Below are 141,528 nucleotides of genomic sequence, written 5' to 3' on the forward strand. Positions count from 1 at the left end.
AAGTTTGTTCACACCTGTGTTCATTCATTTGCTCTTTAAGTGACGATTCCCTGAACAGCTTGGCTCTGGGTGCTGGGGAGCCAAAGCGAATCATTCGTGGTGTGACAGGAGAAAGGCCTCGCCTAATCCTGACTTCAGTGAAGTAGAAAGGAGAAGGGATATAGGGAGCTGAGAAGGAGCCAGGAGGGAATGGAGCAGGAGGAGGTGGGTGGGTGTTTCCTCCAGAAAGGAGCCTTCTGAGGATATGGGAGCTAGGTGCAGGCTGTGAGCTGTAAGAGAGCCAGCGTGTGTGATGAGGGGCTGGGCAGGCTCAGGGGAAACCAGCAAGGCTCAGAGGGCTCACACCAGCCCTGGAGAAGCCGAGGGACGGGACCTGGGCAGGGCTGGCCTGTCCTGCTTGGGCCGACAGGGCTCCTGCGCAGATGTCGGCCTGTTTCTCCCCAGGTGCAGGAGTGCTTGCAGCAGTTCAAGGTGACGGGGGCACAGCTGAGGCGGATCCAAGCCAGCCTCCTGGGCTCCATGGAGCAGGCGCTGAGGGGGCAGGCCAGCCCTGTCCCTGCTGTCCGGATGCTGCCCGCATACGTGGGGTCCATCCCACATGGCACTGGTGGGTGGCATAGACTAAGAGGGGTGGCCAGGCCTGGGGAGAAGTTCTCCTCCGGGAGAGAGGGAAGCTCCTTATCTCTGTCCCCGTCTCTGAGATTTCCATTCCTAAGTTCCCTCGCAGGCCTTGGGAATGTTTCTGGGAGGCAGAGGGCTTGGTCTCAACAGTTGCCTCGTCTCTGTGACCTGCTTGTTCCCAGAGCAAGGAGACTTCGTGGTGCTGGAGTTGGGAGCCACAGGGGCCTCACTGCGTGTTCTGTGGGTGACTCTGACGGGCATTGAAGGGCACCGGATAGAGCCCCGGAGCAAGGAGTTTGTGATCCCGCAAGAGGTGATGCGAGGTCCTGGCCAGCAGGTGAGGGCTCCCTGCCAAGGCTCTGGGACCCCGAAGGGCAGCGGGGACTCCAGTGGGCAGAGCTGAGCCCCCACGTGTCCCACAGCTCTTTGACTTTGCTGCTCGCTGCCTGTCTGAGTTCCTGGATGCTCTTCCTGTGGGCAGTCGGGGCCTGCAGCTTGGGTTCAACTTCTCCTTCCCCTGTCACCAGACTGGCCTGGACAAGGTGAGGCAGAGTGGGCACGGGGACGTGGGGGAGGGGCTGCAGCCTCATGAAAGCCATTGGAGGAGTGACCTGGCTTTTTTGCCCCCAGAGCACCCTCATTTCCTGGACCAAAGGTTTTCAGTGCAGTGGTGTGGAAGGCCAGGATGTGGTCCAGTTGCTTCGAGATGCTATTGCGAGGCAAGGGGTGAGTAGGGTCAGGGCGATGCTAGGCCTGCCTGGGCCTCGGCCTGGCACACGGAGGCTGTGCCTGTGCTTGTGCGAGGGCCTGCTTTCCTCTCCTGCTTGTATCCTTTCTCCAGTTTCTCCCTGGGGTAAATGTAGCTACCATTCCCATTTTCTAGGTAGGGAGACTGAGGCCAAGAAAGGTCAAATCAATGCTCGGGGGGGGGGGGGACAAAGATGAGAAGGCTTGACTCTGTCTTCAACAGCCTCTCAGTCTAGCCGGGAACGCACTGCAGGAAAAGATTGTCTCTGTCGAGGAGGTGGTTGCTATGACTGGGAGCACTGGGTAGGGGCCTGGAGGACTTTGTCAGGCGCATAAACTGGGGCTGGGGAGGGAGGGTTTGTTTCGTAGAAGGGCGTATTCCTGCAAAGGCAGGTCCGTCTGGGCTATGCGCCATGGTGCATGGGCTTGGGGAGCCAGGCCAGGACGAGGGGGAGACAGCGAGGAGTCTGTCTGCAGTGCAGTCTTCAGGGGGCCACCTTGGCTCCTTCTTATCCTGGTGCTGTCGGGGGCATTGGTGCTCTGGAGGGATGGCTGAGGTTGGGAGCCACTGAGAGCTTCAGGACCTGAGCTGAGGGTGGAGGAGCCAAAGGGGTGTGGGATGGGATGGAAAGCTTCCTCTGTGGGGCGGAGGGCCAACAGTGCCTGTGGCACGGATGCGAGGGGCACGCGGACACGTGTGTTTCATATGGCCATCTCCGTCAAAGACGGAGCCCCAGCCCTGCCCGCCCCCAGGATCCCCGCTCTGCCCTCTCACTGTCCAGGCCTACAGCCTCGACGTGGTTGCCGTGGTGAACGACACGGTGGGCACCATGATGGGCTGCGAGCCGGGGGCCAGGTCGTGTGAAGTCGGACTCGTAGTAGGTGAGCCGGGGGCCCCTTGTGGCGGTGGGCGGGAGGCACGCTGCCCGCTGGGCAGGCCCTGATCGGTCAACCCTGCCCGACACTGGCACCAATGCGTGTTACATGGAGGAGGCGCGGCACGTGGCAGCGCTGGATGAGGACCGGGGCCGAGTCTGCGTCAGCATTGAGTGGGGCTCCTTCGGCGATGATGGGGCCCTCGGGCCAGTGCTGACCACCTTCGATGACGCCCTGGACCAGGAGTCCCTGAATCCCGGCGCCCAGAGGTGGACTGACCTGCTCTAGGCTTTATCCCAGCTCTGCGGCCCCCTCCCCCGCTGTCCCCACACTCTAGCCCTTAGAGCCTACCCTCCCCCTCCGAGTGTCTCCAGGTGGCTCCCTGAGTGGCCCTGGCCAGGCTCAAAGAAGGAAGCGTTCAAGGTTCTAGAATTCAGACTTTTCACCTCCCGGCCCTCTGTTATTCTTGTCTCCAGCTAGCCCTGACAAGAGCTAGAGCTTGGGGGTAGCCGATCAAAATGTCCCCTGCCCTCCTCTGGCTCCTGCCACACTCCAGAAGCTCCTACACCTAAACTAAGCCAGAGAGGGCAGTGGGGTCACCTGACTCCTGGGAGGCCATTTTCTTCCGGAACCTCCAGTCTGGGGACCCCAAAGAAAATGGTCCCTCCTAGGGGGCTTTCTCATGTGGGGCCAGGTGGGCCAAGGGCTTAGGAAGGGCTCTGTCCAGCCATCCTTCGTGCCTGCAGGTTTGAGAAGATGATTGGGGGCCTGTACCTGGGTGAGCTGGTGCGGCTGGTGCTGGCTCACCTGGCCCAGCTCGGGGTCCTCTTTGGTGGCTGCACGTCCCCCGCTCTGCTGAGCCCAGGGGCCTTTCTTCTGGAGCACGTGGCTGAAATGGAGGAGTGAGTGCAGAGGCCAATGGGATTAGACAAGGGGATTCTCCGCTGGGGAGAGGGGAGGCGGCTCTGTCCCCCAGAGAAGGGGGCAGGGAGCATCTGGGCTGCTCGAGCCTCAGGGTAGCACCGTGTCCCCTCAGCCCCTCGGCCGGGACAGCCCGTGTGCACACCCTCCTGCAGGACTTGGGCCTGAGCCTGGGGGCCGCAGACGCTGAGCTCGTGCAGCACGTGTGTGCGGCTGTGTGCACGCGCGCTGCCCAGCTCTGCGCCGCTGCCCTTGCCGCTGTCCTCACCCGCCTCCAGCACAGCCGGGAGCAGCAGACGCTTCAGATCGCGGTGGCCACCGGAGGCCGAGTGTTTGAGCGACATCCCAGGTATTGGCAAAACACAAGATCCTGTTTGAGTAGGGAACACGTGAGTTTGTGTCAGACACCCAGAGGGCACTCTGGTACCGCAGGTGCAGGGCACTGAGTATGAATGGAACCCAAGCAGAGTGAGGCTATCGGGGGTCTGGGACCAGAAGAAGTCAGAGAGAAAAGATGCTCTGCTTGGGTGTGCAAGGGAGGGGTCCCTGGGGCACTGGGCATGTGACTGGTGTACAGACAGATTTAGAATTGAAGTGATGAGGGCCAGGTGCCAAGCCAGGGTGCGCCTGGCATGTGTCTGTGTAGGTTTCTCAGTGTCCTGCAGGAGACGGTGAAGCTCCTGGCCCCCGAATGTCATGTCTCCTTCACCCCCTCTGTGGACGGGGGCGGCCAAGGCGTGGCAATGGTGACCGCTGTGGCTGCCCGCCTGGCCGCCCACCGGCGCCTGCTGGAGAAGACCCTGGCGCCGTTCCGATTGACCCTCAAGCAGCTGGCAGTGGTGCAGGCACAGATGCGGGAGGCCATGGTCAAGGGGCTCCGAGGGGAGGCCTCCTCCCTCCGCATGCTGCCCACTTATGTCCGGGCCACACCTGATGGCAGCGGTGAGGACCTGGCCTGAGTGTGGGGCTGGGACATGGGTTCCTACAGGTCACATGTGCTGGGGAAGTCCACCTGCTCTGGCTTGGCACTGAGAGTCTCTGCCCCACAGAGCGTGGGGATTTCCTGGCACTGGACCTCGGGGGCACCAATTTCCGGGTCCTCCTGGTACATGTGGCCGCAGGAGGCGTGCAGATTACCAGCCAGGTCTACTCCATCCCTGAGTGTGTGGCCCAGGGCTCTGGACAGCAGGTACCCACAGCCTGGGGCTGAACCAGGGTGGGGAAGAGCTGGGGTGACCCCCGCTGACCTGTGTTGCCCCTCAGCTCTTTGACCACATTGTGGATTGCATCGTGGACTTCCAGCAGAAGCAGGGCCTGAGCGGGCAGAGCCTGCCCCTGGGTTTCACCTTCTCCTTCCCGTGCAGGCAGCTTGGCCTCGACCAGGTGAGGGAGGGAAGGCCGGGAGAAGCCATCCCTACAGGCTTTCCACCCACATATACTTCATGGAGTGGGCAGGAGGTGGGGACAGGCTTCTGGTGCCCTGGACTGGGAGGAGGGGCAGGTGGAGGGGCTGAGCCTATACTCAGCCTCAGTTTCACCAGACGTGGTGTGCCCAGGTGGATGGGTGTGGTGAAGTGGCCTGGAATCCAGGGCCATGAAGAGGTCTAGGGTGGAGCAGGACATGGGTCCCCCTGGGGGCTGCCAGTGGGCAGGAGAGTGGAGCCAGGGTTGAGTCTGGGCACCTGGGCACCTGGGAGAGATGTAGGTTCAACTCTGGGCCGACTGCAGGCACAGTGGCCCGTGCTACCCGCAGAAGCCTAGGGACCCGCGGGGAGCAGCCTTTCCTCCAGCCTCTCAGAGGGGCCTGTGCTTGCATGGGTTCTGTGCCGTCCCCACCCCCCACCAGTGTCCCTCTCAGTGCCTGACTGCGGTGGCAGAGCAGCAGGCACTCAGCACACACGTCTGCAAGTCCTTCAACAAGAACGCTAGACTTTTCATGCACACACCGGAGGCCAGTCGTGGAGGCAGCTGTGCCTGAAACCCTGGTCCAAACTCCCAGGGGTTCCCTCCTCAACACCCCCAACTTCTGCCAAAAAATCTCTATGCTGAGGAGCCTGCGGCCCCTGCAGGTGTCCACTGCAGTCTTCCACACCCACATCCCTGAAAAGCTCTGCCGCCTCCCCTCCCACCAGCCTGCAGGCCTGCGGCTGTCACCTGCTGCGGCCCCGACCTCTCCCCTCGCTTGACCCGGTCAGTCAACCAGCAGCGTCTCTCCGCTGGTCCTGTCAGGCGAAGCCCCTGGCACCTTTTCCTCATTCCCTGAGCGGTGTGAGAAGCAGGTGGGACTCAGGATGCAAAATCAGGAGTCCAAGAAACACGGTCCAATTCATCTTCCATCACCAAACTTAACTCCTGTGTTGAGCCCCCATTCTTTGGAGAGGTAAAAACTTAATGTTGATCAATTCGGGGACCCCCTTCCTCAGGCTGGGGCCCCTCTCCTACAACAGGGGAGATGCCCCCCCGCCCCGACCATCTGCACTCTGCCACTTCCTCTCTTGGGTCTTGACACCTACCTGGGCATTTGGTGGGAAAGGAAAACAGGCCTCCTCTGCGCTCAGATCACCCCAATCTCTTGTCTACTCTCTACCCCCCAGAGGTGTGCCCAGGGGCTGTTTATCTTGCCTGGGAGCAGGGAAGCCATTGCTAATCCTCACAATCTGGCCTCCCCCAAACTGGCCCTCCCTCTCATTCACTCTCACGTTCTCCGGTTTCTGTGTTTGAGACAATGAGCACAGAATACCCTCACTGTGGTTACATGGGAAAAGGGATAAAAGGAAATATTACTGGGGAAATGTTGGTTAGTGTTTCTAAAATCTGCTCCAAAGATTTGCAGACCTGTTTTCCATGCTCCTAGCTGCCTGAGCAGTCGTTTGGTCCTAACTGTGGTGGCATAATTCCCCTTGCCCCCTCCCTCAGAGGAGGCACACTAACAAAAGTATAGTCAAGCCCGTGTCACTATGTTCACAATTTAAGGGCAATTTCTCACAATAAAGGTGTATCTGTCTTGTCCCCTCCCGTCCTGCCCAGGTGTCTGGGTTCTGGCTTTTCTATTCGTCCTTCACTAATACCTGGAACACACGCCTGAGTCTCCCATTGACGCAGCTCTGCCCCTACTCCGAGAATTCCTTCTCTTAAGCAACTCTTGTTAGTCTTTCTGGAAAAGCAGAATCTGCTGTCCTGTGGCCCTTTGAGCATTCTCTGTCCTCCCCTTTCACACACACATGTACCCATTTTACCAGCTCTATTCCTTCCTAACCCAGTTATGAAGGGCCATTCCTTCTGAGCAAATGTCTTAAAATGGCCAGACCCTCAGACCATTTGAGCATTCTGGCACTAACAATGGAAGGCATAGGTTGGATGGTTATTAATAGATTTCTTCACACCAGAGGGCTCCTGGGGAGGGAGGGGGCAGAGGGCAAGGCCCTCAACCGTTAGGCAGAGTGGGCCTGAATCCTGCTTGGGGAGGGGGGATATTGTATGCTTCTGACAAGATTCCAAGGGGCCTCCAGCTTCTAGCCCTGCCTTGTTCCCACCCCAGAGCATCCTCCTGAACTGGACGAAGGGTTTCAATGCATCCGACTGCGAGGGCCAAGATGTCGTGTGTCTGCTGCGAGAAGCCATCCAGCGTAGACAGGTAAGGATCTGCCTTCAGGGGTGCTTTGGGGGCTGTGGCAAGCCTTGAGGGGAGCAAAGGGTCTCCTGCTTCCCAAGGGTGGGGGCCCTCTGCAGTAGAGACCTCTGGGTCCTGCACTGGTTGCCGTGACGACCATGTTGCCCAGCAACTAGCAGCATCCTTTTGTGTGCAGGCATTGGAGCTGAATGTGGTTGCCATTGTCAATGACACGGTGGGAACCATGATGTCCTGTGGCTATGAGGACCCCCGTTGCGAGGTCGGCCTCATCATCGGTAAAGAGGGCCCTGCGCTTTTGTGCCCCTACTGCCTGATGCTAATTCACTGCCTTCTGTTGCTTCCTGTTTGGATGTTCCTCTGGCCGTGGGGATGTGGATCATTCCTGTTTGACCCGTTGGGCTAGGAGTCTGGAGTTGAAGTGTCTAGCTCAGCTCAGTTGCTGAATCACAGTCATTTAAGCTCTCCGAGCCTCAGTTTGCCCTTCTGTCAAATGAATCTGAGCTTTGATGTCATACAGATTTGGGCGGAAATACTGGCTCTGACATTCCCACCTTGTATGGTCTTGGGCAGGTCACCAGGGCCTCAGTTTCCTCATCTCTAAGGTGGAGATACTGATAACGCCTGTCTAGAGGGCTCTTGAAGATGAAAGGAGGGCTGAGCATGGCACAGCGCCTGGCTTCGGGTATAAACTCAGTGCTTGGAGCTGGGTGGCAGCCGGGGGTGACAGAGAATGAGCTGTGAGTGTCCTTCAGGTTGTCCACGACTCTAAGTCTTTATTAAACAGCTATCCTATGGCCAGCTGGGGGCTGGACGAAGGGACAGGAAGACACATAGCAAAGGGGGGAACACCTACCTTCTCAGAACTGGTGCTGCAGTAGGGGTTGAGCCCAGAACAGCACATGGCAGTCAGAGAGAGCCGAATCTGACTCTGCGCCAGGGCAACCAGGCTGAGCTCGGAAAGGAAGGGGTCCCAACGTGAGTGGGACTTGCAGTGAAAGTCTTGAAAGAAGGGTTCTAGGCGGGGGAGGAAGGCTCACGGGTCCTTAGAGCACGAGCTGTGTGGTAGTCTCCCGTGGGCCTGAGAGCTACTTGAACAGAGAGCCTGGCACAGGGAGGCACTCGGAAGGGCATGCCCAGATGGCCGTGGGCATAAACCACTGGATGGAGGAATTCCAAGTGGGGCCGACAAGAGCACTTGCCCAGAGCTGGCCCTGTGTTGGGGAGACGTAGGGGATGCCTCTGCATGGGGTGTGCCCTCTGCCTGGAAGGCCTTTCCTTTCATTGCTTCTTGGCTTCAAGGCCAAATCCAAACGTCACTTCCCGTCTGTACCTTTTCTGACCCTTTAGGCAGGAAGCCTCACCGTGCTCAGGGCTCCCATGATGCTCTTCCCTGCACCTCTATTTGGGCACATACAGGCAGTACCGAAGTCGGCTGCGTATTGCCCGCCTCTGGCCACCGTGGGGGCCTCGCGTCTGCCTCTTGTCCACATCCCCGGCTCTTGGCCCAGAGCCTGCTAGTTTGACTAAAGACTTGATGGCCAGTCCAGGGAGCTTAGGCCTCTCACCTGGAGACAGTGGGGATGTCACGCATTTCCTAGGGAAATGACATGACAGATGGCATTTTTAGGCATGCCCTGGGGGAGCATAGGAATTGCACTGATGGTGCTGGTAGAGAGAGTAGTGGAGGCCCTGAGGGCTTGGTGCTGGCAGGGTCTGCAAAAGGAATGTCGGGAAGGAAGGAAGACTAGGACCTGGGGCAGTGCGTGAGCGTGGGAGATGGAGAGGTACGAGATGAGCCCAAATGTTGCCGTCTCAGTGTGGGACGGGCTCAAAGGTGTGTTGCCTGCATCAGTAACTGACTCCCACCTCATCTGGCTTCCCACAGGGACCGGCACCAACGCCTGCTACATGGAGGAGCTCCAGAACGTGGCGGCTGTAGCCGGGGACTCAGGCCTCATGTGCATCAACATGGAGTGGGGCGCCTTTGGGGATGACGGCTCTCTGGGCATGCTCAGCACCTGCTTCGATGCAAGTGTGGACCAGGCGTCCATCAATCCTGGCAAACAGAGGTGTGGGCTGAGCTAGGCAGGGGTGACTGTTGGCGGCCTCCGCTGGTGATGGTAGCTGGGGTGGGGTCTCCTGCCCTGTGCACACTCACGCTTTCATGCAGGTTTGAGAAGATGATCGGTGGCATGTACCTGGGGGAGATCGTCCGCCATATCCTCTTGCATTTGACCAGCCTTGGAGTTCTCTTCCGGGGTCAGCAGACCCAACATCTTCAGACCAGGGACATTTTCAAGACCAAGTTTCTCTCTGAGATTGAAAGGTTCCGAGACCTGCATTACCTCCCCCCACCGCCCAAACGGGTCTGCCTGTCCACTCTGGGTGGAATGCTGGTTGGAAGGAAGTCCAGCCTGGAGGATGCAGAACTCAGGGGAGCGGGGAGCTAATGCAGGACCCTGCCTCTCTGTGCTCTCTCCCTGCCTGTCCCCAGCGACAGCCTGGCCCTGAGGCAGGTCCGAGCCATCCTGGAGGACCTGGGGCTGCCCCTGACCTCAGATGATGCCCTGATCGTCCTGGAGGTGTGCCAGGCTGTGTCCCAGCGGGCCGCCCAGCTCTGTGGGGCGGGCGTGGCTGCCGTGGTGGAGAAGATCCGTGAGAACCGGGGCCTGGAGGAGCTGCCCGTGTCTGTGGGGGTGGATGGGACCCTCTACAAGCTGCACCCCCAGTGAGTCTGGGCGCTGGGCTGGGCAGGGGGGCACAGCCAGGTAGGGCTTGGGCGGCCTGGCTCACCTCAGCTCCTTCCCCTCCCAGTTTCTCCAGTCTGGTGGCAGCCACTGTGCAGAAGCTGGCCCCTCACTGTGCAGTCACCTTCCTGCAGTCAGAGGATGGGTCGGGCAAAGGTGCGGCCCTGGTCACCGCTGTAGCCTGTCGCCTGGACCCGCGGGCCCATGTCTGAAGAAGCCCAGGGCCCAGACCCATCTGTCCCCCAGCCGGGCCCAGCCGCCCAGGACTCCCAGAACAGCCCTGTATGACCCCTCTGTGGCCGCTAGCCTCAACCTCTGGCTTCCTCGACAGAAGCCGCACTCGGGTTAGCAATATATATATATAATTTATTTACATTCACGTCCGCTAAAATCCCTACGCGCCCCGGCGGCCGGGCAAGGCTGTGTACATAAGGCCAAGTGTAAGTGCGCGAATGCACTTAAGACAGAGTCAGGGCACGAGCTTCACACGACAGGCCCCAGGGCGGGCACGCCACGGCACGCACACTGGCCATTGTCCAGCCCGGGACTCCCGTTGCATATTCACACGCCCCGTCGGGCGGGGCTCCTCGCAGCTGGGGACAGGGCAGGGTCCGGGAGGAGCCGTTGGGTGTCCCCGGGTGGGTGGGAGCAGGGCAGCATGTGACAGACAGATGTGGACTGACACCGGATGTGAGAGACGTGAGTGGCCTCCAGGTGTACAGCATGAGATGTGTGTGCGGGGGCATTCGTGTGAGTGACGCCCGAGACATGCGTGGGCACGTGCCCATGTGGGGTTCAGATGCCTGAATCCAGGGGCCGCCCCCCGTCTGGCTGTGGCCCTCCGTCCTGCAGGCCTGGCGCCGAGCCCCTCAGACGTGCCCCTACCCGGCAGGCACAGAAATGTTTGCATAAGGTCCAGCTCAGGCAGGAGCTCTGGGGCTACGTCCGAGCCCAGCGTGTGCGCGCATGCCATGTGTGTGCGGCCCCCAGCCAGGGGCAGAAGGAGAGGTAGCACCACACACATGTACACACACAGATGGGCTGGGCTCAGCCCGGCTCCTGGCACTGTGCACCCTGGGCCTTGGGGGCGGGTGGCAGTGCCAGCCTGGCCAGGCAGGCCATGGGAGGGCGGGAGTGTGGGCAGGGTCTGAGGGCCAGTGTGAAGAGACAGTGTCCGCCCGGAGGGGGCCTGTCCACACACGGAGGGACCCCATCTGGCTTCTGCCTGTCCCTGGTGGGCTCCAAAGCTGGTGAGAGAGTAGGCGTTGGGGGCGTGGCTGGCCTCAGCACTCAGCCTCCGACACCGTGAAGAGGCCGCCGTCCGGCTGGCCCAGCCCTGCCACCGCTGCAGCCAGCTGGCTGAGGTTGCCGTTGGGGAAGTGCCTCGCCTCCCACAGGTTGAGGATCATGGCTGTGGGGCTGGGCTTGGAGGCAAAGAAGCTGAGATGGCTGCAGAGAGGTTGGGGGAGGGCTCCGTCGGTGTCTGGCCTCACCCCAGGCTTCTGCCTCCTCCCCCAGCCCACCCAAGGGCAGGGCCTCCCCTCTGCCCAGCATACTGGAGGCCCTGGCTGCAGGGGGCTGGGGCACTAGGCCCACCCACAGAGCATCCTGTCCACCCCAAGCACCCTCCCAGCCACGCTGGACTGCAGGTGGCCTTTGCAGCCCCTCCCTGCCCACCTCCCACCCACCTGTCAAGGTGGAGTTTCTGGGCTAGAGTCCGCCAGTCAGCACCCCGGCTACAGGGGGGGTCCAGGCTGGTAATGATCTTCTGCCGAATGAGGAAGGGGATCTTGAAGGCACTGGGGCCCACTAGGGCTGGGACCCCCCCTTCGCTCTCCAGAGCCAGCAGCTCGGTGAATCTTGTGTCCTGGGGCACGAAGGGGTGGAGATAGCTGTTAGGACTTTCCCTGGTCCAGGCCGTCTGCCATCTCCCTCTGGGGGAGCATCGAAACCACCCCAGAGCACGGTGCCACATAGGCACTGGCACTTCCTGGGCACCCCCTCATCAGGGCTCAGAGCTGCAATGACACCGCCAGAGAGCAGTCTGGCTTCATCCCCTCCTCTCTTCCACCAGCTCTCCCCAAGTCACCCCCAGCCAGCCTCTGCCGAGCACTCAGAAGTCACTGTACTCCTCTCACCTTCCCTCAGTGCTGCCTAACTCTCACTGACTCTTCAAGGCCCAGTACGAAGTCGCCCCGCAGGGAGGCCCAGGGCCCAGGCTGCTCCACCTCTCCCTCTTGCTGCTCCCCCATCCTCTCCTGCACCCTCCCCACGTCCCCTGGATCTGTGCGCATCTGCCTGTGTTTGCACCCACACCTCTCCCCTGAGACTTTGTGGGAGCTGCCCAGCAGCGTCCGGTTTCCAGGAGGAGATGGCAGGGTAGGCCAGGGGGTGGTGGTGCAGATGGCGTGGGTTATGGTGGTGCCGACACCCCTCCTGCCCACCTTGGTGATGTTGAAGTTGACGCTGAAGCTCTGCCCATCACCCTCCACCTGCCACACCCACACTTTGCAGGCCAGGTCGCTGGTGCTGGGGCTGACACGCTCCAAGGTGAAGGTGCAGTGCAGGAACTGCTGCGTGCCATTCCAGATGTGATAAAAGGGGATCTCCTGGGGGGGGGACAGAGGTGCGGCATTAGGTGTGCCCTGCAGCAGGTGGGCCCGCTCCAGGACCTTGAGTGCCCCCACCTGGTAACTGACGAGAAGTTTGCTCTTCCACAGGGAGCTGGGCACGTCATGGATGGACAGGCGCAGGTTGTGGTAACTGTCTTTCAAATGCAGGACACGGGGCTCCTGGATCAGCTGTCCTCCCAGCTGCTTCTCCAGCTGCACCACTTCCTGTAGCAGTGTCCCAGGTGTCAGCCGAGCCTGGGGAAGGACCGCAGCCGCCAGCCCTCCCCCAGGGCCAGAGGCCTCAGCCCTCTCTGCCAGGCGCCGCCCCCCACAGGCGGGCGGGGGCGGGGCGGTACCTTGAGGGCATCGCGGGTGTCGTGCAGGCAGTAGACTCGGATGTTGTACTCCAGGGAGGTGCAGGCCATGGGGGCAAACAGAAGCAGCTTGAGGCGCTTGGCAGCGGCCACGCTGAGGGCCTCTCCCACCAGGGCGAAGCGGCCCAGCTGCTCGGTGAAGACGTAGCAGGAGCTGGCCTCCAGCTGGCAGTAGTAGAGGTGGGATGGTGCCTCCTCACCGAGGTGCAGTACGTCCTGCGTGCAGGGCCCGATGGGTCAGCTCACGGCCAAGTGCAGGGGTGGCCAGAGACCGGGGACAGGGACATGGCTCAAGGGCCAGGTGGGAAGCCGGGTTCCACTCGGAGCCCTGTGCTGGTTCCCTTGGGTGGGCGTGGGGCCATCCGTGCTCACCTCCCAGGTGCCCTCGCAGGACTGCTTTTGGAGGCGCAGGCTCCAGCTCTCAGGGCTGGGCTCCCCACAGTGGTCCATGGCGAGGATGACAGGCCGTGTCAGCAGGACACCGGGGGGCCCGCAGCTAACGATGGGACTCAGCAGGGTCTGACAGCCGGCTAGGGGCAACCTCAAGTGGGGAAGTACAGGTGGGGAGGGACAGGCGTCAGTGGGCCGTCCTGGAACAGGGCAGGCCGGGCAGGGGCTGGGAGCAGGGCGGCGGAGCTTACAGGCAGCTCACCCCTGGCCCTCCCTCCCCCAGGCCAGACCAGGCCCCACAGTGGGTGGGCAGGGGGCTTCGTGGTGACTGCAGGCCGTGGACAGGACCCGCCCAGCCCCAGCAGCAGGGCCATGCCCACACCTCACGTCCTCGGGCTTGTGCAGCGTGAGGTAAATCTCGTAGATCTTTCCACGGGGTATGGAATCTGGGGGGATGAGGAGGCTGACCCCTGCGACAGAGCGGGAGGGGGCCGGGGCTTACCACCAAAGACACCACAGCCCCCTCTGCCGGCGCCTACGTGAGCCTCCCTTTGAGGACTGACAGACGCTGGCGTGGCCTGGGGGCAGAGGTGCCACAGGGGCTGTCAGGCTATCCAACTACACACACACACACACACACACACACGCACGAAGCTGAATCACAGTGACCCTAAAAGGCTGAGGGGACTCACATGGGAAAAGCACGCCCAGTCAGCCTGGGCACAGAAAACGCTGGAACAAGAGGTGCCAGGTATGCTGTGCCTCCTTTCCCTGCCTCCGGCATCAAGTCCAGCTCCCCGGCCTGGCACTTAGGGCCCCTCACCTCTGGCCCCTACCGCCTTTCCAGCAGCATCTCCAGCCGAGCCTGTGTGGCATACTCGCCTTTCTGGAACCACTGCCCCGAGCAAGCCTGGTGCCCCGGCCTCCTGCCCTGCTCAAGGTTCCCCCACCTCCATCGGCCCTGGCCACCTCCCGGCCACTCTCAGCCACCTGGTAGGACGTGGCTCCTCACGTGGCAGTGGCCCCCTGCAGGTGGGGCCGGGCCTTTAACAACCTTGCCCACTTTGGTAGCCCTCCCTGGTCTGGGAGCCATCGATTCACCTGTCCCAGCGTCCTACAGGGGCAGCACCAGAAAGTGCCTGCTGAGGGGGAGTGGTTCCAGGGAGGAGGCAGTGGGGCAGGACATGTGAAGTCAGGGGCTAGGGAGTAGTTGTGGGGCTGGCGAGGGGTGGTTCTGCGCCCACTTCCTGCCCTTTTAGGATAGGGAGCCCCTACATTAGGAAGAGGGGGAGAAATTCTGTGACTTTACCCCCCCTAAAGCACAGGCACGCTCTCCAGAGAGGGTAACCAGGTAGGCTGGGTGGTAAGTCACCACCTCCTGGGAACTGCAGCCCGGCAGAGGGGAGCCAGTGATGGCATTTACTGCTATTGCTTCCTTCACCAGCCTGCACTGCCCCTGGTACAGCCCGCCAGTGTTGGTGACAGTCCCCAGATCTGCGCGTGAATGCTTTCTGTGGCAGAGGTTCACACACCCCCATTCTCATTCAATGAATGCTCATGCCGAGTACAGGTACTCAGGAAAGTGAGGGAAAACCACGAGCCCTGCTCTCATGAAGCGCCAAGACCAGCAAGGAGAAAGACAAGTGGATGGCAGTGAAAGGTGCTGGGTGCTGGAGGAGAGCTGGGGGGAGCTGCGGCTCACCCAGCCCACCAGTGGTCACCGAGCACCCACTGTGCGCCTGTCCCTTTTGAAGAGCGTGGCATGGCCCATCTCGTGACTTTATCCTGGCAGCCCTTTGGCAGGGATATGAGGCACAGAGAGGGAGGGCTGCCAGGCTAAGACGGGGTGCATGGGGGAGAGGGACTCGTGTGTGCAGAGGGCAGCACAGTGTGCGTGGGGCGCTGAGAGCCCACATGGCCATGTGCAGAAGTGTGCTTGGGAGGGGAGAGACCACTGCAGCTGGCCAGCAGGGGACGGGCCATTGTGGCCTTGTCATGTGGGTTTTGCAGGGGCACTGGGGAGCCCCAGAAAGGGTTCAAGAAGGGAGGGACATGATGAAGTGTGGCTTCCCTGGGTGAATGCTAGGGGCTGTGAGCCAGATGACTGGTAGGTGTTGCGAGGCAGTGGGAAAGACAGGAAGCAGGAGCGCGCAAGAGAAGTTGAGGAGGAAGAATGACAGGATGCGTGTGTGACTAAAGCTGGTGTAGAGGTGAGGGAGGTAAGTGAAGAAGAGCAGGAGGTCAAGGGGACCCCGAGTTTCTGACTCCAACAACTGCACTGTGCTGTCCCTGAGGTGGGGAAAGCCGAGACGCGGGAGGTTCTGGGGGAGAGTGGGAGACGGTGCTGTTTTAGGCACAAGGAATCTGAGCTGCTGTGAGACATCCAGATGGAGCTGCCCAGGAGGCAACTGGGTGTACGAATCTGTCACCCAGGAGAACGGCAGCTGGGGTTGGAGGAGTAGGCGCCATCTGCACAGACATGTGACTAAAGCCACGGAGGGGGGGAGGGAGCTCTGAGGAACACCCACGTTTAGGGAACAGGCACCCGGAGCAGCTGGAGAGGGGCCAGCGGCCAGACAATCAGGCCACGTGGGGTCATCTAAGCCAAGGGAACAGAGAGTTTCAGGGCGGGAGTGACCAGCCACACCAGAGGCTTCCGCAAAAGGTGACCATGGAAAGGGTCCCCGGAGTCTATCAAGATGTCTCAGGGACCCTGTTAGAGGGGTTTACGTAAGGCGGTGGGTGGAGGAGGGCCCTGTCCAGGTGTTGGTCCTTTGCTGTCTCTTCACCTGCTCCACCTGGGGGCCCAGGGCCTGGACAGAGCCCGGCACACACACACTGTCGGCTGCGGACGTGAATGGACAGAATCCTATGCCCTCGGCCACAGAAGGGAGACAGCTCGGGCCGGGGCCTCCATGCTGGCCCCCTGCCAGCCACGACTGCCTCCTCTTCCAAACTCTCCCCCCTTTCCTTGCTGGCCTGGCTCAGCATTTGGGGTGAGGCTGAGCGGCACATGAAAAACTTCCGGGCTGTCCCACCCTCCTCCATGAGGGACACGGAGCCTAATCTTGCCCCTTAGAGCTCCCGGAGCACTCTGTGGCCCGTCCCACCTGTATGAGGGATCATCAGCCGGCCCCCGAGGAAGTTGAAGGTCCCGTAGGCCATGTTGCTGGTGCCGCGTGGCAGGGAGCGGAAGTAGTTCTGGGTGGACAGGCGGGAGACGAAATCCTCGGCCTCCGAGGTTGGTGAGCTGTGGTGCAGCGTGTGGCGGCCGCCACTGAGCGGGCTGAGCAGGTGCCCGTTGGTGAGCTGGAACTTGGGGCTGGGCCCATCCTGCCGGGGACACAGGCTGCCCTGGTAGGTGGTGGTGGTGGTGCTGAGGTCTGGCTGGATGGTTAGCAGATGGGGGTTGTCTGCGGGATAAAGACAGACTCAGGGAATGGCAATGGGGATGGCCTGTCTGGGGGACCCTGGTGTGGAGGCCCCAGGCAGGAGTGTTGGGGGCTGGAGCGCCCCACCTGCTTTGCTGGGCTTGATGCTGACGGGCTGGAAGCCGGAGGTGAGGATGGACGAGTCGGCCACGTCCGAGTCCAGCCCCTCCTTCTTGCGGCAGTAAACCAGGATGAGGACGAGCAGCAGCAGGAGGAGACACACGGCCACGGCAATGAGGCCCACGTACAGGGCCACGTCCTCAGGCCCGGAAGTGGCTGCGGGAGAGAGCACGGCCTTGGGAGGGGCAGGGTGCAGGAGGCCGGGAAGGAGAGGTCAGCGGTCTCCACCCTAGGAGGATGAGGCCCCCACTCCTTGGGCAGCAGCACCGGTGGGGCCGTGGACACTGGCAGGGAGCGTGAAAGTCAGCACGAGTGGACGCCAGCCCTGCATCTGCCACCACCTTGCTGTGTCACTCGGAGCAAGTCGAATCCCTCATAGGCTCCATTCAGGTTGAGGTGGCTGCTGCTGGAGAACGGAGGGGAGGAGACACTTCCCGGGCAGGCCTGGGGCCAGGCTGCTAGGCTGAACCCTGCTCTTCCGGGGCTCAGGGCAGCTGGGGCTGGGAGGGGCCTCCCAGATCCCCAAAGCAGGGGATCTGCTTCCTGGAGGGTCTGCCACTCTGGTTCTTGGCAGGTCCCTGCCAGGGTTCTCCTAGTTGGCCTCTTCAGGCCTGGGGCCGGGCCCAGGAGGGGTGATTGACTGCTTGGAGGAAGCTGTATTGACTTTAGAAGGGCTTTGCATAATGGGAGAAATGTCCATCAGAAAGGAATTGACACAGATAATTAGGTTTTTAATTGAAAGAATGGGGGAGGGTGTGTTCTAGAGAAAAAATCCAACAGAGATCTTTAATTGTTAGTTATGGCCTTGTAATTAACAGGCCTCACAAGCCCAGTGTCCCCACAGGACTTGCATGGGCACTTGGGGAATCGGCAGGAGGGGAAGCTGCAGGAGAGGCGGGGGAGGGGTTTGGGGGCTGATCCTGGGTCCGTGTGTACACGGAAAGGCAAAGGCTCAAATGTACGATTGTCTTGGGACAGGCGAGGGAAATACTGCGGTGTGCAGGGGCACATGTGTGGGGGTGTCAGGGATGGCAGGGGTCCCTGAGTGTCCTGAGATTTGGAGAGGGAGTCCCTTAGCCACCGCCTCCTGAGGGCTGGGCAGGACCAACTCTGGCAAACTGAAGAGGACTCCCGGGGCAGAGAGGACTCACTGTGCACACAGAGATCGCTGGTGCAGTTGCGGGTGTCCAGGTCGGTGCCCCTGCACTCCTCGCCTCCGTTACGGGGCGCTGGGTCAGAGCACTCGCGGCTCCGCCAGTGGGTACAGTCCAGCCCACAGGCCGACCACTTGCTCCACGGGCTCCAGCTGCCGTCCACTAGATGCAAGACAGACACAAACAGAGAAGAGATGGTGCGGTCAGCCTGGGGGACCAGCCCACGCTCTACGTGCAAGGCCAGGGCTAGTCCCGCTGGTCTGCACACCCTCTGGTGTCCAGCTGGCCTGGATGACACATGCTCAGGACGGGAGGCGCATGATACTGGCCTGCTTAACTCTCCCCACTCTAGGGGCCGTTCTGGCCCTGGGGCAGGGTGGGCTCTGGGTCCCACGATGGCCCTCCTGCAGCCTCAGGCTGAGCCCTGCCCCTGCCCCACACTGACTGTACCTGTCCTGACTGTCCCTCAGCCCCTGGGACTCAGCCCCTCTGCTGAGGCTGAGCCGGACATGGACGGAGTTCTGCCTCCAGCACAGTGAACCCCATCTTGGCCTCGCACTTAGCCTGGCCCTGTGTGTGGGCAGGTGGGATGGAGCCATGGGGGGCAGGCTGGTGGGCAAGATGGAGCCAGGGCGCGGAGATGGTGTGGTGAGGAGCGATGCGGGAGGCGGTGGCCACTGGTACCTGGGCACAGGGTGGCGCAGGCTGTTTTCTGGACATTCTGCCCCTCACAGAAGGCGCCCCCGTTGAGAGGCGCCGGGTTGGTGCAGCTCCGGCTCCGTTTCTGCCAGCCGCGCCCACAGCTGGCGCTGCAGACCGACCACTCAGTCCACGTCGACCACCCACCGTTCACTGGCCGGACAGAGAAGGACTGGGGTCAGGGAGTGGGGGGCTTCCTCAGACAGACTGGCCCAGGGGCCAGGGCAGGAAGGCACAGGGGCTGCGGCTGTGCTGGGAGGGAAGCCCTGGAGGGGGGCCGTGCTCTGCCCACTGCCCCTGGGCAGTGCCTGCTCCACAGCCCATTCTGCCAGCGGGTACTGCGGGCGTTCAGGGAAGCCAGCCCTAACTGCAGCTCCCAGGCCCTCCGGCTCACACCCCAGCCTTTCACGGGGGCAACTCCCGCATGCCCTCCCTCTGCCTGCTCCTGGGGGTGCCCAGGGCACTACTTCCCACCCAGGCTTGCCTTTCCTAGACTCCCTCTGCTCCCTCATTTCCCTCTGCACAATGCCCCAGGCCCACCAGTAAGCCAACGAATGGCCTGGCCACAGATGACCGCAAACCCGCCCACACCTTCTCCCAGAAATGCCCCTCAGCTCCCTGACAGCCACAGCGAGCTCTCCGCGCTTCCCAGTCAGGCCACAGCCTGGCCCACCCGGCCCTGGCTCACTGGGGAGCCAGCCACAGTGCTGCCCTGAGGACACCTTCTGTGCCTCGCGCTCTGCCCTGCTGGTGCCGGGGCTCACCGTAGACGATGACGGCTGCGGAGGTGCTGCGACGGCGTGCCACGATGTTCTTGGCCACGCAGGTATAGTTGGCCGTGTCGGCCAGGCGGGCCTGTCGCACAACCAGGCTGTGTTCCCGTGTGATGTACACATTGGGGTCCAGGGACGGGTCCACCAGGTCCTCATTCCGGAGCCACTCCACCTGCGAGAGGGAGCCGTGCTGCTGCACTGCCTGCCCACGCTGGCCCCGCTGGGAGCAATCGTAGCCCCTGGGGGTTCAGCCTGGGGGGCTGGGCAGGCAGGACCCAAGCCGGAGTCCCTCTCACCTCGGCGGGGGGGATGCCCTCTGGCGGGCGGCAGGGCAGCACGATGCCCTGCTCCAGGGACACCTCCTTGGCTAGTGGTTCCTGCTCGAAGTTCTTGCGTAAATCTGGAAGAAAAACAAGAGTTGCCTTCCAGCCTGAGTGCCTCCTGCCTGGTCAGCCCAGCCAGCCTCTCCCCTGGTCTCACAGGGGCCATGATGCATGGTGGAAGGAAGCGCCGAGTGCGCAGGGTCATAGGGATGGCTGGGCAGTGTCCACAGGCACTTCCTCCTGAGGCTTTCTGACCAGACACCCTTCCCCAGTGACACCCTTGGGCCACCCCCGCCTGTGGGCCAAGCCCTGGACTCACAGGCAATGCGGATGTAAGCCTTCTGACTCTTGGTGGTGCCCGAGGAGCTCCAGGCCACGCACTGGCACCAGTATTCCTCCAGCCCAAACACCTTCTCCACCTGCTGCCTCGAGACATTGATGCGAACCTCCATGGCGGGCAGGCCTGGGGGCGGGAGGGGTGGATCGCCAGGGCCCAGGGCCACACAGACCCTTCCAGTCCCATCCTGATGACAGCAGACACTGGGGCAACCCTCAGCCTGGAGGGAACTCTGGGGGACCCACAGGGAGCTCAGTTTATATCCCCTGAAGGCATGGAGTAGATTCTTAGCACTTCCACTCTATACTTTGTCACCCAAGGCCTGTCTTCCTGGATTCACTTACAAAAAGTCCCTAAAAGGGCTTCATGTTGTTTCAGAGACCAGGGCACAGAGGAGCTTCTGGCAGCAGTGGCTGGCCTCCCAGGACCAGAGGCAGAGGGGTGGGGCACACAGGTCAGCCCTAGGGGCCTTGTGGGTTAAAAGGGTGAGGAACCCCTTAGCTTGCTGGGGGTTAGCAAGTGGATCCTGACATGTGATAATATAATAGCAGCTATTAACAATATAATTACAGCTATTACATAGTATGATAATAGACCCCTGGCCTTAGCAAGCAGTTCCCACATGCTGGTTTATTATCTTCCAACATCCACTGCTCTCATTCTATGGATGAGTAAACAGAGGCTCAGAGGGCTAGGGGCTTGTCATAGGTCCTCCTTCGATGGTTGTCTGAGTCTAAAGCATGTTCAAGGTGTTCTGTAGTCACCGTGGGGTGAGCTGGGGCTGCCCAGGCCATAGAGAGAATTGTTGGCAAAGGTGAGGGGGTGGCCCACAGGGGAGGATGCCCTGTGATGGGTATTGGGACGTGCTCTGCACCATCTGGGCTGGGAAGACCCCTCTCAAGAGTGAACCGAGCCCTCTGCCCTCGGCCACCCTGGGACCCAGGTACGGGGGGTGAGGGGGCAGGTCTGCGACCTTGTGAGGATCCAGAAGTCCTCGGATGGTAGCCCCCCTCCTCCAGCCTCCTGGCCCTTGGCCAGAACCAGTGTCCCAGGAGTGAGAAAAGACTGTTTGTTTCCAATTTCTCCTCCCCCTGACCCCAATTTCCCTCGGGTCATTGGCTTATCAGAAAGAGGGAGAGCTCCCGGCAGCAATGTGTTTCCATTGTTAACAGAGAAATTCAATTAGAGCTGCATTGCAGGAGGAACAGCGGCCCAGCTGAGCAGGGAGGCTGTTTTCTCTCTTAATTTCTCTAACGTGTCTTTCCCTGACCCCTGCCTACACCCCTTCTTGCAAGTCTTTCAGGCTCCCACACTGGGCCCCCAGACTTTTCTACCACTCACCCTTGCCCCTGGGAGTTCTCACAGGAGACTGGGGGTGAATGTCGCCTCTGGCTGAAGTCTTATCTGGGGTTCACTGGGCATGGGATGAGGGCTGAGAACTGAGGGGCCCCCACAGAGTCTGTCTGTAGAAGGGACACTGGTCACCAGCCTCTGTCAAGCACACCGAGTCTTGGGGCAGCGAGTCTTGGGGCAGCAGAGTAGAAGCCATGCACATGTTCAGGTGGAGCCCTCCAGAATATTCTCAACTGGGAACTTTTTCTCCTGGCGGGCAGGTCTACGGGCCACTCCACCCCTTGGGGGCGGGGGATGGGGAGCTCCCGCACCAACCTGCAAACCCGCCTAGGAGAAAAGCTCTACATTTCAGCACGCTTATTTCTTTCTCCCTGACTCCTCCCACTTCTGTCCTGCCACCTCGTCTCCTTCCTGCTGCCATGAATGAAGACCAAGTTTGTCTGCCTCGTCCTACCTCTAGGCAGCGCCCTTGAGCCCCACAAGCTCCCGGAGGGCAGAGGACCCAGGGGGAGACCCAGACCCTGCTCTGCCCATCACTGAGGAGAGGGGCTGTGTCCTCCACTCTGCAGGTCACCTGGTAGCCAGGCTCCTGGGAGCAGCTTCTGGACATGGCTGTGTCTGCACCTGCCTAGTAAGTGGGAGCAGATGCCAGCCTTGGGGAAGGGTGGGGAGGAAGGCGAAGGAGTCCCTGCTGGCCCAGAAGCATGTGGGGTGTGAGCGGGTGTGTGAATGCCATGGGAATGTGGGGGGCCGCCTGCGGAGGTGTGCTGAGTATTTCTGGGAGGTTGAGTGTTGGCAGGGTGGGGGCAGGGGCTCTGAGGCCAAGCTGGGGCTGAGGTTCTCCCCTTCTCCCCAATCTACAGCTAATACCCAATCAGTTTGTGTAACACACAATAAAGTATACTCCCAGACTGGACTCTGAAGCTTGGCTTAGCAAATTTCAGGCTTTTACAGCATCAGCAGGTTTTGGGTTAAGGGTTTTCAGGCTTTGGTCCCTAACCCCTGGCCCTCCGGATGGGGAATAGGGGCAAGGGATGGGGAGATAAGGGTGTTCACTCCTGGGGAGTCCACCTAGCCACCTCCAGCCCACACAGGAATGGGTACAGCTGCAGATCTGGGCTGACTTCCGATTGCTGTCATACTTGCCTGACCACAGAATGTTTCTGGGTCAGCATCTTTGGTCTGTGTGTCTGCATGGTACCACAGTTGTGACATCTGTTTGTGGGTAAGGGAAGCCTATCTCTACATCTCCAAGCAGTCAATGGCTTTGGGTTAAGAAATCAATAAGATCAATGAAAACTCAGCCACGGGAGGCCTGAGGTTGGATGTTGAGGATAGGAGAGGGCCCTGGTGGTTATAGGTGGGACATGTCCCCATGAGGTCTGCTGCTCTGTCTGGCTTGAAGGGAGCAAGGCCTGTTGGGGAGTATAGGCTGGGGGCTCTGTGTGCACGCTGGGCCTGGGTTTCAGCCAAGCCATGGTCCCAGGCCTCGTGCTTGCAGGAGACAAGGAGGGGTGTGTGTGGGGAGCCCCCAGGGGAAGGCTGGGAGCAGCAGGGGGCGGGGCTGGCCTGGGGCCTCCCAGAGATTCCAGGACAAACCCTCGAGGCTGCAGAAAAGCAGGTCTCTGGCTGTCACTTCCTCCCCCTTACCTGTGCTTTCCCTGGGGGACCTGCTACAGCATTGGGGGGACTCATTATGGCCCTGGGTGTGGGGTGGGGAGAGAGGAAAGGCCTGGAGCTGAGCTCTGACTGGGTGTGTGAGATCTCATGGCTTCCCCCACCAACTTGCAAGGGGGCTCTCCTCATCCCCATTTACAGATGAGGAAACTGAGGCTCACAGAGGGGAGGGGACTTGCCTGGGAGGGGTAGACCCTCCCACGAGACAATGTGGGCCCCAAAGCTGCCCACGTGAGCAGGAGGGTTCTCGCAGCTCTCCTGGATAATGTAAGCAGAAGCTCTGGGAAGTGCTTAGGGGGCCATGGACTCTCTTGGGCCACACAAATCATTGTTCGTCCCATCCCTCTCCCAAGGGTGGCGGGCAAAGCTGGGCCACCTGCTCCAAGAGTCTTGGGGGCTGAATTTTTAGACCCTAACTTAGCCCCAGGCCCAGCACAGAGCGGGTGCTCAACTAACACCTGAAGACTGCAGGAAGGAAGCTGCCAGCAGTGCACTGTGTAGGCCAGGGTGCTGCCGGGATCAGGGGCCTGGGCAGGAATCACTGACGGTAAAGGGGTGTGGGCAGGGGGAGGGCTGACATTTGTGGGGAAGACCAGCCCCTGCTGACCCTGGTAGGGGAGGAGGGTGACTTCTGCGGTCAGAATGCGTGGTTGGAGCCCTTTTGTGTCCCTGGAGGAGCCAGAGCCAAAGCCTCCATCCCATCTGTAATGACAAGCTGGTTCTGAGGACCGAATCACACCCGGCCTGAATTCAGGACTTGTCGGTTCACGTCCAGGTTACTGTGAGAGCTTCCATTTCTCCTGGGCAGAAATGGCTGTCCTCTAGCCTCCCTCTGTCCAGCACCAACTTCCCACAGTGCAAGTCTGGCGACAGCCTCCTGCCTATCCCTGGGCCCATTTCTCTCACCCCAATCTGGCCCCATGGCTGGCCTGCCATTCCTACTTCAGCACTCTGGCCCTAGGCCTGGGAAATGCTGGTCCCAGGTGGCCTTAAGACTGAGCTTAGATGGTACTCTCCTCTGGGATCCTTCTCGGGTCACCAAGTGCCTTCTGCCTGAAGTACGGGCCACCCCTGTGGGCCTGCTGTCCCCTGCCTGCCTCGGCATCGGTGTGAGTTGTCCTGGGTGCAGCCTGCCTGTCCCGCTGCACTACGGCTCTGGCCTCACCCCGGTGGCTGTACACTCCACAGGGAATGTGTGCTGTATATCTCAGGCTGGCTGAAGTGTCCAGAAAAGGGGGCTCAGGACTTTACCCGAGGGCTCCACAAAGCACGAAGACTAAGGAAGAGGAAATAAGCTTAACTGGGCTCCAGTTAGTGAGGAGGAGAGGCTGTTGTCAGCTCCACCCGCCTGCTGGTGGATAATGCTGGTCCCCACAGCCCACGATGGCCAGGCTGGAGGCAGGGCACGGGCTGTCCCACAGAAGAGGCCCGTCTTGGGTCTGCTCATTGCCTGCGAACCCCTACTTCCACATCTCCACCCAGTCCCACTGGTTCCCTTTCCCCAGAGTCTCTGGATCTGCCCCTCCCTTCAGGCCCCCCACGCTGGCCCCCGAATGTCACCCATAGGTCTGTCCACGTCATTCTACAGCTTGAAACCCTATGGGACTGTGACCTCACTCCAGAGCTGAATGGGCGAGGCTCCCAGATGGCACCACTGCCCCCTGTGCCCACTCCCTGCTGATCCCCAACCTGCACAGTGCTCATCTGCCTCCAGGCCTTCGTTGTGCCGTGTCCCTTGCCTGGGACGACCTCTTCTCTTCCTGACAGTTACCATGTCCCCTCCACCAGGCAGCCTTGGTCCGGCTGTCCTCTGGCTGCCACAGCTCCTAGGACTCGCTGAGAGGTCACAAGGCTGCCCACCTCTCTGCGGGGGCTGTGTCCCTAGCACAGAGCCGGTGCTCAGGGAATGTGTGAATGAATAAGTGAATGAATGAATGGACGCAAACATTAAACAATCACAGAGTGTGAGGTCCCTGAGCTCTTCGATCATCTGGGACGCACTCCCTCCGACTCCACTTTCTTTGTTGGCCTGGCTGCCCAGGCCCTGCTCAGGCTCAGACACAGCCCCTCTATTGTCGGCCCCCTGGGGCATTTTCAGGGGCTTCCCTCTTACTCCCTCACCACTCTGTGAGGCCTCCCAGGGCAGGCCTTGGTGTATATACAGGGGCTCGAGGTGTGGGCTCGTGCGTCTCCTGGGGACCTGGTCACATCGTGGCCTTCTGCTCACAGGCATGCAGCCAGCCCCGCAGGGCCCTCTCGGTCTCTCCACGTCACGTGGCCCCGCCCACCGCCCGGCCCCGCCCACCGCCCGGCCCCGCCCACCGCCCGGCCCCGCCCGCCTCACCGCTGCTCCCGTCAGTGCTGCGCTCGATCACGTGGTCCACCTGGCGCACCCACTCCCCGTTGCACTTGAAGAAGATCTGCGTGGCAGGTGTAGCCTTGCACACCAGCAGCACTGGCTTGTTCTTGACGATGTACACGTCCTCGGGCTCCACCAGGAAGTGGGGAAGCAGGTCTGGGTTGGCACCGGGCACCGGGTTGGCCACCGTGGCACTCTGCTGAGCACCTGCAACACGGCAAAGGGGGAAACTGAGCCAGGCTTCTGGCCCTCAGGGTGCTCCCTGCCCGTTCAGGGGTGGGGCCGGGCCATGGGAGCCAGCTGGTGGGGTCCACGGGAGGAGTGAGGCCAGGCTGCCTCCCGCTTCCACCTGGCAAAGCGGGCTGCCAAATGCATCCTCCCAAGCCTGTCTCCCTCTGTAAAGTGGGGGAAGAGGCAGCCCCCACACACACTTCTGAAGACTGTGGTGAGATGAATGAGACAAGGGCCGCAGCAGCCCGGCTCATTATGTCCCTGGTAGGAGTTCGGGGATCTGGTGAGGCAACCCAGCATCCTGGGGGTCCAGGGGAAAGCGGAGGGAGGGAGAGGACCCCCGCAGGGCAGGATTCCCTTCCTCTGGTGCTCTGGCTGCCTCCAGGCCGCTTCCAGGTCGATCCCTATTCCTGGCCCCTCATTCAGTAGCTGCTCAGAAAATACCAAGTGAAGAAAAAGGTGAGGTCAGAGCTACGGGAGAGGCCCCAGGGAGGGCCACGGGGGTGGGTCTGGACTGCCAGGTGGGCTCCGCAGGATGGGAGCCAGAGGAGTGTCTGGGAGCCCGAGGGCCTGGGCCACGCCCCACCCTTCAAGGAGACCTGGATATGGGTTTCCTTCTAATTTTAACTGAAAACCACAACCATCCCACAAGTCATTTGTTGCTAATTACACAGGTAATTGGCTCTGAGGCTTTGGCAGAGGTAAACCTCACAGCAGCCTGAGGGGCTGCTGGACCCGCAGGTCTGCTGAGAGGGTGGGGGTGAAGGGGGGAGGATGGAGAGGGGACATCCTCAGCCTCCCCACCCAGCCGCCCACCAGACAGCCCCCTGACGGCCTGGCCTCCCTCAGGGCTGCGGTGATGTCCCCACCAGCATACTCCCAGTCCACAGGTGCTTTAGTGCAAAAAGAGAAAAACTTGGCTTCAGAGACCCACTCTGCTCCCTGCTAGTGGTAACCTTGGGCAAACTACCCTTTTGTCATATGTGCTATGGAGGGTCCTGTCTGCCCGTCGGGGCAGCTGCCTGGCTCTACTACCCTCCCCAAAGGCAGCCCCCAAACCACGGAGGGCTTCTAACAGGAAGGCCTGGCTCCTTGGGCCTGGACCCAGCCCCCAGGGGGCATCCACACTGCCCTTGTTTCCTGCCTGCTCAGGAACCCTCTCTTTTTAGGTGGGAGTCAGCCCCCTCCCCCACCAAGATTGTGATTTGGGGGAGGGGATTTGTGTCTGGTCTTGTAGCCTCCTGGGCTGGGCAGGTGAGCTGAGAATGCCTGCCCAGAGGCTGAGAAACGTGGTGTGACTTCAGGCAAGCTCCCTTTCCTGCCCCCCCCCCCCCCCCCGCCTGTTTCCTCGCCTGCAGAACGAGGAGATGGTACCCAATTCTTAGGGCTGTTGTGAGGATGAAATGAAAAACGGCACTTCACACGTGCTCAATGAATGTTGGCTGCTGTCAGGACCCACTGGTTTTGCACTGGCGATGCCAAAGGTTTTCATCTCCTTCAGCTCAGTAATCCTTATAGCATTCTCTTCAGGGGTAGGGGCTGATGAGGAAACTGAGGCACAGAGCTGGCAAGGGTGTTGCCCTCAGGATGGGGGTGGGGTGGGGATGCAAACAGAAGGGAAATGCCATCTGGACATCTTACAAGTGGGGACTCTGAGGCCTGAGAGGGAGTCCCTTTCCCCAGACAGCCCAGCTCTGGCCCTGGACTCACACAGTGTCGGGGTAGCCTTATGTCCCTTTTGTTATTGCTCTTCACAGTCACTCAGCAGTCACTTGCCAGCCCCTGATTCAGATAGCAGGCTCAGTGAGGTGAGGGCTGCATCGGGCTCAGGCTGCAAGGTCTAGAGAATGAATTGGATGGCGAGCTCCCAAGGGTGGGCCTGGAGTGGGGGCCTGGTAGGTCCAGTGGCCTCTAGAGATTTATTGGGGAAACCACAGCATCTCTGTGGACCCTGGGGGCCAAGCTGGTCCCCTGAATAGGGACCCCAGGGGGCTCAGGGCAGTTGTCACAGGCTCTAGAAGGGCATGGGAGCCCCCAGTAGCAGGTACGGGGCCGGCCCGGGCCTGCCCTTGCAGAGGCTCAATGCGGTGGCCTGTACCTGCCTACTGGCAGGAGGCTGGCTGGGCAGGGGTCCTGGCTCAGGGTGTGGGCAGGGGGTGGGTACACGGCCCTCCAGCCTCCCTATCGATCAGCGCACCGAGCACTGCTCGCGTCATCTGCCTGCTGAACCCAGCACAATCCCTCATGTCTGCGTTTAACTGCTAATGAAAAATAAATGTACTGTGACCAATAAGGGACATAGCTCACTTCTCCAGGGCCTCCGTCATGCCACGTTGGCACAGCCTCCCCACCCCACCCCGGGGGGTACATGTATCGGGTGGAACCCAATGGGTATCCTCCAGATTACAGCTATGCCTTCTAGCAAGGACACTCGAAGGGCATGGAGTGGGGGTAAATTCAGGCCCCACTGGATGTCCTCGTGGGGCTACAGAAGCTGACTGGGCAGCCACAGCTGGCTTCCCCTCCCTCTGACCCCTGCGCCCTCTGTGTGACCTCCACCCTTGTGGGCAGCACCTGCAGTCTGCCAGATGCCTCCCTGTCCCAGTCAGGCCCAGTGTGAACCTCGGGTCTCTCCCCGCCACGCTGCAGACCAGTAGACTGAGTATTCTTTCTCTCTGAAGTGAATCCCATACTCCTCTAGCACAGACAACACGAAGCACTGCAAGCTCACTGCCAAATGATCCAGGATCCTTTCAACAGGGCAAAAGCCCTCTAATTCGCCACAGTCCCCGCCACTCCCTATTGCTGCAACCCAGGCCTGCTTCTTCTATTTCTGTTTGCTGCCTGACATCCATGGGCGTTTCAGGACAGCACCAAATGCTTTTCGCTGGTATCCCTGAGCCTTCCGTTCTGGCTCAGCCACCTGGCCACCCTTGCTGTGCAAAAACGCCACTGGTCCCTCCAAGGCACTGCCTCCCACCTCCAGGTCTCTGCCCAAAACACCCTTCTCTCTAAAACACCCTTCCTTCCTCCTCTGCCAACACTTTCCTACCTTCTCAGGGACCAGCTGCGCTGTCACTTCCTCTGGAAACAGGGGTTCCCCCACCTCCCTCTTCCAGGAAACCACACATGCTGTTAGTCCTCTCTGCATCGGGCCCTGTCATCACTGGTGCTATAGTTGTCACCATAGGAGAAGCAAGCGAGTGGTGGACCCGCCCCATCTGAGAACCTTTACCCAGCCTTCAAGTTTCAGCAAATGTGCTACCTCCTTCAGGAGGTCTTCCTGGATTTATACTCTGTCACCTGCCCGAGTGTCCATCCTGTCCCCTGAGCCTTCTTCCAGGGTGCACGCCACATTCAGGACTGGGGTGGATTTGTTTGCACACTGCCTCTGCTCAGGGCAGGAGTCCAAGTCCGGCCTGGATACTGATAGAATATTTGTAGAGTGACTGAATGACCACCTCTCCTTCTCCCTTGAATTTCAGAAGATCTGCCCAGGGGTGGCCCTTTTACTCTTGTTCTGCAGGGAGACCCTGAGGGTCACAGAGCAGCCCACAGGCACATTGGGCAGGGAGAGGGCTCTGCACTCCAGGCTGCCCCCACCACACCCTGACATGTTACTGCTCTGAGGCTGAGCCCCCCTTTTCTCACCTGCAGTCTGGGATGACAAGACCTGCCTGTGTAACTCTGAGGCCCAGGGTCGGTGTGAAAGTGCTTTCAAATGTTTTATTTTTAAACGCACCACAAAAATATGAGGTGTGATTAATCAAGCTATTAATGAACTCGTATTTACTGAGTGAGGACTCGGTCCCTGGGAGTGGGGCAGGAGGGGTGGGGGCAGGGTGTCACACTGCTGCTTCCCAAGAGCAGCCCTGCCCAGACCCCGCCCACCACCTGCTCCTCTCATCCTCCCAACAGCTCCAGCCAAGGGCCATGGCCAGGGAGCCGCAAGTCCCTGTTTTTTCTACTTCCCTGAGAATGTTCTGGATTTGAAATGGGGTGGAGGAGGGGGCTGGGGCCCAGTAGTCCGCATTTTTCTCCAGCCTGACCCTCTCCTGGTAGCTCATGCAGAACTGAAGCCCCGCGCCCTGGGCATCCACGGTCCCAGCCGGCCTTGTCTGGAGATGTGCGTTTCGTGGGTGCTCTTGGGGCCTGAGTGTCGCGCTCCACACGGCCAGGCAGGGAGACCAGAGTGCCATAGGCTAAAAGGACATGCCCTTCGCCTGGTGTCGGAGGCCTGCAATGGCCCAGGACCTGAGGTGCCACTTGGCCTTGCCTTGAGGGCCCCCTCCCTGTGTATCCTGTGGGGTGACATGTTGACTGTTGGCAATTCTTCAAGGGCTTGTGTACATTCTGTTCCCAGCTCTGCCCCCTCCCCCTTTGGCTAACAGCACCCGATTTTCTGCAGGAAATGCCCCACGCCCAGGTTGGATGACCCTATCTCTGACCCTAAAGGTGGGCATAGGACACTGTCTGGTTCCCAGATGGGCAGATCACCCCATCCCCACAGATGGGATTCCAGGATTTGGGTTGGGCTGCCGGGAAGGGAGTACCCCTTTCTATTGTTCCAGTGTGGCAGGCCACAGGCAGGACAAGTGAAAGCGGAGGCTGTGCAGGGGTCTGAAGGGAGGGGCTTGGAGAGTGGAGGCAATCAAAGAGAGGGATCCACTCCTCCCTGGGATCCCACGCACCCCTGGATTCCTTTCTTTTGCTGAAGCCAGCTGGAGTGAGGACCGTTTCATCGCATTGATTCACCCGCCCATCTGCACTCTGCCTGGGTGTTCTACTCGCCCTTCAAGGCCTGCTCGCACCCCCCCTCCCCGGGGAAGCCTTCCCTGACAGAGCCGGCCCAGCCACATCTCCCCTGGGCTCCCAGTCCCTGAGGGAACTCACTTCAGTGCCTTCCACATCATTTACGAGTCTGTCAGCACCTTGAGGGCAGGGCTAGAATGGTGACAGCCCCCCCACCCCTCATGCCTCCTGGAGCCCGGCCAGGGTGAGTGCCTAGCGAGTGTTTGTTGAATGAATGTTGAACAGCGTTCCTTCACTCAGGACCAGAGCCCAGAAAGGAGGGTTGGAATGTGTCACATTCATGTTTGTCTGGGAGCCAGCTTTGCACAACTTCCAATCAATCAATCAGTCAGTCAGTCAATTCATGAATCAATCAGTCAATTCTGGAAAGCCGTCCTGGACCCCGGGGAGGCAGAGGCTGATGTGCATTATCCGGGGGAGGGCGGTGGGGCCGGGAGTCACGGCCAGTGGTGGGGCCAAGGGGATGGACCCTGCGGCGCCTGGGGATTTGCATCCTGCACCCCTGCAACCTGATAGGGCTTCATGAGTTACTGTTTTTTAAACGTGGGCATGCTGTGATGAGGGGGCTTCACTCAGGGGGTCTGAGGGGCAGAGATGGAACCTTCGCCTGTTGCCAGGCAGACAGCTGCTAGGGGATTGGGGGACTGGGGGGTGGGAGGCCCCGGGATGACCCTCAGGTCCCAGAGGCGTGCCTGGGGGACCTGCCTGGGGGTGATAACCGCGTGCCACGGGGCCAGAGCGCCTCAGAACTCTTCCAAAGCCAATGCGTGAACACCCCTGCACTGCCCGCCCGCTGCTTCCTGGGGCCCGCTGACTGCTCCAGCCCCCTGTGCAGGCCACCTGTTTCTCGAGCCTCAGTTTCCTCATGAGGGGGCCCCCCGTCACCAGGACGAGGTGGGTCACGATCTACCCCACCGAGGGTCCCAAGGCATCCATCAATACTTCTTTCTCTTCCTGGCCCCTTGGTCCATCCCTTAGTCGTCTGTCTTTCTGGGTGTCTCTCCCAACAGCAAGGACTTCGGGAGGGCAGGGGCAGGTCTGAGTCCAGGCTCTTTGGAATGAGGGAGGGGACGACTGCAGTCCCTCTCATTTTGGAGGGTGTAGGAGGTGGAGGTGACCAGGTGGGGGTGACAGCCCCCACTGTGTCCCTTGGAACGGAAGGCTGCTCTACCAACCGGTGCTCATACACGCGTGTGCAGCACTCTGGTTTCCATGGTAATGTGTGTTGAAAGTGTCAGAAGCAGCAGCCACCTCCCCAAGATCGGAGGAAAGTCACCCTCTTCCCCAGTGGGCTCCAGAGGCCTAGTCACGAGGACAGACACACACCACGAGGACGTGAATACAGGCCAAACTGCAAAGGACAAAGCGGGTCTGGGGGTGGAGGACGGCACCACCTCACCTGCGCGGAGGATGGCCACACTGAGTGGGGAGCGCGGCCAGGCCACAGGGCCCAGCAGCTACCACAGACCAGGCAGCTGCACTGAGGTGCCTCTGACCCGCCGCTCGTTCTGCAGACAAGGGCTGTGAAGCTCAGGATTTGCCTCAGGTCACAGCCACAGAGGGCAGAGTGGGGGTTTGGGCATCTCCTGGGCCAGTGTCTGGCTCCACCCAAAATGCCACCCTCTGCTCACTCCACTTACACGCTGACCCTGTCTCTTAGACCCTCCAAGCTGACCCCAGCAATGGGCCTTTGCACTTGCTGTTTCCACTGCCCCTGCTCTTCCACAGCTGCCTCCCTCTCATCCCTCCGGTCTCAGCTCCAACGCTACCTCCTCCCAGAGGCCCTCCCTGACTGCTGTGCCCCGACCCCTTTCCCAGTCTGTTCTCACAGCACTCACCACCATTTGAAAGCATCTTGTTACACTGTGTGTCCCCTTCCCCTGAAATGGGTCACGACAGCGGGGACCATACTGTCTTGCTCACTACTGTAGGCCTAGAACCCAGCACAGTGCCTTGCAGAGAACATGTTGATAAACATGGTCTGAAAACACAAATGAACAAACGTGGGTCTCCCCATTCTGTGCCCAGAGCCCACAGCGGTCTCACACACCTGCCATCACGCAGAGCCCCCCAATTTGCCAGTGAAGGGGACTTTAAAACTACAGAGATACCTGGGGCAGAGTGCTGTTTTGAGGAGACAGGCCCCAGGGACCCCTTCCAGGACCCCTTCCCACCTCAGGGCCTTGCTTCAGGCCAGAGAAATAGTTAATAAAGCTGAGGCCTAAATAAGCATTTGATTAACAAACGATAAAATAGCTATTGTGTCCCCGAATTAAGCTGCAATTGTGGCTGATAATTGGCTGGTTAGAATTTAATAAGCTGCAATTAAATAGAATGGAATCCAGGGTAATTATGTGGTCGCACAGCCCAGAGAGAACTGGGAAAGAAAGGCTTTTTCCTGCTTTGGAATCTTTTGCGGGTGCAGTGTGTGTTGCTGTGGGTGTGTTTCTGGTTCGAGTGATTGTGTGTGTGTGTGTGTGTGCACATGCGCGTGCACATGAGAGAGGCCCCAGGTGGGCCTGGCCCCCTCACCACCACTCAGCACACAGGCTGAGCCTGCCAGGGCTTGTGGCAGCCCCAGCTGAAAGACACATAAAAGGCCCCCCAGCACAGTTCCCTGCAGGAGGGTGGCCCGCTGTCTTCCTAATGAGGAAACTGGGCTCAGAGAGGGCAAGGACTTGCTCAAGGTCACATAGCAATCGTGGCCAGGCTGGACCAGAGTCTCAGATTGCCCATGGATCAAGGGTAACTCCGACTGGCCAGCAGGCTGAAGGCAGCCACCCCCCCAGCAGCCCCCGAGGCACCCTCACCTTTCCCCTGTGTCCTTCGCCAGCTAGATCTACAAGCTAAGTAAGGATGGTTTGACGGTCCCCCACACACATCCTGAGGACAAGGTGCACCCCCTCCCATTCCCCTCTCCCTTGCCCTGGTGGCTGCACAGCTCCCTGGTGGCCTCAGCCCAGCACGCCCACCCCCACCCCAGCCCAGGGGTGGCCCCCAGCGAGTCCGTGGGGATGATGAACGGCACTGCCGACATGCCATTTATGACCCGTCAGCACTTTTACAACATTGCTGGCAATTAATTTAATTAAAGACCCTGTCCCAGATATGGTGGCATTTCATATCTCACTGGTTTAATGGGAGCCTGGCTAGAGGGGGATTGGGGGTGGTCCAGCAGCGGCTGCACTTCTTCCCACCAGGCTCGGCTCGCGTGCACAGGGCAGGGCAGTTGTGGCCTTGGGACAGAGACTGGAGACAAGAGGGAGGCCATATAGTGACCTGCCTTTGGGAGACACCACCCACAATCGCGGCCAGCACGGCACATCCACACAGGCTCTCACAGGAGCACGTGTGCACACGCTCACACATGCACAGACATACGGTCATGCCATTACCACATGGCTTTTCTTATTTAACCCTCATGACAATTCTAGGAGTCAAAGAACTATTTTCAAACTCCAACTTCCAGGCAGCGAAAACAAGGCACGGGAGGTGGAGGAAGTGAGGGAGATGGACTGCTCCCAGGCAGGCTCTCACCTAGGACACAGGCAGCTGGCTAACATGTGGCCGACACAATGCGCCAGGCACTGCGCTAGGCACGGGCCGCAAAGCACTGCACGAGACAGACCCAGTCTCTGCCCCATGGGTGTCCAGTGGCCACAGCCCTGCCGGGGAGGTCCGGGACACACAGTGCCCCAGAGTCACACTCACCATTCCTGGGTACACACACCAAGCCCCCTACACACACACTGTGCATACCACCACTGTCCTCTAGGCTACATGTGGCCTAGGGTGGCCAATGCCCTTACCAGGATGGTGACCCTGCGGCCACAGGTCATCAGTCATCCTGTGACCCCAGTCATAGCAGCTGAGCTCACCTGGACCCCTCCTCTTACAGGGTCGCACAGGAGACCCAGTCACAGATTCAGCTGCTCCCGGCAGGGCAGGGGCCAGGCGCACCCCCCAGCTCCTCCTCGGCCCCCGTCCATGCAGCCACCTAGCTGTGCTCTGCCCTCCCTGGGGACCCTGCTTCCATGCCACGCCCGGTGCCAGCCTCCTACCCGTGGCTCCCCTCACTGCTGAGCTCTCTCCTGACGCCTTCCCTGACCCGGAGTGCCCCATACACTATCCTGGCCCTGGAATGCGCCCCAGCGTCCCCACTCACTCCCTCCTCTCACTTCATGCCTACCACTCACTCAGCCCCACCTCTAGTTCCCGTGACCACCTCCTGGCTTGGGTGCCATCAACTACGCTGCCACAGAGCTATTTCTAGAAAAAAATCTGATCCCACACTTCAGAGCCCCGCCACAGTTCCCACTGACCTCAGGGTAAATGTTGTCCCCCCCACCCCATGGACACCGACCCATACCCTGCAGCCAGATCAGTGCTTCCACTAATTCCCCCTCCCTGCACCCCAACTTTCCCCTGCACCTTCAGGGCACCCTGCCCACTCCCAATGCCCCCCAGCCCTGTTAACTCATAAGTCAAGGGGTCCCTTCCTCCAAGCAGCCTCCCCCGTTCCTCTGCACAGGGACATGGCTCGTTCTTCTGGCTCCCTGGCTGAGACCATTACCCGACTGATGCAGGCTGCTTGTGGGGGGGTTGCCTCCTCCATCAGACTGCTCACCCTCCCGTGCACAGGGCAGGTCAGAGACACCTCTTCTTAGCAGTGCCCAGCTCAAAAACTGGCAAGTTGGAGGTCAGTCACTGGTTCACTCGAAGTGTTCCCCCAACTGTTTGCAAGTTCTGGGGGTGGGCACTGTGTCATTTCTGTTCCTGCCAGCGACCGGCCCAGGGCATGTACTAGCTAAGGGCAGGGACAGAGATCTCAGTTGGGAATCATGACATTGGGTCTTCAGTTCCCACTCTGCCTCTACCTGGCTGTGTGGCCTTGGGCAAATCCCTGCCCTCTCTGGGCCTCAGAAGGGTCAGGGGTGGCAAGCACAGGCACCTTCAGGGGCAGGGAAGGGGCCGGGAGAAGAGGAGAGTGAAATGCCCATCCAAAGGTTTAGTTCAGCCCAACCAACTGCTGCCACCGTGGGCAGGCTGGCCAAGAGGTGCCACTTTTTTCTTTCTGGAGAAGCTGGAAATCCATTTTTACATGAAACTTCCTGTTTAAAATGTTGACAACTAATTAAACATGTACACACTGTGTGGGCCAAACAAGTTGGCAGGCCAAAGCCAGACTGGACAACGTCCAAGGTTACCTCCGACTTTACAAATGTAAGGATCAGGGTCACAGCAGGGCAAAGCGGGGAGTCCCCCCTCCAACACTGCTCTGTCTCCTGGTCTCCTCCCCTCCCACATTCTTCCCACCCTCGCCAGCACCCCGGCGTCCTGTCTTCCCCAGGACCCCTCCTCAACCCAGCCTCCTGAAGGAAGTCTCCTGGCATCTGGGCAGAGGCTGGAGGGGTTGTCTGTCGTCTGTCCATCATTCCAGGTGGCTGGGATGTACTCATCTGTGCAAGCTACACCCCTGGTTGAGGCTCAAGGGTCCTAGAGACAGCTACTCCCTGCTCGGGAAAGCAGTGGGGTCAGGAGAAGGGGCAGACTGCAGGCTGGGGGCTGCCCGCCCTGTCTGCCTTTGGTTGAGGCCTCAGGTCCTGCCCCAGGAGAAGGCTATTGGAGACAGACACAGGTAGGCGTGTGTGGGGAGGCACTCCACAGAGGAAACCCCTGGCAACGACCCCCCAGATCTGGGTGGACAGGAGCCCAGGCCCAGATGTGGCCTTGCAGCTGGGAAGAGTATGTCTGGCCACACCCATCGTACCCTCCCCCCCCCCCACAAGACAGTAATGAGCCCTCACCCCATTTTAATTACCCGCTGTCCAAATAATTACCAGCCTGTTTATTTCACTTAATGGCAGTAGTATTTTTTCTTCTAATATTGATTTCATGTTTTCCTGGTTTGTTCATTATCTTTCCTGCCCATTTAATGGGCTTTGAGGTTTTGCAGGTGGAGGGGAGGGGGCTGGAGGAAGCAGAGGCGGGTGGGGGGAGCAGTGGGGTGCGAGGAAACAGGGAGGAAGGAGAGAAAAGAGGTGGCGTTGGCCTTGCTGTGCAGCCGGAGGCAAGCCACTGCCCTTTCTGGGTCTTGAATCCCGGAACCCTAGAACCCTGCACACCCTCTCGTCCTTGATGCAATCAGGGTGGGACGTTTTAAAACGAAAGAAAGGAAGGAGAGGGCAGCAGAGGAAAGATAAGCTGGTGTCCTCCTCCCAAGGGCCCCTAAAGGGAGGGCCAGACTCAGACAAGCGTGAGGGTAGGAGGGACAGGGGGACAGGAGCGGTGCTGGGCAACACTAATGCCAGAGTGAGGTGAAGAGGGGACTCCTGGAGACCAGCGCGGAGGAGGTTGCCATGTGGAGGCCGCTGCTCAGCTGCTCCCAGAGGCCTCCTTGTCCGCTTGTCCCTCAGGTCTGGCCAGCGAGGGCGCAGGAGCTTTTGCTCTCATGCAGCCCAGTCCCTCCCTGGGCCTGACCTGCCTGCCACCGCCATGGAAATGTGGGTGATGCTGTGATGTTCCCCGCACTGTGGCCGAGCAGCTCACTTCTCTGATTTGGAGGGGAACTGTAAGGCAAGATGGGGGCAAAGGGAGAGAGGCGGGCCAGGCCCTCTTCGGGCAAAGATTTAGAGCCTCTTGAAGGGGTCATTAGCTCTTAATAAATCAGTAATAATTGCATGAATATTTAAATCTTAATAAAAAAATACCGTGGGCCCAGTGGGTCTCCTTGTAGGTATTTATTGCTATCGAGCTGGAATATATAAAAGTTGGTATCAGTCTGATTGAACTGCTGTTATCGCCACAGCTAAATGGGTAATTGGGAGTGAGACGCTATCAGCGGATATAAATTACATACAGTAAACCAAGGGCATTAACTGAGGGTTTATTATCAATTATCTCTGCACTTGTTCCCCTTAAAACGAACTTTAAGTATATTAATGAGAAATTTACAGGTCTTAATGAATTGAGGGAAGCCAGAGGCTGCTGAGGCCCCCCACCTCGGCCCCTGTTCCCTGGTGGAGGCCCCCACACAAGGGAGGCCCTGGAGGAGGGCTCACGGGTCAGCGTGTGGGCCACACACACACCAGCTGTCCTGCCTGGACCAGCTGGGACGTCAGTCCCCGAGGCCAGCCCTGCCCGTTGCCTGCGCCCCCATCCCAGGCGGGGAACGGGAGCTCCCAGCTGTTGTGTGTGGAGCCTGACTTCAGCCGGACGTGACAAGGCAGGCCTTCATCTGCCCCAAACCAGAATGTAGTCACCTGCCATTAGGGCAGCACAAATGGAGTGTGGGGGGTGGGGTGCAGGGGTACAGTCGGTGGGAATGAGGTGGGAGAGGGGTGCTCCTGGGGAGACTGGGCTGGCACAGCATTTATGTAGCAGCTATGTCCACCCCCGCTAAGATGCTTGCATTGCCCGTAGGCTAGCTCGCTTCAAGGACAGCATGACCTCCTCTGGGCCAATCCAGTCAGCAGCCTCGGCTCCCTCTGGAGCCTCCACGCCAGGACTGTGCCCGTTCACCCTTGTGTCCTCTCCTGCCACCCTTGGCCTCTCCTGCCAGGCCCTGGGCGGCAGCCTGGATTTACCAAGGAGGGCAAAACCCAGGCCACCTCTCAGGAGCTCACCCACTTGTGGGAGACAGACACTGGCTAGGTGTCAGAGCAGTAAGTTCAAGGTTACAACAAGTAGTCAGAGTTCTGTCAGAGAAGCACTGGTAGCATGAGAACAAATAGCTGGGGGCCTGATCTGAGTCATCAAGGAGGGCTTCCTGGAGGCAGAGTCATCAAACTGTATAAAATAAAATGCCTCAATGGCCCAAAGGTCTCCAAGGATGTTCAATTCTCCTCCATCAAGGACAAGGACACCACTTGTTTAACTTTTTGCCCTTCTCCAGCCTAGGTCCCATCTCTCTTGCACTCTGGCCGCCAGTTCTGCCCTTCACCTTGTTCCTGCTCAGCCCCTACAGTCTGGCTTGCACCTCCCTCTCCTCCTGGCAGATGCTAGAGAGGGCTAATAGGTTCCCTGTCAGGTTTACACAGTATTTCTTTGTTCTCCACCTGCCTGGAACTGGACGGGAAGCTCCAAGAGCAGAGATGGCCTGTCTGTGTCGTTCACCTGGAACGGGGCCTTGCTCACGAGAGGTACTCACTACATATTTCTAAGTGAAGGAATGAGGACGTTTCTGGAAGACTTGCCCTGTGCCAGACCCAAGTCCTGTGGACTTTCGGGATGCTCGGCATCCCAGGGAAATCAGCAGGCACAGAATGCAGCATGTATGCCTGCCTTGCGGACAATGGGGTGGGAGGAGCTGCGTGCTGCCTTGGGGAAAAGGCAGGGGTCCCCACGGGGCATCAGGGAGGGCAGTCTAGCCTGGGAGAACAGCGGAAACAAAGAATTTGAGGCAGGACATATCTGGGGGCAGCATGGGTTGGGTCAGAAAGGGTTTGAGTGCGCCAGGACACTGAGCATGGGCGAGCAGGGAAGGTTCTGGAGCAGGGCCTATGGGACCAGGGAGCTGTACAGAGATGGCTCTGTGGTGGGAGCAGGAGAGTGAAGGCCATCCCCACAGTACAGAGGGCGGCCTGACAGGCCACTGGAGAGGAGCAGATGTGAAAGCACATGGCGGGCAGGGTGAAGAGTGGCCGTCCTGGCTGGGAGGGAGGTGGGGGGGGGCAGAAGATGGCTATGGCCTTTCCTGCCTGGTTGAGTGGGTAGATGGCAAGCAAGGTGGCCAGGCATAACTAACTGGAAAAGCCTTGGCCCACTGCTCGTATTCAGGGAAGGGCCAGATTGGTACTCTGGCAAACTGAAAGAGCCACCAACCCAGCCTGCCACAGACCCAAATGTGTCATGACTGCTCTTGTCAAGAGCACGGAGCTGGGAGCCCATGGCTGGACAGGGCTATGGCCGCTGTGACTCACTGCAAGTCACTGAGTCTCTGCCCTGCCTGGGCCTGTGTCTTCCAACTGGAACAACAGGAGGCCAGGCTGGCTTTTAGAGACTGCAAACCGCTGGTCCACAGGCTTAAATCAACACTTATGGACGGGGAAGCTTCACATGAAAATGGTTTCCACCTCCTGGAGAAGAAGTAGAACCTGGGGCCACACCAGGCCGATCCGCCCCTGAGACACAGTTGGCTACACTCTTTAGGCACGACACAGCTCACCCAGTTCCCTCTGGCCCTTCCCTCACCAGCCTGCCAGAACCAGTGGGTGTGCACGCTGGGCTCAGGCTGGCTCCCACCTCTGTGGGTGGGAATAAACGTCCCTGGACAGGAACAAGGAAAGCCCAGGAAAACAGCGAGGCTGGGTCCTGGTGCAGACGCGTGCCCACATCCCCTGGGATTCCAGGGGAGGGGGCGCCCCACGTGTACCCCAGCCCCCCAGAGAACCCTGGTGCCCGTGGGGTCCCAGCTCATCTCGAGGACATAACAAGGCTGGCCTCTGATCTGTCTGCTGAGACACTTCCATCAGCTTAGACCTGAGTTTAGTCATAGCTTTTATTTAAAAAGTGCTTTTACTCTTCCAAACACGGCCCCAATTGCTTAACTCTCCCAGCCCTCCACCTCGTTTCCACGCCTCTGGGCCTCTCTACCTCCCCATGGCCTCCTGAGGTAAAGAATCCTGTCCTCCGTGCCTATAATTAGCCCCACGTAGGATACTTCATAACGAACTTTATTTCTTGTGGCGTCTTTCTTGCTAACGTGTTGCTGAGGGCTTCAGAGGACCGGCGGGAGGGCAAACAGACGCAGGAAACAGCCGAGCCCCCTCCCGGTGTGCTCCCCACGCGTCTGTCTGCACCCACGGAGCTGCGTGGGCTGAGAAGACCCTTCACGTCCTCCCCTGCCAACCCAGGCAGGAGGGTGGGCGCCGGGCACAGCCACGGCTGCGAATGGCCAAACCAGAGCCCCTCCTGTTCTTCTTAATTGTAAGAAGAAGAAGAATAGCGCTAACACGTAGTGTTCACTATGCTCGACTCTGCTTTTGGAAAATCAGGCTTGTCTGATTTTTTTGCCAAATAAAATAAAACTCAGCCTCCTTTGAATCTACAGTCTGATGAGTCTCGACAAATGTATCTACCACCACCGATAATTAAGGAAACCGTTTTGTCTCCCCCAAAACACCCCCTGCAGCCCCTTTGCCGGCAACCCCAGCAAACCACTGCTGTGCTTGCTGTCACTGTAGTTTCGCCTCTTCTAGAATGCCACAGAAATGGAGTTATACAGCGTGCAGTCCTTTGCGCCTGGCGTCTTCCACTTAGCACCACGTCACAGAGCTCCGCGATGTTGCTGCTTGAGTCGGGACTCGGTCCTTTCTCACTGCTGCGCAGTATTCCACTGCAGCTGTGCAGCCACTCCCCAGGGCTGTTTCTAGATTCTGATGATTACAAAGCTGCTGCGAACTTTTACATACAGGCGGACACATCGTCATTTCTCTTGGGAGCGGGATTGTGAGGACATACGGTAAGCATGTGTTTAACTTGACTAGAAATTCTTTGTGTCATGTCATGTATGTCTTTATATAGAACATCTCACTTAATTTCTCAACAACTTCATGAGTGGGTAGTATCATTATTCTCATTTTACAGGTGAAACCTGAGGCTCAGAGAGGTGACGTAACTAGCTCAGGGTCACATTACTAAGCATGGCAGAGCCAGCAGCCTCACTGCAGTCTGTGTTCTAAGGGCCCTGCTACACTGCCACTCACAGCCCTTCGGGGCTCTGCCCTGGGCGGGGCTTGCACCTGGGGCCTGAAGGCCAGCTCCCCCTCAAGTGCCCCTCAAGTGCCTCAGACTCTGGTGAATCTGCACTACTATTTGCACCCACGATTGCCTGCAGCCCTGAGTAGCTCTGTGGCTTAAAGGAAACAAATTGGAGCAGACATTTCGTGCTTCCTGCAACTTTAGCTTCGAGATCATTACTACGCTGTCTTGATCCCAGGACCTTATAAGTTTAGCAGAAAAGACAAGAATGGTTCCCGACACTCCCATTGCCTGCCATGGCTTTCAATGCACGACCAAGTCACACTGCATCCATCCAACGCCCTCTGCTATGGACTGAATGTGTGTGTCCCCCCAAAATTCATATGTTGAAGCCCTACCCCTCAAGGTGATAGTATTAGGAGGTGGGCCTTTGGGAGATGACTAGTTCATGAGGGTGGAGCCCCATGAATGGGATTAGTGATCTTATAAAAAGGTCCCAGATTGCTCCTTCACCCCTTCCACCATTGAGGACACAGGGAGAAGATGGCCATCCATGAAGCAGGAATCGGCCCCTCACCGGACACCCAATCTGCTGACGCCTTGATCTGGGACTTCCCAGGCTCCAGGACTGTGAGAAATAAATGTCCATTTAAGAGCCGCCCAGTCTGTGGTATTTTTGTTACAGCAGCCCAAGCAGACTGAGATGCCCTCTGTCTGCAGGATGGAGTTTTCCAGTAAGGGAACCAAAGCCCAGACACCCAGAGCGAGGGGATCAGAGGGCAGCAACCCTCCTCAGTGAGGCCACTCAGGGACAGAGGGGGCACCCACGAGGGGCATGAGTTGCTGGGTCCCAGCCCCACCCCACCTTTGTGAGGCCGTCAATGTGGGGCCCCCTGGGCAGATCTCCCCCGCCACCGTCTCCCCATCATCTGGTCCCATTTGGCCGACTGCAAAATGAGATTTCTCTGACATTGGCTTGGACATTAAAAACAAACAAACAAAAAACCCTTGGTTAGTGATTTAGAAGACAGTGGTCAGGGAGACCTGGGGCCAGGGTGGGATAAGCTTTCCTCTTGTGCTGCCCATGCGCCGCCTCCAGAAAGTGCTCACAGGGCTCCCGGGGCACAGAAAGCCCCCACTTGTCCTTCTCATGAGCCCTAGACCAGCGGCTCCTGGGCTGAGGGAGCGTCCCTGTCAAACAGAAAGGGATCAGGAGATGTGCTCACGTCCTCGCAGAGCTAACTTTGTATTAAAACAAGAGCACACCAGGGAAAGTGCTGATGGGAGTGTTACGTTATGGAAGGAGCTGTAAGGCTTGGCGGTGGAAATGAAAAATGGCTCTGGGCCCTCCCCTGACTCACAGCCCAGCCCGTCACTGCACCCTCTCACCACTGCCACCCCCAGAGCCTCAGTTTCTTCCCTCCTTCCTCTGACACTCAACTCATGTCCTCTTTCTTACAGCAGCAGGTTCCTTACAAGTCTTTCCTCTCCCCCCTCCTCCCCCACCCTTGGCAATGCCAGAGAGGCCTGAAGAAGGTTAATACTTCGAGGAGGAAGAGGACACGGTGAAACCAGTGAGAGAAGGAACCACAGTTGCTGCCTGCATTCTAGTGTCTGTCCTCGCAGGGCGCCCACAGACCCTCTCCCAAGGGCCTCCACTCCCTTCCATGCACATCCTGTCTTCCTGTCACACTCAGATTGGCCCTGCCACGGCGGCTTCAGGGACAAAGGCTCTACCCACAGACTGGGCAGGTCCAAGTTTTCATGAGTGGGCAACAGCAAGGGACAGCCCAGGCTGCGTGGACCTGGGCACCGGGCCAGCCCTGGGCCTGCCCAGCCAGCAGCCCTCCTGGCCCGCCCGCAGCTCAGTGAGGCTGTTATCCCAGCCCACTGAGCCAATGTGACAGCGTGCACCCATCACCCAGCTCCAGCACGGTGCTGCATGCATGTCCACTCCGCTCTCTGCCTGTGGGCCAGGGAATGGCGAGAAGACAGGGGAGAAGTGAGCCAAGTACGGAGAGGGATCAGAGGGGAAGGCAGCGACCTATGAGAAGGAAGGGGTACAGGGTGCCAGCAGGCTGGACAACAGACAACCGCAGGGCGGCATCACAGAAGCAGGAAACAAAACAGCGCACTCAACGACCGGACACCTGTCAGCTCCTCCCCAGTCTCCAGCTCTCCCACTCCACCAAACAGCAGTCTGGCTTCTTTGGGGATCCCCTGGTGTTCCATATTCAGCTGCGTGGCTTGGGTGGAAATGACCGCCACCAACTCCAGGAGTAAACCAATCGTACTTCCTGCCCTGGCTCTGGTGATTGGTTTGCGTAAGGCATGGGAGCCGGTCAATAAGGACGTTGGCTCCCCTGAGTGGTGTGTGTGGGGTGAGGATGTGGGGGTGGATACCTGGGCTGCGACCGTCACTTCGTTTCCAACATAGGGAGGGTATGGAGTTGCCAGGGGCCACCCTGAGGAGGCCAAGGACGTAGCCAGCAGCGGAGAAGGCAGGGCAGAGACATGGAGAAGGCAGTTCCAGGGCGGTATTGTTTGAGCCAGCGGATCAAGCCCCTCCTGAAGTCAGCCATACCTTTGGGCTTTCCAGTTACAAGAGTCAATAACATCCACTTACTCTTTAAGTGTGTTTGAGTTTTCCGTCATATTGCAACCAAAATATTCTTAACTGAGAATCCAGTTTGGCTGGAGTGTAAAAAACATGAGAAGAGAGGTAAGAAGCAAGGACTGGCAAGATGGATCAGAAACATTTCACAAAGGGGTTTGAATAACAGGCCGGGACACTGCTGTTTATTTCCATAGGCACTCAGGAACATGGGAGGCTCTTTAACAGAGACGTGACTGGATCACACTGGGTTTCTAAAATCCTAAAATACCATCTGAATCTATACTCCCTACTTCTCCAGCTCCCTCCCATTAGTTGAGCAGCAGAAGCAGTTTTGCAAGAAGGCAAATCTGTTACCCTCCATAGGCCTGCCGGAACACCTTGCCTGGAACGAGCTCTGAGGACGTCAGTGGAAGCCCGTGGGGTGGGAGTCCACGCTCCGGAGAATGGAGGCTGTTTTCAGTAACGTGCTCTCAGCATCTAAAACAGTGACTGGCGCATAGTAGGCAGGTGCTCAATAAATCTCAGCGGATGGATAAATTAATTCTCCGGCGGTGGTGGTGGGCGCCTCCCTAGAGGAGCTGGCAGAGGCAGGTAGCGGAGCCAGAGGGGCAGCCCCAAGAGGGGCAGCTGCACGGCGCGGGCTGTCCATGGTGCTGAAAACGGAGGTTGCATGCAGGACCGCTATCCGTGATGCTAAAACAGCTACACAGCTCATCCACGGCGACTTGGAAACGGTTCAAAACATCTTAGCAGCCACGGTGGGGAAGCAGACTCCATAACCCTACCTCCCCTCCTAATTCCAGTCTCCCGAGTCCTTCTGCATGCGACTGGTGACCTGGCAAAGACCCAAGCAGGCCTGTTCCCTGATGGTGACCCTGTGTCCAGTGTGGATACGAGTCCATCCTCAGGTGCCTAACCTATCCAGGGTTGTGGGTCCCTGGAGGGCTTGAACGTCAGCCTTCACTCAGCCAGCCTCTGCTGGGGACCCAGGGACAGGCAGCCAGTCAGAGACGAGCTATGGGCAGGCAGCCGGAGACAGGCTACCTGCCAACAGCATTAAGTGGAGGGCCTGGCAGGAGCTTCACGTCCTCAACGGCCTATGGGCACTGCCAGGCAAGGTGCTTGTGAAGAAGACAGTACAGAGGGAGGGAGGGGCTGCTCTGTGGTGACAGGTGAGCGGAGCACAGGTGGGCACTGTGAGAGTGGGAATCTGGGAGTGGCGCTAGGGAACTCTGTGGAATGGAACTTAATGGGGGTGTGGGAGCAGCACTGGGGGAAGTAAAGGGAGTTTCAGAACAGAGACGGACTGGTCAGAGGGAAGCCTCCCTCATCAGATAGGGGCAAGCTGGTCCTAAATACAGACTCTCACACACACATACAGATGACAGGGTTATGGTTGCTAGGTCTGGCCCAGGCGTTTGGCTCTGCTGGGGACTGTCTCCATGACGTCATCCTCACAGGGCAGAGGCCTCCTGACATTCTAATTTTGCCCAAGAACCGCTCTGATTCTGGTATCTACGAACTTATCCAACCCTTTCTGGAAGCAATTTATATTTCCAACCTGTATCACCTCCAGAGAAAATGATTTTCAAAAGTTTATTCCCAGCTGAGTGCGGCAGGATTTCCTGTTAACTGGTTTTAAACTTACCTCCGGGGCGGCATACATTCTGTCTGGCTGGGATTTAGTGAAGGAGCCCATGTCCCCATCTTTGTGCCCTTTCTGATTTTATAGATTTCTACCATATTCCCTTTCTGTGCACTGAAGTTGTCCCAGGCGGGCTAGTAGGGTTTTATATGGTAGTTCCCTTCTTTCTTCATAACAGCCACTCACAGTTACCTACATATTGTCCCAACAACCTGTGGGAGTCGCAGTCTCTCTTACACCCGGCGAAGCAGGCTCCCAGGGATCATTATCTCCATTGCGCAGATGTACAAACTGAGGGTCAAGGAAGGGAATGAATTCCCCAGATCACGTGCATCCGTAATAAAACCCAGGTTCCTCCCGACCTTGGGCTGCTGCTCCCGTAAGAGGGCATGACCACAAGCACACCAGACTGATGGATCCAGGTCATCCTCTCTCCTGTGTCAGGATGAGGGAACATTTAGGGCTTGTTTCAAACTCCCTTCCCAGCCATGTGCAGCTTCTCTTGCCTGTCTGACAACCTCTTTAAGAAAGACCCTCCAAATACCCTCCCATACACATAATTTTCTCAAACTGAAAATGGCTGGCCATTCTCTGCCCAGTCTACTGCCTTTGGAGATTAGATTTTCCTAAAGCTTATCCCTCACCAGCATGGCATTGTACTACCATCCAGGAGAGTTTAGATTTCACTGTAAACTTGGTGATTTCACTGTACACATCCTCTCCCAGATCTTTTATTTAAATGTTAAAAAAAGAGATTATCTCCAATTCTTGGCTGAGCTCACATCTTACACTTCTCTATCCAGAAAACTGTTTATGCATTCAGACCTTTTGTTTCCTTTCTTTGTCAGCTCCTTATCAATGATAAAACAGTTGCTTCGAATTCCAGATGAATCTATTTTTAAGACAAGTTGCACATGGGACTTATACCCTAGAACACTTCAGATGTACACAGTCGGAGGACAGACACACAGACACTGATGGATGCCTCGACACCCGTGCTCAGACACGCAGTGTTTACCCCACAGGCCTCCCCGCCCCACACACGCTCACACACCTGCATACCGAGGGGGACTCGCGCTGCCCTCTGAGGAGCGCGGGGATTTTGTATGTTTGAGAGGAGGGGAGGAGACGGAGCCAGGCAGGGAAATGCTGGCATGTGGGAGAACTGGATCAGAGGCGCGGGAGCATCTGGAACTGCTGGGAGGGGACCAGGGAATTCCCTGAAATTTGGACCAGGGTGGTTAGAGAATCCTGGATGAGGACCTCTCTCCACCATGGGCAGGGGTCCCAGCTAGCTGCCCAGCTGCCCTCGCCTGGGGGCATTCATGTGAAACTCATACTGAGCACACGCCAGCCCAGGCAGGCAGCCTCTGCTCACACTTAGAAGAGAGGCAGGCCTGGCAGGTGGTCTTGAGCCCCCAGGGGCTGGACTCGAGGGGAAGGCAGGCATCCCTGCTTTCTAAGCTTGCAGTGAGGTCACCTTCACTTAGGGCCAGACACTTCCTCGGTCTCACCAATGCCGTGACCACCTCCATGTGTAGGAGCCAGCCTCTGGCCAGAGGCCCATCCTAGGCTCCTGTGATGTGTGAGAACACTTGTCACCCCACCAAGCCACTCTGAGACTACCTCTCTCCCGGGCCAAGCGGCCTGCAGAGAGCAGGGGCTGCCCACAGTGCAAAGCAGGAGCCTGGAATTTCCAAATGCTTCCACGAGAATCAGCCTCTGCCCCAAACCCCAAAGGCGTGATGACTCCCAGCCTAGAGAGTCCTATGAGCACCAATCAGGGCCCAGGACACTCGCACTGACCTCTCACACCCCTTCTGCTCTGGGGTGGTCATACTGGCACACGTCTCCCCTACCCACCCGGCTCAGGGTGGGCCCAGCCTGCCGGCCACCCTGGCCCAGCTGCAGGGGACAGAGCACACTGAGGCTGGTCCCCGCAGGAGCCCTCACAGCACAGGAAGGATCATGTGGCTCCTCAGAGAACTGGGAGGGATGAGCGAGGGACACTGGCAAATTGAACTGTAATCAGGGGCGCCATCTCCCAGGACCTGTGGGGAGATTCTCCCTGGGGAGGCGGGATGGGGTCTCAGCCTTCTGCAGGAGCACTGACAGCTCTGGATAGATCCGTCTCTGAGCAGGCAGGGCCCTGCTTCCTTCCTCATCTGTCCTGCTGCTGGGAGCTCTGAAATCAGATCCCTCTTGCTCTCTTTTCCATTGTCTCCCAGCATTTTTCTTCCCCTCAGGGTCCTCAGAGAAGGCTCCATTGAAAGATCTTTAAATGAATGGCCCCTCCCGGGCCCCAGGGAATATATTAGAGCTCAGAAGTGATGGCCAAAATGGGGGAGTAATCCAGAGAAGACAGAGAGACATATGGGGCAGGCTGGGCCGCTCGTGCCAACCATGCATCTTGGCAGGGCTGGACAGCATGAGCCACTTCTCACAGGCAGGCAGGACAGGGACTGTGGGGGGAGCTCTGTCTCAGCCCCTTCTTTGTTCGCCTCTGCACTCCCGACAGCGTGCAATGATTCCATTTCTTCATTTGTTCTCTGGCTCGTTGCCCGACTCCTCCAGCAGAACATTGGTTCTGGGAGGGCGTGCATGTAGCTCAACTGTACTCCCTGACCCCTCCAGGGTCCGGCTCGGAGATGGCGCTCAACACACATTTGTTGAAGACATGAGTTGAAGAATGAAGAAATGAGTGGGTGATGAATTAATGAGTGAAGCCATCTGGGCAGACTCAGCCTACACCCGAGCCAGGCCAGGAGACGAAGCCAGGCTCCTGAAGTCGCTCAGAGAAGCCCCATCAGTCCCAGGCAACGGCCTAAAGATTTTCTTGTGTTGAGTTCTTCTCTCCTCCGACTTGGCCTCAGCCCGTGATGTTCCTGCTGGGCCCTGGGCCTTCGCCAATTACCTGAGTCCTGGAGGCCAGAGTGGCTACCACATGTGCCAGTCCTGTGCTGGGCACCGGCTGCGGAAGAGATCTAAAAAGGTATGAGTCTCATGAGAGGCCAGGCCCATGCAGACCCCTGAGTCCTCTAGCTCCCCGTCTGCCTGAGGGGTGACCAAGCCCTGCCATCCACCTTCACCACGGCTGGTAGGGTTCCTGCCATGCTGGGGTGCAGGCCTGGTCAGCCCTCACTGGATCACTCTGCTACTGAGCTTTGCTTTCTCATCCATCGCTCTGCCACTGGGCCACCAAGGTCCTTCGAAAACCTATGAGTATATCTGATCACGACTCTCCTGCTGCTATCTCTGCAATGGCTCAAAACCCCTTGGTGTGGCATTAAGGGCCTTGCACAATGTGGACTCAACTTATCTTCACAGCCTAGACTTCTGCCATCATTACTATGGCAACATCAAGGACAGCAGTGAACAGGTCCTGAATTCTCACCACATATTATGACACTGGCTTATTGGATTCTCTCGCCCTATGGGAGAGGCGAGTACTGTCCCACTTTACAGATGAAAAAAGTGAGGTGTAAGTGAAGAAGCTAAGTGATTTGTTCCAGGCTGGAGAGCAATAACAACCATGAAAATGATTATTACAGCTGAAAGCCACTGGGCATGAACTCTAGTCCTGGCACTGTTCCAAGCATTTCACTACTGTTACCCCATTTAGTCTTCAGACCAGCCCTCTGAATCAGACTGCCAGACTGAAGTCACGCTTGTCTTCACCACACCTCAGTTTCCACATCTGTAAAATGGGAGCATGATGACAGCATCTCCTCAAAGCTCTGTTGTGAGGCTTCAATGACACTGCTTGTGAGCGTGCTTCAGACAAAACAGGGCTGGTTCCCGGGCAGGGGCATCCACATGGGCTTTAGAAAGATGCAGACATAGTGGTGGGGCCAGGCTGGTGGAAGACAGGAGGACAGATGATCTCCGCTAGGGGCAGTGGCCAGTGGTCAGGCTCTGAGGGGTGGAGGTGGGCAGGGGGAGAGGAGACAGGTTCAAGGTTACCAGCCTTACGGGGAGGACCAGCTCTGGGCAGTACAGGAGTGCAGGATGGTGTCAGAGCCCCGGCCTTGTGCCAGAGCCCTTGGCTGGAGGATGGGGGTGCTGCAGCAGAGCAGGATGGCATGGAAAGGGCCTGTTTAGGGAGACAGGCACACGTGCCAGCCCCAGTCCCACACAGGCGCAGAAGGGTGAGGAAGGGCCTCCTGTGTGGCCAGGACGGAGAGAGGTCTGCAGGAGCCTGGCTCTTGCTCAGCAAAGCTCTGAGCACATCCTGTCACACCAGGACACAAGGAGCAAAGCGAAGCGCGGGTCCAAGGTTCAGCCTGCAGGGAGGGGATGAGCCTCCGAGATACTCCTGCGTGTGTGCTGTCTTGAGCACTCTGGGCCAGGAAGCAAGTGTCTCTGCTGTGGCAGTAGAGGTTTGATGGACGAAAGGATGTGCCCAGGCCCCTGGCACTGGAGACCTGGCCCCAGGGGGCTTCATCCCAGCTGACTGGAGTTACCAGCGGTAGTCCTGAAAACCGCACCCGGGCCCAGGCTAGCAGTCCATCAACATGAAAGATTTTTATCGCACTTTGCAGCCTCCCTGTCTTGTACGGCGACAGCAGGTGATTAAAATAATGACTGTTTTCTGATATAGTTTCTGCGGAATGATAAAGGCTTTCAGTTATTTTCCTTTCACTGGGGTAGGTGGTGGGAGGGGTCTGATCTGGGGGTACAGGGGTGGGGTGCACGGCCACAGAAATTGGGGAAACGCAGAAGGGTGAGGAAGGGCCTCCTGTGTGGCCAGGATGGAGACGGGCCTGCAGGAGCCTGGTTCTCACTCGGCAAAGCTCAGCACATCTGCTCACACCAATACACAAGCAGCTACACGCTACACACATGCCCGCTGTGGGCATGTCCTTCATGCCCAGACCTTAGCTGTCCTGGGAGCGGCTCTGGAGAGGGCCACCCTGCTTGGGAGCCCCCAGGAGGGGAGGAGAGGGTCCCTGGCCGAGAAGGCTGACAGCAGCTGGGACCTGAAGGAGTTGGACTGTCCAAAGCCCTAGGGAACCTCTCGGCGGCTCCCATCCGCACGGAGAGGGGAGCGCACACGGGCTCTAAAGAGTGGAGGTGAAGAGGAAGACCGTGTGGGGCTGGAAGCTTGTGAGCACCAGCCCTAGTCGCAATGAACTTGGACTTCCCAGGTGCCTGCAAGCCTGGCACACCAGAGGCGGCTTGCCTGGGAAGGGCTGCGGTGCCTCGAGTCCCAGAGACGACAGGACTCACGGTATGAGGAGGGGGCTTCTGTGTCCCCTGAGAAAGCATCTTCCCTCCCTCCCTCCCTCCCAGTCATCCATCCACCCACCCATCCACCAAATACTGAGCTTTTGTTTAGGGCCAAGCACGGTGCTAGGCACGGGGACACAACAGTGGGCCGGCCACAGTCCCTCAAGAAGCTTGTGTTCTAGTGGGGGAGTAGGAAATAAAGTCAATAAAGAAGCTTATCTCTGATGTTGGTAAGTGCCATGAAGAAGCCACAGCAGAGAGTGCCAGGCTGCTACCTGCGGTTACAGGCCAGGGAGGCCGCTCTGTGGAGGTGACTTTGAGTGAGGCTTGAATGACACGGAGAGGAGGGGAGAACATGGGAGCCTGAGGCTTCCGGGCCCCAGGGCCCTCAAGGGCACTGAGCCCCCACGCCCCGCCCCCACCTGGGTCCTGTGCCTTGCCCACTCCTCGCCACCTCCAGCCCCACACCCAGGAAGCCCGCGGTGGGCACAGGGTGATGACTGACATAAGCCCTCCTTGCACTGGGGCCCATGACTGACATCACACCCGAGGGCTCCCCCACCCCACTCCCACGGCCCCCCAGGCCTGCGGTAAATCACCCCGATGCTTTAAAACAAATACTTCTTAATCACTAAAAATTGAAACGATTCCATGTGAAAATGTTAATGTATTCAGAATCACAGCCGCACACTGCGTCTGACAAATTAGCACCCAGCGAGCCGCATTGTTTTTAGCTACATTTATCCTGGTGACGCGACACACACACAAAACGGAGTTGGGGACATGTGGAGGAAGGTGGAGGGGGCGGAGGGAGCAGGGGTCCCAGATGGCAGAGAGAGGCCCAGCCCCTCCCCTGGCAGTCCACCTGACCGGCCGCCCTCAGGCCCTTGTGTCCCCAGCTACCCTGGCCGCTGGCCTGCTGCCAGTCCTGGACCATGAGACCCACACTGGTGGCAGGCTCCACCCACACCCAAGCACCTGTGAAGCAGGAGCACCGAGAGAGGAGAAAGAGAACTTTCACAAGAATTTAATATATCCAAAACAAGCATTAGGATGTGGAGAAACGGGGACCTCGTGCATTGCCAGGGGGAACATAAAATGGTACAGTTCCCGAGGAAAACACTTTGGTAGTTCCTCAAAAAACTAAACCTAGAATTACCACATGACCCAGCCACTCCTAGCTAGATACCCAAGAGAACTGAAAACAGGTGTTTAAACAAATATTTGCATATGAATGTTTAAAGCAGCATTATTCACAATAGCCAAAAGGTGGAAACATCCCAAGTGGATGATGATGGATAAAGCAAATGTGGTCTGTCCACACAACGGAATATTACTTGGCCCTAAAAAGGAAGCAGTGCTGACACAGGCTACACCTTGAAAACATGATGCTAAGTAAAGAAGCCAGACACAAAAGGCCACGTATTGTATGACTCCATTTACATGAAATACCCAGAATAGGCAACTCCATAGCAACAGAAAGCAGCTCAGTGTTTGTCAGGGGCTGGGGGAGGGGGGATGGGGAGTGACTGCTCGTGGGATCTTCTTTGGGGCTGATGAAAATGTTTTGGAACTAGATAGAAGTGATGGTTGCACAACACGGTGAATGTACTAAATGCCACTAAATTGTGCACTTTAAAACGTTACGTGGTACAAATTTCACCCCAATTCAACGTGCATCAAAGGGCTCGAGAAGGGCTGAGGCTCCACTTCACTGGACTTCAGCTCCTTTTACAGGCCAGTGTTTGCTACTGGGAGGCGATGGGGACGGAGGCACTGAGCTGCAGGACGGTGCTGAGGTGGCCTGTCCTGCCTTCTCCCCACAGCCTCCCCATCCCCGCCTCACCCCTGCCCCTGCCTCAGGATTAGCTCCAGGGGAGCCCAGACCCGGTCATTGTGGACCATCCTCCCCATCTCACCAGTGAGGCAGACAGTGTTTCTGGCCCAGGACTCACACTGTGAGCACATGGCAGGACTGGGACCCAGGCCTCCTGATGCCCCGGCCAGGGCGGTGTCCCGCCACGCAGACTTGGGTTCTCTCACGCCGCATCTCCACCTCTGATCATCTGCCTCACCCCCACTGGCCTTATCAGACCTGCCTCAGCAACTCTGCACCTTTCTGGATGTCAAGGGGCACACAGCATACGTGAACAGAGGTACGTCATTATGCTTTCTCTTCACCCAACCCCACATTTCTCTATGCCCAGACCACATGGGCCCTTTGGTAACCAAGCTCACGCCCGCCTCTGGGCCGCAGAGCCCACGGCTGGCTCTTTCCGGTCATCTGGGTCTCAGCTCACATGTCACTTCCTCAGAGAGGCCTGACCATCCAAACTTGCCACTCAGCACGCCCACGTCCAGCTCACGTGGTCACGTGGCCCTCTTTGCCCACCTTCCAATTCCTGCAGAGCGGTCCTCATTCTCTGAATCTGCCTCTTGTTTATGGTCAGTTCCTCCCACTAGAATATGGGTTCCTGGAGGGTGGGGACAGTGCCCGCCTTGCTGGCTGCGGATCCGTAGCGCCTGACACAGGGACGGCACACAGTAGAGTTCCATCAGTGCTTCCTCACTGATGCACCCCATCTTCACCTAGCCCCACCCCCGGTCCATCCTCTCCAGTTCCCTCCAAAGCTCACGGGTCCCTGGGTCTTCCACCCCACCCCTTTGCACAGCCGGGTGCTCAGAGGGGCTGGGGCTGGGACCTGGCTCTGCGGTGGCTGCCCTGTGACATGGGCAGTCACTTCCCCTCCGAGCCCATCTGCAGGGAGCTTCTGTGCAAGTGCTTTGCACACGCCAAGCACTCACCCACTTCCTACCTGCTCCTCCTCCTCTGAAGCCTTCAAGGGCCCCCCCCTTTTCTGGCTGATAGCCTTCCATCCCAGCTCTAGGATTCCGAGTGGCCACTACGTCCTGCCCACCCACGTCTCCCCGGCTTGGCTGTAATGTTGGCTTCATGCTTCTGAGCACAGGCCCTACGGGCCCGTTCGGGCCTCTGCCAGCGCATGTGTGCGGCAGGCCTCATATTAGGGTCTTCACCGGCAGCCTTCCTTGAGGCTGCCTCCCCCGCCTCAGAACTTTCACTCCTCCCTGGGTGCCCACTGCCCTCTCTTTGGCCCCCTCTGGCTGCCTCGGAATCACTCCCCAAATCTTCCTTTTCCCTCTCAGCCACACCATTCCCCAACCACCCCTTAGAATGGGATTTGAGCTCAGGTGCCCAACACCACTCCTCACGAATGGGCCTCTTGTCTCCTGCTCTCGCTGCATCTCAAGTGCCTATCCAGGGTTTCCAAAGATCTTCTGGACATTTCTACTGGACTATCCACCACCACCTCTAACTGAACAGGTGAAATCTAAGACTCCAAACACAGGCTCTTAGAGCTCAAGGGGAGGGGTGGGGAGAGAGGAGAGGAGGGAAGAGGGGAGGGGAGGGGAGGGGAAGCTGCTGAACATGTCCTTAGTGCCTACCACACACTGAGAAGTGTGTGTGGGGTGCAGAACACAGCTGCAGTATGCACGGGTGATGGGGATGCCCAGGGTGGTGGGGGTGCATGGGAAGTGGAGGTGTGCAGGCAATGGGGGTGCACGGGAGGTGGGGGAGCCGCCAAGTCCCAGCTCCTGCCCACCCAGGAAAATGGGCTCTCAGTGACCAGGTCTTATTTTTCAAGAGAAGACAAATCTGGTCTTTTATGTGAATTCTCTATTTTTTTAAATGTTCTATGTGCCACCTGGGGGTTAGATGCGCTGTACCACCTGGCCAGCTCTGGGTGGGTGTCTTGCCCACATGGTCATGTCTTTCTCCCGAGATCCTGTCTCTCAGGTCAGGGGTACCGAAACCCAACCCACACTGGGTCGCCTCAAAGCAGGAAGGTCTTGGCTCAGGGACCGGGAAGGCTGTTGAGGCAGCTCACAGGACAGAGCAAAGCTGCAGGGCCTGAATCTGTGTCTAGGGCCTCCGGGCCACCAAGAGGTCTCCCTTCTGTTGCTCTCTGATCTCCGCGTGCAGGGGCCTCACTCAACTCTGCGGCCAGAAGGGGAAATGGCTGCCACTGGCCCAACTTGGACCAATCACCATGCCCGGGCTCTCCCCCAGGATTCCAGAGCCCGGTCAGATGCTTTCCCTGGGGGGGAAGATGGGCCCCATGACTGAGCGTCCGGCCGGGACCACGTGGTGTTGGGGAGGACGTCATGGGCATGTGACAATGGGCTGAGTAGTCCACAATGGGAACCTGAGAAACAACGACACGAGGCAGGGTAGGCTGGCGTGCAGTCCGAGTCCATTCAGAAGCCCCATCCTCACCACAGCCGCCGGCTGCCTGACCACGGGCACCACGGGCCCCCCGACACCCCTCACTGACAGCGCCCACTGACTAGACCTGCTGCCTCAGGGCACCCGTGTCACTGCTTGTTAGGAAGGTCTTCCTGTGTCTCCCCTGCTGGCCCTGGCCCTGCCTTCTAAGGCTACCCAGAACACAGCAAACCCACGTCCCTCCTGCCGGCAGTGCCCTGAATTAGATAGGACAGACAGCCCCATTGCCACCTGACCTTTTGAGGACCTCTCTCTTAGGACACAACTTCACGTCTGTCCGTCTGTTACTCACTGCATCTGTGAGCCCTGACCCCCCTGTTATGTCCCCTTGGCTTAACATGGCTAGAGCCAGTTCCTGTTACTTGTGGCCAAAGCACCGTGAGGGCGGCGCTGTGGGTAGGACCTGGGGGGGGACTGCCCTGTGGAGCCCCCCATGGGGTCCGCTTGCTCTTTCGCCGTCTCCTCCATCTTGGCTCCCTGTTCACTTTCTGTTTCTGACATCACTTCCCCAGGCTCAAAATCTCTGAATCATGTTTGCCTCTTCCCCATCCCTCGCTCCCCACACGCGACTCCAGAGGCTCCGCCTTTCTACTGTCTCCCATATCCATCTCGCTGACTCCATCCCTGCCGCCTGCTCGCTGGGAAGGCAGCCCTTGTCATTTCTTGCCTGGATGACCGCCGCGGCCTCCTGGCTGGTCTCCTTGCCTCTGGCCTCTCCCAGCTTCCATCCATCCTCTGTGCGCTGCCAGATTAATCTTCCTTAAACACTGCTCACTGCCTGTCACTCCCCAGCTCAACGATGTAGCCAGCCCTGTCGCTCCCTGGTCCCCTACAGGCACCGTCTGCTCCAGCTGGGTTGTGCCTCCCGGCTCCCCTGTACACACGCTGTCACCAGGGAATGCCTGGGCGCTCTTCCCCTCCCTTTACTGTCTGGCCCAATCCCACACATGCCAAGGTGCCAGACAGAGTCCCTCTCCTCCTCTGGCCTTGGAGTCCCCACAACTTGGGAGTGTGTGTGGGTGGGGGCGGTGGCCAGGGACCAGCCCTGAAGCCACAGGCCAGCCTGCAAACCAGCAGGTGGGTTGTCCTTGGCTGGCCTGTCTGGGCTCTTCAGCGTCACTGTGGCCTCTGTAAGGGGGAAATGCGGTAAATCAATAATGCCGTTAGACTTCGATAGTTTGCAGGTTGACATAGCTCGCTATCTAGCCGCCTGTAATTAAACTTAGTTTGCAGTTTGATCCACCCTGATATTCATCTGTTTCCTCTCTGGTCCTCCCCTCACTGATTAACTGAGGAACTCTGTTTTCTTCCCTTTCTCAAGGCTACCCATACCTCGTTAACTAACAGAATCCTAACCTGAAAAGAGCAATTTCCTAGTCCTCAGACGCCCGGACACCAGAATCCAATTTACACCTCCCTTGCAGTTTTTACTGGTGACGCATAAAGTCCCAGGCCGGGGTGGCCGTGGCCAAGGCCAAGTCCGAGTCCAGAGACAATGTCATCTTCAAACAGACCAGACCCCAGGAAACAATGTCAGCCCTCAGACCTGCCTGACCGACTCCCCCTGTCCTATATAAGAGAAAGCTAACCTGAAGTTAGGGGCCGCTGTCCCTGTCAGACTCTGCCCTGGCAGACCCCTTTGTGCCAGTATTTCTCTTCAAACAGAAACCTGCAGCAGCCGTCTTTAGATACTGCCATGGGCATTCTCTCCGCCCGAACTTTAATAAACCTTTTCTTGCTCTCCCACTTTGTACAGTCTTGTGAATGCTTTCACGTTCTGCAAATGGCCAGGGGTAAATTCTACGCCAGGACACAGGGACGGGGCAACGGCAGGGTCCGTGAGTCAAACTGCAAACTAGCTGAATCTAAGTGCGTTGGATTTGCCGAATTTCCCCCTGACAGCCCCCCACGTCCTGGGAGCCCACCTGGCTTCCAGGCTGTCAGCAGCCGTGCCTGGCCGTGTCACTCTGGGTGACTCATCCCTCACCACGTCTGCCTTCCTTCTCAAGCCCCCTCGTGAAAGCTTGTCACCACCAAATGAGAACTTACCAAGACTCTAGACCTGCAGAGCCCTGCCCTTGATGCTCTTTGCCAGTGATGTCAACCATGGACCCTGTGACCCTCCCCACCCCCCCCAACACACACACATGTGTCAGAGGGAGGTCAAAAGCGGGCATACCCACTACTATCCACACAGCATAGGCAGCAGCTCCCATTTATGGAGCATTCATTGTGGGCCTGGCATTGGGCTAAGGGTTCCACAGGGAATAACCCATTTCATCCTCACAACCCTCTGAGGTAGGAGTCTTTCATTTCCCACATTTTCTGTGTGAAGAAACTGAGGCACCGAGAGTGGAAATTGCCTGCCTGAGGTCACCCAATTCAGGATTCTAACCCACACCATCAGCTCCAGAGCTCTGAGCCTCAACCCAAACCCTCTGGTGCCCCACGCCTTAGCCCACCAAAGAGCCTGGTGCCTGGGGGAGCCGCCCCTCCAAGCCTGGGGAGGTCAATGGGTCCTAGAAGCAAAGGCTTAAGGAGCCTTCGTCACTCCCTTTCTGTGACCAGAGGGCTGGGGTGTCCAGGGAACAGTGGTCTGCTGTGGCCAGCGCAGCCTAGTTCCGGGGAGCCCATCATTAACTCTTCTGGAACTTTGTAAGCTGGTCAACATTACACTGGTAGCTTGAAATAGGCCATGGTAGAAGTATTTACATCATGGAAATTGACAAATAGTCCCCCAGCGCAGTGCTCCCAGAGAGCTAACTGTTAAACATTCACCAGCATCTCAATGCGGGAAGAGAATGCTGACCACCCTCAGAAGAGCGTCCTGGTCTCTCGGTGGTGGGCTTCAGGCAATCACACTAGAGACAAGCTCCCCAGTGGAGCTAGAGTCTTAAAGGAAAGGGGTCTTCAGAGGACTAGGTATGTCTCAATGATAGACATAGGATCTGGAGAAAGGACTCTAGAAAAGTGTCAGGGTGGCTGCAAGACATCTACGTAGGCTCAGAGTCTGGCTGGACATGTCGAAAATGGAAAGATGGCCCAACCCTAAGGACAAAGTCACCAATGAGAGGCATGGAGCTGAGAACCATGAAGAGCGGGCTGAAGCTTGTGGAAAATACAAAGCAAAATTGGGCTGGAGGGGGCTTGGAAGAGGAAGACCAGGAAAAGGTAGGCCTGTTGATTGGGATTGGGGGGACATTCGGGGGTAGGCCTCCCCATTCCACCATTTTATACTGAAATGGAGAGTGAGGACTAACTCTACTACAAAGGCACTGAAGACCAGAGGTGATGGCAGGACAGGCTAAGTGGCGCTTCTGAATCAGGTCTCTTGGTCCTGGTAAATCACACCAGGTCCAGGCAGGCGGCCGGCTGAACCCACTGCTGACCTCTGAGAAAGTGGGAGTGGGAGTGGGAGCGGTCATGGGCAGGAGATGCGTGAGCTTCAGTCTAGTTTCCACAAAAGGAAGTCGAATTTGGTGAAGATGTCAATTAGTTTCTTTGAGTGCAAGCAACAAAAACCAATTCTCATGAATTTAAGCAAAAAAGAGAAAGTACTGGTGAGAAATTCAGTTATTAATAGAAGAGAAAAGAGGCTTAAAAAGTGGGCTCTGAAAGAGGAAAGGAACCAGGATGGGGAAATCGCTTGTCTCACTTGGGCCCTGCTGCTGAGATGAAGGGCCCCCCCAAACACCCACTAAGGCTGCATTCTGGTGGGAACGGGGATGAAAGCTGGACAGATACAAAACCCAACAACTAGAAGAGCCACAGACTGGCGAACCTGATACAAACCTCAGGCACGATTCTGGTAGGGTTTCTCAGTCAGCTGCAGGTGACCCAGGAGACAGGGAGACTGAGACAAGCTGGGACCCCCTCGGCCCCAGCACACCAAGTCAGCTTCCCTTATTATAGGGTTAGTGTTCTGGTAGATCAGGGCCAGACTGGAAACAGGGTGCCTGGATTTCAGCCAGGCACCTGATAAAATATCTCGGGATCAGCAAATGGAAATCTATGGGCCAGATGACTGCACATTTAAGGGAATGCAAAACCTGTTGAATGGCCAGGCACTGTTTTCTAGCAGAGCCAATGTGGATCCAGACTCAGGGCTTTACCTTTGAGTCTCTGGTTATGTCCCTGTGCTATTCAGCATTTTGATTAAATACTTGGGCAAAATGTATTGATGACATACTGGTTAAATCTGAGGATGATGTGCCCACCCATTCCTTCTCACGGGACAGGAAATGTAAGTGGTGGCAAATAGCCTGGGTAACAGGACAGTAGCATAGGTGGCTTGGGCCCACGCTCACCTGCATCACCATGACCCCTGGCTGTGGGGACTGGCTCACACATGGCACAGCACTTGAGTTGGACCAATGAGGAAAGAGCTGGACATCTGTTGGATGGCCGTGGGAAGAGATGCCCTCTGCATCCTCGCCCCCAACACACTCCCAGAATGGGCCTGCACGAATACAGCCGTGGTAACTCCTGCCAGCCACGCTGGCACTGTGAGGGGAGAGCTTGTTGGAGTGGTACCACTGCCCCAAGCGCGAAGGGGTTCTGGTCACAGCGCTCTCCCTGGATCCAACAATGCCTGAAGCCAAAGTCGTTATCCCTGGCTTTTCAGTTACATGCACCAATAAATCTCCTTTTTTGGCTTAAGCCAAGTTGGGTTGGGATTGCCAATATTTGCAACAGACACACTTAGTATCCTATGCTAGTCCACGCGAGGGCACTGTGTCACAGTGGGGTGAGCTCCTGGGATGGACATCCAGGGGCAGGTAATGAGGGGGCTCAGAGCCATGTACATGCGGAACGGCAGAGAGGACTGGAGGTGCCAGGCAGGAACTCTGTCTTAAACAAATAAAAAGGGGGAAGCCATCCTGAGTGGCGCCAGAAAGAAGAGCCAAAAGCCACTTGGGGGAGCTTACCGGGAAGGAGTCCCCTTCATTATAAGAACGTGGCTTTGAACATGAAGGCATGTGGCCCTGAGCAACTCAGAAAGCCAACACCAGGGGCTTTTGTAATCAAAATCCTGTGGCCTGGACAACAACCCTGCCAGGGTTTAGGAAGTGAGGGGGTGGTGGGTCAGGAGGCGGGATGTAGAGAAGGAAATGGGCTCCCGGATGTGAGGGGATTAGCCCCAGAATCAAGGTCCCCTGACTTTCTCCTGCTGTCTTTCAAATTCATGGGGCACCTGACAAGGCCCTGACAGCAAATGGCCACATGGGAGGAGGGGAAGTAGGGGAAGGATCAAGCTGAGCGGTAACAAGGTCCCAACTCTGCCACTTCTCTGAGCCCCGGTGTCCTCATCTGATAAATGGGACTAACCTCACCTACCTCGTGGGCTGTCCTGAGGCTCTGATCAGATGATGCAGGCAGCACCCAGCACTGAGTACGGTTACTACCAAGTTAATTAAGAATAAAAAATGCGACAGGAAGGCTCTTGCTCATCCTGCCCCAGGCCTCTTTCCTCTTAGCAGAAGCAGAACGCGTTTGGGTGTCAAAGCCCTGGATCGGAACCTCAGGATGGCCGGGACCTTGGGACACGGTGCCCTCTGTCATCTGTAGAATGGGACGACCACAGCGGTACACTTGAAGCCACTGGCCTACAGGAGGTGATCGTCAGCCCCGGGCTCTGCAAGTCCTGCTCGCCCCCGGCCATCAGCGGGGTCCGCCGCCGGGGCCGGGAAGACGGCGGTGGCTGCAGCTGGCGCCAGAACCTGCGAGCGGCGGAGGCCGCCAGCCGCCTGCCCAGAGGCTGGACGCCGGCTCCCCCGGCGGCAGCCGAGCGCTCAGCCAGGAACTTGTTAACAGGCCCCGAACAAAGAGCCGCTAATCCGGCGGGCGGCCGGACCCCGCCCCTTCCCGCGCCGCCGCCGAGCTCCCCGCGCGTTCCCTTCGCTTCCCTTCCCGGGCTGCGCGGGCGCGAAGGCGGGGGCGCGGGGCAGGACGCGGGGCAGGACGCGGGGCAGGACGCGGGGCAGGACGCGGGGCAGGACGCGGGGCAGGACGCGGGGCAGGACGCGCAGCCCCGCACCCCGACGCCCCGGGCCCGCGGCTGCTCACGTGTCCCGCAGCCCGCCCGGCCCCACGCCTGCCTGTAGCCCGGGACCCCGCCCGCCAAGTATGTGAATGACAGGGTGGGCTTGTTTTGGCAGGGGGGTGGGCTCCCATCACACCGGGGGCAGAAGGTGGCACTCCTACCTGCCTGCGCCTGGCACCCCTTGTTTTATGTGGGTGGGTAAGAGCTGGAAAGATGCAGACATGGGAAAACCCAGGAGCCCCTCAACTCCATCTGGTCTCCGCCCCAATTAGGAGGGGGTAGGGTCTAATTCGGGGTGTACCACCCTTCAGGCTGTCAGCTGGACATGCTGCCGTGGGATATTGGGTGTCCCACCTACCACCCTGGCTGGGGAAGTGTATGACAGAGGTGGGATACAGGGTCCAGAGCTCCTCCCCAGGGGTCCTGCAGCTAGCTGGTCCTTAGGCTCAGTCATCAAGATGACTACCCCTCCCCAAATCCCAGCCACATATTTGCCTGGAGCTCAAGGTGACCCTGAACCTTCCAGAGGGACACAGCTCTGCCATCCAGGCGTGGGGAGGAGCTGGTCTAGGAGTCTCACCTATCAGGACACTGGCCCTCCGAGCTCTCACCATGGCCGGACTCAAGCAGGGACTTCAGGGCCCCCTCCCCCACCAAAGTGGGATCTAAAACTTGCCGCTTTGTGGCCTGCTCTGGGGATGAGCAGCTGCCACTCAGGCCTTTCCTGATCTCTATGAATCTCCCCTCTCCCCCATCTCAAACAGCGCTGGGATGGGCCTCCAACAACCAGACCCGGGTAGGGAAGGGAAATGACACTACAAGTTCTATATGCCCTGCCCCTGGGCATCAAAAGGGGCAAAGAAAAGACGCCAGGCCTGTCTCCATCCCAAAATGGAGGCCTCCCCTTAGGCTTCTGCCCTCCCACTTGGACCCCTAACTGTACCCTCTCCCATGAAGAGGGCACCAAAGACTCCCCTTTCCTCCAATGAGTGCCCTCTGCCATATCCATCACCATCAATTGCAAACATTTATGGAGTGCCTACTGTGTGCTATGATTGACATGCATCGGGCCTTCTAATCTACATGACTACTCTGTGAAACTGCAGGGAGGAGAGGCTCGAACGCCAGGACTAGGGTGCTGCACGAGGGTACCAAGGGCACAAAGTTCAAGGACGCACTCACTCAGGGGCTGACCCTGCACTTGTGTAACTTCAAGTTTGCACCCAAGGCACCTCCCTTGCCTCACCCTAACCCCAGCCCTGGTCTAAACCCAGACCCCTGCCAATTCAACCATCCCACCACCTCCTCCACATGCCTGGGGTTCTGGCTCCTGGGACCAAAGGCTGCCTGGGAAGAGGGTGGGCCTCAGGCACTGACTGGCATTCTGACCTTCTGGGGGTCTTAAAAAGACCACTGGGGGTGTTTACAGCTAAGGCAGAACCCTGCTCCCTGGCTTGGGTGCAGGGTTTCACGGTGTCTTCCCCTGACTCACAGCCACCGTCAGCCCTGCCACAGCAGCCACCTCGCTCCAAGACAATGCAGGCAGCTGCTGCCGGGGTGGTTGGTGGCTTTAGTAGGTACTGGGCAGGTACTCATACCTGGGGGATCCTGCTGCTAAGTGCACAGTCCACCCCAGACTCCCAAGGCAGCCTCCCTGGATACCAGCCTGTGCCCCAAGACAGGCATCAAGTCCAATCCTTTAGTACACAAAGAGACAAACAGCCCAGAAAGGTGAGGTGATATGTCCAAGATCACACTGCAATCACACAGCAGAGCCAAGACTAGAACTGAGTCCCCCCCCAGCTCCCACCCACCTTTGCTGCTATGTTCTGAGTGTCAGGGCTGATCGTCAGCACACAGTTCCAGGACAAACTGAACCCAAATCATCGCCTTCACAGAAAACCCAAACAAAGCTCTGGAGGAATCAGGCCTGAGTCGCTGCAGGGGTGGTATATGTGCAGATGGGGTGGGGGCAAGGACTGCTACCTGGGGCTCCAGCTTGGGGCGGGAGCAGTTATAAGTGAAGTGGCTCTCTTGAGGGAACTTCTCTCCTGTCTCTGGGCTTAGGCTCTGAAGCAGCTTCAGACCCCACCCTGTCCTAATTTGTGCCCCTTCAAATGCCAGGAAAATGGAGGAAGGAGACTAGCAAGCCAGAGGAGCTTGGTCCAAGTCAGGGCCCACCCTGGGGCACTCTCTCTATGCTGTTCATCAACTTATTACTATAACCCCCGGAAGCAAATGTGACCCCGTTCTACTGATGTGAGAGGCTGGAGAGTAAAAGTTACTTGTCAGCTGACTTAGGCTGAAACCCAGGCCCGTCTGCCTCCAAAGCCCCTACCCTATGTACTCCACCTGACAGAAAGAGGGGGCCGAGGCTCCCCCAAAGGCAGGAGGACTCTCCAGTGCCCCTCTTATGGGAGCAGACAAGAGGAACCAAGGGGTGGGCTGGTATATAATTGGTCACAGGAAACTGAGCGCCCATCTGGGTGGCAAGGATGGTTGGGGCCCAGAAGCCGGGCTCTCCTGGGGCTCAGCCTCAACCAGGACCCTGGAGTAGGTACTGCACAGAGCAGCCTGAGTCTTGGTGTCAACTCCAGCCATAAGGATAGGGGGTGGGGCCCGAGGAAGAGGCCACCAAGACAGATGGTCGGTCAGCCTGGGCAATGCTATGGCTCGGTGCCCCTCAGCTCCACCTTCCCGGGGTTTGAGTCTGCAGGTCTGGGACCCAGAATGACATCATTCACACAAGAAGACACCCATCTGGGGACATTTATGCCTGAGAGGGGAGGGGATGGCCAGGGAGATTCTTAGTCAACAGATACAGACATACGCCTTGTGCAAGGAAGCCACAAACCTAGGCACTCATGAGAGCTGGCTCGCCATCTGTGTAAGAGGCCGGGGCACAGCCACCCTGTGGTGGGGGTTCTTCTTGCTCGTCCCTTCTTGGACAGATGCCATTTCCAGCCTCCCTGGAGCAGGGGACAGGGATGCGAGGGCTGCTGAGAGGGGCAGAGCAAGCTTCTTTCCCTCTCCTCAGGCACAGCAGCCCTCCCTGCCTAGCCAGAGAACCCAAACTTAAGAGGAGGAAATGAAGAGAAAAAAGAAGCACTTGACTGGCCGTGACTCCAAGCATGGTGAGGGCTGACAGCAGGGTCCTAGCACCACAGATAACGGCAATGCCTATGGGAAGCACTGGAGTGAGTGACAAAGTGGCTGGGGCCAGAGGCGTCTGGCAGTGGCCCCAATCCCCACGTGCCTTCCAGGGCCAAGGAACGAGCACCTCTGTCCTGCAGCCCACTCAGAGCTCATCACTGTGCTACAGCCTCTGCATGGGCCCTGGGAGGGGGTGGGGAGGCCTCCTAGAGGACTGGGGGCTGATAAGCGGAACAGTCTAGATAGAGGCACAGATGTTGGGGTGTAGGGTAGGCAGCATGGCCGGCAGGGCCAGGGGGCATGGTTCTGTAAGCAAGGGAGCTATAGTTCCGAAGCTGGGGCTTGCGGGGGTATGGATGCCCAGCCCACCAGCAGGCAGAGCCAGGGAGGACACCCCCCTCCCAATGGATCAGCCCACGGAAGTGCGGTAACTCAGGGGCTTCCCTAGGGGCCCCCAGGCTGGGGGTTGGAGGCAGGCACTGGGGAGGCACAGAAAGCTTTCTAGTGGGGTTCCAGACTGGGCACCTGGAGCGTTAGTCTAAGCAGAGGCAGCTCAGGAGGGGGAGGAGTGAGGGTGGCCATGGCACTGGTCTAGGTGAGAAAGGTGAAGGATAAAGAGCCTGGGAGGGTATGCAAAGGAGGGAGGGACACAAGCAGTGTCACCAGTAGGACTGAGCTGGAGGACTTAGTTACAGATTAGACAGGAAGCGTGAAGGAGAAGGGAGAGCTGAGAAAGAGTCTAAGGTTTCCAGCCCTGGGCGGGTGGCAGGTCCCTGGGACGGAGGGGGCAGCAGGACAGAGTTGGCCTGGAATGAGCAGGCCCAGGCATGCATGTGTGTTCCCAGGCAACAGCCAAGCTTAGCACTGGGGTCTTTACCTGGAGGAACCCCCCACCCTGGGGCCTAAAGCAGCACTGGGCAGGGAAGGTACATAAAGGGGGGGGCGGGGGCTGGACTCCTGCTAAGGCCAAGGGTGGCTGTTCCTAGGAACCAGGCCAGTGCCTCTTGGTTGGGGGTTTGGTACCTGGATCAATGCCAATCCCTGGGCTCCTGAAGGAAGCCCTTCCCAACACAGGCAAAGTGGAGTCAGAAGACCAGCCGACACCTGGGGCCCCCAAAGTCTAGCCCACCCCTTCCCCAAAGCACAGTGAGTGACAGCAGGGTATCTCTTAGTCCTAAAGAATTAAGACACTCTCCCCCCAACCAACTGTTCCAGTCTGGACTTGGGGGATGGACAGAGGGGTCCAGGAAGAGCTCTGAGGATGAGGGTGAGCCCTGAGGAAAAGGCTACCAGGACAGATTATTGGGGTCAGGACGGGCAATGCCACGGCTCAGTGCTCCTCAATCCCTCCTTTCAGGAGAGCCAGCTCCCCCTGACCCCTCCCCCAAGGACTGCGGCGGTTTGTGTGGAGAGGACAGGTGTGTTGCGGTCCACAGGGGCAGGGAGACAGGTACCTGCTGTGTGGCTGGGTGTGAATGGGAAAATCCTGTGAGACTGGTGGGTCCCTGTTGTGCGAGGGCACAGAGAGGGGCCTCCCAAGTGAGTGCGCTGAAGGGACAGACTTTTGTGTGACACAGGGTGGGTGTCTGGTCTGGGGAGTAGGAGGCTGCTGTCCATCCTGGCGCCCGGCGCCCCCTGCCACCCGGCGCCCCCTGCCACCTAGCTGGCAGTCCTTCCCTCAGCCACTCACACATTTTTTTCACTGGCTATGGTTGCCGAGGAACTGGTGGGTGGTGCGGCAGTTGCCGGGGTCATTGCAGGGTCAGAGCTGCCTGGGCACATGTGCCCAGAGCCTTGGGGGACAGCAGCAAGGGACCCAGGCTAGAATGAGGGCCCTTCCATGCCCTTCAGCAGCTCCTCCCACAGGCCTGCGGAGTGGATGCCTGGAGGCAGGCTCTGCTCCAGGGCAGCCCCATGGCGCTAGGGCCTACCTGTCAGCTCCCTGGAAACCTTGGACCAGGCCCCAACAGGTGCCCCACCAACCAGGGATGCAGTTCCCCTATTCTATGGCCTCCTGAGGAATCCATGTGGCATCCGTGACCCCTGGCTGTGATGTCCTGACGCACCAGCACCTGTCACCTACTTATCAACACATGCTCACCTGTGCAACTGCTCAACACCATCACAATTGTGGGGCGGGCCACACACACACCGGAGCTACACACATTACCAGGCCCTGTCGTCAAGGGCACACATGCCAACCCACAGCCCTCACACGTGTTCACATAGGCAACATGCAGACATGACCACACAGACCTCTCACATATCCGGCTCAGGAAACCTTTCCTGGTCACCTACTCAGTATCTGGAAATACCTCCCTGGTGTGAGCAGCATGAACACCCCCAGCTCACCATGGTCAGTGGTGCAACCCGCACCCCTTGAGTGTGGCACACACACTTCTGACACGCACATGTGTGCAACATGAACACACCCCCAGCAGCAGTGCAGCCTCCCAGCTCAGCCAGGATTAGAAGGGGAGGTCATGGGGCAGAAGGGTTTGCTAAAGTGAGGATTGCGGGGTGGGGGGGATGATGGGGTGAAGGAGAAGGGGGATAGAGCGGATGGCACGGGGTAAGGGAGGACGGAGGGGGCAGGATGGCAGGGTGGTCAGGCCGTGGCGCAGGATGCAATACGCAGAGACCCTTTAAAGAAACAGCTATCAGCCTCAATCATCGGTTTGGTCTCTGAGCAATCATTCAGCGATCTCCTATCAGTCTGGCTTTGCATCTCAGGAACCCCAATGCTCCCTCCTGACACCCCTAGGAATAGCAATGGCCTGGACAGGCTAGGGGACACCCCCCAGGTTCTCGGGGTAGCAAGAATCAAGAATTGCTAGGGCAAGCCCCATGCCCCCTTAAGCATGTAAATGACAGCTCCCCACCACACACATGTAAGTTCAGCTCTGCTAGGTGCACGGGTGGGGGACAAAGATCAGGAGGCCCCAACAGCTCATCTTGGGGGAAAGCTCAGGAAAAGCAGACAAAGGATGCAGGGGACACTCCCCCCCCCCCCCCCCCCGCCGAAGGAGGTGGGCTGAGGGCTGAGTTACCAGGCAGGTCAGGGTGGCCTACGGGACATGAAGGGAGGACGAAGGGTTGTGCAGTGAAAGGGAGAAGGGAACCGGCAGTGGACCCACCGCACACAGCTCTGGCCGCCACGCACCAGGGGCCCCAGCCCGAGCCCCAGCCCGGGGGCGCAGTGCTCTGTGCGGGCTGCAAGGGCTGGGGCTGGTGTATGCGCCTCCACGCCCGAGTGTGTACGTGTGCGAGCGTGTGTGGCGGGGACAGAGGAGGACACAGTGTTCTGAACGTGGGCAGAGGCCAGGTGCCAAGCCGAGAACTGTGAGTAGCTGTTTGAGGCAGACGCTACCGCGAAGAGGTATCTTAACCCCCCTCCTCGATTTCCTGAGGACGGGGACGGTGGTCGACAGCCTCTAACCCACGACCCTCCGCGTCAGGCGCCCCGGGAGGCGATTCAAACCCCCGACCCCGCTCGGGGGCCGGGCAACCAGCAAACTTCCCCCGCCCGGAGGTTGGGGCGTCTACCCCGCCAGCCCCGCGCGCTCCCAGCTGCTCCTGGACTTGGCGGAGCCCAGGCTTCCGGGGCAGCGCTCGGGGAAGCTGCGCAGCACGAGAGGCGCCCCCCGCGTCCCGCCTCTCAAAGTTTGGCCTCGGGGGTCTCCCAACTGGGTCCCGCACCGCGGGTCCTGGACCCCCAGAGCGGCGAGCTTTCGCGCGCACGGTTCCCCGCAAGCCTCCCCAGAGCGTGCGCGTGACTCACCCGAGCCGCGGAGCCAGGAGGCGAGGACTATGCCCAGGAGCGCCGGCCACAGGCCGGGCCGGACGGCCATGGCCGCGGGCGGGCGGGAGGGCCGGGCGCGGGGCCCCGCGGGCGGGAGGGCGGCTTTCGGCGCCTCAGCCCAGAGCCCAGCCTGGGGCGCCCTCGGGGCCCATGCCAGAGGACTGCGCTGCCTCCGGGCGGCGGGCTGCGGGGCGCACGCGGCGCGTGGCTCCCTCGGGCACCGGGAGCGCAGCAATGCAGCCGGGGCGGAGCGCAGCGCCAGCCGCGCCGCGCACCGAGCCAGCCGCCGCGCGGAGCCCGCAGCCGGGGAGCGGGCCGGCGGGCGCCGCAAAACCCGGACTGGAGCCACGGAGCGGGGCGGTGGCAGGGCGGGGCGGGGGGAGGAAGGAGGGGCCCAGCCGCCCCGCGCCGCGCGCGCGGGCCACCCTCAGCTCCGGGGATCCCTCCTAGCGATGCTCGAGGCTCCCCGGGGAGGGGCTGGGGTGGTGGGCGGGGAGGCCTCCCACCGCCCCTCGCGGTCTCCAGGGACCGGACCAGGAGTCTGAAACCCGGAGTGGATTCCTTCTTGGATCCGGGCTCTCCCAGGACCCAAGTCTGCGCACAGGTGGCCCGGGAGGGGTCCAGGCTGCGGCGACCCCGGCGCGGCGCCAGCCTGCAGAGAGCCGCGTGGGGCAGGGGTGCTCGGGGCAGGTTCCGCTGCAGTCCTCTCCCCCCACCCCACCCCACTCCCCGCCTCCCGGCTGCGCTCCGAGGCCGTCAGCGCGCCGCGGTACGCCACCAGCCCGCGGCTTGGGTAGGGGACTGCGGGAGAGCGCCCTGGCCCCGGCCCCGGCCCGCCCGCATAGGTTCCCTGGCAGGTCAGATTGCGGACCACCTGCAGTCGCAAGCACGTAATCTGGTAGGCCCCAGCGTGACCCAAGGTTTCCCTAACACCACGGCGCCGTTCGCCTAAGGAAAACAACCCCAAGGTGCGGCGTATCCGACTGGGCGCGTAGTGTTTGCGTCCGGAGCGTGCACAGCGCCGGAGACGTGGGCATGAAGGAGACAGCTGCGCTTTAGGAGCTGGAAGAGACCTGGGGTAGGGTCTGGGCGCCTCCGCTTTCAAGCTCTGTGACCTTGGGCAAGTCACGTCGTCTCCCGGAGCCTCCAGCACTGAGTGCTGCTGGAGTCTCCTGTTCCCCACCCCCATTCCCTAATCCGGTTAAAATAAACAGAGGGTTACCTAGAATGAGAAAGGAAATGACAAGCGCCCCGGGCGAGTGGTCAGAAAGAGAGAGGGCCCTGCGGTGGGTGGGGAGGGGGATGAGAAGGGTGAGAGCAGGGTCGCAAACTAAAACGTCTACAGTGCCTGGGCGATAACACAAATTGATGCTGCACGCTGGGCAATATGAGTGGTTTTCGCTTCCACAAAGAGATATCAGCTCGCCTACATTTCTTGAGATACGAGGCCCTCTCTTGGTCTTTTGTTTCCCACCTTTGATAGAGAAGGGTTATGAGAAATATTTTTGCTTTCCTTTTAATTCTACTATTGAAAACAGCAACCATTGTCCAGATACACATCTGCAGGCACTGGCTTCAGCGCCAAGGGACAGCTGTCTCTTCTGCTCCAGGTGCCAGTTGGGAAGTGGTGGAATTGGGGCTCACTATTGACCATATCTTCCAATATTTCCATAGATTTCAATAGACGCCATTGTATGTAAAATCTTCTGATTTAAAATCTTTAACTAAAAATTTTAAAAAATAAACCTCTTATGAGCCCAGATGAAAATGTGTACAAATACCCAGCAGCCTGTGGTTTTTGAACTCTGCTTTGGTGGTGGCTTGTATGTATGCCATGTCAGGAGGGCCAGTCTAGCCAACTGGCGTGTGTGTGTGTGTGTGTGTGTGTGTGGGGGGGGGGGTGCTGGGGGGAGCAGTGTGTTTCCAGGCTGCTCCCTCTGACACCACGTCCCACCCTGCTCTTAGGGAAGAGGTGGGTGGTGAGGTGAAACAGTAACAGGACTCATATTTGGGGTTTCTGGGATGGGGGAAATGATTAGGAATGGGGGTTTTGGCACTGGAGAGAGGTGGTTGAGGATGAAGGACGTATTGAGGGCTGGAATGTGAGATGATATCATAATTCTGTGTGCTAGACTATGCTATGTCCTTGCCTCGTGTGTAATTTGATTTGATCCTCACATGCAATCTGTTAAATAAACTTTATTATCCCCATGATACAGATGGGGTAACTGAGTCTTGGGGAAAGGGAAGTGCCTTATGCCCAGGGACAACCTTATTCAGTGATTGCAGGGCTAGCCAAGATAGGTCCCTGGGAGGTTTAATTTCAGTGTCCACACTCCTTTCATTTCCTCCTCTTTCATTTTCTGCTCTGGGATTGGAATTTAGGAATAAGGTTTGGAGTATAGGAAAGGGAAGGCTCTTCTCTGTTCAGTTCTGTTGATGTCCACTTCTCTGGCCCTCTCTCTTCAGCCAGAATAGAATGGTCTGTGTAGCAGTCAGGATAGACTAGCTTATGTCATGGTAGCAAACAGTTCTCAAATCTCAGTGGCTTAAAGCAACAAAGGTTTATTTCTCATTTGTCGATCATGGGTCTACTGCTCCAGGTCACCCTCACTCATGGACCCAGGCTGACAAAGCAGCCACTCTCTGGGAGCTGTGAGGTTGGTCAGCGAGGCAGAGGAAAAGGGAGCTCTGGAAGTCACCTACCAGCAATCAATGGCTCAGCCCAGAAATGATACATGTCACTTTCACTCAGAATTCATGGGCCAGAACTGGCCCCACAGCCCCAACCAAGAGGACCAGGAAGTGCAATCCTGCCACATGTACCTGGACGGCAGCAGCTGAAATATGTAACAGCAGCATTAGTGATGACCACAGTCTCCAGGCCCAGTGCGACTTGACCCCACCTACTCTGCCCTGGCCATGGTGGCCGCCCTTCTGTTTCTCCAGCGTCCAAGCTCATCCCCACCGCCAGTATTTCCCATGTGGGTTTCTTCCTGGAACACCCTGTCTCCAGATCTTCACATGCTGGTTCCTTTTAGTCACACAGATCTCAGCTCAGCTGTCTCCTTCCAAGTGATACTCAGGGCATGTCAGGGAAAGGAGCAGGATGCCCTTTTGAAGATGAGGGACTACACATTTCACTTGAATTCTGCTGAAGAATCAGGAGGGCTGCCAGGAAGGTTTGACTCGGACCTGAAGGTAGATGACTAGGTGGGAGAAAGGTTCCTGGCTTCTCCAACCTCCTTTGCCCTTGAGCCCTGACTCGAAGGGAGAGAGGGCCCAAATGTCATCTAGGCGGTACCCTCCAACAAGTGTATGTGGAGGGGTTTCCCCTCCAACCACTCTGCTGGCCAGAAATTTCTCTCTCGGGAGCAAGAATCTGCCCCTCATTGGGTCATTCTCTGGGGCCACATCAAGCATGTGTGCTCCCTCTTTCGCTTCTGTGATTTCAGTAGACTTTTTCTTTTTTTCACTTCAGGACACAAAGTCTAGGTCTCTCCGGACTTTCCTCCCTCCAGGCTTCTGCTTCTGTCACTGGCATACTAGCAGGGCTCTGGGGTCCTGTCCTGGACAACCTGTCCCCACTGCAGTGCTCTCCAGTGAGGCTGCTCCTCTGATGGCCCCTCCTAACTGGAGTCAGCACGTCTCTTGTCCATGGGGTCTGAGGCACAAGCAGTGTCCCAATCAGACGTTGGTTGTGAAATCACACTGTCAATGCCTACTGGACCGGGGGACCTCAGAGCCTGTGGCGAGGCCATCACTGACTTAGAGATGTACCAGGAGCTCCTGTGATGCTGGTTAACATGCAAATATCCAGGCCCTACCCTATCCCAATATTATGTCTAGGAATCTGCTTTTACCAAACCCCTCCCCTAGCTATTTCTACTGGTGTCAGTGGTCTGAAGACTGCACTTTGGGGCACACTGCCCTACATCTTTGCCATAGGTGCTGCCAACGACTGAGTGTTCCCTATTTACACTTGACTTGCTGGCCTTCTGAATTTAAATGCAGAGACTTCATTTCATCCCAATTCTTTTCCATCTTTCCAATCTTTCTTTCCCATATGGAACTCTGTCAGGATGTAGAGCTTGTCAGGCAGGGTACTTGCTGTTTTCTTCAGTTGCCTGTCATTCCCAGATGAGATGAGGGAGTCATATATACTTTCAACCAAGTCCTTACTAACAGGTGGCCAAGGGCAGGACCAAGGACAGAGCCTAGAAGGTTCCCCACTCCAGGGTACCTCGCAAGTTGCACTAGGGCAATAAAGTCGGCTTCTCTTTCGTCCCCTGGGACCTCCCCATTGTTGAGCTCACATCTCACTGCTGCACCCACAAAATAAATGGAAAGACCGTGCAGAGCCCCAGACTCATGAGCATCCAGCTTTTTCCTGATCCACCAGGCCAATAACCCAATCAAACAGGAATTTAGGTCAGCAGGTTGGGCTTGCTCTTGGTGACCTCACATTGGCCCTCAATGGTCCTTGATCCCAACATTCACATCTGCCCACGGCTCAGCATCCAGCTTCTGTCTTCTGGAAGCAGCATCTTCCTGTCTTTACTTTGAGGGATCACCCCTCCCCACTGTCAGTGCATGAGATTCATGTGGGGTTACTCCACCCCAGTCCCCGAGGATGGCACATGCTTCAGGCTTGGCCTCTCAGCATCTACTGTCCCCTGAAGTACAGTGATTCATTGGGGTGAGAGTCACATATGACCCAAGTCAAGCCACGGAGGCTCATTTCTAGGACTTTTGTAGGAACTAAGGAGAAAAAGAATTTCTCTTCTTGTTGGAGAAGAGAAGAGGAGACCCTGGAGCTTCCGTGATGTGAGGAGCACATGTGTGAGACCGAAGCCTGGCCAGAGAAGAGCAGAGCCCGAGGAAGAGAGAGCTGCTGAATCCTAATTCATCGTCATTCCAGACTCTTTGATCCAGCTGCTCCTGCAGGTGTCAGGTATGTCCCCGGTTTGTCACTTATATGAGCCAATACATTCCGTTCTTTGTTATTTAAGCCCGATTGGGTTTCTTTCATTTGCATTTGAAAGAATGATACAGAATCATCTGTTCTAGATGCCTGTTCTAGAGCCTTTCCCAGGATAGGGCAGGCATTTGTTAGTGCCTACTGTTTGCAAAGCTCCACGCTACTTATTGGGGGAATCTGCAGCCTGTGAGAGAAGACATAGAAGTCCTTCCGGTTGTAAATTAGGGTGGAATGACAGCCGCATCACCAGACAAGTGAAGAATGTGTGGGGGTGCAGAGGGGAGAGAAAACTAGAAATAAACCCCTTCAGAGAACCCCCAGCAACATCTGGGCCAGTCCCTTCCACACACAGAACCCCAGTATCCACCCATCCACCCATGCCATGAATCCAGCACACACACACACACACACACACACGCACACACGCGCACACGCACGCACACACACGCGCACACACACACACACAGAGCATGCCAGCACCCATACAGCTCCCATCATAAATTCACTTCCCACACCCAACTCACACAGGTGCACGCCTGCAGCAGAACAGTCGATAAAAACGCATAAGTTCCCTGTATATATTTACATACACATAAACACACTTCCACGTATCCTCACTTCTTTCCTGCACAGACTATTCTCGTGCCATTCTCCATGCTGCCCCATGCTACTTGGGAACTTTGTGCCTCAGCCCCGCACCTGAGAGCTCTCGCCTCCAGGACCAAGGACAGCGTCAGGCATTTCTTGAGACCTCAACATGTGCCCAGCACAGGACTAAGCTCTTTATGGTTTATCTGTTTCAATTCTCACAGCCCTTTGTGAAGTAGATGCTATTATCATCCCCATTGTATTGACACAAAAACTGAGGCACAGAAACGGGAAGAAACTTGCCGGAAGCCACTCAGTTTGTAAGGGATCAAGCAAGGATTTAAACCTGGGTGCTGCTCCAGAAATGTTTGCTGAGTGATTGAAAGAACATTCAGTCTAACGAATGGTTGTAGTAGAGATACATGCTCCCATGATACATGTGCTATCACACACACACACACACACACACACACACACACACACACTCAGAAACACACGCACACACAAATGCTCACACCCAGAGACAACCTTTCCAGCTCCAGGTATTGGCATCTCAGACTCTCAGGTTTCCCTGGCTACACAGTCCCCATTTCTAGTGTCCCCACTGGGCAGTCTCAGGCAGGTCTGGAGGTGAGGTGTTCCCTGCTGGGGGGCCTTGTGAAAAGGAGGGGGCGGGGAATCGTCAGGAAGGGGCAGGGGGAGCTGAGGAGGAGGAGGAGGACGGGATTGGACCAAACTGAAGCCTGGCACTGTGCCCTCTGCAGATGACCTGATGAGCATTTTGCAGAGTTAATTTCATTAGCGTCTCTGGGAGATGAACAATTAGCAAGATGCTCTGATGCCTTTAAAAGCTTAAGAGAGGGAGAAGGATGCCTTCCTGGCTTTCCCACCAAACCGCAGTGTCCCCGCCTCCCTGCTCTTTCTCCAGTCTCCCTCATCTCCTTCTCCATTTCCCGTCCACTCTCATCCCACCTCCACCTTCCCCTCTCCTGTCTTCATACTGTCAGAGTTACTTCTACCCCCGACCCACTCCACTTCTTGCCCACCGTGATTCCCCTCCCTTCCTCTTTCGGGCTCCCATCTGTCCCATGGCAGCACTTTGCTGGACCACTGCCCACAGCGCATTAATTGGTCCCCTGTGTTCTGATCACTCAGACACCCAGGGCTGGGGCTTGGCACTGGTCCAGTCCTCCAAAGAGGCAGATCATTTGTTTGGCACCTACAAAGGGCAGGGCCAGGTAGGGGGTCTCTGTTTTTGATTGATTTTGCCACCAGCTCCTTGGCAACGCCCAGGTGGGGTTCCAACCCCTGACAGCTTGGAGCTCCCCTTCCAATCCCTGGGATGGTGTGGTAGGTGGGCCGAGGTCAGCTGCCTCCTCTCCCAGTGCCTGGCACACTGAGTACCCAGGACTGGGGGGAAGCAGGGGCTTCCAGAAAGGAGGCCTGGGTCAGTGTAGGGGGGACATCTGTGGTGCTATCGAACAGATGGAAAATGGGGCTGCAGACACCTTGAGTCAGTGTTTGTTCCAGACTCCAGCCATGTGGTCCTGGCCTTGGGCACACACTCTTCATCCTGTCTTCTCTAAGTCCTGGTTGGTGTGAATGATTCTGGTCCAGCCACTAGTCTCCCCCAGCCTCCTTTGGGGGGGGCCGGAGCAGCTCTGATACACAGAGGCCTTGATAGCTAAGGCCCCAGCCTTTGTGGGTTGATACCCAGTTCTCTAGGATGGCGTGGGGGCTCCAGACAGACCTCTCCCCTCAGACTAGGTGGTCCCTGATTGTTCTAAACCCCTGAGTCCCCAGAGTTCTCCCTCAGCCAGGGATCAGAATCCCCCAGGAGCTTACTGAAACCCAGGTTTCTGGACTCCTTCCCAAGTCTATTACGGGATCTCCAGGTGGGACCCAGGAATCTGCATTTTCAGAGCATTCCAGGTAGGCCCTTGAGACTGGGAATCATGGGACATAATGTCAGGGGCCACAGGCCCCTGGAGCCAGAAACTCTTGACTCTGCATCTAGAATTCTCAACAGGGACAGTATCGCCCCCAAGGCAGTGAAAATTGCTTCTTTGGGGGTGGAGGTGCGTGAAAAAAAATCTGACTCTTTCTCTATATAAAGCGCAGATCTATATATAGCACATAAACAGATATACAGTGTATCTATGGTATTACAATTTCAGAGAGGGGGTGATTAGAAAAAAATGTCTACTAAGCTCCTTGTGGGGAATGCAAGAGTGAAAAATACGTTGAGAAACACTGGTCGTGAACTAAAGGTTCTAAGAAGCATGAGCGTAACACTACCCCACACTCCACACCTGGACCCATGCACACACACATGCACACACGTGTGCACGCACACGTGCTGGTGTACCCTACATACAAATGCATAGAAAGGCTTCTCTCACGCACATATGCAGATACACACGCTCCCATCTTCACCCTCCCACACAGACATCAGGAGGCTCCAACAACTCTGCATTAGGGAAGAGGAGACTAGGTGAGGGTTTTAATAAGCTTTTAAATAAATATTTTAAAAAACCCTTTACTAGGGCCTCTGCGCTTCTTATGAATGTGACATCTGTGGCCTCATGCTTCTGAGAACAGAGGAGCCAGGCGGTTGTCTTCGTGCATGTACATGTTTTTGAGATGCTGTGTGTTCTGTTCATGGTTGTGAAGGAGAATGTGTATGCCCGTGTGTGGTGTGCAAGTGTCTGTGAAGCATGTGCTGAGTGTGGGGTGCTGTAGGTGACTGGCCAGGAACGAGTGCACATGCACATGGGGGGGCAGTTCTTAGCCAGACACTTGGTCTCTAAATTCTCCCCGTTTGTCATTGCTTACTTTTGCCAACACATAGTGCACAGTCCATAAACATCTGCTGAATGAATGGATGAACGACTGTCATTTACCAGGCATCTTGACTTCTGTTCTCTTAATTAAACCTCATAAATTGTCCGATGTCCTAGGTATCACTGTGCTCATTTCACAGATGAGAAAACTGAGGCTTGGGCATTTAAGGCAACACTTGCACCATCACTGTCCAGTAAGTGGTAGTTGAACACAAGTCTTTCAGTACTGGGCTTTAGCCGGGCATGTTGCTACCCTGCACACACTTGGGAGACACAGTGGCGGTGGCCCAGGCTGAGTTCTCTGTAGTCACCTTGCAAAGCGACACTAGCAGAAGTGCTGCTGGAGAGGCAGCCACGTTGGAATCCCAGGGCAAGATCCTCCCAGAGGTTCCTGACAACCCTGCCCACTATTTCCCCTGCTCCACCCCTGGCCCTGAGAGCCTACTGCCCTGGCCCCTTGAGGGCCAGCTGACGCTAGTGCACAGCAGATGGGTGGTGCTCACCCAGCAATTCTGACTCAGTCCCTTGGGGGTTGGTACATACTGTGTGCCAAGGTTAATTAAACTGGTAATTAGAAGGAGTGATGCTTAATCTATCTGGTTAATAAAATAAGCCCCCTTGCATGAGCACACGGTCACTGTCATTTGGCCGGGTGGAAGCAGAGACGCTGCAGCCCTGGCACTGTGGGAGCAGTGGAGCAGAATACTCTGCTTCCTCACGGCCTAGCTTCTCATCCTCCCTGCTCCCAAAGCCCTGGAACTGATTTCTGGGTCTGCCTCAGCCACCTCAAGATGGGGTCTTAGAGGGAGCTGAAGGAGGGTGAGTCAGAGGTGCCCTGTCCCAGGGAAGCACCAAGGGGAAAGGTGGCACCCACAGAATTTGTCTCCGGTGGGGCTCAGCTCGAGGTGGGTGGGAGGGGCTCCTATACCAGCAGGAGCCCTCTCGTCCCCTTTCATGACCCTTCATGCCACTTCCTTCAAGAGCTAGGTCTGACCCTCACACTCTAAATTATATCCTTGGTGAATACTTTTAAAAATAAATTTTAAATTTCACATATAAGACATAAATATCTTATTTTTGTAAAAAAAAAAAAAAAAAAAAAGGCTACAAATAACCCCGTTCCAAATCTCAGATTTTTTCCAGGGAGGGAACTACTTGTGAACGTCTGGCGTGTAATCTTCTGGGCCTTTCTCTGCATACACACAGGTCTATATATTGATATAACTAGACGTAGTTTTGCTTCATTTTAGGATTTTTATAATATGGCATATTACTGCATGCATTCTTCTGCAGAGTGCTTTTTTTCCTCCACTCAACAACGACTTGGAGAGTTGATGTTTTCTTCCATCAGATTTCACTGAGATGGAATTTTCCAGATGGGGGAGGAGACTCCCTTGCCCTTGGGATCTCATGTTAAGAATGACCTGGTACCCGCACCAAGATGTCCCCTTAATGTGGCCTCAGCCCGGTGGGTCTGCTCCTGGCAGGGTCGTCGCCCACGGAATGTTCCCTGGGACTGTTGCTCCTCAGCGATTGGAGTGAGCCAAGGTCACAGCAGTGCCTTTTCCCTCCTCCAGCCTCTGTCCCTGAGACACCAGGGCAGCTCACAGAAAGCCGTCTGCGTGGAAGGCTGCCACGCCCTGCCAACCTCGCTGGCCCCCCAGCTCAGGTGCAGGGTCCTCAGAGAGACAGCTGTCTCCCACTTCCCACCTCCCAGAACAGCCTGGAGGGACAGGACCGAGGCACATGCCTCCCTGGGGGCCGCTTAGCATCTGCATGGCTGCCAGGCAAGGGGCTTGGTGAGCTCTCTACCCGCTCCTGACAATAGTGACAGTGGGCCCAGCTGATGGGCAGTGGGCAGCAGGCGAGGGCAGAAGTGTACCCATGCAGGGGAAAGGGTTTTATTAGCCTCCTAATGGTTGGTTTAATGGGCTTTGAAGTCAGGTGAATTCAGCGACTGGAGCAGGTGTGACTAGGGCCACAGGGTGGAGCGGGTGTGAAATGGAGAACCTAGAGGGTCTTTAGCGATTAGTGCCCAAGTCAGTTCCTAACCTAAAGGGTGTGACAGGGCACAGTTTTTTAAGGACAAGACAGGGCATGAGCTCAGCCCAGCCATCTATCCACCTATCTACCCACCTACTCGCCCATCTCTCCATGGACCCGTCCACTCCCCCACCCACCATACACCAACCATCTGTCCCTCCATATACATTCATTCAACAAGTATTTATTGACCCCCTACTCCATGCCAGGCCTATGCTATGTGTAGACCCTGTTTTCTTGGATCTGCTTATCCCAGTGAGGGTGGCAGGCAGGAGAAGAACTAACAATAAGTAAGCCAACAAATAAATCAGTGAGATAATTCCCACTGGTGGAGAATATAAAAATGGGTAAAATGAGTGTGGAGGGAGAAGCTGTGGAGAGCGTCAAGTCCGGAAGCGGCCGGGGGGCCTCTGAGAAGCTGCCGTCTCAGCAGATACCCTAGTGATGAGGCAGTGGCCGCTGTGTGCACATCTGGGGAAAAGTGTTGGAGGCAGAGGGGACGGCAAGTGCAAAGCGTCCGAGGAGGTGAGCTTAGTGTGCTTGTGTAACCAGAGGAAAGGCAATGCAGCTGGAGAACATGGGGTGGCGGGACAGGAGGAGGGGGTGTGGAGCCTGAAAGGTGGGCAGGGACCAGATCCTAAGGGCCCTTGAGACGGAGAATCTAGACTTTTCCAAGAGCAAAAGGACGCCACTGGAGGGTTTAGGCAGGGGAGTGACTTGGTGTGATCTGCATCTGATGTTCATTCTCCTGGCTGCCTTATGGTGATGATTATAAAAGCGGGCTGGGCGTTGGCCAATGATTCCTGAGCCCCTTTCAGTTCCAGAATCCTGCAGTTTCCCCCCGCCCCCATTTTAAAATAACATTAAGGACAATCTCTAACATTTGAAGGATGTTTTCACCATTTACAAATCACGTTCACAGAATGATTCTGTTTAACTCCCATAGCAGTTCTGTTCAATACTTTCCCAGGGAAGTGGTGTCCTGTGAGCCCCTGCAGGACAGCCCCAGAGTGGAGTCTCCTGGGACCTGGAGCCCAAAAGAGGGCTGCTCTAAAGCAGTGCCAGCTGGAAGGGTGAGGATGCCCCCATTAGTCTTGCCATGAATGGCTATTATTGCCAGCCAGGCTCCCAGTCCCTCTCTTCTGCTAGCAGCACCCCCATTTCCTTTTGGAAAGCCTGCCCCAGCCACCACTCACAGTCTTCATGGTTCGTATGGAGGCAGTCTCAGCCCTGGCTCCAGAGGTGGCCAATCAGAGCTTCCCAGTATCCTACTTTCCATCGTGGTTGGTTCACATTGGGCCTCCCGTTGGTTACCCATGCAAATCAATCCTGGGACTTAAGCTGGATCTTATCCAGGAGATGCTCCCTTTCAGGTGGGTTTGGTTGTCTGTCAGTGTGGGGGCCTGGAGTGGCTAATGCCACCCACGGATGAGTCTGCCTAAGAATGGAGCCCCACAGAGGAGAGAGACTCGTTCTGTTGGAGCACCTTGATCCAGCAATACCTGAAGTTAAACCTCCACTGCCTCGAGAACTTTTTATTTATAAGAGCCCTTGAATACCGTTTTGAGTTTGAGCCAGTTTGAGGTAGATTTCTGACCCTTAAAGCCAGTGGATCCTCACCAATGCACATTTGTACAAGCCTTGAAGGGTTATAAAAACACTCACACACAGGGCTTGGCTCTTTCTTGGAGCAACTCTGGGAGGTAGGCGTTACTGTCTCCCTTCCACAGAGGAGGACAGTGAAGATGAAGAGGGGATGTGTTGCCAGAAGCAGGGCTAGGACTCAGATCTAAGCCTTCAGTCATTCCTATCCTGGCGGTCTCCTCCAGAAACTTCTTTTCAGTCAAGAGCCAGACCTCCATTCACCTTTCCTTTGTCCACCCAGCACCAGGACCAACTTTCCCGGTTTCTCTTCGCCGGCCACCACCCTCTTCAGCCTGGGGTCTTTGGAAGCCCGCTGCCCACGGCTCCTCTCTGTGGCCATCTCAAGCAGGCAAAGCCCTCTGAGGAATGTGACCGTGAGTGACTTTAGGGACACAGCTGGGGCCCATAAGGCCTTTCTCTAACCAGCTGTGTGGCCACGTGCCATGGAGGAGAGAGTATGGGAGGTGGAGTCACAACTCTACTCTTTTTTATAAGCAGTGTGACTTTGGTCACATGGTTTAATCTCCTGGAACCTCAGCTGCCTTATCTGTAACATGGGGCTGATAACGCTCCAGCTTCAGATAATGAACATTTAATGAGTAAACCGAGAAAACCCATGGTAAAATGGACATTTGCATCTTGAGCCCTTTGGAGGTCTCTCCGGTCCTAGCCTGTCCTCCAGCTGCATTGCCTTCTGTCCTGTTCAGTTTCTTGGGCACGTGCCCCCACTGCGGGGCCTCTTGGCCTCTTCCTCTGTGGTTCACTCATTAATGGAGGGAATTTATTAAATGCCTATTGTGTTCCAGGCTCTGCCCCAAACAGTGGGAAACAGCAGTGAACAACGCAGGAGCTTGCATTCTACAGGGTAGAGCCAGACTGAAAGTACATAAAGGAAATATTTTCACATAGGGGTACATGCTATGCAGAAAACAAATGAGCAAAACCCAGGGAGATGCAATAGTGCCTGAAGGAAGGAGGGGGCACTAAATAGGACTGGGAAAGACCTCTCCACTGAGACCTAAATGAAGAGAAGAAAGCAACCAAGGCAAGAACTGACAGTCTGAGTGTCCCAGGCAGAGAGCACAGCAAGTGCAAAGGTCCTGAGGTGGAACTGGGTTGGAGGAACAATAAGGCCAGGGTGGATGGAGGGCGGTGAATGAAGAAGAGCTGGGACATGAGGTTGGAGAGGCAGGCAGGGCAGACCTGGGCAGCCCTTGAAAGCCATGGGTAGGATTTGAGCTTCATTACATGTGCATGGGAGGGGGGAGGTAAGAAAGGGAGGGACAGATCTGACTCCCATTCTCAAAAAAGCAGTCTGGCAGCTGTGTTGGATGCATGGCAGAGGCACAGAGGAAGCAGGGCGGCTAGCCTGAGACCCTGTCGGAGCTGGCACCCTAGCCCAGCCCACCCCCACTAATCAGATGGTGCGGGACGGGAGCCCCCAGCTCTGGGCACCTGGGGAAAGATTCACCTTGACAACCTTGAGCAGACACTGTGGTTTCTCCACCAACCTCTTCAGCTTCTCCTTGATGACTCATCCCCAAACTAACCCAACATCCGTGCACTTGCCTGTGACTAGCATTGACACAGGCACACATCCTCAGACCCCACGTGACGTGTGCCAAGAGGAGATCCCTTCCTCCAAGTGCCAGATTAGTTCCTTTCTCAGTAGCCTCTCAGGATTTGGAGGGTCCAGGGCTCCCCTCACCCCTCCCTTAACCCTACCCCTGCCCCTCCGTGGCTGCAGGAGGCAGTCCTGGGAGCAGCAGGGAGCGAGTGTGGAACTCTACACCCACGTGCCCGCAGGTCCCCGTGTGAGAGCTGACGACCGAGGGCAGGAGGCAGAGAAGGACCCTGCGGAGCAGAGAAAGGCCCCCGGCCGTGGGAACCCAGCTGCCACCTCCTGTCTGTTGCCCTCAGGAGAGTCATCAGCCTCACCAGCTACTTCATCTGTGTTTATTTGTCTGTCTGCCTATGTCTTGCTCTGTCTTCTGATGTGTCTGTCTCGCAGCCATCAGATGCCCCCTCAGCCAGGATTTCTAAAGACACACACAGCTGGCATCTTTCTTTCGGAGGCCAGGTATACACGTGCTCTGGCCACAGGGTCCCGCCACTTCTCTGGGAGCTGGTCCACACCCCATGAGAAAGCAAATTCAGATCCTTGGCTGCACAGTACTTTACAGTTTGCATTTCTCAGTCCCACGCATGTGTTTAATTATATCCCTGCCTTGTCCCAAAGGAATTCAAGGTACCAGTCCTCTGTGTTCTTTGCAGTGACGCTGTGGGGTGGGCAGGCACTGGCCTGGCCCATTGGCAGTCACGACGCTGGTTCAGAGGAGTTCTGCCAAAATCAGGGAGCCAACGAGCGAGTGTGGGGCAGAGCTGGGTCTCGGCCTCTGGCATTGGTGGGGCTGCTGTTGCAGGAAGCTCTGGAGCCCTCCCTCTACCCGAGGTTCAAAGCTTGCTCTGCCTGCATGTGTCCCAGGCCACCTGTGCTGTTATGGACTCAGTGGGGAAAGCTGGACATCTCCTAGCTCTCTCAGGCCCCTGTTTCCAGCCTCAGTCTTTTTTTCTGGAGTTCTTGCAGAAGGCTCCCGGGAGCAGGAAGTTGGGGAACCCCCACAAGAAGTGGGGGAGAGGAAGAGGACTGAGAGTCTGGGCTGGGGGTGGGGGCAGGCAGGGTGGCAAGGACCAGCCACTGTGAGCACCCCTGCCGGTGCCCTGCTCTGCAGCCTCACCATGAGGGGCAGAGGCCTGGTTAGGTCTGGACGGGTCCAGTAGGGTGTGGCGATGAGAGAAGGGCCTGCCCAGCTGACAGCAGGTGACAGGATGTCTGGGAGCCCAAGCTGCAACAAAGGAGGGGAGCAAGGGAAATGACGAGGCTTGGCAACAGCTCTCCCAGCTGCTCTGGGTTTGAAGCTGAGCCACTTTGCTGGCTCCAGCACAGCGCGAACAGGTGGCAGCAAGATTGGCACAGCCAGGAAAATTCATCTTGTGGAGGCCAGCGTGCAGCAGAGCGGGAGAGGAGCAGCCAGACGGAGGGGGAGGAGGGGGAAGGAGAGAAGGGAAGGGGCTGTGGGGAGGAGACCCTCCACTCTTCCACAGGCCCAGCCGCTTCTGAGGCAGATCCTCTCTACCCCTCCCCAACGGGCACCTACACATGCCCACGCAGCCACCTCTGCACACCCAAGCCAAGGCGCTCAAGGGCCCTCAAGGACCCTCAAGGCACACAGGCTAGCCAGGTCTCCCCCCGCCAAGGGCACTCACAGGACACTTACCTTCCCCTCTCACCCTGCTGCTCATATTTTCCAGCCAGCTCACTTCTCCAGCTTGTGACAGCTGGGCTACCTGGCACAGAGCACACCTGAGCCCCTTTGGTGGAGGGAGGCACCTGGGCCTCTCAAGTGAGCTCCGAAAGCCAGGAGCAGCACGTCAAGTTTTCTTGCCCAGTTTCTTACTGTCAGGATGGGAGCCCCCAACACACACATTGGGGTGTCTAGCGATTTGGCTGGGAAGAGGTTCACTCTGCAGTGTCCTGACTCAGGACCACGTGGGCTCCAACAGAACCTTGTGAATTCTGCCACTCAGCATTCGCGAGGCTTTACGTGATGCTACCGAAACACCTGGTTGATGGCCAAATAAACCAGGCAGCTCTGAAATTCACTAGGTCCCCACTTAGTAGATGTCTGTGAAGGGCCTAGTCTGGGCTAAACACTGATTCAGATGCGGAGGACACAGCAGGAAAAAGGACAAAGTCCAGGAGTCGTGGAGCTTAGGTAGTAGAGGGAGAAGTCAAGGAAACACGCAAGGTCACTTTAGATATTGATAAATTATGTAGAAATAAATAGAGTGATGTCAAAAGGAACTAGAGAATTGGCTTTCTAGATGAGGTGGCTGGGGAGGGCTTCACTGAAGAGGTGGCATTTGGGATGAGACCTGAATGCGCAGCTGGTTATACAAAAGGCAGGGGAAGAGTGTTTCTGGCAGAGAGAACTACATGTGCAAAGGCCCTGAGGCAGAATGACCTTGGCCTGTTTGACAGAGGAAAACCAGTGACGTTGGCGGCAGGTAGGGCCCGGATCATGCAGGGACCGGAAGGCCATGGGGAAGAGCGGAGATTTTATACTAAGTAAGATGAACAGTCTTTAGAGAACAGATCCGCCTGGTGGCTGTGGGGAGGAGACTGGACCAGGTGGGGAGGGAGGCAAAGGGAGACCAGGCAGAGGTGGCTGCTGGACGGGAGTGGGGGAGGAGAGGAAGTGAGAAGCAGCTGGACAGGGTGTGTTTGGAAGCTGAGCCTGCAGGACTGCTCTGGCATTAGATATAGAAGAGGAAGAATGAAAGCTAGGTTTGGAGTTGAGCTGGGGGAGGGGGCATTCCCTGGGCTGAGGAGGACGGGCCACTCCCGTGTGGTTAGGAAGGGGACACAGAGGACATTGTTCCTCCTTGTCCAAAAGTACAACCAAAGGTGATTCCCACACTCTGCATGGCCCAGGGTGGCTCGTGCCCCCGCCCCTTGTCCCCACCTGGGAGGCTGGTGTCCATCTTTACCCCGTGGACACGTGCTCCCAGACCCCCGCGCTCCCATGCGTTTGAGCAAGTTGTGTCCCTTCCTGAAGATGGACGGCACTTTACAAACTCCATATGCTCAGTTTTCTTTTATTATTTTAATTTCTAACTACTTGGGATGGTTTCCAGCACTGGCTTCTGCTGTGATTCTGGTGCCAACAGACACACTTTGCTCTCTCCCCCTCCTCATCCCTTCCTTCATCTAAACCACAGAGATTTCTTTCAATTCAGAGGAGTACTGGGATTCAGGGAGGGAAATTCAGCCAGCATACGAGTGCCCTGGGGCTCTGGTCAAAGATGACACCCCCCAGACACAGTGGGGACAACAGGCAGGGCCTGGCCTGGTGGGTGGGAGCCCAGGGTCCCCTTCAAATGGGGTGTTTCTAAAGATGCCACCAAAGGGCCCGACACCAGATGGGAACTGCAGGCTTCCTCAGGCACTGCCATCACCCCAGGCCCTCCTCTGCCAGAGCCCCACAGGGGCTGACATCTTCCTCCTCTCCTACTGCACTCCCAGCACCCACTTCCTCCAGCAGCAGACTTTCTTTCTGTCTTGCAAACAAGTCCCAGGAATTTCGCTCTGTCCTCTGCCTGGAGTGCTCTGCCCCAAACCTTTACAAAGCTTACCCCTTCTCGTCCCAGTGTCACCTCTTCTGCAAAGCCCTCCTGGATGCCCAATCTGAGTTGGCTCCTTGTGACTAGCTGAAATCTCATATGTTGCTTTGATGACATGTTCCCATAGGAGCTGGACCTTATCTGCCTTTATTTTGTTTGCTGCTGTACTTCCAGTGACCGGGACAGTTCTAGCAAGGGCTAATATACATACTTATTGAATGAACAAATGAGTGAATGAATGAATGAATGAATGAATGCGTTTCCTGCCCATCTCCTCCTCCTGCCAGCTCCCATTTGTAGAAGGGAGACGGAGTGTTCTGGGTAACTCAGACTTAGGTATATGGAGTAACAGGACAATTATTGACTGGCCACAGGTGCCAAGAGCAGTACAAATGACCTCATTCAATGCGTTACCCTATTTTATATGCAAGGAAATGGACGCTTAAATGAATAAAGGAACCTGCCCCGAAGCAGACAGCTCGCAAGCAGTTCAGATTCCTGGCTTTTCTACCCACCAGGCTGCAGATGGACCGAAGACAGATGACCAATTTTCAAACAAGTGGAATAATAAGTGCACTTAGCACCCCATACTGTTATTGACCACAAGTCAATGGCACTTTGATGACTCAGAAGGCGATGATTTCAGAGCCTCAGGGGGTCCTGTCATGCTGTGTCCTGATCTCGCATGGGGCCACTCCTGGGTACAGTATGGGGCCAGGATAGAGCAGCAGTGACCCTGCTGTGGCCTGGGGGCTGCTTTCGAAGCTACACCTCTCCTCTCTGCAGACCCTGGTTTGTTTTTTCCTTCTGAGGAAAGGGGATAGTGCACTAATATGGGGTTTCGTGTGGTGTGTCATTGTGGCCAGCGGGAGTGTCCAAAACTAGCCTCAACCAGGAGGTACGGCAGCACGACTGGATTCTTCGGCTCCTTCTGCCTGCCGTGCTCCTTCCCAGGGTATTCGTGAAGCCGCAGCCTCACCCCCACGCCTGTACTGGCTTCCAGGTTTCAGTGAAGCCTGGCCCAGAGGGTCTGCATCCCCGTTTGGCTTCGCATACATAACATCACCGACCACCGTCAAACATACTATGCGTTTTATTTACTTTGGTGACATCTTCCCCGCTTCCTGTCCCCAATGGACTATACGCTCCGTGAGCGCAGGGGTGTTGCCTACTTGGGTCCCGGCTGTATTCCCCACGTGTGCACAGAGCAGGCAACAAGCATTTGTGCCACGAATGTTCCCTATACTTGGGTCAGTCATATCCTGCCGTCATAGTTTTGGTCAACTGTGTCCTGCTTGTTCTATCTAATATTTGTCTTTCAATCAGCCACCTTAAAAAAATGTAAAGAAATGAAATGTAAAGGAAGCTTTTTATCACTGTCAAAAATGAAAAGCCAATATTATTTGCCATAAATAGAAGACAACTGTTAAATGCCATGAAAACAAAGCAGTGTGAGGAAATTTGAGGAAGAGCTTGTTGCCTGGGGAAGGCAAGAGGCTGAGGCCTGCTCTCTGTCTGCTAAAAGGAGCGGTCAGTGAGTGCTAGAGAGGCACTAAAGATAGGCTGGCACCACACTGAGAATGTGTCCTTGGGAGAAGTTTTCAGAGAGGGCTGTATAGGGAGTAACTGTCTCACCATCTGAGTGAGACAGTGTGACTTGACACCTCCTGAAATCCAATCCTGCCATGGTCCTCATGGTCCCATGCTTTGGGGAACACAGAATCTGAAGGACTCAATAGGGCTAGGTGTGAGGGCCTGCTCCCCAAATGCACCTGGCGCTTGGGCCACTTTAGCCCCTAAGGTGTCTGCGCACTCTCTCTGGGTGGAGGTAGCACCCCACCCTCTGGATCCTGCCTGCCCACGTCAGCCTGCCCTCAGGCTCCCAGAGCCCCTGGGTCGAGCCCCTGGGTCGTATCTCAATCTCAGCACTTACCCTCGTCCTGTTTGCATCACCGTGAGTTTTGTCTGAGGCTGTCTCCCTCACCTGACTAAGAGCTCCCCGCTGTGGGGACTGTCCTGTTCATATGTGTGTCTTCCATCATAAAGCAGAGTGTCCTGCATATGACTGGCTTTCAATATTTGTGGACTTGAATGGAGTTGGTGATCAATCAAACTCCAAATAGCCAACATTTGTTCCTGTCCAGACTAATAATACCAGAAAATTCATCTGCCCTCTCAGCCCTGACTTTTCCCTGAAGTTTTCCCAGCACCACGTGGGTGGGTGGGTACTCTGATCTCCCACATCCTTTGGAAGAATTCTGTCTTCCCGACTCCTGAGCTCTCCTTCTTGATCTTTTTTCTGTCTTGCCTAGCCCGCAGGGAGTTTCAGTTAGAAGGCTTTGTGTTGCCAGTGACAGGAAAACTCAGGTCTAATTGGTTGTATCATGGGGGAGGTTATTGAGCTACAGTTTTAGTCCACAGGTAATGTTCGCATTAGGTGAGGCTTGGTCCAGTAGCTCCAAAGATGTCACCAGACCTTGATTCTCTCCATCTTTCTCATCTGAATTCCATGTTGCTTGTTTCACCTGAGGTTCCTCACAGAGCCTCCCCCACCCCCACCTTGAGCAGTTCCAGGCTAACGCTTCCTGGTAGCAAAATGGCTGCCTTCCTTCCAATCTTACACCACATTATTTAGGGGAAAATGAAGATCTCTTCCAGGCGTCCATGTAAAACAAAAAAGACGTTTCTTTCCCAGAAACACTGGGAATACTCTCATGTTTCATTGGCTCTCACTGGGTTATCTGACCATCTCTGAACCAATAGCCAGAGGCAAGAGGAGGGGATATGCTGAGAGGCCACTCATGGTCTGCCCCTGAAGGTGGACATGGAATCAGCTCATCAGTCATAGGCTGATACATGGGCGGGATGTTCCCAGGGGGAACTCAGGAGGACTCTTTCCAGGAGGAAGAAGGGATGGATGCTGGGGGCAAACCACATATATCCTGAAGGTGGGGGTGGTGAAACAAGCAAGGCAGCCACCTTGGGACTCATTGCACTTTTTAACAGCATCTTTTCCTCCCCAAGATACACCTACAGGTAGAACTACAGGCTAGGGCTAGTCTGTATATCCACGTGCTGCTGGGTCTGGAAAGGACCAGAGTAACCACGTGAGACCCACCTCCGGGCTCCCCACAAAGACACAGAAGGTTAGGACAGGAGGAACCATCAGCTCAGGGGTCTTAACCAAGGATCCATGGAGAGAGTTCAGGAGGTACAGGAATCTCTGAAATCACTTGCCAAATCTGTGATATCCTGCGTATGCACTTCTTTGGGCCGAGGATCCACAACTTAACAAAGTCTCACAGGGGTGTGAGGCCTAAAATGTTCACCGAAGGGGTCGCGACGTGCTCGAGGTTGAACAGGAACTAGCGGCAGAATCCAGAAGAGAAACAGATCTCTCAACAGCTGGTGTCTGGGAGGGAAATCGCCACCAACATTCTCACTGTGCACAAGCCTCGTCTCATTTCATTGAATCCTTGCATGTGGCCTAGGATGCTGTCATCCCATTTTACAGATGAGAGAATACATGATTTGCTCAGGGTCACAAGTGGCACAGTGGGATCAAGCCCAGGTCTGACTCCACAGAGCGCTTCTACGCAGCACACCGAGCTGCTGCCCTTTTGTCACCGCTATTCCTTAGAGCCACCCAGTTGTGTGAAATCACCTGACGAGGGTCACAAAACTGCCAGCCGACGGTCTCTAAACAGGAGTCCATTTTTGCTGTGCCTCTAGGACTCTCTCCTGGGACTGCCAGGCACCTGACTTGGCTTCCTATGAGCCTGGTGATTCTCAGCACACTGCATCCCCTTTCGGGGCTTAGGTCCCTCAACCTGAAATGGGGCTAACAACCCTTCCCTTACAAGGCTGTTTGGTGGGTCCCCATAGGTCCTTGTTGTGACAATTCCCTGTGCATGGCCTGGCTAGGTGCAGGTGAAAGGCTGCACTTCATCTTGGCGGACCCACAGCATTTTTTAGAGGTTGTCTGGTTGCTCATCAGGACCTCCACTTCTTCCCGGCAAAAGGATGATTTCCCCAAGGCCCACAGAGGAGGTGGGAGAATCATTCCGAGTTACAGCATGGCTCAGGAAAGCCAGCTCACATGCCAGGTGCTTTGCATATATGATCACCCTCCTTTCCCTCAGCAACACCAGACAGGTGCCGTGCACCTCCCATTCTGCAGGCCAGGAAATGGTAGCCCAGGAGGAGAAGTCACTTAGTCCAGGTGGCTGAGCATTGACGGTGGGGGGTGGGGGGGGGAGCAGGATTTGAACTCAGGTGTATCTGAGGCCAAAGCTGATGCATTTGCTTCCTCTCTTGCTCACTGTGAGCCAGAGGGCAAAGTCTTCCACTGTTTAATTGAGGCACTCAGGTCGGCTGCAAGGCTGGCCTGACCCGTCATTTAATTTAGACTTGTTCTTTGCAAGCTCAACAAGGAGGTGCCAGGGGCCATGGCCTGGTTGGGAACAGCCTGGCCCAGCCTCATTGCTCCTCCCTCCTTCCCAGCCTGCTGCCTCTGAGCGTCTCGTCCAGTGCAGAGGTCACCGGCCCCACTGCCCACCACAGGGCCTGGCTGCTCATGGGCTCGACATGTTGGGATGGTGCAGGGGGCTTCTGGTTCCAGTGCGTGAGGCCACTGGCACCACACACAGTTCCGAAGGCTCCGAAAGCTATAAAGCAGTAGAGGAAAAATGACAGCGGGTGAGAAAACGAGCCACAGAGGAAATTAACTCGCACCCAGGGAGCCGCGCGGCTTTCTGCTGACAGAGAGGGCCGGCTACCTCATAAAACTAAACACTTAAACTCTCCTCTTTACAATAATTACAGTGCCTTGAATGCCTCTTCTCCTGCCCAGGCTGCGCAGGGTAGGAACTGGGGCTCAGAAGAAGGGTTGGAGCAAGTATGGCTGCCAGTGCCGGGTCCCCTCGGCAAGGGGGCTGGCCAGAGAGCCAAGAATATTAGAGCTAGAAGGGGAATTGGGGACTGGCTGCTCCAACCTCTTCTTTGACAGATGAAAAACCTGGGGGCCCAGAGAGGGTTTGCACTAAGTGAAGTGAAGGTCACGCAGCCAGTTGTAGATGAGACAACTAAAAGCAGCTTCTCTCCTGTGGCCCTAATTCCACAAACATTTCCTGAAGCCCCTTTGTGAGCCAGACCCTCTGCCGGAGCTCAGGGCCTGTCCTTGGGCCCAATTAGAAAGTGAGCTCCTGAGGGCCAGAACCACATCTGTCCCCTTCATGCCATGTCCAGGCCCCCAGAGCAAGGCCCGACTCTCAGGAAGCCATTTGGGGGACTTCTGAGCAGCAGCCCTGAACCCCCTATGGAGAGGACAGGTGTCCTCACCCCCTGGCCATTTGGGGGAACCCCAGGAAGACTGGTAGCCAACGAGAAGCTTCCCAGCAGCAAAGAGCTTCAGGAGCCAAGGGTGTGCCTGCCAACAGGGGCAGGTATCAGACTCAAAGCCAGAGACCACAGGGCTTCCCCTCAGCCGCACTAAACTGCTCTCTGGGCTTTTGACCCCAGCTTGTCTCAGCCCTGCTTTCAGGGCTACCCATCAGCTCTGCTGCGGAGGACCCCTGCTGTGGCTCCACACCTGCTCCCCAGCCCCTCTACTTCACTCAGAGGCCTCCCCCAGCAACAGCCTTCCTTTCCTGCTTGGCACCCCTGCCCTCTGTTCTTCAAATACTCCCCCCCACCCTCTCCCCGAGTGAGGGACAGCTGTTGTTTTTTCCTACGGGTGTCGGGTACCCCTCCCCCTTGCTCAGTTCCTGAGGTTTGGAAGAAGCTGATCCCTCAGGGAGGGATGGGGGTGGCACATGCTCCAGGCCTGACCAATCATCGTATCTCAGCACCCTGGTTACAGAGAATAGTTTGGGGGTGGACAGGGAACCCAAAGTCTAATGGGTGAATCCTGGGATTACGGGGAGGAGGCCTTCTTTTTCCGCTGGGACTGCTGAGTTGAGAGTGTAAGCCTGAGGCTGCAGAGGGCTTGTGACTGAAGCCAAAGCAGAGGAAAGCAACCTGAGATGGGGACTTACAGCTTTCCGGTGACTTGAGCACCTGGATCCAGCAATGTCTGAAGTTACATGAGTCAGGAAATAATATTGTTTATAACAGTAACTATTATTATATCATTATACAAAATGATATCACAGGTAGTTATGTTATTAATTATATAATGGTATATCAATTACTATTAATTGTAATAATGATTGTGATTTATGTATCATGAATAGTAACTTTACTATTAGTATTTTGCTTCAGCCACACTGAATTCAGTTTGCGTCACTCGCAACCAAAAGATTCTGAACAATATGGGACCCAGCTGAAAGTGCCATGGCCTCTCCCAGGTCCTTTCCATGGAGCAGCCTCAGGGCCTGCCTGAACCCGAGCTCTTGGCTCTGTCATTTTACACCCTCTACAAGCGAAAGGCTGGGCCTTTCTGGTGTGTTCAAGACTGTTGTCTGTCACTCTGGAGACAATTGCATTAAGCAGAAGGGTCCAGCTGCCCCTTCCCCGACCTCTGACATGCAGAGCATGCTTTTTCCTGGACCCTGACTGCCCAGACGGTAAGCAAGAATCCAGCCAACGTAGCCAGGCCTGGAGTCTGACATTTTCTCTGGTGAGTCATTGTATACGCAGATCTGTTAGCAGAGACGTTCTTGGCACATTTGGGCTATTGAAAAAGAAAGAGAAAATGAGAAATGAACACGGTGACCCAGCTTGCCCCCTCCTCCTCATTCTCTGTACACTGATACTTTCCCTCTGGAACCACCCCTCTTCGGAGGTGGGCCCCTGGGACAGGCATGTGGCCACGGCTTGCCCATCCAGAGCCTGCCGTTCACTGATGTCAAGATGGACGCATGACTCTGGACAAGCCAAATGGATTCTGTTCTGGGATAGTTATCACATCCATGAAAAATGAAGCCCTCTGTTTCCTCTGGGGCACTTGGCCTGTATAATGTAAACCTGGAGCTGCTGTGGACCATTGTGGAAAAGGGCTGCCAAAGAATGAGGCTAATGCAGGGGAAACCGATCTGGGTGGCAGAGGGAGCGGAGTCCTGATGACAGTTCTTCTGCTCCTGGACCCAGCCCGCCTGACGCTGCAGCTCATACCCTCAGCCTTCCCAGCGCCTTCGTTTTCTTGAGCCACTTTGAGTTAGGGCTCTGACTCTTGCAAACAAAAAAGTACTGATTAATAGAGAAAGGTATTCCAAATAAGTCGGTTTAAGGAAGTGACGATGACAACATTTTACACGATGCCAAAGTCATATATATGACAGGTATAGCAGACAAAATAAATAGCAGGATTACTGGGCTGAGTGGAGACTGGTCCCCCTGTGAAGGCCATACCCTGAGTAGCCAGGGTGACCAGAATGGTGCTTTTATCTTGCCCCTTTGGCACATACTGTGACTCTGAAGTGATGGGATGGCTTCCACCACCTCATTTACCAGGTGGCTTTGTGTAGCTTTGTTGACAAGCTTAAGTTTTTCCTTCCTTTCCTGTCAGAAGGGAACGCACGAGGCAACATTAGTTAGCAGGAGCCTGGAGGCTGGCTGCCCACACACCTCCATGCCCAGAGGGGAAGGGGGAGGGTTCCAGGCAGCGCAGGGGCTATGAGTCAGGTCCCCCGTGAGTCCTCCTCCCGCTCTCCCGGTACGCTGGACAAGCTGCGCCCTGCAGGACTGCAGGGAGTGCCAGCCTATGGACCACGAGGAGAGGGTCCTCCCCCAGAGCACTCAAATGGTGGTCCTGCATGTTCCCAGCCCACTCCTGAACACCAGGTTGGCAAAGAATTCTAGCTGGAAGACACAGTATCCGGAAAAGAATTGCTCTCAGGACCCAAGTTGTCAATAAATTGCTTCTGGAGTTCTATTTACCTCTATTTCCCCTTTTTGCACAAAGAAAACAAGACACAGATGGCTTTGAAAAATTCTCCAAAGGAAGTTGCCAGGGACCCTCACCCTTCTAAATTCATTCTGTCTCTATCACCATGTGTCACTCCCCTGCACAAAACCCTCACAGCAGCCTATTGAATTCAATCCAAAATTTCTGCCCTGATTCAAAATGTTTCTGGGCCATGCTCCCCAATACCTGTCTAGAGACAGGCCTTCCAATTCCAGGCACCCTGTAGGCTTGCGGCTCCCTGAGCACATCAATGAGGGACTGTTAAAAGCCAGTGCTTCTCTGTCCCTGCGATGTCCCCATGGGCCTAATAGCCCCTATTTATGGGGCTTCCAACATGTGCGAGCCACTTCACTCCTCACGTCGGCCCAGGAGGTGTACATACCACTGACCCTTCTAGCGACAGGCAAACAAGCTCCAGAGGTCAGCCGAGCCGCTAAGCTCCCATAACTATGGGAAGAGTCGAGAATCCAAACCTCCATGTCTGGCTCAAAGCCAAGACCCCTTTCCTAGTTCCAGGAACCCTTTTCTACCTGTGGCGACGTTGCAAAGGCCACAATAAATGCCCTCTTTCCTGAAGTGTTCTCCCAACCTCCCCACAGAAATACACTGGCATCTTTTTTGATTGTCACACCCACAATATTAGGCAGGCTTCCAGCAGGTGACAGCAGGCCGTTCAGCTGGGACTCGGAGGGGAAATTGAAGAGGGGTTCGTTTATAGCGGTGCAGACAGGGTTACAAGGCAAGCCATAGTGGGTGTGGAGACACCAGGGACAGGCCACAGGGTAGCCACTGACACCTCGAGCAGAGGGGGAGAGAAAGGAGCAGTGGGGCCAGAGGTGGGGAGAACTGTGGCAGGGAGGAGGGTCGCCCACAGGAGCTCAGGACGCAGTCCCCAGCAGAACCCCCACCCCGGCAGGGAGGGAGGCGGGAAGAAATACCCTGCCTCTCCTCCCACGCTCAGTTTCCCTCGGATGCACCCAACTCTAAGCCAGAGACCCAGGGGTCCTGCGTATGCGGTCATGACAGAGGTCACAGCCTCCCAGGCACAGAGCTGAGCAGGAGGCGGCAGAGTGGGAGGGGGTGTGACAGGGCAGGGTGCTGTCCTGGTTTCTGATTGATGCTGGAACAAATCACCACCAACGTGATGTCTTGGAGCACACATATTTATTCTCTTACAGTCCTGGAGATCAGAAGTCCAAAATCAGTCTCACTGGCTGAAATCAAGGTGTCAGCAGGGCTGCATTCCTTTCTGGGTGCTTTCAGGGAGAATCTGTCCCTGCCTTTTCCAGCTTCTAGAAGCTGCCTGCACTCCTTGGCTTACGGTCCCTTCTTCCATCTTCAAAGGCAGCAGCAGCAGGCCCAGCCTCATGTCGCTGCTCCCTGGCTATGACTCATCTGCCTCTTTCTTCCCCATTTAAGGACCCCATGTGCCTTCCAGTTACCATTCCCCCCTGCTGGGCTCTTATTTTGGTGTTTGTCCCCCCTCCCCCCACTGTATTAGTTTCCTAGAGCTGCCTAGTAGCAAAGTACCGCAAATTGAGTGGCTTGAACAACAGATTTTTATTGTCTCACAGCCTTGGAGGCCAAAAGTCCAAGATCAAGGTGTCAGAGGGGTTGGTTCCTTCTGAGACTGTGAGGGAGAATCTGTGCCATGTCTGTCTCCTCGTTTCTGACAGCCTCAGGTGTTCTTACAGATACAGCGCTGTGTGTGTGTGCGTGGCTTCACATTGTCTGCCCTCCACGGATGTCTGTCTGTGTCCAAATTTCTCCTTTTTATAAGGACACCAGTTATATTGGATTAGGTCCCACCCTAATCACCCCATTGCAACTTGATTACCTCTATAAAGACCCTGTCTCCAAATAAGGTCACACCTGAGATACTGGGGGTGAGAATATTTTTGGCAAGGAGACATAATTCAACCCATAACACGTACCCTGTCCCTTCACAGCCTTACATGTCCTGCCCGGGTGTCCCTGTCATTAGCAGTGAGAACCCAGCAAAGTGTTCTTGGCTCAGTAGGATCTGCCTGCTACAAAGATTGTGTAGGTGACAGCATGGAGGAGGCATTTGGAGGGAGCAGGGCCTGGACGTGGGGCCCATGAGGTGGCCTGGCCCGGGGCAAAGCAGGTGGGGCTGTGAGGAGGTGGCAGGAAAGACCTCGGAGGTGAAATTCACAGGCTGGGCAAAAGCCTGGAGCAGAGGAGAGGGAGGCAAATGTCATGTTTTAGGTTTGAGAGGACGCGTGGGTGGTTGTGCTTTTGCTGAAGGGGGAGCAGAGGTTTTGTACAGGATGAAAACAGCAGGCTGAGATGCGGAGGAGACAGAATTGTATGCACAGAATTTCCCCTGGAAGAGACCTGGGCCCAAGCTAGCAGAAAGAAGCCGGAGCAGTTCAACAGGCAGAATGACATGATGGCACAGAGTGGGGAAGAGAATGGATCATCTCAGGACCAGGGCCTGTCGGTCCAGTCCTCACACGGCCTTCAGAGACCACGTCGCCCGGGCGGGCTGGTTTTATTGGTCTGATCTCTCACCCTCTCTGTATCTACACCCTTTTCCATGTGACTTTGCAGTGCCCTCTCCTCCCCACTTTACTGCAGTGTTCCCCTGCCTTTTAACTTTGGGTTCAGTCATAGGACAGGCTTTGGCCAGTGGAATGTGGGCAGAAGTGCCTTTTCTGAGCCTGGGCCTTCAGAGGCTTCTTCATGTTCCCACTTATCTTCTTGTGCCTCTGCCATCACCATTTGAGGGTCTCACCTGGCTACCCCACTGGTCCAAGGAAGATGAGAAATACACAGAGCAGAGCCAGACCCAGCCAGCCACCTTGTGGAGCCCAGGCTGAATCAGCCAACACCCAGACAAATGCAAATGCATGAGCCACATAATACTGATTGCCAGGTGTTGCTCAGAGTCTAATGGTTGTTTGTTACATTAGATATGGCCAAATCCCACCATTTTGCAGATGAGGAAACTGAGGCCTCAAGAAGGTAGGAGACTTGCGATAACATGGATGGACCTAGAGGGTATTATGCTAAGTAAGGTAAGTCAGACAGAGAAGGACAAATACCATATGATCTCACTCATACGTGGAATCTAAAGAACAAAATAAATGAACAAAAAAAACAAAAACAGACTCATAGATACAGAGAACAAACTGATGATTGCCCGAGGGGAGGGGGGTTGGGAAGCTGGGTGAAAAAGGTAAAGGAATTAAGAAACACAAATTGGTAGTTACAAAATAATCATGGGGATGTAAATAAAGTACACCATAGGGAATATAGTCAATAATGTTGCAGCAACTACATATAGTGCCAGGGGGGTACGAGACTAATTGGAGGGATCATTGCATAAATTATATAAATGTCTAACCACTATGCTGTACACCTGAAACTAACATAAAATAATATTGAATGTCAACTGTAACTGAAAAAAAATAATTTAAAAAAGAAGGTAAGAGACTTGCCCAATGGTATACTCATATAAATAATAAATAGCAAAGGTCTCCTGACACCTAGCCTGAGAGTCTTTCCACTTCATTGCAGTGACTGTCTCCTGGCTTCTGGTTTGTTCATTCATTCATCCAACAAATGTGTTACTGGAGATACAGAGATGACTGGGTTTTTTCTTAGCTCTCCAAGAGCTCCGTGTGGTGGTGATGGAGAGACAGACCCCAAACAGATAAATGTGGTAAGTGAGACCATAGAGATGTGCCCAGGCACAAAGAAGGGGTACCCAGCTCGGGAAAATCAGGGTAGGATTCTTGGAGAAGGGGATGTCTGAGCTGAGTCATACAAAATGAGAAGGAATTGACCAGCAAAGCTGAGGAAGGAAGGAGGTGGCATGAGTGTGGGCTGGAGGTGAGGTGCAGTCTGGAGCTGTGTGTGGTGGGGCCTGGGCCATGAAGGGCAGCAGCAGGTGCACTTCAAGTTCCTAAGGGAGCTTGAATTTCGGGAGAGGCAGGGAGTGGCAGGAGCTGGAGCTGGAGAGGAAGGTGGGGCCTGCATCCCAGCACTCTATTGCATGGAAAGAACTCAGTTCTTTCACCAGAAGGTGATTGGAGGCCTCTGTGGGTGTGGCCTTGGACCAGTCAACTCATTCCCTTGGTTTATCCATACACCAAATGAGGGACTGGACAAGAGCGTCTTTAAGGGTCTCTCCAGCTCTAAAACCATTGTGGGGGGCAGACCAGGGTGGACACGCCACAGAGGGGACCATCTGTCCTGGCACCAATCCCAGTCAAGAGCAGAGAACAGAGCGCCCCTTCGCCTGCAAGATGGGCTTAGGTGGCACCTCAGGGAACCAGGCCCTGCTGCTCTCTGTCTTGGTGAGGAGCAGAGAACTGTTCTCTGAACCAAAGGCTGGTCCAGGGGCACAAAGAACATGGACAGATTGGACATTCGACACAGTATCAGAGCATCCAGATGGGTGAAGTGACTTTCTGTTTCCCTTCTTCTCCTTCTCACAGAGGAAACATGGAGGTTGGGAGATGGGCAGCTGGGAGGAGTCAATGATGGGAGGGTACGAGGCTTTTCAGACCACCACCCAGGCTCAAAGAGCCACACCCTTGTACCCAGCCTCACAGCCACTGACAGAGGCCACCTGGAGGGCAAACAGACACCTAACACAAGCACCCCCATTGAACCGAAGAGGGCCAACCCAACCAGGCTGGCAAGAAAATGTCAGGTAATGGATGTTATTTTCTGAGTGATCATGTTTTGCTAGAAAAGATTCTGATTAAAGAGTATAATCAAATCATACTTAAGAATTCTACTAAAAGATTACTTTTATAGTGAGAAAGAAAATGTACTTTTAAAGGGAATCTGTGGTATTACCTGCCCAGAGGGCAATTTGGCAATAGCTACGAAAATGGTAAATGCACACACTCTTGGATGCCATTCCACTTGTGGGAAGTTGTCTTGTGGGTGTTTGCACACGCATGCACACCTGTGTGGGAAAAGATGCCCACACAGGTGTGCGTGCATGTGCAAACACTTGTCACAGCATTGTTTGTGGTTGTAAAAGATTGGGAACAACCTTAGTGTCGTCAGTAAGGGAGGGAGTAGACCAAGCAATAATACATCCGTATGATGGATGATTACACAAGCATAAAGAAAATTGTGAAGACAGCTGACTGGGAGAAAGATTTTCAAGCACACTTGAATGATAAAAGCAAGAGGAAATAATTGAGCATGATATGCTCCATGTGCATAGAAAATGAGGAGGAGAAACACAGAGATGGGCAGGAACCCAATGTTAGTTTCCCATGGCTGCCATAACAAATTCCCACAAAACGGGTGCCTTAAAACAACAGGAATTTATTCTCTCACTGTTCTGGAAGCCAGAAGTCTGAAATCCAGGTGTCAGCAGTGCCGTGCTCCCTCCTGAGGTTCATGAGGGGAATCCATTCCTTGCCTTGCAGCTGCTGGTCGCTGCCAGCACGCCTCGGCTTGTGGCCACGCCACGCGTCTCCGCCTGCAGGGTCGCCTTGCCTCCTCTTCTTCTCTGGGTCTAGTGCATAAAGACATTTTCATTGGATTAGGGCCCAACCTGGACAATGCAGGGTAATTTCCTTATCTCCAGATCCTTACTTAATGACATATGCAAAGACCTTTCTTTTTTCCAAATAAGGTCACACTCACAGATACCAGGTGTTAGGGCATGGGCATATCTTTCTCATTATAAAAGTAATCTTTTAGTAGAATTCTTAAACGTGATTTGATTACCCTTTAACCAAAATCTTCTCTAGCAAAACATAGACAATGGGAAAATAACATCAGTTCCATTTCAGATTCCAGCTCCATGGGGAGAGCAGAGGCCTCTGGGAAGCGAAACCAAGAGACCAGGGGTCTGGGTGAGTGCAGACTTGTTTTTCACGACAACCCTTTCTGTAGTGTTTGACTTTTTTCCTGTGAGGATGCCTTACCTATTTTTACAAATTTCAAAAAGTAAGTAGTCCAACAAGCCAGCTTTCTGGGCAGCTTCGAAAGGTCTTTTGCCACATCATCTCACCAGAATGCCAACTGCCCTTACTCAAAGCTCTGACCAGAGTGTCCAGCTCCCCAGGGCGGGGATGGGCATTAAACATCTTTAGTGGGTTCCAAAGCTGGACCCAGGGAAAGCCGGCTGATAGGGTTTGAAACCCATATTCAAATGAAAAAACGGTAACTTTCAGGTTCACTAAGAACACGACTCAAGATTTCGTAATATTTCAGTGGACTCAAAGCAAGTCACACACCTCAATTCCCAATAGTGAAAACTTAGTTCTCAGGGTTGCCACACAGTAGCAATAGCCCCCGGTCCCTGGGGGGAGGGGGGCAGAGGGGAGGCAGGCCGAGATGTGGGGGTTTCCCATGGCATGCCAGTGGGTTCTTTGGAGGCAGACACTTTGTTTGCATGCCAAACATGTAAGAATTGTCTCTACTTCCTCAAAAAATAGTCTCTCCCCCATGTTTTCTTTCTTGATCCGTGTTTTGTTTGCCAACTTTTCTTTTCACTTCCCCTCCGCCCTCCCCTCTCCCTCTCTCCTCTCTCTCCTCCCCACCCAACTCCGATTCAAGCCAGTTGTTGTTCTCAGTCTAGTTGTGGAAGACGCAGCTCACTTGGCCCATGTGGGAATCCAACCAGCGACCGTTAGGAGCACAGGGCACCAACCACCTGCACTACCCAGCCACCCCTGTTTGCCAACTTCCGATAAAGAGGAGCTTTGAGAAAAATATTCCTTTTCCTTTCTCTTAAATCTCCAAAGAGAACTTTCACTGAGCAAACTTATTAATAACTAGCAACTGACACTTGGCCTCAGGGTGGGGAGCTCTTGGGGGATGGTGGGGACTGCAACAAAGAGGATCCAGCCGTAAGGGACGGTGACCAGGCCCCAATGCAGCCCTGAGGCCCAGGGCTGCCACAGCTTCTGGCTTTTCATGAGAAGCTGAACATCCACATTTTGATGTACATTCTCCTAATAATTTACAGTAGGAAAGTGATTTAAATTTTTGCTAACTGCCGTGTAGGCCAAATAAAACATATGTGCCTCAGATTTAGCCTGCAGCGCTCGTTTGAGATCCTCTGTCCTGATACATTAGCACTTTTAGTCCTAACCAGCCCCAAGCCATGTCTTTACTCCCACTTATACATTCAAGCAAACCCTTACACTTTTTATTTATTTATTTATTTTGCATTTTTCTCAGTTCTTAGACTAACAGCTTCATGTAATAATGACAAAATAGCCCATGACAGCTTGCAGGGCTGGGAACTTACAGCTCAGGGAGATCCAGGCAGATCTGGGGCTCCAGGCTTGTTTGGGGAGGGGGCGGCTGCCCAGCATAAGCAAGGGGGCAGTGTCTGCTCCCAGGCTAATCGCCTGGTTGTTTTGGATGTTGCTTTTGTAGACTGTTCTGTTCACAACCTAATGATGCCATCTTTAGTGACTCATTAGAATCCTCATTAAGAGTTGTTAGCACATCAAAACAATGTTGGTGAGGGCTGGCAGAGAGCAGTTGCCTGGATTTCCCTGGCAGCAGGGAAGGGACAAAATGGCAGCAAACAGACTCCCAAATTCTATCAGTTCACAGGGTGCTGTTTCTGCAGCAAGCACTTATTGAGCACCGACTGTGTACATGCATTGGTGTACAGTGGCTTTCCGTGGGGCAAGAATGAAATGCAAAGTCATCCACTCCCACCCTCATCCCAGCTCACCCACTCCAGCTACAGAGACCTTCTACTCTGCAGACATATATATGGTTTTGTCCCCGCCTCAGGGACTTTTCACTTGCAGTGTCCCGTGCTTGACATGTTCTCCCCAGCCCTCAGCCCCAAAGAGCCCCCTCTAGAGAGATTTTTCTCGGAGTCTCCATCTACTGTTGCAAACCCTCACCCATCACTTTCCAACCCATGGCCCCCTTTTATTTACCACATATACTTATCACCAGTTGAAATTACCATATTTATTTGCTTATTGGTTTACTGTCTGTGTCCCCTCCCCCAAGAATGTCAGCTCCATGAGGGCAGGAACTTCTCTGTTGGGTCCCCAAATCCTGCAAGATGCCTGGCACATAGTAGGTGTTCAGTTAATATCTGCTTAACAAATAGGAAACAATGAGGAAGACAGAGCCCCCATACCCTCAGCCCAGGGTTGCAAATGATCTGGCACATGCTGGAGACCCCTCCATTGTGCATTTCTGAGGTGTCTTTATTAAAGAACTCTGGCTTTAATAAAGAATTGATTTATATAATAACTCTGAGAGGTGGCACAAGGAAAGATAACGCATGAGTTCTTCAGTTCACAGTTCTCGTCGGCAAAGAATACCTGTGCAGGAGCGCCAGCCCGGGTCCCACCTCTGTTCCCTCCGGTCAGCGGCTGGGACGAGCCTCAGGTGCCAGTGGTACCAGGCATAGATCAGGCAGGGGCATCCCAGGGCGAGGATGTGCCAGTAGATTATTTCTCTGAGTAATTAAGATGGAATTAAAAATTAATTCTTTGCTTCAGCCTGATTGCATTTCAAGCGATAAACTGAGCGCTATGGCCTTTGTGAATGTTTTTCTCCCTAAATTAAATTGGATCTTGTTTTCAGAGGTGGGGGAAGTGAGAATGCTGGGATTGACCCAGCACCCAAAAGTCCCCTGGAAAGGAACCAGGTGATTCTGCCTTGGGAGTGGCTGCTCTGCTCACACCATGGAGCAACTTGAGTCCATGCTGGAGACCCAGCAATTCTGATCTGCTTTTGTCACTGTAATGCAGGAAGTCAAACTGCCTTGTCTACTCCCCACAGGGGAAGTGAGCTGGATCAGCCAGAGTCAGACCAGGGCTCCAGGCCGGCTCTGCCACTTACTGGTGGCAGCTTGTCTCTGGCAAGCTCTTTAAAGAAAGAGCCATGCTTCCTCATCTGTGAAATGGGTGTAAACCACCTACCTCCCAGGAGTACTGGGAATATTATATGATAAGTAGGTTAGCCTGATGGCATAGGTATTCCATATGGGTGGTTCCCTCCGTCTACAATCTCCCCATCTTCCAGGCTGCAGGAGAAGGGATTTCCTTCCTTTCTTTTAGATTGCATTCATTCATTCATTCACCAGGGTACTGTAGTCCCATGATTTAAAAGTCAAAAGGTAGAAAAGGGTTTACAGTGAGAGTCTCCCTGACACTGCTGTTCCCAGAGTACCAGCTCCCCTCTGCAAAGGCAGCCAGTGTTATCTGTGTCTGGTTTATCTCTCTAGAGATATTTTATGCACCCATGAGAAAATATGTTTGTACCACCCCTCCCCTGTTTGTTACACAAATGGAAGTGTATTAGATGCGTCCTTTCCCTTTTGTTTTATTTTGGTATTTTTTCCCCCAATTTAGCAACCTATTTTGGACAATATCCCATATCAGTGCATTAAAATAGTTCCTCAGTCATTTCTACATCTGGGTGGGTCTCCATTGCATGAATGTTTCAGTCCCTTTCTTGATGGACATTCATTCTGTTTCCAATTTCTTACTGTTCCAAACAATTCTGTAAATAATTTCAGAAATAAGTCATTTTGCTCATATGCATATATATCTCTAAAATAAATTTCTAGACATGAAATTGCTGGTCAGAGGGAACAAACTACATTTCTTAAAAATAAAAAAATGTGTGTATGAGACAGGGAATGGATGAAACAAGAACTGCAGAGTGTTGTAAAAGTTGACGCTGATGAGCACAAAGTCACAGCCCAAGGACATAGGCTCAGTAACAGACAGGACTAATCATAGAATTATAGACTGTTTCTCCTCACCCCACACCTTACCACCACATCACTAAAAGTTCCTTTTACTCAGCATGTCACGTCCAGCTTTCATCAAAAAACCACACGGCATACCTTATGACAAAGAACACAAGAGAGAGAACTAGCATCTGACTAGACTCAGATATGGCAGATACTAGATTATCAGATTGGGACTTTAAACTAACTATGGATAATATGTTAAGGGCTCTAATGGAAAAAAGTAGACAACACACAAGAACAAATGGATAATGTACGAGAGATGGAAATTCTAAGAAAGAATAAAAAAGAAATGCTGGGAATTGAAAATACTGTAATAGAAATAAATGCCTTTGATGGACTCATTTGTAAAGTTGACAAGCTGAAAGAGAATCAGTGAACTTGAAGACATGTCAACAGAAACTTCCAAAACAAAGACTGGAAAAAAAAAAGAAAAAGAAAAAAGGAAACCAAGATAATGAAACAGAATATCCAGAAATTGTGGTATAATTACAAAAGGTATAATATACACATAATTTGAATATCAGAAGGAGAAAAAGGAAAGGAACAGAAAAAATATTTAAAGCAATGACTGAGAAATTCCCCCAAATTAATGCCAGACACTGAACCATAGATCCAGGGAGCCCAGAGAAAAACAAGCAGAATAAAGGCCCCTCCCCCCAAATTACAAATAGGAATATTACATTACACTTAAGAAAATCAAAGATAAAGAAAACTCTTAAAAGCAGCCAGAGGGAAGAAATCATCTTACTTATAGAGGAGCAAAGTTAAGAATTATATCCAACTTCTCAGAAATCTTGCAAGCAAGAAGCTAGTGGAATGAAATATTTACAGTGTTGAGAGAATCCCAGCCCCCCACCAACTTGGAAATTACCCTTCAGAAATAAAGGAGAAATAAGGACGTTCTCAGAAAAACAAAACTTGAGGAAATTTGTCTCCATTACACTCACTTTGCAAGAAATGTTAAAAGAAGTTCTTCATAAAGAAGGAAAATGAGGGGTGGACGGGTGGATCAGTTGGTTAGAGTGCAAGCTCTCAACCATGAGGTTGCCGGTTCGACTCCCGCAAGGGATGGTGGGCTGTGCCCCCTGCAACTAACAATGGCAACTGGACCTGGAGCTGAGCTGCGCCCTCCACAACTATGACTGAAAGGACAACAACTTGACTTAGAAAAAAGGCCTGGAGATACACACACTGTTCCCCAATAAAGTCCTGTTCCCCTTCCCCAAAAATTAAAAAAAAAAAAAGGAAAATGATACAGATCATAAACTCAAATCTACATAAAGAAAAAAAGCTTTAGAGAAAAAATAATTGACAGTAAAATAAAACTTTTATTCCTTTAATCATTAATTGATCTAACAAATAACTTGTTCAAAGTAATAATGACAATGTATATGATGATTATAGTTTATGGATAAGTGAAATGAAGGACAAAAATGAAGGGATGAGATTGAGAAATTAGGTATTTGCACCACCTGTGAAGTGGTATCATGTTATTTGAAAGTTGTAAAGTTTTAAAAAAAGAAGAAGAATCAGTCTGCTAAGAAAGGAGAGAAAATAGAATCATATAAAATGCTCAAATAAAACCACAGAAGACAGAAAAAACAATGGAAGACAAAAATAGGAATAAAGAATGAGGACAATGAAAACAGTAACAAATATGGTAGATATTAATCCAACTATATCATAACCACTTTAAATGTCTATGGTATAGCAGCTTTATTCCTAATGGCCAAAACTTGGGAGCAACCAAGATATCCCTCAGTAGACGAATGGACAAAAAAACTGTGGTACATCCAGGCAATGGAATATTATTCAGCACTAAAGAAGAATAAGCTATCAAACCACGGAAAAACATGGAGGAAACTTAAATATATATTGCTGTGTCAAAGAAGCCAATCTGGAAAGGTTACATACTGTATAATTCCAACTATATGACGTTTTGGAAGAGGCAAAACTATGAAGACAGTAAAAATATTAGTGACAGCAGAACAAAGTTGGAGATGGCACACTTTCTGATTTCCAAAGTCACTACAAAGCGATGGTATCAAAATAATGTGGTGCTAGCATAATGACATATGAACAAATGGAATGAAATAGACAGCCTAGAAAGAAACCGTCACATATGTGGCCAAAGGATGTTTGACAAGGATGCCAAGACAATTCAATGGGGAAAGGACAGTCTTTTTAACAAATGGTGTTAGGAAAACCAGATATGTTTGTATAAAAGATTGAAAGTTAGACCCTTACTTTATACCATATACAAAAATTCCCTCAAAATAAGTCAAAGACCTAAATGTAAGAGCTAAAACCACAAAATTCTTAGAAGAAGAAAACTTCTGGCATTGTATTTGGCAATAATTTCTTGGATATGACACCAAAAGCACAGGCAATAAAAGAAAACATTGGTAAATTGGACTACATCAAAATTAAAATCTTCTGTGCATACAAGGGCCCACTCAACAGAGTGAAAAGTCAGGAAATATTTGCAATTCATAGTTCTGATAAGGTGTCAATAGCAAGAATATATAAAGAACTCCTACAACTCAACAACAACAAAACAAACAACTTGATTAAAAACGAGTAAAGGACTTGGTGATACCATAGTACAATAAAAAAAAAATTGAAATACAATAATATATCTATATCCTTGGTCTTCATCTCTGATTCCTGACACAAGAGCTTCTAAGACCTTTGGACTCGAGTATGCTAATCAGGTGACTGTTTGCGGGGAGGGCCCTGGGTAACTTCAAGATGGGGGCTGGTGACCAGAGGAATCAAATCATGTGATGAGAAGGTTGGAACTTTCAGCTTCACCCCCAACCTCCAGTGTGGGAAGAAGTTCTGGAGATTCAATTAATCATCAATGGTCAATTTAATCAATCTTGCCTATATAATGGAACCTCCATAAAACCCTGAACAGGGTTCAGAGAGCTTCTGAGCTGAATACATCCATGTGCTGGGAGGTTGGTGTACCCCAACCCCATGGGGACAGAAGCTCCTGCTGTCAGGGCCCTTCCAGACCTTATCCCATGGGCCCCTTCATCTGGTTGTTCAACTGTATCCTTTCTAATATCTTTTATAATAAACTAGTCAGTGTAAACAAATATTTCTCTGAGTTTTGTGAGCTGTTCCAACAAATTATGGAAACTAAGGCTGGGGGTGGTGGTGGTTGTGGTTGACTTTGTAGCCAAGCCAGACAGAAGTGTGGGGACCCTGGGGACCCATTAGTTGGGACTGGCATTGGAAGTAAGGGCAGTTTTGTGGCACTGACCGCTTAACCTGTGGAGTCTGACTCTAACTCTGTGTAGTTAGTATCAGAATTGAATTAAATTATAGGACATTCAGTTGGTGTCCAGAGAGTTGGAAAGTTGGTTGGTATGGGGGAAAATACTGCCACACATTTGGTGTCAGATGTGTTGTGAGTAGAGAAACAGTTTTCCTTTAGATGTGAATAGACATGTCTCCAAAGATATACAAATAGCCAATAAATACATGAAAAGATGCTCACTATCATTAATGATTAGGAAAATGCAAATCGAAACCATAATAAGATAACACCTTATACCCATCAGGATGGTCACTATCAACAAACAAACAAACAAGCAAACATATATCACCCAGAAAATAATTGTTAGTCAGGATGTGGAGAAATTGTAATCCTTGTGCACTGTTGGAGGGAACATAAAATGGTGCAGTTGCTATGGAAAACAGTATGGTGGTTTCTCAAAATATTAAAAATAGAATTATCAAGGTTCAGAAATTCCACTTCTGGGTATATTCCCAAAAGAAATGAAATCAGGGTCTCAAAGAGATACTTGTACATCTATGTTCATAGCAGCATTATTCGCAATTGCCTAAAAATGGAAGCAACCCAATGTCCACCGACAGACAAAATGTGGTCTGTACATACCATGGACTATTATTCATTCTTAAAAGAGAAGAAAATTCTGACACATGATACAATATGGATGAACCTTGAGGACACTATAGTAAGTGAAATAAGCCAGTCATATAAGGACAAATACTATATGGTTCCACTTATATGAGGTACTTACAGTAGTCAAATTTATAGAGACAGAAAGTAGAATGGTGGTTGCCAGGGGTTGGGGGGGGGAAGAATGGGAAGTTATTGTTTAATGGGTACAGTTTCAGTTTTGCAAGATGAAAAGCGTTCTGTGGATGGATGGTGGTGATGGTTGCACAACAGTGTGACATAATAACACTGAGCTGTACATTTAAAAATGGTTAACATGGTACATTTTATGTTATATGATTTTACCACAAAAGAAAGATCAGGGGTTGCCCAGGTCCCAGGGGAGAGAGGGCTGAATAGGTTGAGCGCAGTCAATTTTTAGAGAAGGGAAACTATTTTGTATGACACTTTAATGGTGGCTACATGTCATCAGACATTTGTCGAAACCCACAGAATGTACGACACCAAGAGTGAGCCCTACGTAAGCACTGGATGTTGGGTGACGATAATGTGCCAATGCTGACTCGTCGACGGATGGCCCACACTGGTGCAGAATGTTGATGGGTCAGGGATATGTGGGGACTCTCCGTACTTTCCACTCAATTTTGCTGTGAGCCTAAAACTGCTCTGAAAGACAAAGTCTATGAATTGAAAAAGAAGACATGTGCATATGTAACAACATGCATTGTCAGACGTCCTTCACGGGAGTTGTATCCACCTGCAATGTATGAGAACGCCTGTTTACATACACCCGCCTAGCGTGCCATCCAATTCTTGGATCTCTGCCGAGTTTTGGCATCTAGGTATAATTTCTTATGAAGTTTTTATTTAAGCCTGACATACCTACAGAAAAAAATCACACATCATAAATATACAGTTTGATAAGTTTTCAGAAAATGAATGCTTATAATAAACGTCACAAGACCAAGGTTCTACGCTAATGCACTGTTGGTGGGATTGCAGATTGGTGCAGCCACTATGGAAAACAGTATGGAGGTATCTCAGGAATCTGAAAATGGAACTACTCTATGATCCAGTAATTCCACTCCTAGGCATCTACCCGGAGAAATCCAAAACTCCAATTCAAAAATCTGTATGCACTCCTATGTTTATTGCAGCACTTTACACAATAGCCAAGATATGGAAAACAACCGAAATGTCCATCGGTAGATGACTGGATTAAGAAGCTGTGGTACATTTATACAATGGAGTATTACGCAGCCATAAAGAAGAAAGAAATCTTATCATTTGCAACAACATGGATGGATCTAGAGAACATTATGTTAAGTGAAATAACTCAGAAAGAGAAAGACAAGTACCATATGATCTCACTTATATGAGGAATCTAAAGAAAAGAATATGTGAACGAACTAATCAGAAACAATTTTGGGGACACAAAGAAAAAACCGAGAGTTGTTAGATGGGCGGGGGTGGGGTGGGGATAAGGGGAAAGGTGAAGGGATTAGGAAGCAGCTGGTAACCACAAGATGGCCTCAGGATTTTTTGAAAATTAATTTGGGGAACGTATTCAATAATGTTGTAAAGATTTTGTTGGGTATCCGATGGACATGCGTCCTATTTGGGAGACCACCTCAGGGATACTGTGGATGCCTGATCATGGCATTGTACACCAGAAGCTAAACATTAATGAATGCCAACTATAATTTTATATATATAATGTGATGGCTCGGTGCGAGGTCGGAGGGATAGTGGATGGGGGGAGTGGGGTTCACAGTGTGAGGGATATAAATGATGAACGTCTAAGTATTACCTTGTCTTGTACACCTGAAACTAATAAATTAAAAATAAAAAAGAGAGATGAACCTAAAAAAAAAAAGAATTGACATTAAAATTACTTATGACATATATTGGCATGGTGGTAAATGTGCAAAGGACACTACTTTAAAGCCAGTTTTCTTTAGGAAGTTATAGTTTAAAACATTAAAAAAGATTCTAAGGACACAAGACTTACAAAATAATATACATGTGTTCAAAATTATATATAAATGTGTACACAGACATACATTTTGATTATAAGCTCTTTGAATAAAAGGATCTTTCATATTTGCTCACAAAAAAAACCAAACAAGATCAAGGTTCTAGAACATTATCAGAGAGTCCAGAAGCCTCCCTCTTCCCCCGTTCCGGTCACTATCTTCCCTCCCCATGGAAACATTTAACTTACTCATACTTCTGTCACCATACGTTAGTTGGCGTATTTTTGCCATTTATATGAATGAAATTTCATAGTACATGCTCTTGTGTCAGCTTTCTTTCATGCAGCGTAACGTTTGTGAGATTCATTCAAGTGGTTATGTGGAATTGTAGTTCATTCATTTGCACTGGTGTATAGCATTCCACAAATACTGCGATTTATTTATTGAACTATTGACGGTCATCTGGGTCGTTTCCTATTTGGAGCTATTACAAATAGTAATGCAACCAACATTCTTGTACACGTCCCTGGCGCAATATGCACTCATGACTGTTGGACATATCTCTAGAAGTGGAATTGCTGGTCGGAGCATGTGCACATTTCGCTTTTAGTAGATAATGCCGCACAATTTTCCAAAGTGGTTTTCCTGATTTACATTCTTGCTGCGATATGAATGCCAACAGATTCTTATCCTTATGAACACTTGGTAGTGTCAATCTTTTTAATTTTTGTAAAAATTATCTCAGTGTGGTTTTAATTTGCATTTCCAAGATGACTAAAGAAGGTAAACACTCTTTCATGTGTTTATAGATCAATTAGTAGTCCCTTTTGTGAAATGCCTGTTCAAGTCTTTTGCTAGTTTTTCTATTGTCTTCTTTCTTTTACTTGATTTGTTGAGATTCTTCCTATATACCAGATAGAAATTCTTTGCCAGTAATATTTCAGAAAGTATCTTTCCCCACATGACTTGACTTTGCACTGTCTTAATAGTGTATTTTGAAGAACAGAAGCACTTGATTTTACTGTAGTCTAATATATCAATATTTTCCTTGATATTAGTGCCATTATGTCCTGTTCAATAAACCTTTGCCTTCCCCAAAGTCACAAACATATTGTCCAATGCTATCTTCTAGAAGCTTTATTATTCTACTTTTTACATGGTGTGAGGTAAGAGCCAAGATTTATTATTCCCATGTGGATATCCAATTGACACTGCACCACTTATTGAAAGACCATCCTTATCTCACTGCTCTGTGATATCGACTTTGTAAAACATCAAATCCCTACTTGTACACCTGTTTCTGGACTTTTTTCTGTCCTATTGGCCTATTTGTTTACCTTTGTGCCAATATGATACTTTCTTAATGACTGTAGCTTTATATTAAGTTTTGATATCTGGTATCTGATAGTATAAGTCCTCCCACTTTGTTTTTCTTCAAGATTTTTTTCCTGAAGGCTATTTTTCATCCTTTGCTTTTCTACATTAAATTTAGAACTTGCCTGTTAATTTCCACGCAAAAAAATCTGCTGAGATTTAATTGAAATTTTGTTGAATCTATAAGTCAATTTTGGGGGAATTGACCCTTTTATAATACTGAGTCATTTATTCCATAAACATGGTCTCTCTCTGCTTACTTGGGCCTTGTTTAATTGCTCTCAATGATTTTTAATAGATTTCAGCATAGAAGTTTTATTCATCTTTTGTTAAATTTATCCCTAGACATTCGACTTTTATGATATTATAAATGTCACCACTTTTTAAATTTTCGTTTAAATTTTTGCTTGGTAAATAAAAAATATTGACCTTGTATCAAGTAACCTTGCTAAAACCAATCAAAAATTCCAATGGCTTATCTATAGATTTTTGGTGATTTTCTCCATACACAATCATGGTATCCATGAAAAATGACAGGTTTATCTCTTCCTTTCTAATATTACTTTTTCTTTCATTTACTGGCCTTGCTGCCCTAGACCCGTACAATATGGCAGAGAAGTAGAGACAGAGGATATTCTTGTCTCTTCCATAATTTCAGGCATAATTAATACTCATCATTAAGCATGGTGTTTGCTGTATGCTTCTTGTATATACCCTTTATCCTATTAAAGAAGCTTCCATCTTTGTCTGGTTTGCTAAGAGCTGTTTAAAATTGTAAATGGGTGTCAAAATTTTATCAGTTGCTATTTCCGCAGTTATTAAGATGATCGTATGATTTTTGTCCTTTATTCTATTAGTGTGGGAAATTACATTGATTTTTTTTTTAAAGCCAATCTTGACTTTCCGACATAAATCCAGCTTGGTTGTGATATATTCTATATTTCTAGATTCGGTCTGCTAATAATTGATTTAGGAATATATGTCCATGAAAGAGATTGGTGTGTTCATAAGAGAGGTTTTCCTTTCTTGCACTTTTCCTAATCAAGTTTTGGTATGAAGATTATGCTAGCTATATATATATAAAATTGGAACTGTTCCCTTTTCTTGTATTCTCTGGAAGACTTTGTGTCAGATTGGTGATATTTCTACCTTACATGTTTGGAAGAACTATTCAATGAAAACATATTGGCCAGGAGTTTTTTTTGTGGAAAGGGTTTTAGTTATGCATACAATTTCTTTAACGGATATGGGAATATCCATATTTTCTATCTCTTCTTGCAATAGTTTTAGTAAGTTGTGTTTATTTAGTAATTCTTCTATTTCATTTAAATTTTCAAATCTATCAGCATATAGTTGTTCATAACATTCTCTTATCTTTTATTATCTGTAATGAAATCCCCCTTTTCATTTCTGATATTAGTTATTTGTGCCTCGCCTTGCTCTCTTTTAAAAATCAGCCTCCCTAGGGGCTTATCATTTTTATTAATCCTTTAAAAATTGATTTTATGATCCTCTCTATTCTCAATTTGTTTCCCATTTTCATTAATTTTACTCTTATATCTTTTCTTTTAACTTTCTTTAGAAGATAAATATGCTGTTTTTTCATCTCAAATTGATATTTTCAATCTTTCTTCCTTTAAAAGTTTTCCTCATCTAAGGCTGTCCAGTTCCTCTCAGCATGACTGTACCCACACAGGTTTTGATATGTTGTGTTTTCATTATCGTTTTATTTAGAATGTTTTTAAATTTTCATGATTATTTTAATTTTGAGCCAAGGCTTTTTAGAAGAATACTTTATAATTTCCAAACATTTGGAAATTTTCTTGGTTAAAAAAAATTTATTTTTTGTTGTTTTTTAGCTTAATTCCAATATGGTCAGGAATTTCAACCTTATGAAATTTGTTGAGACTTGCTTTTAAGGTTCATTTTGATAAATGTTCCATGTGCACACAAAAGGAATGTGTATTCGGGGCAGCTGGATGGCTCAGTTGGTTGGAGCGCGAGCTCTGAACAACAGGGTTGCCGGTTCGATTCTCACATGGGCCAGTGAGCTGCGCCCTCCACAACTAGATTGAAGGACAATGACTTGGAGTTGATGGGCCCTGGAGAAACACACTGTTCCCCAATATTCCCCAATGAATTTTTTTAAATGCTTTTTTAAAAAAAGAATGTGTATTAAAGTTGTGGGCCTCAGTGCATTATGTATGCCAGGTCAAATCTGTTAATCAAATTTTTCAGATCCTCACTGGTTTTTGGTCTGCTTGTTCTAAACATTGTTGAGAATAGTATGTTAAAAATCACCCAATGATGATTATGGATTCATCTATTTCCCTGTTTAGTTCTGTTCATTTTTGCTTTATGTATTTCAAGGCCACAAAATTAGGTGCATAAAATATATAATTTTTATATGTTCCTAGTGGATTTAAACTGTATCATTAAGAAATGTATCTTATTATATCCAGTTAAGTATTTTCTTTAAAGCTTACTTTATCTGCTACTAATGTAACTTTTATTGTTGTTGTCAGTATTTTCTTCGTTTATCCTTTTAGTCTTCTCCTTTTTATGTTTTTATATTTAAGATTTGTCTCTTGTAAATAACTTAAGTTTTAAAAAAAATCTAACCCAACAATATTTGTTGAATTTTTTCTTCTTCTTCTTTTTTTTTTTTTTTTAAGGATGGCACAGCTCACAGTGGCCCATGCGGGGATCGAAGGATCGAACCAGCAACCCTGGTGTTATTAGCACCATGCTCTAACCAACTGAGCTAACCGGCCACCCCGTACTTGTTGAATTTTAATTGAAATAACTGAGACATGTGTTAATTGGAATATTTAATTCATTTACATTTAGTGTAATTATTTACACGATTGGGTCTAAATCTACCATCTTGTTTTGTTTTCTACTTGTCCCATCTGTCCCTTGCCTTCCTTTATATTAGTTAAATACCTATCTAATTCCATTTTCCTTTCCTTCCTCTATTACCTTGTTAGCTTTAGGAATCACCTTAAAATCTGGTCCTTGGCTTAGTTAAGTGTAAGCTAATTTTATCACTTCCCAGAGTTACAAAGACCTTAGGACACTTAATATCATTTACTCTCCTCCCACATTTATGCTATTTTCATTTTAATTCTTTATTTTAAACCCGAAAAGACATTTTTATTGTTTTATAGAGTGGATGATAATTCAATGTTCCTTAAAATTTGCATATTTTGTGGCTCTTCTTTCCTTCCTGCATCTCAGTGTTTCCAACTGGCGTCATTTTCCTTATGCCTGAAAAATTCCTCCTAGTATTTGCTTCAGTGCACATCTGCTGGTAATAAATTATCTCACTTTTTGCTGAAAATGTCTTTTCATTCTCTGAAGAATATTTTTAGTGGAATTTGAGGTTGGCAGTTATTTTCTTCCAGCGCTTTCAAGCTATCAATCCAGTGTCTCCTTGATTTCATGATTTCTGTCGAAAAGTCGGCTATAAGTCTTATTTCTAATCCTTTAAAAATAGTTGGCAGTTTTTCTCTGGCTGCTTTTAAGATTTTCTCTTTGTCTCTGATTTTCCGTAGTTTCACAATGATATACCTAGGTGTGGTTTTCCTAGCTCTGCTTGAATCTATGGCATGTTATCTTTTGCACATTTTTTCAGAAATTCCTAGCCATAATCTTTTCAAATACTGCTTCTGCCTACTCTTCTGTTTTCTTTTTTCTTCTTCCTGAATTCCAAATACTTATTACATTAGCCTTTGCATCATGACTCTTATGTCTCTTACATTCTTTTCTGTATTTTCTATTCCATATTTTTTTCATACTTTAGTCTGGGATATTTCATCCTGATCTATCTTACAGTTCCAGTCTTCTCTTCAGCAGTGTCTAAACCCAATTATTTAGCTTTTGCTTTCAGTTATTGTGTTTTAAAATTTATTTTCTATTTTATGTAACTTTATTGGATCATAATTGATGTATAAAGAACTGCACATATTTAAAGTATGCACTTTGATCAGGTCTGACATATGTATACACCTGTGAAACCATCACCATCATGGTGATAATGAGCATATCCATCACTCCAAAGTTTCCTCATACCCTTATCTTTCCTTCCTATCCTCTTTATTAGGCAATAGCTGTTCTGCTTCCTATCACTACAGATTCATTTGCATCTTCTATAATTTTATATAAATGGAATCATACAGTATGTATTTATTTTGGGTCTGGCTTGTTTTTAACTCAGCATAATTATTTTGAGATTCATCCATATTGTTGTATCAATATACATCAGCCCTTTGTATCAATAGTTCATGCCTTTTTAGTGCTGAGTGTTCTATTGCATGCATACGCTACAAGGAGTTTAGCCCTTGCCCGATGATGGGCCTTTAGCTTTTCAGTTGCTGGCTATTACAAATAAAGTTATTATGAACATTCATGTACAGGTCTTCATGTAGACACATGCTTTCATTTCTCTTGATAAACCCCTTGCGGTAGAATGGCTAGAATTTATCGTAGTTGTATTTCAATTTTTGAGAAACTGACAAATCACTGTCCAAAATAAGTGTCCTACCAATTTATGTACCCACCAACAGTGTATGAAAGTTCCAGTTGCTGCACATCCTCACCAACCCTTGGCATAATCAGTGTTTTTAATTTTAGTCACTCTAGTAGGTGTGTGGTGGAATCTCATTCCATTGGTTTTGATTTGCTTTTCCCTGACGACTAATGTTGAGCATCTTTTCATATGTCTATTTGACCGCCACGTATCTTCTATGGTGAGGTGTCTGAATAAATATTTTGCCCATTTTTTAAATTGGGTTATTTGTCTTATTGTTACATGGTAGTAGTTTTTAATATATTCCAGATGCAAGTCCTTTGTCAGAGTATCTTTTGTAAATTTTCTCTCGGTCTGTGGCTTGTCTTTTAATGTTCTTAACACTGTCTGTTCCTCCTACTTTGAACAGCTTGATTAAAATATAATTTACACATTGTACCATTATAAGTGTACAGGTCAATGAGTTCAACCATTATAAGTGTACAGGTCAATGAGTTTTAGGAAATAGTACACTTCTTGTGCTCTCACCACAATCCAGTTTCAGAATACTTCCGTCACTCACAAAAGTTCCCTTGCACCTGTTTATGTCACTTCTCTCTCCGAATGTGGGCCCTAGATAATCATGAGATGCTTACTCTAGCTGTAGTTTTGCCTTTCCTAGAAATTTCTTATAAATAAGAACATACACTATACAGAGGGTGACAAAAAAATGTATACACGTTTTAAGAAAGAAAAAAACTGTATTAAAATCGTAATACTCAATATATACCGATAACAAAAGATGAATACAAGTCATGTGTATACATTTTTGGGCACCCCCGGTCTATGCTTTTCTATCTGGCTTCTTTCACTTACTAAAATGTTGTTGAGGTGCATTTATCTTGTTGCATTTATCAGTAACTCCTTTCTTCTTCACTGCTGAGTGGTATACCACTGTATGGATTCACCGTTTAGTGGACCTGTGGATTTTTGCCAATTTGGGGCTGTTATGAATGAATAATGCTGCTGTGATTATTCACAAGTTGTTGTCCTTTCAATCTTAGTTGTGGAGGGTGCCGTTCAGCTTTAAGTTGTCCTTTCAGTCTTAGTTGTTGAGGGCGCAGCTCAGCTCCAGGTCCAGTTGCCGTTTTCTAGTTGCAGGGGGTGCAGCCCACCATCCCTGTGGGACTTGAGGAGTTGAACCAGCAACCTTGTGGTTGAGAGCCCACTGGCCCACGTGGGAATCGAACTGGCAGCTTTCGGAGTTAGGAGCACGGAGCTCTAACCGCCTGAGCCACCTGGCCGGCCCCACATGTAAATCTTTGTGTGAACATATCTTTTTTTTAGGAATAGAATTGCTGGGTCATATAGCAAGTGTATATTTAACTTTTTAAGACACGGCCAAACAGAATAGTGTTTTTTGAAGGATAAACATTTTTAATCTGATGAAATCCAATTTATTGATTTTTTCTTTTATAGTTCATGTTTTCTGTGACGTATTTAGAAATCTTTACCAAACTGAAGACGACTAATGTTTTAGTTTTTACATTTAGATCTATGATGAATTTCAAGTTAATATTTGTGTGTGGTGAGGGTGAAGTTTTCTTTTTTCTTTTCTTTTCTTTTTTATTTTTGCATATGTTTATTCAAATGTTCCAGCACCATTTGTTAAAAATAATATCCTCTCCTCATTAATTGCCTTAGTATCTTTGTCAAAAATCAGTTTACATGGTGCACTGCTAGACTCACTTTTCTGCTCCATTGATCTATACGTGTATATCTATCTTTACACAAATACTACATTGCCTTTATAATAAGTCTTAAACTAAGGTAGTGTTAGTTCCCCCAACTTACTCTTCTTTCTCCAAATGTTTGGCAGTTCTAGGTCCTTTGTATTTCCATATAAATTTTAGAATCAACTTGTTAAGTTCAACAAAAAAATCTCGCATTGAATTTATAGACCAATCTGAGGAGAACTGACATCTTAACCACACTGAATCTTCTGATCCATGAACACAATATTTCTCTGTTTATTTATAGCTCCTTTAATCTCTCAGCAATGTGTGGGTCTTGTACATTGTTTGTCACATTTATCATCCGCTTTTATTATTTTTAGAATTTTCATTTGATTACTTTTTGATAGTTTCCAGTTCTTTGTTGAAATTCTCTTTCTTGTCATCAAACTTGTTGACTGTATTAATTACAGTTATGTTAAAAGTTCAACCCTGATACCTCAAATATCTAGACGCTCATGGATATGTTTCTAATGTGTTGTTTTTCTCTTGACTTTCATCCCATTCTTGTATTTCTGCATTTCTGTTTTTCATTGAATATCAGATGTAATAGATGAACATGGGAAGATCATTTGAGGCTCAGGATGCTATTATCTTCCTCCAGGGAGAATTTGCTTTTACTTCTGCTTAAGCCAGCCATCTCAGGCTGTATTTATCCAATCAAGAATTGAGATGATTCGAAAGGGGCCGTCCTCACTGAGAGAGGGCTGGTTTAGTTCTGGGTCCCTTATTCCTGGTGTATAGCACTTCGGGGTCTCAAATGAAAGCTTAGGCTGTTTACCAGGCTTCTTACTTTTATTTTTTAAATTGCAGTGATGAATCTATATATATATGTATATGTATATATATATATATGTATATATGTATATGAATGTATATATATATATATATATATATATATTCAGCAGATGTGCCCAGCAGATTCATCACTGCAATTATATATATATTCTCGTAATCATAAAATTCTCCATCGTAACCATTTTCTAAATGTACAGTTCAGTGGCATTAAGCCCATTCACACATTGTTGTGCAACCATCCCCTCCACTACCCACAGAACTCTTTCCATCTTGCAAAACTGAAACTCTGTCTGCACTAAATAGTGACTCCCCATTTCCCCCTCCCCTAGCTCCTGGCAACCACCATTCTCCTTTCTGTCTCTATGGATTTGCCTACTCTGGGTATCTCATATAAATGGAATTATACAGCATTTGTCTTCTTGTGACTGGCTTATTTTGTTCAGCATGACGTCCTCGAGGTTTATCCATGTTGTAGCCTGTGTCAGAATCTCCTTCCTTTTAAAGGATGAATAATATTCCATTGTGTATATACCCCACACTGTGTTTATCCGTTCAGCTGATGGACACGTGGGTTGTTTCCAACTTTGGGCTATGATAAAGAATGCTGCTGTGAATATGGGTGCACAAATACTTCTTAAGAGAAACTGAACTCCAGTTTTTGTCTCCCCAACCCCTTGAAATTGCCCAAAGCTCTTCTCAGCCTCTCTGTCCCTGCTTTAGAGCTAGAAGACGCCTCAGAAGTAGAGCACGGCAGGAGAGCGGGCTCCCGTCTGCAAGCTTCCCTTCTGTCTAGGATCATGCGTCTTGATAGCTCTTCAATATCTTCAAACATTTGGTTTTTGTAAAATTTCATCCAGTTTTCCTAATTATTCCCAACAGGATGATTGGTCTGATACAAGCTAATCCATCACAGCTAGAAGCAGATGTGCCCATATAATTTTAATTTGCGTCTCTCTTATTATGCATGAGGTTAAGCATCTTTTCTGATTATTTAAATGTTGTTTGTATTTTCTTTGAAATCCTTTCCCATTTCCCTACTGGGTCTTTCTTCTTATTGATTTGTGGGTATTTGTTACATGTCTGGGAACTTAAGCTTTTGTCTTTGCCCTAGAAAGAGCTTGCTGAAGCCAATTCTAACTCACTGTAGAATCATGTCACTTTTGTCCCTGGGACTTGGTTTCTTCATCTGTGAAATAGGTGAGAGGGCTCGTCTTCACCACATGCTGTCAGTTTCCGTTGGATCCATCATTCATGGCTTGATTACTTCCTGTGTAAATGAGAACCCCCAAAATTGGGAAGGGGGAGGTTATTGAGACAAAAAAAGTTCTTCCTGTCTCTTGCCTCCAAGCTATTCTACTGTAACTATATGTACCGAATGCTGCGCTCTGGCTTCAGAAGCACTGATGGCTGTGACAGGAGGTGGAAGCAGGGAACTCAGTGTCTATGTGCTTTTATACGCAGGACCACAGCAGCGAAGCACAAAGCCACACTTCTCAAGCTTCAGTCATCCATGGAAGTTTTGCCATACCTGTGTACCACACACACTACTACTTACATGTTTCCAGTAAGTTGACTCACTTGTTTTTAGCCTCCTCCTAAAAATGATATGTGCGCCATCACAGGTTTGCTGTGCTAGGACATTTTTTCAGACACAGATTAACACAAACTAATAACAATTATAATTTAAAATGTTTTCTTCCCCCGTGACTCCTCGATCCTTTGTGATCAGACCCCGGAGTAGGATCTCTGGACCGGTGGCCAAACCTGCCAGGTGCAGCCAAGATGCCCAGAGCCTCCACCCACTCGCTGGGAAACTTTGCCCAGGCATCAATCAGTCAGTCGTTATTCATGATTACCGGGGTATTGCCCACGGATCCCCACACAGAAGCAGAACCCCTCCTGCTTTGTGGCTGTGGGTTGTTTTTGTACTGAAGTGTTTGCAGCCTTTGATGAGAGGCAGCCTAAGACGGCCCCCCAGACAGAGGCAACTAGCTGCAGCTACCACCTGAGGTCTCCGGAAAATTTGTTCCTTTCAGAAGCTGTGTACTTGTGATGCAGAGCCTTTCTCTTTCTTCTTCTGTGGTTGGTTATTGCTTTTAGCCCAGAGCCATCGCAGGACTCAGAGAGCAAAGATACAGCAGGAGCCCTAAAATAAATTATAAAGTCCAAAATGGAACGCATTTAAAGTGAGCTCCGAGTGAAAAATAGGTAACGCTTTAGAGCTGTTTCATAAAAGAAAGAACCAGCCCAATATATCATTGGGTCTTTTAAGCTGTGGCATCTGAATAGATTTCATTCTGATTTCGGACGTGGCCAGTGCGGCTCATATATTTGAGCAGAGGCACCATCTCCATGCCGGACAGTAACTAACTTACCACTTCCTGTCTATTTGGGAGCAGATATTCGTATCTTCTGCAAATATTAACAAAGACCTACAGAGTATGGTAGCCACCCCCTTATCCACGTTTTCACTTTCCACGGTTTCAACCACCTGTGGTCAACAATGGTCTGAAAATACGAAATGGAAAATTCCAGAAATAAGCAATTCATAAGTCTTAAATGACATGCTGTCCTGAGTGACAGGATGAATCTTGCTCCATCCTGCTCTGTCCCACCAGGGATGTGAATCATCCGTTTGTCCATCGTCTCCACACTGTAGATGCTTCCTGCCTATTAGTCACTTAGCGGCTGTTTTGGTTATCAGATTATTGCAGTGCTTGTGATCAAGTGACCCTTATTTCACTTCATAATGTCCCCAAAGTGCAAGAGTGGTGATGCTGACAATTCAGATATGCTACAGAGAAGCTGGAAAATGCTTCCTTTAAGTGAAAAGGTATGTATGTACATATGTACGTACGTATGTATGTATGTATAGGGAAAAACATAACATATATGGAGTTTGGTACTACCGCAGTTTCAGGCATCCACCGGGGGTCTTGGACCGTATTTCACATGGATAAATGGGGGACCCCTGTACCGGCTTTCTGCCAGGCACTGAGTTTCTGGTGGTGAGCCACACCGGCCGCAGGGAACTCAGGGTCTGGTGGACAAGTTGAAGTCATCCTGGGAAACTTCTGGCACAGCCTTTGAGATACCTGAGGGGCTCATTTGAGGACCTCTGGCCTGGGGATTTCCAGGAGAGGTTTGCCAGAGCACGGGGCTCAGTGCTCTGGGCTGTCCTTTTCAGAACCCCTTCCTGCCCGTGAGCGCCCTGGCCAGGCACCCCCTGTAGTGGCGATCGGCAGGCACAGCCGTATCCCAGGGCAGATGGCTTCCGAGCTTCGGAAGGTGAATTAGCTGCGTTCCACATGTGACTGCGCTGTCCCTCCTTTCTGGATGCGTAACTCTGGCGCGGACACCAAAGTTGAGAATCCAGTGCTGTCCCAAAGGGAGCCAACTGTCTCTCTAGATGTGCAGGGCAGGCTCTTAGCCTGTGGGCGGGGTGCTGTGTCCTACAGTCATGGTGGCTCTGTGGGCGATTTCAAAGGTGGACCCCCATGGTCTGGGCCAGGACACGTCTTCCTCTTTATGCCACTGTCCCCCTCAATGTGCTCCCACTCTCCATTCTGGGGGACAGCTCAAGCTGGAGGGAGGGCTATGATTCCTGGGGCTCAGACAAGCGTTACTCCTGTCCAGAGCAGTGACGAGAGCAAGCTGACTGCTGACCATTGGTGACCACTGGAGACTTCTGAGACCACTCAGGGTGACTCAGCTTCCACGAAGCCAATGACTGGTCCTCTTGGAGGACCAAACAGGAAGGTGCTGGGGTGGAAGTGATGCTCCTTCCTCACAGGATCTCAGCCCCTCCCACTTTCCTTCTCCCCCAGCTTCAGCCCACCATATTGTCTCGGAGAACACGAAACCCCTCGTCTATCAGCACCCTCCTTTCTCATGCTTGGGCCAGCGGCTTTTGAGCCTTTGCAGCCTGGAAGTCTGGTTCTGCAGAACTGACTCACGCTTGGCTCTGGAGGCTGGGAGAGGAAAGACACCCTCAGGGCAAGGAGAAGAAATTGGTGACTGCAGAGGTGGATGAGTGGGAGCTAAACACACTGATGAAAACTTCAACATGCATCGAGCTCATTCACTGAGCAACTTGCCACCAGTGAGCCAGGGCCGAGCCTATTGCTCAGACAAGAAACGAGGACTGCTGGGAAGTTCCAGAAAGGGACAGTCCCTTGGTCATGAGGTCCACCCCCCGGGGTCTGGCAGGGAGCTGGAAGCAAGGGGCCGGGCGAGAGGCTTGTGAAATTCTCTCCCCTCCAGGGCTGGGGGCAGCCTCCCCTGAGACCAGGACTATAGTGGACAGGCTGGAGCCCTGGCTTGACAGGAGCCTGGGCTTTGAGAGCATGTCGGGAGGATTCTGAGGCTAATGCAAGTAAAAGGAAATTATTGGATAGCTACTGGGGCCTCCCCAAATCAGAGGGAGGCTGGCGGACCAGGCCTGGGGGTGAGCAGGAAGTGAGATGAAGAGTCAGAAAGCCTTGTCAGGATGATACTGTGGCCACCAAAGTGCCAGAGCCTCGGGGGAGGTGGGATGAGTCCTCCTGATGTCCCCAAGGTGCCCGAAACACCTGTTCAAGAGTCAGGGTCACAGGAGCAGGCATCTGATGGGAAAGTCTCAGGCCTGCACTGTGGCTGCATCTGCGGTGGGGAGGGGGAACCCAGTACCTTCAGAAAGAAAGAGAGAAACTGGGTCCTGAAGACCCCATTTGGGTCCTGGATCCAGCTGTGCCCTGAAGACCACCCTTTTCAGTTATGAGAAACAATACATGTCTTGTTTTGCATAAGCCAGTTTAGGTTGAGTTTTCTGTCACTCACAAGCAAAACTGACCTGGCCAATAAATACAATGAGGTGGGAAGACCCCCTCAGTGCTCCCAAAAGCTCAAGTGAGAGGCAGGAGTGAGCATGTGTGCATACATGCATGTGTGAGTGTGCAAAACATTTTTTAAATTCCAGCCCTATTCAGCAGTGCTAAATGAACCTAGAGAAGGTTTTTAGAGCAGGAAGTCACATCTTAGGAAATGCCCTTGGTAGTAGGGAAAGAACTGACAGCTCATCCTCAAGGGGAATGTGAAATTTGGGAGGGGAGTGGTCCCAACCAGAGACTCCTGTCCCCACTGCTCAGCCCCACATGGAGACCTCCTGCAGCTTTTCTGTTTTCTTTTAATAAGGGACCAAATTCTTTCCTTCAGTATGCAATCTCATATTTTTTTAATGCAGCTTGACTCAGCTCTCAGAATCAACTGATAATACTATTAGGTTGGTGCAAAAGTAAGTGCAGTTTAAAAGGTTAAAAATAATTGTAAAAACTGCAGTTACTTTTTGCACCAACGTAAAATAAATGCCTGGTTTTGTGTATTTCTGTCACTGCGGATCCCCGCCCGCCCCCGCCCCTCTCTTTCCCAGTCCCACCCCCTTCCTGGTGCCAGAGCACAGCCGCCATCCTCAGTCTGGGTCAGCAGCTCACTCTCCCTCCGTGGCCTCCGTCTGCTGTCCACTCATCCTGCACTGTGGGAACCACGATGACCGCAGCCTGGATGCTGCTCACAGAATGGCCCTGCGCTGGGTCATGTCCCCTGGTGTCCACACAGCCCTCTGCTCCCCACCTTCTACCTGGTTCTCCTCAGAAGCCAGTTCACACCCGCATTGCCAGCTTCTCCTCCCCACACTCAGATACACTCACATCCTAACAGAATACCCCATCATTTCCACCCTCTCACCTATCCAGTCCTTGGTCCTGCATTTTCTCTCTCGAAACCTCACTGGACAGAACATCAGCCCGTCCAGAGGACCTCACTTCCACCCGTGGCAGGAGGGCTCCTGGTGCACAGTGCATGTTGGAAGAATTGGTTTTACTGAACATGGCACTCCCTCTGGGTCACTACCTCTTCCACACGCCCTGTCCCAGTGTGCGCACACGCTCCTTCATTCACAAGCTCCCACACCCACACCCCCAGGTGTCTCCCCGTGCACACACCCGCCTACTCTCCCCTTGCCTCGACACACACACATACTCCCACTGTCTTCCTTTCTGCAGACGTGTGCCCACACACCCCTGACAAGGAAGGTGGGGGGAATTTCGTCTTCTGCAAGTTTTTACCCTCAGGTAGACAGGTTGGGGGATCAAATACAGGCTACTTGCGAGTCTGAAGGAACTTACTTTGCTATATCTTACAAACACCGTTCAATTCCAGAGAGACACCGGAAGTCGAGAGGGAGGGGAGGGGGCACAGAAAGGAGGGAGGGGTCCTAGCCGTGAGTAAATCATTGGTCCATCTTGCGATTTACCCAGCATCTGGCACCAGGGCCTGGAGACCCACTAACAGTTTAATTCGCTTCCCAGGTGCTTTATAAACATGCTTTCAATATTGGAAAACCATTGATTAATGTTTATTTCTCTACCTTCAAACTTTATTTCCCAACTTTGTGTAAACTATTATACATAATAATGTTTACTATTTAGTTGTTAGGTGTATGCCCTGGTCACATACTGCACTAACGCACCACATGCAGTGTTAATTTAAATCTGCACAGCCCTATGGGTAGATATTACTATAGCCCCATTTTACAGATGAGGATACTGAGGCTTTGACTTGCCCATGGTCACACAGCGAATATGGCGGAATTGCAGCTCCAGCTCAGGTCAGCCGACAATTCTGTCCTAATCTCAACCACCAAGCTGTAATGCCTTACGCTTTCAAAATTTCCATTAGATCTGAAAAATCTCCACTTATTTTGCCAGAGCAGGTGGCTACAAAACAACTTAGCTATTCTCTGAGAGAATAACATTATCTCATATGTATGTGTTAATACTTTGTTGTTCTGAGCCTTTCTTTTAAAATTCACTAAATGTGAGCTTCCTGTGGCTAGAAATATATTCGATTCATCCTCCTCAGTATTCCGCAGAACATCACTTGGCACATATGAGCTGCCCAGTCGATGTCCAAAGGAAAGGAAATGAAATAAAATTCAGGTTTTTGCTGTAGATGTTCTCCCAAATAAGCTTATAAATAAGGGAGTGGGGGGGGACCAGCAATAACCAAGTAACACTAAATGAATAATTCCTCAGGGGTCAAATGGCCTAGCCACTCTTCACAGCTCTTTAATGACTCTTATTAAACTTTCAGAGTCTCTAATCTGATTAGGAAGGCTACGTGCAAACTCCACACTCCTGGCTGCACAGGCTGCAACCTGGTGACCCATTTTCCAGATTCTGAGAACCCCATCTCTCTCTCCTGTTTCTCACGGGCCTGTGTCCTTCACCAACACACCTGCGCTTCTTAAATGGATAAAGCATCCGTTGTATACTTGACAATATGGCGCAGAGGGGAAGGGTATGCAGTCTGGACACGAATGTGGGTCTGAATCACGGCACGCGTGTTCTTGTCTGTAAGCTGCAGCTTCTGCTCACCTGGCAGTGCTGCCGTGAGCCTTGGGGATGCTGTCTACAAGACACTTAGCACGGAGCCTGGTGTCCGGTGGGCACCAGGGAATAGCAGGTGGTCCCAACCCCTTTTCTGCACATTTCTGCCATGGCTGCTTGGTTCCCTTGGTAAACACAGAAGTATGTTCCAAGAGCCCAGGATATCTCAAGACATTCTCACCTTCTTAACCCACTTTTACTCAAGTCTCAGCTTTTCGTAATTTTCCCAAAGATGGTTCCCTACCCCGGAGAGCCCAGCCTTCCAATCCTTGAAGTGAATTCCTAAACCCACCCCTCCCATCCCTGCCATGTGCCCATTTCCAATTTGTTCCTTACCTAGCCCTTATTCTCCAACCTGGCCCTCAGGACCTGTGAGATAGAGCCAGACAATCGAAAACGGAATTCAGCCACACACATAGAAAAAGAAGACTATGAAAATGAAAAATAAATAAATATGGATGCTGAGGACCTAATTCTGATAAGCGGATTTTCAAAATTAACCATTTGCAAGAGTAGATTAAATGCATTTAACGTGGTGGAAGGAAGTCGGTTAAGATGCACGGCAAACCCCGTTTCAGCAGATTCCGGGTGAAGGCATTACAGGCCCCCTTTGCAGAGAGCTTGGGATAAACGCTGAATGCCTTTTAAGAGCACTAATTTGCCGTTGTGCTGGTAAACAGGCCTCCTGGAAAAGGGCCACTCGCTGCCTTCTGTACATGAGGCAAGGAGGCAAGGCTGACGGGCAGAACAGGGAGGGGACCATGGGGGACTGGGCTGCCGAGGGGCCAGCTCCGGGGGTGTGGGGGGACCACTCACTGTCTGTGGGGATGTGGAAAAGTACCAAGGACAAAAGAAAGACACTGGCTTCCCCATCACCTTCCCCAACTATCCACCCCCCACACACCAGTCCCCTGCAGTGAGAATTCCGATCCCAGAATACCTTGCACCTCCTTCCATGGCAACAGTCGCTCTCCCTCCCTGCACTGCCTCTGCCTCCTTCCTTCCTGCTCCCTCTCCCTGCAGCCCACTCCTGTCCCCAGAGCCAGGCCTCCAGAGGCGTTGCGCACCCTCAGGTCGGTGGCCAGTCTGTCCACCCTCTGGGGAGGGGCTGGCCTGCGTATCCCAACGCAGACACCGAGCCCCACCAGAGCCAGAGCCCCAGAACCACCAGGCCCTGGGGCCTCGCATTCAAGGACCTGCCTGAAAAGCTCTGGCTGGATTGTTTTTCTGTTTTTTTGTGGTTTTTTTTTTAGATTTATTTCTAGGTATTTTATTCTTGTTTTTGTTGTTGTTGTTTGTTTAATTTATTTATTGGGGTGACAATTGTTAATGAAATTACATAATTTCAGGTGTACAATTCTGTATTACATCATCTATAAATCCCATTGTGTGTTCACCACCCAGAGTCAGTTCTTCTTCCATCACCATATATTTGATCCCCCTTACCCTCATCTCCCTCCCCCCACCCCCTTACCCTCTGGTAACCACTAAACTATTGTCTGTGTCTATGAGTTTTTGTTTCTCATTTGTTTGTCTTGTTCTTTTGTTGTTTTTGGTTTACATACCACATATCAGTGAAATCATAGGGTTCTCTGCTTTTTCTGTCTGACTTATTTCGCTTAGCATTATACTCTCAAGATCCATCCATGTTGTCACAAATGTTCCTATATCATCTTTCCTTACCACCGAATAGTATTCCATTGTGTATATGTACCACTACTTCTTTATCCATCACCTATCGAAGGACATTTTGGTTGTTTCCATGTCTTGGCCACCGTAAACAAAGCTGCAATGAACATTGGAGCACACATGTCTTTATGGATAAATGTTTTCAATTTTTTTTGGGTAGATACCCAGGAGAGAGATTGCTGGGTCATATGGTAATTCCATTCGTAATTTTTTGAGGAACCTCCACACTGCCTTCCATAGCGGCTGCACCAGTCTGCATTCCCACCAACAGTGTATGAGGGTTCCTTTTTCTCCACAGCCTCTCCAACACTTGTTGCTATTTGTCTTGTTGATGATTCTGGCTGGATTTTAAGTTTAAGGAAACAAAGAAGAGAAACAATATTCTTTACTGTCACCCCATGGCGGAGAGGCAGAAAGAAGCCAGTGATTTATACAAGCACATCCAGACGTCTTCACAGAAGATCCCAGTGCTCAGATTTAGGAACAATCATCTGAGTTCCTTAGAGGTGCTAAGTCACCATGTGACCTTATGTCAGAGGCCCTGCCATCTGCCTGCTGCTGGCCATCTCCCTCCCCCCCAGGACTCCCGCCCCAGCAGCCATCGTTTGGTTCCCTTCACACTCCACACCCATTTCTGTCCCAAGACCTTTGCACTTGCTGTTCCCTCTGCCTGGGCGGCTTCTCCACTAATTATACCAGGCCAGTAGCTTGACATTCAAGTTTCCAGAGAGGGTGGCTCCCCACCTTCCGACTGTCACTATCAGCACCCCCTTTTCTTGACTTCAGAACAGTTAGCACTGTTGTCAGTCACTTTGCTTCTCTGATTTGTTTGTGAGTTGATTGTCTATGTCCTCGCTCTATGAAATCAGGAAGCTTGCCGTCTGGGAGAGCTGTGTTCCAGCACCTAGAATGGACTTGCCCAAGATCACGCAGGCAGAACTGCAAGCCTCGTGGGTCTGGCTCAGAGCTTTTTCCACCCGGCAAATCCCACTACCTGGTCCTGATAGGGACGGTGACCAGGGAGGGGCAGGTTCCCATCTGTGAGAGCTCCTATCTGAGTTGCTCTCAGCGAACCACAGCGCAGGATGTTGTTGCCCATCCCCTTGGAAGCAGGGCTCAGAGGAGGCTGAGCTGAGCAGGGGCTTCTGTGTCTCTCCCACTTCAGACGAGGCATCTGAGGCAAGGAGGGGAAGTGCCCAGCCAAACTCTCCCAGCTTGTAAGTGGCAAAGATGGGGCTGAAACCCAGGCTGTGTGGGGCAAAGGAGGAGGGAGTTGAGGGAGGTTTGGTGCCAGAAGCACATCAGTCTAAGGTTGTGGCTCGCAAACACTTTGAAGCAAGAGAATCCCTGGAGTCATCTGTTTGAAAGATGAGTTTCACGGCCCTGCCTCAGTGATTCTCACTCCGCAGAACCACTTAAAAGTGTCCCAGGTGACTCTCATACACGTGCTACAGGGACCCCCACACTTTGATGAGGGGGTGTCATGGACAAAGAACAGAGGAGCAACCACTGCCACAGTCCCTCCAAAGCCACCATCCGCCTCCCCGTCTCCCTGTCCAACCCAGTTCCCTCCCAACCCCCTCACTGCAATGGCAGCCTCGTTGCTATTAGTCGATGGACTCTGAAAGTCCTCTGTGCAGCTTTCTGTGAGGCACATGGGGTGAGTGGACAGGAGGAAGAAAAGGCATTTGGTCAAATTCTTCCCTGCCACCCCTCGCCTGGCTGGGTTCCCCCATCCCCAAGGATGAACACTGTCTTCATCAGCTGTGACACTTGCAGGGGGTGAATAGGAAGCCTGGTGTCAAGGGACAGGTCTGTCTTCTAAAAAAGTGTGTCTCATTTCAGAGTGACGGGCCCCTCCCTGAGGCCCCTAGGAGATGGTGTGTTGACTCCAGGCCCCTCGGGTCCCTGCTTGGTTAGGGCCAGCCATGTTCCAGCTGAGGGTGGGTGTCATGTCTGGATGGGGTCCTCCAGAGCCCAGCCAGGAAGCCCAGGCTGTCCCAACTTTGTTGTCACAACCCCCGAAAAGGACAGTGAGCTCTGTGTGGTGCTGCACGAACTGGCTCCCAAGGCTGTTCCTGGAGAAGGAGCCTGGAACAGGGAGGGCAGGTATGGCTGCAGCTGTCCTGCTCTGTTCATATGTACAGAAGCTCATCTGTTGTTACCATAACTCACCTCACTGCCTGATGGTCACATTTCTTACAAGATGGGAGCTGGGTGGACATAAGGGCGGGTTTGGACATCAGAAGTACAGCAAACATTTATTGTCCTAAGCCAAGTGCTGGACAGGGTCATCTTTTCCGCCCAAAGTTCTGGAGCACCAGAACTTGCAAGAGTTGCACCAAGGTGCAAGAGTTGCCCCCAACTCGTGAATAGGGGAACTGAGGCCAGAGAGGCCAGCCCCCCCACTCTCCTCCAGACCTCCTCCCAGGCTGTGTCAATGAGGACGGGCAGCTTCTGTGGAAGACCTGTCCGCATCCAAGTACCGGTTGGAGCCGGGATCACCCAGGACACATGCTGGTGTGAGCCAGTTGCTGCAATACTGAAAGGCTTCCATCGCAGGTGGTGAGTAACTGCTGCCTCCAGCTCCCGGCTCCTCTGGAACCACTGTGGCCTCCTGGCCCTCCAGGGCCCTCCGGACCTGTCCCATCTCATGGCTGGCTTCAGCTCTGATGGATCCGTGCCTAGCCCTTCGGTTCTTAATTATTTTCACTGTCACCCTAGGGTTTCAGGAGAGGATTTGTCACAGATCTGACCTGTAGTCCTCCCTAAGCTACAGAAATCTCTCTGTCCCCTGGGAGACCGCCCTCTCGGTTCCGCAGAAAGATCTGGATGGAGCTTCAGACCATCATGGATCTGGATCCAGTTCTGCCTAGAAACAATCCTCTTTCTAAGCCTCAGGGTCCTCTTCTATCCAAACCAACCACAAAGGACAACGCTCCCTGCTGCCCTCACAGAGGGTCCCCCAGGTGACTTAGAGGCTTTGCCTGTGTCCGCTTGTGAGCGCTCAGAATCTCCCAGGCCACAAAGTTCTCGTGTTCTTGCAGAAGCAGACTCAGCTCCCACCCCCATCCAAACCCTTTCTTTCCTGACGACCAATGTTGTAAAATTAATCTTCAGTCCTGAACAAGAGCAAAAATCATTTGGATTTTTCAGCAGAGACTTGCTTTCATCTGTATTTGCCGAACCCCAATACGGGGTCTCTGCTGTTTGTTATTTGTATTTTTCCTTTGTCATCGACGAGCTGTTTTCTGAACCCAGTTGTCCCTGCTCCAGGGAAGTGTGGGCCTCCCACACGGTGCTCAAACTGGCCTTCTCCGGCTCCCACGTGGGGGGAGAGGGAATTGAGATTCCAGATGGCTCAGGGAGCCATGGTGGGATGGAGGAGACAGAGGGAGAGACGCGAGGGAGGGGGAGTGTGGAACGCTGAGGCAAACAAATTTGAGGCCAATTACCCGTGGCAACCTTGTTCCCCCCCACACACACACCCATGAGGGGAGGCAGCTGAAAAAATAACATAGAACCAACCACATGATGGTGGAAGTTGGTGCCCAGCTGGGAATTTGCTGCCACCCCTCCCCCATGGGATTGTAGGGGGAAGGAGAAAATTCCAGAATCAAACAGAACAGAGGTTGGCAGAAGGATCTGTGAAGCTAACAAGTACAAAAACAATTAGGAGGGAGGTGTCTGTGATTAGGAAAGAGGAGAGAGAGAAAAGGAGAGTAGGTGCCTGGAGCCAAGCTGCTGTCCACCCCTCACCAGCCGCCCTGTGCCCCCTCCTGCAGTGCCTGCTGGGTAATGAGGGCCCAGGTCTGTTCTAGACACAGAAGCTCCCTTCCTGTGAGAACATCTTTTTGTCCTTGAGCGGGTGGTGATAGATAGAGAAACCAGCTCTGAGTAGGGAGGTAAGTGGCCCAGGGTCACCGGGAGAATTAATATCATAATTGAGAATAACAGCTAGGCCTCCTATTTACTAGATAAAATAGCGCCAGGGGATGTGCTGAGAGATGGGAAAATAGAATTTGAAATCATTTTTTATTTCTCTGCAAATGTAGCTGGTGTTGCATTTTTCCCCCTTCCTCTCCCCCGGAGAGGCTGGAGCTGCCACTGTCTTTTCCCCATCCATGCACAGATGCTAAGACCTTGTGTTCCCCTGGATTTCCTTTCCTCCCACCCGCTAGGACAGCTTCTCCCAGCAGGACCCAGGACTGGCAGAGAATCACCATGGGTGGGAGCAGCATGGCCACCAAATTCACTCCAGGGCTACCCCAGAATGTCAGAAGTGCACCTGGAAGCCAGCTCTCCCGGTACCAAGAGCTCAGGACGGTGGAAGGAGATGGCAGTTCAAACCCCAACTCTGCCCACACCAGGGCCCCAGAGCTTCAACTTCACGCTCTGTGAAATGAGGCTCTCTCCAAAGGCTGTTATGAACATCCAGTGCAACAAGTGTCTTGGAGGTGGCAGATGTGACCAGGTGACGGTGACCATGCTGCTGGAGATGTCCTCACCTGCGCAGTGGCTAAAGGAAAGGGCTTTTAGGGCAACTTATGTGAGAATGTTCAAGAGCTATGGAATTAATTGGAAGGTGTTGACTATAGAAATAAAGTAACAGAAAAAAATTACCTCTAAAGAATTAGAACAAAGCAATTAGAGAAGAAGGAAAATGGTCTAGAGGAGGAGTAACACATGCAAATAGTTGTGGTGTTGAGACCCAGGAAAGCACAGCCCATCAGTCAAGGCACCCAAGCTGCAGGGGCCTCGGGAACTGCTTGAGGCCTGGGGGAGGTGAAAAACTGAGGTTGGCAAGCCAATGGAGACCAGGGCCACACAGGCAAGACCAGGTTCCCAAGCAGCGGGACAGATGGGAGGTAAGTGACAATTAGATTTGAGTTCTAGTTTCTGTTCTGCATTCACTGGCTGTGTGACCTTCAGCGTGTCACTGAAGGAGATCACAAGCAATGAAAGCTAAGATCCTTTCCAAGACCCAAATCTAGCAGCCTACGTGCTCTGGAATATTGGGGGCTGGTGGGGCACAAGATGGACCAGGAGGGGTTGGAAAGAACTTGGAATAAAATAGATGGAGGCTGAAATCCCTCTCTGGGTAGTGGCACTGGGCAAGTTTCTCTACCTCAGTGTGTTCATCTGTCAAATGGGAAGAAAAATCTCTGCAGAGGCTGTTGAGAGGGGTAACATAGATGAAGCATGTGAACGCAGGCTGCACCCTGCTTACTTCCTAGCCAGGACAGCCCTGCTCTGGGCCCCCTGCCCTCTTTGAGGCTTGGATAGAATTGACACCCTCCATACCTTCATTGGCCCCTTGGCATGGGCCGAGGCAATTAGCATATCCCATCCTCCTGGCCACAGTGATTGGTTTGGGGAATGGGAATGTGACATAAGCCAGACCAATCAGAAAGAATCTCAGGACTTTTGGAAGAAATGCCTGTCCCCTGACAAGCTCTTCCCACCATGATAAACAGGAAACTTGTGGTCTGAGAAACTACTGAGTGTTCTCACGGTGAGTCCTGTGTCCAGCCATACCTAAAGACAGATTGCCACATGAGCCAACATATTCCCTTGTTTGCTGAAGCCACCTTGGGTCCTGGCTTATTCTCAGCCACTATTTAATAAAGCCTCTTCCAGCCGACCAAATCACCAGCTCATTTGAAATTGAGAGTCCCTTCTCCTAAGTGCCTGTGCCTAGCACCCAGGTGGGAACTGTCACCTCTAGCAGGCTCCATCATCCCCACAGCAGCAGGCACCGAGTCCTCAATGTGGCCACTGCTGCCTGGCCCAACCTCTCCTCCTACTCAGGAGCTCACCTTGCTATTAAGCATTGCCAGGAGCCAGCCTCCTCTCCACTCTGGGCCCCTGTGCAGCCTGGCTCAGAGTTGCATTAAATAAAGACTACAGCCCTAAAACGGTTCAAATGGATCTACATCAGCGAGGACAGCGAGGGGATGCCTTTAAACAGATTATCACCAAGAGCCAGCCAGGGCAGGCAAAGTTTGCCTTCAGCATTATTCTCTCCCTTGGTCATGGGTTCTCCCCCTGCCCCCTACGTTTAGCTCGCCTCACTCCAAACCCTGTCAGAAATTAATTCACACGCTTGTGGCTTAATACATTACTTCTCTAGATTTGAGAGAGGAACAGAACATAGGAGTGGACAACCTTTAACCTAGGGAGAGGCTCAGTAATGATGGAATTTTAAGCATCTTAGAACCACAGCAGAACCATGAAATATATGACTGGGAGCAGAGGGACTTCTTCACCACCTCGAGCCACATCTCCCAGACCCTCCTTTCCCCATAATTTCACTGACCGTGAACTCTGCATGCTTTCCTTTCTCCTGGGAGGCTGTACCTCAAAGTCCATTCCGTGTGGAGTCCAGATCAGGAGTGTGTGCTTCTTCCTCAGGGAGGACAGAGCAGGAAGCAGGGAGCCTGGCTCTCGGGCGGAGGTGCTTTGGGACCTAGGGTCAGATTTCCTGCTGGGCCGGGGAGATCCATCACTGGTGCAGGACCTCGAAGGAGAACCTCCGGGAAGGTGGTGCTCAGGAAGTCAGGGCTTCCCTGGGGCCAGGTGGCTACGGACCCCACTGCATGGCCAGGTGCCCCCACTCTCGCCCAAAGAGCCAGGCTCCCCAACTGAAAGGCGCTCAGGGCTTTGTTTGCGTCCTTGCCAAGTGCCAGGCGCTCCCTAAGGGCCTCAGATGCATCGTCTCTTATAATCCTCAAAAGTAGATTATGAAGTAGGTACTATTTTAATCTCCATTTTACAGATGGGGAAAGGGAGGGCCAGAGAGATCAAGTGGCCTGGCCGAGGTCACCCAGCCCGGGAGCCGCCGAGCAGGATCCAAGCCCCAGGAGGCTGCTCCAGAGCCCAAAGCCTGCCACCTACACTACCCGTCTTCCCTATTCAGCCCTGTTTTTATACCCTGCTGCTTCTATGGCTATTGATTATTGCCTACCGTACGCCAGGCACCTGAGCTAGGCAGATGCCGGTGCAGTTCATTTTCTTTTCATAACCAGCCTATAAGTTAGGCCAATGAACCCCATTTCATAGACAAAGGCACTGAGGGTGAGGGAAGAGATGTGACTGACCTCAGATCACTCAGCTCATGAATGGCAGTGCTGAGATTCGAACTCAGGTCTGTGTGATTCTAACAGCCATACTCTCTGCCCTTTAGGGTCCAAGAACTGCTGGGCGTGACAGCCTACAGAGAATTTTTTTAACTTTTTATTTTAGAAGTATTACAGATTCACAGGGAGTTGCAAAGGCAGCGCAGAGAAGTCCCATGTACCTTCATTCAGTAACCCCCCTGTGGTTACATCCTAGAACAATGCCAAGACCAGGAAACTGGCATTGGTACAATGTGTGCATATTGTTCTGTCTTTTTATCACCTGTGGAGATTCCCGAAATCATCATAGCAATCAAGATACAGAACTGTTCCATCACCACAAAGATGTCCCTTGTGCTGCTCCTTTATTGTCACCTCCATCCCCTCCACCATCCCCAACTCCTGGCAACCACGAATCTTTTTGCCATCTCTATAACTGCCATGTCGAGAATGTTATGTAAATGGAAGCATGTGATATGTTAGCTCTTGAGAATGGCTTTTTCACTCTCAAAGTATTTATTTTAAAATGAATAGTTATTGAGTGTCTACTGCATATCAGATAGGTGTTAATCCCTCTCATGAATATATCACGTAAGATTCTGTTGGTTGCAAGTGATAGAAACCACTTCATACTCTATTGTAAAAGGGAATGTACTGGCAACGATAATGGGAAAGTCCAGAGGTGGGGCTGGCTTCAGGCCCAGCTGGATCTAGGGCCTTGTTAGGCCTGCTCTCATTCCCCATATTTTGGCTCTGCTCTCCTCTGTGCTGGTTTCCTTCACAGGCTGGCTCTCACCAGTTGGCAGCTGCCAATAGCTCTGGCCCAATATCCTGCTCACTCATAGACCCAGGAGAAAGGAGCACTCCTTTCCTTAGAAAAGTTCCAGCAAAAGTTGTGGCTCCGATTGGCCTGGCTTGGTGCCTACCTGACCAGGAACCAATCACTGATAGAAGAGTTTGCAGTGCTCTGATTGGCTAATTCTTGCTCATGGGCCCTCTTCTGGAGCCAAGCCTGATGTCAGCCCTGCCTAAATCCCAGGAATTGGGAGGAGGGGCATAAGGAAAATTTAGGGTGTTGTTGCTAGAGGAAGGGAGAATAGGTATTGGGCCCGTGGGATACATGTTGGTTTTATACTATCTGAGTTCAACTCACTTCTTTTTTAAAAAATATGAAGAAAATCAGACTTGGAGAAACAATAATCAGCCTAAATTCAGAGCTCTAGGTCCTGAGAACAGTCCTGCTGGGATTTGAATCCCAGCTGGAGATGCCCACCCTCCCTCACTTCCACGTTCAGATGCAAAATGGAAAGGCTCTGGCATCCAGTAAGGCTTGGGGCTGGCTGTGGCCTTCAGCAGGGTCACCCTCTCTGAGACTCAGTGACTGGAGCACAGGCTCTCTGCGCTGGCTCTGAAGTGCCCCCTGCCCCCTCACCACACATACATGCAGGCTGACACGGAGCTGTTCACAGTCCCATCCCTACGCGTGTGCAGGCCCTGGCACCCGCTATACGCGTGGGCTGCCACGTGGCACTGGGAGAGCCAGGAAGAGACAGCCGCCATCCCTCAGTGAGGACGGGCAGATGGCGCAAGTGACTCAGCACAGAGGCCAGCTGTGGCCAGATGAGAAAAATAAACACGAAGGCTGGAGGCCAAACCTGCCCCGGCCCCCCTCAGCACCAGACGGGGATGGCAGGGCCAGGCAGACAGTGACAGACAGACAACAATGGGGACAGGGGAGATGGATGGCCCCATCAGGCCCAGCAGAGTGAGGAAAGCCAGACAGATGGTCTCATTAAAGAAACCGGCCCGCATGAGGGAACAGGGCTCCAGGGCGGGAGTGGTGGGACCAAGGCGGGTTCCTTCCTGGCAGGGCTCCTCCAGGCCTGAGCTTCAGCTGGGGCTTGGGCCTTGTCCTCATTCTGTCTAAGGGGGCTACCAGGTGTGGGCACTGCTGGGACCAACAGTTCAGAAGCCGTGGCTACAACAGGTGGTCGATGAAGCCTTTGCCCTGACGTCCTGTCCCAGCAAAGCCCTCCCACCCACCCAACTTCCCATTGCTGACAAGTTTGTTGAGCACCTGCCACCCAGACACCATACTGGGCATTCCAGGTGCACCACCTCCACGTTTTCTTTGTTATCTCCTCCACCTGGAACCCTGTTCCCCCAGGTCCCCACATACTGACTCAGCGTTCACCTCCTCCCAGAGGCCTTCCCTGACCACCCCATCTGAAGCAGTCCCAACGTTCTCTCGCCCAGGACACCGTTTTGTTTTGTCATAACCTTACTAGTATCTGAATTCATCCCATCCGTTTATTCCCTGGCTGGTCCCTGCTAACACAAGAGGTCCTCCAGGACGCCAGCCAGTTCTGTCTTATTCTTGGCTGAGTCCCACGTCTTAGAACAGTGCCTGGAACGCAATAGATGTCAATAAATGTGTGTGGACCGAATCGTCACAGCCCAGAGAGGGGCCCTGCCTTATCCTCCTCTCCCTGCCTCTGCTTTCTTTTTCTCCTTAGCACTTCCTGCTATCCGTCATTCCTTGCACTTGTCTTCTTCCTTCTTCATCTCCCCACTGGAAGAGAGACCTCGCAAGAGAAGCATCCCTAGTGCTTTGTTGGTTCAATGAATGGTCCCGGCGTAGATATGGTCACCAGAGAAAGCTGAGCGTAGGAGGAAGGGATCTACCCACAACCTTGTAGAGACTAGGATCCAGGGCAGGGTCAAAACCGGGCTGCCTGGCCCCAAGACCACAAGCCCCCATATGCTTCTCCTGCCTGCCGGGGGAAAGCACCCAGGCCCTGAGCTCACTGCGATGGCCAGTATGGTAGCTGAGCAGTGGCCCCCAAAGATAGCCACATCTCAATCCCTGGAACCAGTGACAATGTGACCTTGCCTAGCAAAAGGGACTTTGCAGATGTGACTTTTATGGATCTTGAGATGGGTAGGCTTTCTGGTTTTTCCAGGTGGACGCTAAATGCAATCACGTGTCCTTATGAGAGGGATGCAGGGAGATGAGACACAGTAGAAGCTCGAACAACAGAGAAGAGGTTGGAGCAGTGTGAAGGGGTGCAGCCATGGAGGGCAGGTGACCCCAGAAGCCAGAAAAGACAAGGAAACAGATTCTCCCCTAAGACTCCAGAAGGAGCCATCCCTGCCTACACTTTGACGTTAGCCCTGTGCGGCTGATTTTGGACTTCTAGCCTCCAGGACTGTGAAAGATTAAATTTGTGTTGTTTTAAAAGTCGCCAAGTGATAGTTTCAGTATTGCCAGATGAAAAATGTCTGGAGATGTTTCAGAACCATGTGAATCTACATTTCACAACTGAACTATACAAGGTCAGGGAAATAAGTTCCTGAACTCATCCTAGAAAAAGTGCTACATACCTCATTGCTGCATGTCACTACAGTCACCGTCAAAGTCCTCCCCTTGGGAAGCTATGCACCGACGCCAGTGCTTAGTCCACCCATCAAAGCAATTTTGGAACTCTTTTTCTAGAATGGCCATCAGAGCTGTCGTCGTATTGCCCTTGATGTCCTGAATGTCATCAAAATGTCTTCCTTTCAATATTTCCTTTACCTTCGGGTAAAGAAAGAAGTCATTGGGGGCCAGATCAGGTGAGTAGGGAGGGTGTTCCAATACAGTTATTTGTTTACTGGCTAAAAACTCCCTCAGAGGCAGTGCCGTGTGAGCTGGTGCGTTGTCGTGATGCAAGAGCCATGAATTGTTGGCGAAAACTTCAGGTCGTTCTCACCTTTTTCATGCAGCCTTTTCAGCACTTCCAAATAGTAAACTTGGTTAACTGTTTGTCCAGTTGGTACAAATTCATAACGAATAATCCCTCTGGTATCAAAAAAGGTTAGCAACATCACTGCGACAAGTTCACGAACTTAATTGTCAGAACTCATGCACTTTAGAATGGTTAAGATGGTAAATTTTAGGTTTTGTGTTTTGCAGCACAGTAAAAATAATGCAAGAAGAAGTCACTAAGCTTGTGGTAATTAGTGACAGCAGCCACAGGGAATGAATACAGCCAGCTTGCAACTAACCAGACCAAGGGCACTGACCTGTGATGGCTCAGGAAGGCCAGGCCTGGCCCCTTCCATGGACAAGCCTCCTACAGTGTCAGAGAGGGGACATGACAGGGTGGGGAGCCAACTCTGTGCTGTTGATGGCTGGACAGAAAGAGAATAGGAACCACAAGAGCTGGCATTATCCTCCCTACCTGAGAGCTGAGCACTGTGTGCCCGTCTCACTTCCTCTCATCAGCATCCCTGCGAAGCAGTTTCTATGATGAACCCCAACTTCCCCACAAGGAAACAGAGTTCAGAGAGGCAAGGTGACTTGCCCAAGGTCATACACCAAATAGCAGAGCTGGGTTCTTAATCACCATTTCCTGCCTCGCTCAAGGCTGATTTAGCCGGTGTCACATAACCGCTGTCACGGGCATTCAAACGCCCTAATGCTGCTTTTCAGCAGCTTTTAAAAAAGCTATAGTATTGCCTTCTTTCTCTCTGGTTGTAACCTGGCATTCTCTTTCAGTTAATCATAGACCAGAGAGTCTCATTCTGTCCCGATACGCCCACATGTATATGAGATTGCCTAGAAAAGTGCAAAATAATGAGTTAGCTCCTATTTTATGTACAGTTCTCTAAGGCCCTACGGTGGAGCCTGAGATGGTGGGTTGCAAAGCAGTGCCACCAGGCCATGCCTGGCCTGTAGAGGGATTTGGCTTGGCCTGCACTATATTGGGTATTATTTTTAATTGGTGCCCAGCACATAATATCAGAAGACTTCTCTTCACATTCGGAAGTCAGGGCAACGTCTGTGTGGGTCAGGTCAGGCTGGACTCTGCAGCAGTGACAAACACCTCTGCTCTCAGGGGCTTCCCACGCAGACGTTTATTTCTTTCTCATACCATATGTCCAGTACAAGTGGGTCGGGGCTCTGCTCCACACAGTCACTTAGGGACCCAGGCCGAGGGAGGCGCTACCATCCTTTAGTGGCATCTGAGATGCATGGCCTTCTCAGTTGCTGCTTCAGGGGAAGAAAAGACAGGAGACAAGCACATGGTGTTGCTCAGCCTCAGCACGTGACACACATGTGATTTCTGATCACTTGCCATTGACTGTGTGTAGTCAAGTGGCCCATCATTTTCCAAGGGGGCTGGCAGTTACCGTCTTCTGTGAATACTCGTATCACTAGTTCTATATTGGTGAACACTAGTCTACCACACCTACCCACTCGGCAGGAATTCACTGGAGCTGCATGAGCGTGCCCCTCTCAGGGCTGCCATGGCTGGGTGTTCAGGATGTGTACTGCACAGCGCCAGGAGACACAATTCATGTTGTAGTTTCTGGGATTGGTGCTCCCTGCAGGTGTGCGGTGCAAAACCTACAGAACTGGCCCCTAGCAGCCCTTCCCTCCTTAGGTGGGTACATGGGCTCTGCTTCACCCTTGTGTCCAGCCAACCTCTTCAACGAAGTCTCTGTAGCTTTCTGATTGCATCCCATCTTCGAGTCACTAAGTGGATCTAAATGAAATGCAAATCCCTCATTAATATCAGCTTCCTGTGGGATAAAATCAAAACTCCTTTGCAGGGCGTTCCAGAAATTAACAAACGGGCCTCAACTCCATCGCAGCAGCATCTCTTCTCCATCTGCCCTCCCTCCCTCCCTGCCCCTTGCCAGCCCCCTCCCTCGGCTGCCGTGGGTCCCTATGCTCTTGTCAGTAATTCCCAAGGTGACTTAGATGGGCCTCGGGGCCCTCAGAGTGCTCCATGAAGCAAATCAGTTTGGGAAATAAATGGACTCAGCCACCCACGTCCGTGCTCATCCTCGGAGGCTCTCAGAAGGCAGGAGAGCCTCAAGTAAACACTATTTTTTGATTTCTCATATGTTAAAAATGCAAGAAGTAGAGAAATAAACATTAAAATGTCAGGTGGTGATGAGTACTCTGAAGAAAAACAAAGCAGGGACAGACGGTGGGGAGTACAGGAAGTCAGGAAGGAGGACCTCCCCTTTTCTATGGATGGTGACATTTGAGCAGACATCCAAGGAAGAGAGGGAGTGAGGCACATGGAGATCTGTGGGGAGAACCTTCCAGATAAAGGGAAGAGCGAAGGCAGAGGCCCTGGGCGGACCATGTCTGCAAGGCAGCTTGTGGCTGGAGCAGGGGCAGGAAGAGAAGCTGAGACCTGGTGCTCCCTCCCACGCCCCTGCGAGGTCACAGAGGGGTGCTGGACAGATCCTGAGGACAGAGCTACAGAGACTGCTGAGAGTACCCTCGGGAGGGAGCAGGAGAGAAAGAGCAAGGCGAAGACAACAGTTAACTCTGAGTGATGACCGTCTTCTCTTTTCCCTCCTGAGAGAGCGTCTCTGAGTCTACCCATCCATCACCTCATCTCGGGTCTGAATCTGAAGCTTGCTAATGCAAGGCCCAGGCTGCCAGCCTCCCCACCCGGACCCTTTTCCTCCCCTGTCAGATGCCCGTCCCTGCAGAATCTTGTTTACTCCCTGGGGCAACCTACAATGTATGGATTGTGGCCCATTTTTACAGGCTAGGAAACTGGAGCTTGGATGAGGGACCAGGCCCATCATGGATCAGCAAGGCCCCCGCGCTCCAAGGGAGAGTGTGTCCTGATTCTGGAATTCTGCTGAGGCTCCTGCCAGGGGACACCTTGTGGGGAGAGGCAAGACTGCAAAACAGTCTGTTGCCTAGAGCATGACCAGAGACACAGAAGAGCCACAGGGCCCGGAAGCTGGTCTACGGAGGAGGGTGGGGCTGGTCACATCTGGCGTTTGCCCCATTCCATTCTATCCTGCCCTCCTGGGCAGAGAGGGGCCAGAGGGCTGAGGGTGAGGGTCGTACACCTGGAAGGAACCAGCATGCAGGAGGCGAGAAGGGGACACCCCAGCAGCCTCCCTCCAGCAGTGGTGGTTTCAGGGGAAGCACCTGGAGTCGAGGGCCCTGAAGGGAAATGAGGCCACTAGTCAGCCTGTGGCCTCAGCACTCGGCCTGACCCCTCCAGGCCATGCGCCTCCGCACAAGAGCCTCAGTGTGTGAGTGAACTGGGGCCTCTCGTTCCTGCCACAGCACAGCCCCACCCCACAGGGGCCGGGGTCCTCCGATCGCTGACCCCCTCAAGACCCCTCCACGGACACTCATTGTGGCTCGGGGGCCGCGTGTGACCCACACAGTGCCTAAAAAGCAGGATGGTTCCTATTCTAAAAGTCCAGGGTTTCAGTTCCTCTTCAAAACATAGTGTGACCTCCACACTGGCCTGCCTTGCACGTCCTGCCATCTGGCAGAACCCACGGGTCTGCCCCTGCCATCTCCCTCTCAGTTGGCTTGGCTGTGGCCATAGGAGTTTACAAACCCTTGCCTCACTGAAGTGATGGAGGGTTCCAACAAGAACTTCACCCCTACTGCCCCTAGAACAGATAGACAACTTTCTCCTGCAGGTCCCAGGACTCATATCCCTGCAGGCTGGGACACTGTGGGATGACTGTTCCCATGGCAAGTGGCATGAGCTACCCCTCCATCCTCCACCAGCTACAGGCGACGGTGCGCCTGGGGTTTGCCCCACCTACCATGCCATTCTACTCTCCTGGGCAGAGAAAGGGGTTGGAGAGGCTAAGGAAGGGGCAGCCACATGAATGCTTCCAGAATCCTGGTGGAGGAGAGCTGAAGGCTCACAGACGCACATTGCCCAGGCCTCCATGCAGGGAGAAGCAAGGACTAAATGTCCACCACAGCCAAGGGCGAGGGAGGAGCAGCAGCTCAGTGCAGGAGCTGCCCCCTTTGACCACAACTCCCAGACCAAGGCCAGCCTGGAGACCCAGCCAGTGTGGCCGCACCTCTATGTGGCTCCACGTGAGGCTGTTAACCTCTCGTGGTAACACTTTGGGGTGGTGAAAAAGAGGAGATGGCCTCAATGGTCTTTCGGGACCCATTTGACTCTGAAAGTCTCCATCTCCATCTGGAAAAGGAACCTGTATAGACTCACATTGCTTGTCGTTTATAGACAGCCCCACACACCGCTCATGCACAAACTGGCCCTACAGCCAGCAGGGTGGGGAGGAGATGACTCCCTCTGCGCAAAGCTCTCAGGTCATGCTGGGCGTGCTTTGTGTGAACAGTGAACACTTCCTGTGATTATTATGGCAGCACTGCTCCCATTGTGCAGATGAGAAAGCCAACACCTGGGAACGTTCTGAGACAACCATGGGCCCAGGGGCCGCCATGCTGCCTATGGTGAAAGGCTGCTCTGGAGTTGTGCTCCTGAATGGCTAGT

At 53.1% G+C, this 141,528-nt stretch overlaps 2 protein-coding genes across 3 annotated transcripts; one reads left to right on the forward strand and one right to left on the reverse strand.

Annotated features, from left to right (window-relative positions):
- The first annotated feature begins 504 nt into the window (after positions 1-504).
- HK3 (hexokinase 3) lies at positions 505-9,911 on the forward strand. Its single transcript, XM_081035877.1, has 17 exons — positions 505-607; positions 804-958; positions 1,044-1,163; positions 1,252-1,347; positions 2,151-2,250; positions 2,306-2,513; positions 2,991-3,146; positions 3,281-3,514; positions 3,812-4,107; positions 4,215-4,354; positions 4,429-4,548; positions 6,704-6,799; positions 6,972-7,071; positions 8,682-8,865; positions 8,967-9,122; positions 9,291-9,524; positions 9,611-9,911. The coding sequence occupies exons 1-17, from the start codon at positions 520-522 to the stop codon at positions 9,753-9,755; spliced, it is 2,628 nt and encodes an 875-aa protein (XP_080892003.1). The 5' UTR covers positions 505-519; the 3' UTR covers positions 9,756-9,911.
- Positions 9,891-68,000, reverse strand: UNC5A (unc-5 netrin receptor A). Of its 2 annotated transcripts, XM_081035876.1 has the most exons (16): positions 67,664-68,000; positions 25,131-25,352; positions 19,739-19,882; positions 19,393-19,496; positions 19,088-19,268; positions 18,309-18,476; positions 17,622-17,786; positions 16,438-16,626; positions 16,030-16,332; positions 13,302-13,389; positions 12,902-13,070; positions 12,512-12,745; positions 12,231-12,380; positions 11,988-12,152; positions 11,232-11,410; positions 9,891-10,992 (listed from the first exon to the last, which is right to left on the reverse strand). In XM_081035876.1, the coding sequence occupies exons 1-16, from the start codon at positions 67,731-67,733 to the stop codon at positions 10,827-10,829; spliced, it is 2,697 nt and encodes an 898-aa protein (XP_080892002.1). In that variant the 5' UTR covers positions 67,734-68,000; the 3' UTR covers positions 9,891-10,826. The 2 variants fall into 2 exon arrangements, with proteins under 2 accessions (XP_080892002.1, XP_080892001.1); XM_081035875.1 differs by lacking the exon at positions 18,309-18,476 and having other exon boundaries at positions 67,664-67,860.
- Between the last annotated feature and the right edge of the window lie 73,528 nt (positions 68,001-141,528).

This window comes from Rhinolophus hipposideros (genome assembly GCF_964194185.1).
Source record: "Rhinolophus hipposideros genome assembly, chromosome: 23".
NCBI lineage: Eukaryota > Metazoa > Chordata > Mammalia > Chiroptera > Rhinolophidae > Rhinolophus > Rhinolophus hipposideros.

Excerpts from the sequence above, each read along its gene's own strand:
- HK3 (XM_081035877.1), top strand. The coding sequence starts at position 520 with ATGGAGCAGGCGCTGAGGGGGCAGGCCAGCCCTGTCCCTGCTGTCCGG. Across the intron at positions 3,147-3,280 it reads CACGTGGCTGAAATGGAGGA|CCCCTCGGCCGGGACAGCCC; the intron begins GTGAGTGCAGAG and ends GTGTCCCCTCAG. Across the intron at positions 4,549-6,703 it reads GGCAGCTTGGCCTCGACCAG|AGCATCCTCCTGAACTGGAC; the intron begins GTGAGGGAGGGA and ends TTCCCACCCCAG.
- UNC5A (XM_081035876.1), bottom strand. The coding sequence starts at position 67,733 with ATGGCCGTCCGGCCCGGCCTGTGGCCGGCGCTCCTGGGCATAGTCCTC. Across the intron at positions 13,390-16,029 it reads GCTGATGATCCCTCATACAG|GGGTCAGCCTCCTCATCCCC; the intron begins GTGGGACGGGCC and ends GCTCTGTCGCAG. Across the intron at positions 12,381-12,511 it reads ACACCCGCGATGCCCTCAAG|GAAGTGGTGCAGCTGGAGAA; the intron begins GTACCGCCCCGC and ends ACACTGCTACAG.